General features: G+C 42.8%; 1 long non-coding RNA gene and 1 pseudogene across 2 annotated transcripts; one reads left to right on the forward strand and one right to left on the reverse strand.

Annotated features, from left to right (window-relative positions):
* Positions 1-16,028: 16,028 nt before the first annotated feature.
* On the reverse strand, positions 16,029-27,095 carry LOC115521288 (annotated as a pseudogene).
* Positions 27,096-28,838: 1,743 nt separating this feature from the next.
* LOC115522636 lies at positions 28,839-73,480 on the forward strand. 2 transcript variants are annotated; one of them, XR_003971527.1, is made up of 3 exons: positions 28,839-28,953; positions 32,196-32,261; positions 71,557-73,480. It is a non-coding gene; the product is annotated as an uncharacterized LOC115522636 (long non-coding RNA). The 2 variants fall into 2 exon arrangements; XR_003971533.1 differs by lacking the exon at positions 71,557-73,480 and adding an exon at positions 50,373-50,578.
* Positions 73,481-144,179: the final 70,699 nt, after the last annotated feature.

Genomic DNA, 144,179 nt, shown 5'->3' on the forward strand with positions numbered 1-144,179 from the left:
TGCTAATGCGTTGGGAACGGGGTCTTGACCGAAGTCATGCAATTCTAGAGTCCACAGGGCATGTAAAAAATGACGGCAATCGTGGGTACCATGAGGCTGACTTTTTGTGGTTATCATTTGTTCCAGAGCCTGAGCCATTCTAGGCTTACTTATAATAATAGTCATGATTTGCAAGACATTTCACAGTCTATAACGTGCCTTTATGGCTCTTAGCTGAATAGTTCTTCACTATGACTCCGAGGTACTTTCACTGTGGTATTCCTTTTATTGAGGATTAAAAATGAGCCTCAGAAGGCATGAGTCACCGGCCCAAGGTCACACAGCCAAAAACTGGTGCAGTTGGCTCTCAAACTCTGACAAACTCTTCTGACAAGGCGGTTGTGCTGGTTAAATTCAAGTTAATATTTGTTAGGCACTTAGAACGGTGCCTGGCACATAGTAAGCATGAAGTGTTCATTAAGTTAAGTGATTCAGTAAATATTATACCCTGCCGACCTCTTCAACAAAACTTTCTCTAGCACCTGCTACCATCTGGGAAGTTAGGGGGGAGCCATACCCGTGATCCCAGGGCTCTTGTTCCCCCCCTCCCCCCCAGCACCCCTGGGCCAGTGTCCTTAAGCTGCCTCTTGGCTGGGCTGGTCTGTTCACCTTCTCTCCTCACTTTGGTCTGCACTTCTGGCAACTCCTCATGATCTGGGCATGTCCCCGCAGTTAAAAAGAAATGGCTTCCCATTGTCCCTGCTTGCTTATATATAACCTGATGGAATCATCTTCTGGAAAGGTGCTGTTAGTAAGCAGTGGTCTAATGGGTCATAGTGACCTCTCAAATAGCTTGCTTACTTTATAACAGGGGGTCCAGTTAACCTAAAGGAATACGGAGTGGCAGAATTTCAGGCTTCTGCACAGCCAGTCGGGAAGACACTTTTGGATGAGAGGGCCTGCAATCACACCATGGACACTTGTGAAGGAAGGGACAAGACTGCTCAGGGTTTACCTGAAGGCCCTTCTGATTGGGGGGTTGAGATCCTTCCCTTTCGCTCTGCCCACTTTCTCAAAGCTCTTCCTTAAGTTGCTTTAGCAAATTCCTAACATTCCTTGTCAGATCAGGCCCCAAATGACTTCTAACTCATGTTTTCAGTGGAACAGACCCAGACATTCCCAAACAATGAGGAAATGAAGTCAAGACACATGTATACATTTATTCAACAAGTTTTACTGAACCTCTATTATATGTCAGGTTCTGTTCTAGGCACTGAGGAGGCAAGGTGAGCAAGCCAGAGGCTTTTGAGGGGGCCTGTGAAATGTGGTTCTGCCTTTCAAACCCAAAGTGGGAGCTACACGTGCAGATCCCCTAAAGTCTCTTGGGATTTAAGATCTAGGATCTTCCGGGGGCGCCTGGGTGGTGCAGTCGGTTAGGCGTCCGACTTCAGCCAGGTCACGATCTCGCGGTCCGGGAGTTCGAGCCCCGCGTCAGGCTCTGGGCTGACGGCTCAGAGCCTGGAGCCTGTTTCCGATTCTGTGTCTCCCTCTCTCTCTGTCCCTCCCCCGTTCATGCTCTGTCTCTCTCTGTCTTAAAAATAAATAAACGTTGGGAAAAAAAAAAAATCTAGGATCTTCCGACATGACAACCTCTTATTGTGGTAGTTCAAAGAACTCCTTCCTGCTGCAAGTAAAGACGTCAGCATGCCTGGGTGGCTCAGTCGGTTGAGTGTCTGACTTCAGCCCGTGAGTTTGAGCCCTGCATCAAGCTTGCTGCTGTCAGCACAGAACCCTCTTTGGATCTTCTGTCCCCCGCTCTCTCTGTCCCTTCCCTGCTTGTGCTCTCTCTCTCAAAAACAAATAAATCTTTAAAAAAAATACAAGTAAAGACATCATGAAGATCGGGTGTATCTGAGACTTCCAGCCATATCCTGATATTCTTGTTTTTTCTTCTCTAGTAGTAGAGAATGGCTGGGCATTTGGCTACAGAGAATACAGATGTTATATTCTGTCTTCTTTGCCTCTGTGAGTGTCCACGTGGCTAAATTCTGACCAATGAGATGTGAGCAGAAACATGGGTACAACTTCTGGTTATGCTCTTAAAGGGAAGATGTGTTCTCCCTCTCCATTTCTTCTCACTGCAGGGAGCAGGGATGTGGTGAGCCTTCATGCGCCATGGGAATAAAAGCACTCCTCCCGGGGGAGGGTGGAGCAACAAGTACTTTTATGTTTAAGCCAGTGATATTTGGGGGGCCTCCCTATAGCACCTGCTTAGCTCTATCTGTTAGTAAGAAAGTGGATGGGGATAGGGGCGCCTGGGTGGCTCAGTCGGTTGAGTGTCCGACTTCGGCTCAGGTCATGATCTCATAGTCTGTGAGTTCGAGCCCCGCGTCAGGCTCTGTGCTGACAGCTCAGAGCCTGGAGCCTGTTTCAGTCTGTGTCTCCCTCTCTCTCTGCCCCTCCCCCGTTCATGCTCTGTCTCTCCCTGTCTCAAAAATAAATAAAATGTTAAAAAAAAAAGAAAGAAAGAAAGAAAGAAAGTGGATGGGGCACTTGGGTGGTGCAGTCGATTAAGCCTCAGACTTTGGCAAGGGTCATGATCTTGAGGCTCAGTAGATTAAGCCTCGGTCTTTTAGCTCAGGTCATTGTCTCATGCGCAGTTGGTGGGTTCGAGCCCCATGTTGGACTGTGCTGACAGCTTGGAGCCTGGAACCTGCTTCAGATTCTGTGTCTCCCTCTCTCTCTGCCCCTCCCCTACTCTCTCTCTCTCAAAAATAAATAAACATTAAAGCAATAAAAAAAAAGTAAGAAAGTGGAGTTTTCCATCAATTTTTGCTTCGTGCATTTTGAATTTTAGAAGCAAACATTTATGTATTTAAAATTACCGTGTTGTCGTGATGACGTGACCCTTTGTCACTTTGAAATGCTCCTGCTTACCTTTAGCATTGCTTTTTTGATTCAAAATATGTTTTTCCTGGGTTTTCATTTGTTGAGTAATTTTGAATCATATCCTGGATATTACAAACACTGCATCGTGAAGACTGTGGAGTCTGTCATATCCCCCGAGTGTAGATACTCCTGTTTCAGCTGTCCATTAACTCAGTTAAACCCACAGTGCAAATTCTTGACTGTGCTCTTGGTTCAGTTTCAGTCACAAGATGCTATGCATCTGCTTAGCGCATGCCTGGGACAGGGCAGGGCTTTTACACAGAGTTTGGAGGGCACCCCTTCTCTGACCTTCTCTTTCCAAACTTTGTTTTTCAAAAAAAATACTTTTTTTGAGAGAAAGAGAGCACAGGCAGGGGAGCGGGCAGAAGGAGAGAGAGAATCCTATGCAGACTCCATGCTCAGCACTGAGCCCGACGTGTGATCACGACCTGAGCCGAAATCAAGAGTTGGACGCTCAACCCACTAAGTCGCCCAGGCCCCCCTATTTATTTTCTTCACCATCTACCAGCTGTTCTTGCCTAGTTTCTGTCCTTTCAGGCTAACAATATGGGGGGGGGGGTTCTTTGGAGTTTTAGCTGCTTCAGGGTACATACACCACTCCTGTGGTCTCACCTAAGCTGAAGTTACAAAAGTGGAAACTTTCTTGGTTCTGGTCCCTTGTTGCAAACTTTGATCTTCCTCCAGAATATTCCTGTTTTTGTTTCACCTACTGATAGTTGTTTGTACATGCAGTCTCCAGAGTTTATAGCTGTTATTTTTCAGGATGGTCAGTCTGCTAGGAGTTTAATTTGCCATACCAGAAATGGAACTCTGAATTAACTTTTTTTCTTGGCTCTTAAAAAAATTTTTTTTTTTAATTTGAGTATAGTTGACACACAATGTTACATTAGTTTCTGGTGTATAATATAGTGATTTAACCACTCTATATGTTATGTTCACCATAAGTGTATCTGTTTCCTGTCACCATATGACTCTATTACAACACCATTTGCTCTATTCTCTATGCTATACTTTTTATCCTCGTGGCTTATTTATTCCATAACTGGAAGCCTGTATTAACTCTTTATGCATGTGTCTCAAACTATATGAAAGAATCTAAAACTCCTGAACTTATGCTATGGGACGTCAAGTCAATGGCATACGATGCAGACATTAAAAACAATTAAGACCAAGTAGCAACCATATTTGTGATTAACGAAATTTGCATGATATAAAATCATATCCTCACTTTGATCACAGCTGTCTAAAAATTCATGAATACATATAAAAAAGAATTGGAAGAAAACTTGAAAGAACGTGACAATGTTTTATTTTGTAATATAGTTGCAATTCTTTATATATTAAAAAAGCATTTCTCTTTTGTGTGCAATTTCAATGCTGTTAAAAATAATTTAGGGAGAGAAAAATGAGATGGAAACACTATATTGTGTTTTGAACATAGTATTGGAGGAAAGGGAGATGAAGCAAAGTCTAATTCTAGGCAGTGGACAAAGTGTCACTGGGCTGAGGCTTATAGACACCAGCCAGGTTTGGAAACCACAAGAGCCTTGGGTTTTGGAGCACATCCCCTTTTCTCTGAAGGCCAAGTCCTTGCCCTCATGGGGAGTGTAACTAACCGCTTTATAGACAAGTAGCCCGGAGCAACTCCAAAAGACATAAACTTCAAATGGGTGCTACAAACCATGGTGATATGTTTAAGGACGTGAATCAGAAACATATGGATTAAATTTTGCCTAAAATGACATAGAGGTTTTAGTAGACAGAGAAAAGCACTCTCAAGGGAACAAGTATGTTTGGGCATTCCTTACCCAAATCCCAAACATTTGAGAGATGCTTTTGAATATTTTCTTAAAAACAGAAACAAAACAAAACAAAACAAAACAAAACAAACCATCCTGACTTTCAGACCTTGAAAAGCAAGCTGAATTATTATGTTCTTTCCATAACTTGTTGTCAACCACTCTCTCTATATAATAAGGGATTTTCCGGGTGTAATATTGGCACAGTGGAGGTCCAAGGAAAAAGCATGATCTGTATTCCAGATCTGCTCTTTGCCATTTATTACCTCCAGGAACTGGAGGGGGTTGTTTTTGTGGCATGAGCTTTAGTTTCCTCATGTGTAAAATAGGACTTTTATGCCTTCTTTTCAGAGTTGTAGGTAAGAGAAAATACCTGTAATGTCTCTGTCTAAAATTTCTGGCCATACTTAGCCCTTGATAAAGCCCTAGCAATTATTATTAGTATTGCTATGTAAATCTGTCTGTAGAGTATAGGGTTTTCCTCATTCCCCTAACATATAGTAATAACTTTACTTTCTGGCTAAATTAGTCTTTAATTTATTGTTTGCATTAGAAGAAGGGAGAAGCTGAGGACTGGGCTAGAGAATTGGTTAAATATGCTATTTTTAAGTCATCAGAACTAGGTTCACATTCTGCCTCTACTGGTTACTGATTACTGACTTAGTCAAGGTATTTTAATTCCTCTTTTATCTATACAATGGGAACAGCAGCACTTGCCTCTTACTACTGTGATGATGAAATCAAACAGTGAATATAAACTGATCAACATACTACCTGCATAGTAATTGCTCAAAAAATGTCGCCAATCATCACCATCCTCACCATCCTCATCATCCTCCTCATCATCAAGGTTCTATTAGATGACAAATAGCCTTTCCTTTCCTTACTCTTCTTTACCTTAAATATCCCAGTCGACTTAGTTACCAAAAATTACATCTAAAATAAAACACTACCTACAAATACACAGATACTTGCCTTCTTTCTTCTCTTTTTGAGTCAACTCTCCTTAACATTACTTTTCAAATTTGTCCCAGGAAGCGTTTGCAGTTACAGTTTGCTGGAAAGATGATGTCTAACTATAGATTTCTTATAATTCAATTCATTATCACCATCGAATTGAAAAGTTTTGATATCATAGTGAATGATCATTGAATGAGCCAATTTCATGCCTAACTTGAAGCCTGGGTTTCTTGGGCCTTGATTCTGCAAAAGAAGCAGATGACTCCAGGTATAGATTTACCTTCTGTATGTCCTTGAGAAGTCTGTTGGAAGTAGTCATAGCAAGTAAGGGCTAGAGGGCACCTTGGAGGGAATCTTTGACAGATATTTATTGATCACCTGCTCTGTGCTCAATGCTGTGCTAAATGCAAAAACTCAAAAGGAAAATGGATAAGATACAGTCCTTGACCTCAGGGAACTCACAAACCAAATAGGATATTAGAGGCTTGTAAAAGACCAACTTTTTGCAAAGAGTAGTATCTTTGGCAGGGGACATTAATTGACTTGGCCTGGGGAATAGTGGTGCTTAACATGAATTCTCTCTGTGGTCCTTGTGACATCCTGAAACAAATGCACCTTATTATCTCCATTTAACAGATGAAGAAACCAAGACCCAGAGAGGTTATATAATCTCTCTACTAAAACAAAAAACAAAAAACAGAAAAAAAAAAAAAACACCAGTGAACTGTTTGTGATTTGCTGAAAGTCCGACCCAGACAAAAATAACCTTTCTAGTTGAGAGAGAGAGAGAGAGAGAAAACAAAAACACAGGACAAGCCTTTCCACTTTGCCCATCTGTAAAATGGGTTAATAGCTACTAACAAGCAAGGAACAAAAGAGACAGAGTGAGATCCCTGTAGGAAATATATTTGTTTATGGTTGGAATACTATAAAAATGTTACAGCTCATACTCAATTCTCATCTCTCCACTCTTTCCTTGTTCTGTGACAGCATCCCTAAATCAAGCTGGCTTCTGAAAGAGTGCTCCAGATATGCTAAAACATTAGGCCATTTCACATAATAAGACAACATCCAGTCTGCATGTAGATCTTTTCCCAATAAGGTTACAGTGACAAAAATCAACAAGTTTCTTGTCAGAACATCTTGGTCATTAAAAATACATTAATAGCTCATTATTCAAAATACTGTACTAATTCTGCTCATTTCCTACTGAAACTTATTAAATACTAAGAGCCTAATCAACCCGAAGTAGTGTTCAGTGGCCACAAAGAGTATGCTCCATTAAAGGGAAAAAAAAAGAATTATGACCAAAATGGTAATTCTAACACATTGTATTTATCTGTCACTGAGCTCCTCTAATGGTTGAATGGCTTTATAATTCATAAAGGGTTGAAGACGCAATGTATTCAAAAGTAAAATTTAAGGTGTGTGTGTGAGTGTGTGTGTGTGTGTATGTGTGTGTGTGTGTGTGTGGTGGTGAGCAATAAGGTCTTAAGGACTTTTAGAATCCTTCAAAAAGGAGAGATTGTGAAAAGTGCTTCTGCAGTGGACTTGCCTTTTCTGTTTCCCCCACTATGTAAATGTCTATATATCTAAATGAGCAGAGTAATGGAGCCACCTTGCAACCAGAATTCCCCACTCCCACATATTAGCAGTGTGACTTTGGACATTTTTAACACTTTATTTAGCCTCCAACCTTGACTATCATGTTTCAGATGTCATTCTCTGGGTCTATGTACAATCACACTAAAATACGTTGCATGGGTTGTGCTAAGATTCAAGATTAAGGTAGGTGGAATACAGGCACATTATAGACACTCAGTGATTGATGATATTACCATTCTTGCTCCCACTGGATGACTGGCAAGGATTATATTTTATTCAACTTCGTATCCTCAGCACTAGCACCATGCTTGGCACATGGCACATATTCAGGATACATTTGCTGCACTAAACTGAAGTCTGAAATCTGAGGCAATATCTAATCTTTAAGACCTGCCCCCCCGCCAAGCATTATAACGTCTTGTTCTCTGTGGGTGCCCAATAAATGTTTGGTTTTAGCTGCTCAATAAGAATGTATTGCATGGTGATTAGATACTGAACTCTGATTTCACCCTCAAAGAACTTAAAATTGATTTGGAAAAGCAAGGTTTATACACATGAAACGAGGGAGAACATTGCCTGTGATGGATCTCCATTTCTCTTCTCTCCCCAACATCCATTTCCTCTTTTCCTGGCAACACATCCTGGATTTTCTTGCTGGAGTTGCCACTCCACACTCCAACGTGCTTTTAAGAGCTGTTTGGCATATTCTCCAATAAAAACGTGGTATTAAAGAATCCAGTACAATAGTCATTTCTGCCATGTAGCCATGTAGAGCTGTTCAGGGAGTCATGTGACCCAGGCCTGACCAAACGGAGTGTCACATTCCTGTGGCTACAGGACTGGTTCAGAGATGAGCAGAATGTCCTCAGAAGCTTGTCAAAAATGCGCTCTTTGAACCGAACTCTTACAGAAGTTACAAATTACTTTGACAAGCTCAAAGAATATATTATGAGCAGAGTATACCAGAAGACAGCAGGCTGTGGGATGTTCAGAGACTTCAGCTTCTTGAGAGGCCCCAGTTCCCCATGGAAGATTCTCTTGGGTTGGTGGTGATGGAACTGGGTTACCTTCTTGGAGCCATGGAATAGAGGATAATTATTTGAAAATTAGAGGATATTTGGGTCAGTAAGAAAGGGAGGATTCTACAGGCTGGAACAGATTTATAAAAACATGGAAGAGGGTAAGTGAAGAAAGGGAATATGGAAACAGTCTGGTGTGACAGGAAGGGCACTGGCCAAAAAGGTCAGGGTTCTAGTCCTGACTCTTTGCAAGTAACCATGTGGCCTTCGAAAGAGCACTTTTGCCTTTTAGGACTCAGTCTCCCCTATGTCAATGCACAGAATTGGATTCCTAGATCTCTAAGATCCTCTGCAACTCTACCTTCCATGGGTCTATGAAATCTTAAAAGGCTGTTCACAGTTGGTATATTTAAACATCTTTGCAGAGTTACATACATGCTCTTGGAATACAGATTCTCTCTGGTCTTGAGTCTCCCACCCCCCCGCCCCCCACTTCCTATCCACTTGCCAAAGAGCAATCTTTTTCCCTCGTGTTCTGAATGAAATGGAAATGGACAAGCTACATTCACTGAAAAGCCATGACTTAAGTGTTGAAAGCACTTGATTGTGCCCATAGAAGGCTTGTCTCTGAGTGAGAGTGATGAAAGCAGCACTAAGGGGCCGCCTGGTTAATTGTGCTTCTGTGGGGATTAAAGCATGAGCAAGGAACTTGGAGGAACTTTGCTCTTTCCAAGACATCTCCCTCGACCCCCTTCCTTTTCTGTGGAAGAGACTTTGGCACCCAGGTCTAAATTAAATTCCAAGCTGTATTGTCCGCAAATCAGATACTGAATGAGCAGTATAACTGTGTCGTCTATAGCATTTGCTGAAGTAGTGCCATGTATCCCCCCCAAAAACATTCTCATGTCCATAATGCAATGAAGACCCACACTAATTCTCACCTGGGCACACATTCTTGGTTGGAACAGGTTAAAACTGTTGCAGAAAGACGTGTGGGAATAATTAGAAATCTTCAGGCTGGATTTGAACAGAGGACTTCCTCAGGCTTGTATCCCCAAATTCTAAGTCCCCAAGTCACTCTCTAACACTATTATGTAAGTTGGTTTACTGTCTGTCATCATCTTGAAGGCAGGCACATCACCTTATTTACCACTTAATACCTGAGGCTGGCAGAGAAAAAGGGATCAATAAATATTCAGTGAATGAGTGAATGAACAAACATTAGGTGATAAAAGATCTATGCAGGATCTATGCGAGTTGTTTTAATTAATTAGAAACATAGATAGTTGTCTATCGGAGGTTTTGATCAGATGAGAAAACCACAGATCCCACATAGAGCTGGTATAATTCTAGCTCAAGACAAGGATACCTGGCATTGTATGTACCTTCACTGTAGATAAATGCACAGTATTTAGCTTTTGGAAATTTTGAGAATCGTTCACAGTCTGATGGGTTCAGAGAATCCAGCTCGAGCACCTTTAACTTCTCTTAACTCCTTTCATTTTGCATGTTATGTATAGAAAAAGATTTGTGTTCTTAGCACATTCCTGAGACTCCCATTTAGAGAAACTCTGGCATTACTGAGATGATGATGCTTGGTTGGATATGTCTGCCTTGACATGAATGTTGGCCAACATCAAGGTCTTTGAGAAAGGGCCGGAACTGCTGTAATATAGACATTTTTGAGGGCGTCTGGGAAAGAGAGAGAAAAGTCGAGAGAGTTGACCTGATGGGGTGGAGTGAGAGTGAGGCTGAACTGTGGGCTACGACTCCTTCTGTGACCTCTCAAATTGTTTTTAAAGTCGCTATACCCCTGGGACACTTGGGTGGCTCAGTTAGTTAAGTGTTTGACATCGGCTCAGGTTATAATCTCATGGTCTGTGAGTTTGAGCCCCACATCATCAACATGGAGCCCACTTTGGATCCTCTGTGCCCCTCTCTCTCTGACCCTCCTCTGCTCATGCCCTCTCTCTCTTTCTCAAAAGTAAATAAATATTTAAAGTCATTAAACTCATGGGCTCCTAGTAGAATTTTCCTTTTTTTTTTTTTCTTGCTTAGATGCATAGGACCTGAGTTTCTCACCTGGGAATGTTGGTGTGGGATGGATAGGGGCAGTACTTATCGACCTAAGTCAGAGATACCCATGATAAGGCATGCCTTTGAGGACTTGGAGACACTAGGGTCTGCAGCAGGCAGTAGTAGATAAGGAGATGTTTGAGTCAAGGTTCTTTAGATGTCTGCGGGATGCGTGTGGCTTCAGCTGACACTAGGGTTGCATGCACATGAGAAAGCTAAGGCAACAAGACATTGATAAAAGCAAACAAAAACAAACATAGCATAACACAGCAAAAAAGATTCTGACTCTAGAACCAAATGCCCTGTACGTGAGTTTGAGTCCCCACTGTCATACCAGCTCTATGGCCCTAAGCAAGTCAAAAGCCCTGTGAGCCGCCATATCCTCAGTCCCTACCTCAGGAGATTGTGAAGGTGACAAGAGAGGAAGCTTGTCAGCTCTTAGCTCAGAACTCTACAAGTAGTTTGCATTATTTGGAGCATAAGGGATTTGCCCAAAGCATCCAGACCAGAGAGTACCAAAGCAAGGAATAGAAGCTGGCCCTCTTGCCACTTCATCAGCAGCCCTTTTCCCAGGCTCTGAAACTCCATTTCTATTTTCAAGGTAACAACACAGATGGAAGCACCAGCTTTGTGCTTTTCAAAGGCCCAGCTGCTACTTGATAGAAAACATCCTGCCCCACGTGGCTTTATAAAAGCCAGGACATCATGACTATTTTAAATAATAGGAGTGAATTGTTACTTCCTTTGTATTTATTAGGAAAACACTGTAAATGGGAAATTGTTGTGGTGTTCTTGGGGGAGATAAAGAATTTAATTCCATGGGAATCCCATTGTATTTCCCCATCAGGGCTCTCTTCGCTGAGGAGATATGGCATTTATCATCTGATGTCTAACATGACATTTATAGTCTTGTGGAAGCTGTTAGTAGTGTTGATGGGCTGCTGACTAGAGTCGTCTGAAATCAGAGCTTCAGTGAGGTGGGAGGGAGTCCGGTTGGATGGGCAACCCAGCTGTCTGTGTTCAAAAAGGATCCCATTTATTGTGTTTGGTTGTAGGAGGATCATTTTCCATCTTGGGGCTTCAGGACCTTTCTCATTAAAGCAAAAAATTCAGGGGCGTCTGTGTGGCTCAGTTGGTTAAGCGTCCAAATCTTGGTTTCAACTCAGGTCATGATCTCACGGTTTGCTCTGTGCTAGGAGTGAGGAGACTGCTTGGAGTTCTCGCTCCCTCTCTCTACCTCTTCTCACTCATGCCCTCTCTCTCTCTCAAAATAAATAAATTAAAAAAATTTTTTAAATAATAAAGCAAAATTAAAGGCTTGGCTTAGACAAATTTTAAGGGCCCTTCCAGCTGTAGTATTACATTATTCTAATAACTTTCAGCCAGTTTCATCACTGGTCTAGAGGGAAGTCATTCCTTTGCTGACATTTGCTTTGCATGCTCTTTGGATAGGTTCTGCATATGTCTGTGTGCTGCTTGCCCAGCAGGCAGCTTTCTGTCTTCAGAGTGAGATTCCAGGCCACTGAGCTCTGTTGACAACCTCAAATTGCCAGCTTTCTCTCGTCACCTGCCATCCTTCTCCTCACCCTGTGCTCTGCCCCTGGGATCTGCCTGGGCCTGTCCAAGGAATTCACATCGTCTTCTTTGAAGATGACAACCTTCCCAGGCCTGCAATAAGGAAGTGCTGGACTTAGTGTGTGAGAAATTCTGGAGGTTCTCAATGATGTCATCTTTCTCCGGGGAAAACTTTGTTTTCTTTTAACCAGCAGTTATAGGAGGAAGAGATCCTGCCTATCCAACCAGGGATGGAGAAGAGAGTTAATGAGGGTTAGTCTGTTTCCAGGTTTTTCTTATTCTTGATCTTAACGGAGAGCCTGGCGCTTTCGCCAGGGCTCCCTCTGAACCCCACCCCTGTCTCTCCAACTCTGTGAGAGCTAGGTTTTTAGCTTCTGACCAGCTGCCTTCTGCCGGGTTTCCTGGCTTGTCACTCCCACCGAGCTTAGGATGCAGCAAACTGCTTAATGTGGAAAGTAGAGCAAAATGTCAGGCTCATTTCTCTAGAAGTCTCTTTCCTCTGATATCTTGTACCAGTTCTGGCTGCCTTGGCTGTTCTCTGATACCATCCAATAGACTCTTCTTTGGTCTTTGAATTTAATCCAGTTTTTATAGTTATTTTTAATTAAAAATAATAGAAGGGTATGGTAAATCAAGCTACTGTACAAATCAGAAGCACAAATAATATACTAGGTTAATTTTAACCATGTTTTAAGAGGCAATTGCCTGGGTCCTATGGTGGAGGAGCCTCAGAATCCTATAGGACCTGGCTTGAATGCCAGTGCTAACTTTCATTAATTCATTCAAGAAATATTTATTGAGTGCCAACAATATTCCAGGTACTGTGTAATAAGCACTGGGGATATAATGGGTTTCTATTCTTTTTTTTTTTTTTTTTTTAATTTTTTTTAACGTTTATTTATTTTTGGGACAGAGAGAGACAGAGAATGAACTGGGGAGGGGCAGAGAGAGAGGGAGACACAGAATCGGAAACAGGCTCCAGGCTCTGAGCCATCAGCCCAGAGCCCGACGCGGGGCTCGAACTCCCGGACCGCGAGATCGTGACCTGGCTGAAGTCGGACGCTTAACCGACTGCGCCACCCAGGCGCCCCGGGTTTCTATTCTTATAAAGCCCCCTTGGGAAGCATTAAATAATACATTAAATAATACACAGATACACATTATAGTAAGGTCTTTGAAGAAAAAGAACATGGTGCCCAGTCAGAGAATGACAAGGTAGAAACAATCTAGACGGGAATGATGGTCAGGGAACACCTCTTCGAGGAGTCTCTTAGGTTGTGAGCCAAAGGCTATGTCAGAGTTAACAGGATGGAAAATGTGGGAGGTGGGCAGGTGGGGAAGCATGCCAAGCATAAGGACCAGCATGTGCAAAGACCATGAGATAATGAAGGACTTGATGAATTCGAATAACTAAAAGTAAGGTGAATCTCTATGGAACACAGAGATCAAAGATACCATGAGTAGGATTGCGACAGACTAAGATTACTGGCCTAGGAAAAAGTTTAGGTTTTATCCCAAGAGGACTGGGAAGTCATTGCAAGGCTCCTTAAGCAGGGGAATGGTGAGATCTGATTTATTTGGTGAAGATTACACTGGCTACAGTGAAGAAAATGGATTTGGGTTGGGATAGGGCAAGATTTAGGGAAACCTGGTGTAAGGTGATTGTGGTGATCCAGCTGAGGGATGAAGGTGGCAGTGGTAATGGAGATGGGAAGAGGTAATGAGTTAGAAATCTTAAGGAGGAAAAGCATCAGTACAGCTTGATGCTGGTTCAGATGGGTGGGTGAGGGAGAGCGAGGAATCAGTAACGACCCCCAGGTTTCTGGCTTGAACAATGCCTGGCAAGGTGGGTCCACAGTCAGTCACTATATTAATTTGCTAGGGCTTTTGTAACAAAGTATCCCAAACTAGTAGTTTAAACAACAGACCTTTATTATGTCACAGTTCTAGAGGCTAGAAGTCTAAGATCAAGATGTTTGCAGGGTTGGCTCCTTCTGGGACTGTAAGGGAGAATCTGTTCCATGCCTCTCCCCTGGCTTCTGGTGGTTTGCTGGCAATCTTTAGCATTCTTGGCTTGTAGATACTTCACCCAGTCTCTGCCTTCATCTTTACATGGCGTTCTCCTTCTGGGCATGCCTCTATGTCCAAATGTCCCCTTTTTTATAAGGATACCAGTCATATTGGATTAGGGCCCATTTTAATGACCTCATCTTACTTACCTAATTACATTCCCAATGACTCTGTTTCCAAATAAGGTCACATTCTGGGGTCCTGGGAGTTAGGCTTCAACAGTTTTTGGGCAGTGGGGGACACAATTTAACCCGAACACTTAACATTTCTGTGCCTCAGTTTTTTCACCTGCAGACTGGGGACAAGAATACTTACCTCATAGAGGTGTTACAAGGAATAAACAAGGAGATATATTTAACGTGCCAAGAATGGTATTTGGCACATAATGGGATTCAGGAATTGTTAGTCTTTTTTTACCCTATTGCCTAATCCACAGAAAATGGGGAACTTCAGATCAGGAGGGAGGATAGGAGAATCCATTAGGGAGGCATCCCGGGGCACTTGGGTTTCATGGTTTCTCAAAGATCATGCCCTGTTAGTGACTGCTTCTAAAATAGTGCAGTCTTGATTCCCCATGATGAGAGCAGTCCTGGGGTTGGATGGGTGATAGAGACTATGCCGCCCAGGTCAGGGAAACAGCACTGTCCCAGGGGTTGGGGCCTCTGAGTTCTAAGGACGGAATGAGTAAGCTTGGGCAAGCACTGCCTCCTCTGGGCCCAAGATTTCCATTCAAAATATCAAGTCACTATTTATTTGTTGGCTGAACACATGTTGGATGAATAAATTATAGAGCACTTACTCTGTGCCAGGCCTGTGCTAATGGCTTATATCCACACTCTAATTTAATTCTCTCAATAGCCCCATGAGATTTCATGGGTGGGGAGCCTGGGCCTTAGAGAAGTCCAATCATTTGCTACACAATAAGTGGTGGAATTGATATCAGGTCTCTCTTCCCTCACCATCTGGTTCTAAACCACTATTTAGTCTGACTTCCCTGTTCTCTGGCTTTAATATTCCAAGTCTCCAAACATCCCCACAAACATGCTCATACTACTTCTTCAGCCTCTGGGGCTCCATGCATGAGTCTGGACTTCTGAACCTGGCTGCCACATTGGGAGCTTCTGAATTTCCCAGCTTTGCTGGAGAGGCCCACTAACCATGGAAGGAGCAATTAGGAGTTGTAACCAGAGGTGTATGAATCAGAGATCCATCCCTTTAAATATTTTGATTCACTTGCCATGTATTTGAGCTCTAATCTATATTTATATCTCTATCTTTCTGAAAAGGATTTCAAAAGGGATGGGAGAAGTAGGTATGAAGACGAAGCTTCTCCTTTCTGGACAATTAGCTAGGGTTGTTTACTGCAGGATTATTTTACCCTTAGGTAATTTCGGGGCTGCTTTTTCTCATTGCCCCTAATACCATTCATTATGTTTCAGCTGCCAATATATGGGCTGTCCCTGTAAGAAAGAGGAATTGTGGGTGGCTCTGAGGCAGCAACCACGGCGATGCCATTCGAATATTAGAACCTGAGTGTTGTTTGGATGGGTCCCTAGTACGGGACATGGTTTTAATGGGTTTATGAGGTTTATTGTGCCCCCTCTCATGGTGGAAAGAGAAAAAGGTACAAAGAACAGTGAGAAAGGGGGAAACCTCTCTCCTTCTCCTCCTTCTTGTTTGGTATTTAAAATATAGTTTAATGAAAACACTTTCTCATCTTTAAGTATACTTTAAGTACAGTAACAATGATTTGGATCTTTTATTTTTTTTTTAAGTTTTATTTATTTATTTGAGAAAGAGGGGGCGGGAGAGAGAGAGAGAGAGAGAGAGAGCATCCCAAGCAGGCTCCACTGTGTCAGTGCAGAGCCTGAAGTGGGGCTCAGTCTCACGAATCCTAAGATCGTGACCTGAGCCGGAATGAAGAGTTGTTCGCTTAACCGACTGAGCCACCCACGTGCCTCTGAGTTGAATCTTTTCATCGGAAACTGCCTTGGCATCAGGACCAAACTGCTTCCTGGAGCACAGGGTTTCCATGCCACCACACTGCTGAGTACCTGGTGCTCTTGAGGCACACATGACACGAGGCCTCCTCTGCTGGGAGTTCTGGGGGTGGCTTCAGGGGCTTGACTGTTATCAAATGTTCATCTGCTTTCAGTTTTACATTCACTGGAGGGATATTCTTGTGAACTTGAGGAGTATGTGCTTTTTCTAATGAAGGCACCTTCATCGTATCTGTCCCCCACTCTGGACGTCTCCTTGTACTTTTTATTCTGGTTGCAGCGTGCAGTTTATGAAGGCGCTGTGGATCCGTGCCATATTTTTATTGGTCTGCAGATGAAGGCTGAAACATTTTATCTGGAATTCTTGACCTGGAAAATGAGTAATGAATCCAGGATGTACAAATGAGAGACTCCACACCTTTGCTCACGGTTTGTAGTCTGCCTGCAGGCTTCGAAACTACTGAGTGCGAAATCCCTGCCGTGAGGGTGGTGGTTATTCCCTTTAGAGGCCACCGAGGGGAAGCTGAGTAGAGGAAGGACCCTGCCTTATGAATATTAACAATAATAAATCTTTTCTGAGAGTTGGCTATGTCATAATTTCCATTTTACAGATGAAAAAATGAGGCTCAGTGAAGTGACATCGTAGGTTCCAACTGATTCCTTTGGCAAACAGCAGACCTGGGAATTCACTCCCACATTGTCTTGAACTAGAGCTCATATACACATGCCCGCTCTATCTGCAAACTCAGATTTGCAAAGTAAAGTCGTCTCAGGTCACAGAACAGCTGATGGGCATCTTAGGAAAATAGCCTTGATCCTGACTTAATAAGAATCATAATCTGAACCTCAACTATTTATCTAGGGCATGTGATGAGCCATCACTGGTCTTGGTAAATGTTCAAGTGCATGACCTTGTTTCTTTCTCACAATGTTCCTAAAGAAGTGGGTACTATTATCATCCCCATTTCATAGGTGAAGAAACTGAGGCTCAGAAGTAAGAAGTGGCATGTGTGTGCCATGTTGCTAATAAATGGTACAGCTAGGGTTCAAAGCTGTGTATTTTATTTCATTTTCATTATTCCACTCTCAATATCAATGACTTGGAAATTTCTTTATCAACTGGAGATTGAAGCTGGGGGCATTTTCATGAACCTAAAGGCAACATTCTTATTAGTAAGCATTTGTAGTTTTCTCCTTGGTAGAAACATATTCTGAGGAATGACTTGCTCTTTATATCCCATATCCATATGGCCCTAATAATCAGACCTTTTTGCTCACTCTAATACTCCTTCTTTCAAGGCTCAGACAACAGCATTGTGTCCTCAGATCGTGTGAGGGCTGGCTGATTCAGCATGACTCAAATGGGGCAGGACCCTTTGCAGTGTCCTCCCGTGTTTACTGTTCCCTTCCCAGGTGAACAACCCCTTCTCCACACCAAAGCTGTCATATGATGATCCCCTTCCATTTCCCTTCTGTGACTTTCGTTTATGCTTTCCACCCCCAAAACCTTTGTCTCCATTTCCCTCCCTTGTAAATAGTCTTTAGTGATACACTAGAGAGAAGCGTATGATCCCTTAAAACCACAGATTGTTTCATCCTGCCCCCAGGGGGTCTCCCTTTCCATTCCAAAGGAGGTGAGTAATGCAGAAAGAAAAAATAGCTAAACACTCTGACTATGTAGAAAAGGAATAGTCAGCACAGTCATTTCCTGACATACATGAAGAAACCTGCATTAAATGAAAGCAGCAGAGTGTGGGGTTCTGGGTAAAAGGATTTTCTGGATACTTTAGGAATAATCTTGCTAGAGTGTACAAGTCTACTTTCCTGCTTCTGGAAAAGTGGCATACCAGGCACAGTGACTCTTTGCTGATTGAGCATTTTTCCTAGTCCTGAGGTCATTGTTCTGGGTAGACATGGGCTTCCATAGCTCCTCAAGCAGACCCAAGCCTAGGACTTCGCTCTTCTTGTGACAGGAGAGATACCTAAAGAATTGTGTCTTCCAGATGGTTAACAGACACATGAAAAGATGCTCAACATCACTCATCATCAGGGTAATACAACTCAAAACCACAACGAGATACCACCTCACACCTGTCACAATGGCTGAAATTAACAGCACAGGAAACAACAGATGTTGGGCAGGATGCATAAATGGGGGAACCCTCTTGCACTGTTGGTGGGAATGAAAACTATGCAGCCACTCTGGAAAATAGTATGGAGGTTCCTCAAAAAGTTAAAAATAGAGCTATACTCTGATCCAGCAATTGCAATACTAGGTATTTACCCAAAGGATAAAAAAAATATAGATTCAAAGGGGTACATGCACCTTGATGTTTATAGCAGCATTATCAATAATAACCAAACTATGGAGAGAGCCCTAACGTCCATCTACTGATGAATGAATAAAGAAGATATGGTATATATATATACATATATATATATATATATATATATATATAATGGATCATTACTCAGCCATCAGAAAGAATGAAATATTGCCATTTGCAATGATGTGGATGGAGCTGGAATGTATTATGCTCAGTGAAGTAAGTTAGTCAGAGAAAGACAAGTATCGTATGATTTCACTCATATGTGGCATTTAAGAAACAAAACAGATGAACATATGGGAGGAGGAGAAAAAAAGAGAGAGGAAAACAAACCATGAGACCCTCTTAAAGATAGATAACAGGGGTGCCTTGGTGGCTCAGTCAGTTGAGTGTCTGACTCTTGATTTTGGCTCAGGTCATGATCTCATGGTTTGTGAGATCGAGCCCCATGTCAGGCTCCATGTGCTGAGAGCACAGAGTCTGCTTGTGCCTTTTCTCCCTCTCTCTCTGCCCCTCACCCACTTGTACTCTCTCTGTCTCTCTCTCTCAAAAATAAATAAATAAATAAATAAACATTAAAAAAAGAGAGAGAGAACAAACAGGGTTGACGGAGGGAGGTGGGTGGGGGATGGGCTAGTTGGGGGAGGATACCTGTGATGAGCACTGGGTATTTATGTATGTAAGTGATGAATCCTTAAATTCTACTCCTGAAACCAGTATTTCACTGTATATTAACTAACTAGAATTTAAATAAAAATTTGAAAAAAAAACCAATGTGCCCTCCACGAGGGTAGGATTTTCATTGTCTTTGCACCCTGCTATATCCCTAGCACCATTTTGCATAGAATACCTACCTCTAAGACATTTTTGAATGAGTGAATAAATAATTTCTTTTCATTTGAAAAAAAATTTTGTCTTCTCTCTTTCTTCCTGACACCTAGAAATTTTCTTTCTTGGTTTTCAACCAATGTATTTTATTAAAAACTAAAAATAATATTTAGGCTTACATTTCTAATGCTGAAGGGGTAGGGCTTCTTGCCTCACTGCCATCCTGACAGGAAGTTGACCCTGTGTCTCCAGTATTTAGTACTCAGCCATTAAGGCATTAATAAAGGTGGAGGTCTCTCTTGTTTTACAGGATTTGTCCAATGGCCCATTTCACTTAGGTGTGCAGGAAGGAGAAGTAAGGCACTTAGTAAGTGCAGCACCTACAAGTTACTTCTTTTAATTCTTACAAAACCCGTCAAATGTAGGCGTTCATTATCCACACCTGAGAGCCTGGGGAAACTGAGGTTCAAAGAGAGTCAGTAAGTTGCCCAAAGTCAGAGAAGAAGTGACTAAGAGAGGATTTGGGTGTAGGATTCTCAGTCTTTAATGCAGAAACTCTTCCCACTGGCACCCACTGGCTGGGTTGGAGTCCAAATATGGAAAACTCATCCCTCCCAACTTGGAGACCTCTTGGCCTTAAGCAAGGGAGGGCCATTGGATGCTTGGCAAAGATACGTTCTGGAGGCCTCATCCTCCTGGGAAGGTCTAATATTACCAACATTGTCGTTGACCAGCCCAACCCAGTGTATCCTTCCCTTGAGCTCCTCCACCTGCCCCCCTCTCCCTTTACTATAAGCAGCCTGGGAGAAGATTTCTTATAATCTCCAATGTGAGTTCATTCCCCGAACCACTGGTGCCTGGTTATGCATCTTGGCCAAATGTGGGAACACTTCTTAACTTAATTTACCTGTTTGTATACAGGTACTCATGATTCCTCACATTAATATACAAGGTTTCAAGCACATTCTCATTCCCATGGTTTTATTTTGTCTCTAGGAATTTAAATTAATTTTTGAAAGCTCACTTATTGAGCATTTATATGCCAGGTTCAAATCTGTTTAGATTCATGTTCTAGTTTATCTTCACAATGCCCCTATGGAATCATTATTTCCATTTTAGGACTAGGAAACTGAGATTAAGTAACTCATCCAAAGCCCCATATATCCATGAAGTGAAGGAAATTGTCTGAATCAAGAGTTGAAATACACAACTTCTATCTTTTACTCTTTATTAGATTATTAGATTATAAAGTGTTCTTTCCACTTTTCAGGTGCTAAGAGATATGCCTAAATTCACACATCAGCAGAATAAGGATTAGAACAGGCCTAAGGCATAACTTTATGGACGGAGTGTTTGTGACACAATCATGCAATCTTTCTTCAAATTCATAAGGATGCCTTCAAATTCATAGAGTCTGTCCCACATCACACCAAAGGCTGATGTCAACAGTTCCTTTTGAGTATTTTACTGTCCCAGATTAGAGTCTGTCCCACATTACACCGCAGAAATGCGGTGCTGGTGACTCCATGAAATAAATCATATTTGCGTGAAGTTAGGTAAAGCCCCCTCCCACCAAGGTCTGGAGGCTGCCTAAGGCCTTTCCTCAAGTGGTCCTGCCTCCCTGTCCACCACTAAGTGAGTTTGCTGGCTCTGTGCCCATACCCAGGCCTGGGATTTATAGTCCAGGCTGCCCTCACACCCCTGGGGGCCCTCCCACAGCCTCCAGAGCCCAGACTGTGGCCTGAGGCCCCAGTGACCCTGCTCTCCCAGAAGGCATTGCTCCCTGCTGGCAAGGTGCCAGCTTTGGGTGGGGTGGGCTAAGGTAGGCTGGGGCAGGAGAGGAGCCAGTAAAGAAACAGTTTATTTCTGTGCCCTGACTTTGGCACGGAGAGACATTTGGGGGAGTTTGAGTCCTAGTGACCAGCCCCAGAAGTTTTCAGGGATTTGAGATTCCTGATTTGGCCCTGAACAAGCCCATGTAGGATCTGCTGATAGTCTCCATTGCCAGAAAGCCCAAAGATGACCTGAGGTCTCCATGGGAGACCCCTTGGATGTCCACACTGGGGCCCTCCACACAAGCATGTGCCCTCCAGGCAGCCAGCATCCCTCGAGGAAGTCAACTGGGGCTGGAAGGGCAGCTTGGGGTAAAACAACACCAAACTTCCCAGAGTTGATGGTTCTGTTTTATTCTTCAAGTTTTCTCCTCTCTCCTTCCTTTAATTCCTTATCTCTTTTCTCTTCTCTCCCATCAAAGAGCCGGCACATTCTGGGTTCAGATACCAGTTCCACTTGTAATCAGCCATGTGGCTGTCAGGAAACTACTTAACCTCTCCATGTCTCAGCTTTTTTTTTTTTTTACCTGTAAAATAGGAATGATAAAATCTTTGCAATTTCTAAGAATCGGAAGTAGAGTGTGTTAAATGCCAAATAAATGGCAATAATGATAATAATTTAGTATTGTTACTATGTGGCATGGTTGGGAAACTAGCTAAAGAATTTTACTTCATCTCTAAGTGTACGTACCAGATATATCATTAGCGATCAAGACTTTAAGGAATAAGCCTTTAATCAGGGCTCAGGGGCTTTTAAGAAGAAAAATATAGGTATTAAAGCTATGGGGGGGGGGCGCCTGGGTGGCACAGTCAGTTAAGCATCCGACTTCAGCCAGGTCACGATCTCACGGTCCGTGAGTTCGAGCCCCGCGTCGGGCTCTGGGCTGATGGCTCAGAGCCTGGAGCCTGTTTCCGATTCTGTGTCTCCCTCTCTCTCTGCCCCTCCCCCGTTCATGCTCTGTCTCTCTCTGTCCCAAAAATAAAATAAAAACGTTGAAAAAAAATTAAAAAAAAAAAAAAAGCTATGGGAAAACATTGTAGAGACCAATAAGGATCAATCACACATGTCGCCTTCTGAGTGCGAAGAGCCCTCTGTTACTCTGGGTCTCTCTAGGTCTCTGGATACATGTACCTTTATCTGTCACTGGAAAAAATACACTCACAGACCACTCCCACCTTGAACCCTTCAGTCCTGAAGAGAGACAAGAAATGAATTATAAGTTCATTGCCCAAGCTCAAGAGAGAGCAAGAAATCCAGTGTGATGCTGGACAGGCTCAGCATTCCTGTCAGCAGAAGATTCTGTTGGCTGATGAAGCGGACCATGGGGACACGTTGGAGGTACACTAACTCCACGGGTGCAGTCTTGGGGAAGGCTGATGTCAGCAGTTCCTTTTGAGTATTTTACTGTCCCAGATTAGAGTCTGTCCCACATTACACCAAGCCCTTTGTTCTCTAACCAACTGGCTTTCTATGTGTCACACACTGGGCACAGATAACCAGACCGAAACTAGGCGATCAGAAGGCTAGTTCTCCAAACCGGGCAACTTTACAAGGTCAGGGCAGTGGGCAATAAAGCGTCAAATGCAGGAGGCAACAAATAGACTGCAGTGATAAATGTTCAAGGCTAATTACTCGAGATTGAAAATGGGGGAATAGAGGTGAATGAAAGAGAGAAAGAGAAAGAAACCTCCTATCTGAAATTGAAATCCTTCCCCTGAAGAAGCACACATCTGGAATTCGTTCTTGCAGCAGGCAGCCACAGACTAGCTCTCTACCAGGACCCTGCCCAGCCACCGTGTGACGGTGACTGAATACAGGCTGTGCTTTGCGTGGGGCTGATAGAATGTTTCTCTGATAAATATTCCTGCCAAAGTTAGTTTTCGAGCCATGGTTCATAAATATACAGTATTCCAGCAAAAAAGTACAGAATGTCCTCCTGGGGCTGACAAGCAAATAGTTTCATAAATAACCCTCTTGACACGTGTAAGATGTTAGCATTCTTGAGGTTTGGGGCAAGGGCAGATGTGGATTTAATTGCTCGATTCAGTCTGGAGCCACACTGGACTTGGATGTTAAGTCTTGGGGGCTGATGGAAATGTTTTTCTTGGCTCGAGATATCGCGTTGCTTGTCAACACTGAGGACAAAGGCTTCTCCTCAGGACATTTTGGTCCAGGGTGGAGTGCTGCACAGGTGAGTCTGACCAGATTGGCATACAAGGGGATTCGCACTGGGGCATCAAATAAAAGGCATTTCTTTACCTCAAGGAAGGGCTCAGCTGAGCCACAATATCGACTGCTTTGGGGGCACTGAGTGCCCAACCCCGGGCAATGTTGACAGGGAAGGGGGAGAACGTTCCAAAGAAGCCTCCTATTTTGATAATTTTTTTGTTTGTTTTGTTTGTTTTGTTTTGTTGTTGTTTTTGGTAAAAAAAAAAAAAAAACAACAACAACAAAGTTTGGGCAGATTCTAGAGTAGGCCAGATCAAGCACTGAGTCTAGGGGGATTTTCATATGAGCAGCATGATTGGATCCTTAATTAGTGGGACAGAGTATAGTTTGTCAAAAATGGGTATTATACTGACCCCATCACATTTCTAGGATTCCCATCTCTGAGGCCCACTGAAGTCTAACCTATTCATACAGTGTTATCTAGGTTGAAAGAATGAGGACATTACACTCCTGAGCATCTTAATAATCATTTCTATGGCGCCTTAAAGCTTTCCAGGCCCTTCAACATCCACAACTACAATTGAGTAGCCCTGTGAGGGAAATTGGGCAGGTGGTACCATTCCTATGTTACGGATGGGAATGCAGAAGCCAGGTGAGAGGAAGGTAACTGCACGGGGAACCCAAAGACTAAATGACAGAACAAGGATTTGCATCCAGGCCCTTGGCCTCTTGGAGTTATGTCAGTGAATGGCTTGGTTTCTCAGGCATGCTAGATAAGAAGGGAGCAGGAGCAGGGAGAAATGAGCTCTAGAGTGGGAAGATTTTGATGGTGGGCAATGACAGGAAGATTTCTCAACATGCTGGGGACTCCGTTCCAAGGGGACACCTTAAGCAGACGTCTGGAAGATAATAAGCCACACCAGCAACCTTACGCTCCCACCCTGTGACTGGAGCCAGTGGCAGACACAACATCACCTTAATGTTCTGAGGTGTGAGAAGGGCCCTTGCAGGTCTCAATTACAGTGTATCGACAGACCGCATGGCGGCCTGTTTCCGAAGACGGTTCTGAATTCACCTGTGAAGACAGCAGCTTTAATAGTTTTTAAAAACAGGGTAAGAAATCTTTCCATCCTCTCATTTACTAAGTATATTGTATTTCTGTGCATTGACTAGAAGGGCTAAATCAGTTAGCAGTGGATAGTAAGACAAAGGTACTAGTAAGAATTGTTGTCCTCTGACAGCTGAGTCGAGTACCTGGGTTAAGCACTTGATATTTGTACCCAGTTTATCAAGTGGGCTGAACTCGTGGTGGGGGGCACGAACAGGAAGTGGATTTCTTTTGCCCTCCAGATGCTGTGCTCCTGACCACGCTACAGACCCCTTGCCAGCACCCTGGTGGCATCTTGGACAGATCTCTCCCCTGTTTTCTAATCAGTTTAGGTTATAAAAACAGGTACTGCTCTGGTTATTCACAATCAACTCAGGTATTAATGGTCCCCTCAAGGCCATACTAAAAACTTCAATATCCCCTCTCATTCAGAGTGCCTGCACCCTGAACTCAGGCTAGAGGGACATGCAGTGGGGATGGGGGGTGGTCTCTTCTTTCACTTGTTCTTAATGTTCTTTCCTGTCCCTGTGGCTGGCTGGCTTCTTCAGAGATGGGGCTGGGGATTAAGGAAAAAGGGACTCTCTTATGGGACTGAATTGGCCATCAGTGCTCTGTTTGGCAGGTGTGCATTTGGTGGCTCTTATGCATATACTTGCAAATTCTCAGAGGTCCAGACTGAACACTGAAGCAGACCTCTTGTAACATTCTTGGCTCTTGCCCTGTTTGCTCAATAGCATCTTTCTACTCGGGGCCCACCATGAGGGCTTAGGCCCCTCTGGCTTCTGCAGCATCCCCATGGTCCCTAGAAAAACTCCTGTGTTCTTTCCTTGCCAGATGTGTGGGCTGGCTTTTCCCTACCAGGTCCTATATCCTGGCTCTACTGTGGCATGTGACTCCACCTCCCTCTAGTCTTTTGTAATGACCAACCTCTGTAGTCATGGATGCCACCAAAGGCATGCCATCCTATCCCAGCAGCCCTCTCACTGCTCTTGGCCTTAGTCCCAGGATAGCACTGGTCCTGCCATTCTGCACCTTTGTGAAGACCTGGCCAGGTGTGAGATGCTTGCCTTCACTTCTTCCAGGCATTCCCAGTCTCTGTGACTGTTTCTTTTGACTACACTCACCCCTCCTTCAACACATTTGTCTTGTGAAGGGACACTTCTCTGTGCTTATCCCTGAGCTTGGGAGGGGACATGCAACAAGAAACCTTTCTAGACAATTCCCACACCTTTGAACCTCCAGTCTTCTCTTTCATTGCTTGTCAATCAGTTATTCTTGCTGTACGGGTCCTGCTACCCTATATGTTATTAAGTCTTCCCCGGAGAACTAGCACCTCTGTTTAGCATATAGAGGCACTTACCTTTTATGGTACTGAGTGTGAGAGCGTTAACTGAATTTTAGAGACAATAGGAATTTAAATTTAACGTTCTATTTATATACCTAAACTTGACAACAACCCTGTAGCTCTAATTATCCCCATTTTAAAGACGAACACACTGAGACCCAAGGAGTTCAGTGACATGTCAAACGACAGCGAAGCAGCAGGAGAGTCTGGATTGGTTCTCACTCTGATCTGAACCCAAAGCCAGTGCTCTCAACCTGGGACATGAAGACAGCAAGAAAGCCATTAGCCCAAAAGTCTGCAGACCTAGCGAAAGAAAGAAGTGGGAAGGAGAAATTCTCAAATCTGTGTCCTGTTTGTATCTGTTATCCGAAAGCCTTGATTTCAGTAGTCTGTATGTGATGGTGGGGCTGGAGCAGCTCAGTTAATTTGCATCTCGTGAAAGCTGAATCACGCTGTCCTTAATTGACAAGCACAAATGGCTCTGGCAAAGGTGACGGAGCCAAGTGCAAGGCACAACGCCGTCAGAGTTGACAACAGAAGTTTGATTAAAGAACGAGCTAACCAGGGTTCCCTGTGTGATGTCAGTCCTCTTACCGATCTCCTGCGTGTAGTCAAATGAATAATTATAGTCTACCTGAAACACAGATTTTCCCTTTCAAAGTGCATTCATATTTGTGATGTTTTTAATGTGTCCCCTACAATCAGGCAGTCAGAGCAAGGACTGCAAGACCGCCCAATTTTTACATAAGAAAGCCAAGCCCTGGGAATCCTGGAGTTCCCCCAAGGGTAAGGACTGGAGATCCCATTTCCTCCCTTCCTCTGAGTGCTTCGCTCAAGTGAGACTCTTCAACAGTATATTCAAAGAGGCCTCAAGGAAAGCAGATGTCCCTGGCTGCTCTCTGAGTTCCTGCTGGGCTGCTTTTGTAGGCACAGGGGAGAACCCTTTCCACTGGCTTGAGTCTTGCTTTTGTTCACTCTCCCTGTCTACACTCTCACTGTATATATTCAATTCCAGGCACTTTTTTTTTTTCTTTTTTAGGAGAAAGCAGAAGACAGATCAAGGGGCTGACAACATAGGGACAAACTTAGTATTGTGCTGTCTATCTCTAGGGGGTGCACAGGCACTGCCTCCCACATTCCCTTCCCCTCTGTTCACAGGAAGAACTGGGAGCAATAATTTCAGTAGTAACTCCTCTTTGTCGAGCACTGACAATGACTGTGTGTTAGGTATGGTGTTAGGTGTTTCACATGCATTGTTTTCCTTATTCCCTTCAACTACTGGAGAAAGAGGGACCTCAGGTCCATAGCTTCTCCTCTAAAACCCTTGAAGCCAGGTGTGTTTCAGAATTCAGAATATTTTAGTTGTTAGAAAGGTAACATGGTTCACCTGCTCTATGTTATCCAACATCCTCAGCAGGGTCTGTGGCAGCATCTTGTTACCAAACACATTCATATTTCTGTGATGAAATGGAGAAACAGCCATAAAAGAGGGATAACATAAAGGCTATAAATAGCCTCATGTCAATATGGATCAGTTTTTGCTGCCATATCAATGTATGCCAAACGTGGTGAAGAAACTTGTGTTTTTCAGATCTCTGTGGATTGTAGAATTGCAGATGAGGGATGGTGGGTCTGTATTATTATGCTCATTTACAGGTGTAGATATAGAAGTTCAGATAGTTTCCATGAGTTGTCCAAACTACAGAGCTGCTGAGTGGCAGAGCTTGGATACAAACCCAGGCCTCCTGATTCTAGCACCTGCTCTATCAGCCACAAGACTTCCATAGTACATCTGTCCCTCGAAGCATCAGACACAATATTTGCATTAACCAGCAGCTGTAGTTTTTATTCATTGAGGGCAAGGGTAGGAGAACCTTTGGAATCTCTCAATTCAGTTTTAAGAATACGTATAGTCTGCCACAGATGGGCACTGTGTGCTCTACTTAATATTGGCCCATGAACCAGCAACGTCGGCATCACCTGGGAGCTTATAAGAAATACAGGATTTCAGGGGTTCCTTGGTGGCTCAGTCGATTGAGCATCCCACTCTTGATTTTGGCTTAGGTCATGATCTCAGGGTCGTGAGGTTGGGCTCTGTGCTGCTCACAGAGACTACCTAAGATTATCGCTCTTCCTCTCTCTCTGCCCCTCCCCCCCTCTTTTTTTTTTTTTTTTTCAAGGAATTGCCCACTTATGCTGTTTCAGATCTTCCCGTGTGATGAGAAGCTTCGTGTGGAGGCTGGGCACAGTTAGAGTGGCACATTCCTATTTTTAAAACTTTATTTATTTATTTATTTATTTTTGAGAGACAGAGAGAGACATGGCACGAGTGGCGGAGGGGCAGAGGGAGGGAGACACAGAATCCGAATCAGGCTCCAGGCTCTGAGCTGTCCCCACAGAGCCTGACATGGGGCTCGAACTCACAAACCACAAGATCATGACCTGAGCCTAAGCCGGACGCTCAGCCGACTGAGCCACCCAGGCGCCTCTCTCTTTTTTCCTCTTTAGGAAGAAAGAAAAGAAAGAAAAGAAGGGCAGGATCTCAGGTCTCACCCCAGACCTCTGAATCAGAAATGCATGTTAACAAGCTCCTTGAGTGGTTTACTGGCACAGCCCAGTTTGAGCAGCTGTGGCCTGGAGCTCTTTTCTTGACTAATCTCATTTAAGCCCCACAACAACTCTGTGAGGTAGGCACTGTTGTCATCCATCTTAGACAGCTAAGAAAAGTGAGGGCCCGAGAGATTAAATAACTTGCCTAAGGTCACATGACTGGTAGGTTCCAATGGGGGGGGGGTTGGCATGACTCCAGGGTTCAGTTCATCACCAAACTGTCTTTTTCCTTGCAGGCAGGAAACAAAACATGAGATACCCTCAGGGGCATTGGATGGGCCTGCTCCTGTTGAATGGTAAGGAGAGAGATGAATCCCAACCGCAAACTGGTGGTTGCAAAGGAGCCTTTCCTCCACCATCTCTCACCCTCAGCTCCTCTATCGGATATAGCAGCCAGCAGAGCTGTTTACACCTGTTCTCATTCTCCACCTCCTAGACACAGAGTATAATTTCACTGCCTTTTTTCACTGGAACACAGGCAGGTCATATGCCTTGCATTGGCCAGTGGGGAGTGAGTGAAAGTGCTTGCATCATCTCCGGCCGATCCATTTACTTCTCAGTGCCAGACAGAGCAGCACCCCTGATCCCTAGCATAGTGGTCCTGGAACCATAACTGGTGATGAAGCGTCTGTCAGCCTGGAGCCCTCAGCGATTTCAAGGAGCAGAGCCCCCACTAAACACACACTGGACAGATAATGCAAGTGAGAAACAACCTTTGTGTGGTTAAGCCTCTGAGATTTGGGGGGTTGTTTGTTACCCTGGCATAACCTAGCCTATCCTGGCTGACTCTCTGACTCATCTTCCTTTGCTCCGGAGGGACTGATTTACACTGCAGGAATGCCAGCCAGCAGCTCTGTGGGTGGGAAAAATGTACCTGCTTTTATGTACCCAAGCTAATAGCCGCTTTCTCCCTACTGCCTGTGAGAGTTTGTCTCTTTCTCCTCCTTTCTTTCTTGGTGCCAAATTTATTTCTGATTTGTTTTCCTTGTTGAACCTCTACAACTCCTTATTTTCCAAGGCTATTTTTAGTGACTCTATTCTACCCTGAAGGAAATAGTTCACATCTTGGTGCCCAGGGCTTTTTTAGCTCCTTTTAATGGGAGAGGATAGCACATATCAACAATTCTTTTAGTCACCAAGTCATTTCCCCAAGAGGCTTAGAGAAGAACAAAATGTCTCCTCCATCAAATGAGTTTTGGATGCTAGACTCCAACCTCCTCATTGTGCATGATCTTCCCGGTACAAACAAGACTTTAACTTTCCATTGCTTCCTTCCTTTTGGAGGTTAAAGCCTGGGTTCCTTAAACCTGGTGATTTTCCTGGCCTACTGGACTGGTCTTTGGGGGTGGGGTTCAAAAATCTATGTCTTTTAAAAGCTCTTTAAGTGATTTTCTAGAGAGAATTTGATGACAGCTGTTTGGGAAGTCTTGGGTTGGCTATGTATTCTACATACAGAGCCACATATATTTGTTGTAACGTGATATCTCCCTGTTCATCAAGAAGTCATCCTTGATAAAAATATATATACATAATTAAAAACAACATTCCCCATGGATATTTATAGCAACTTTATTTATAACTGCCAAACTTGGCAACAACCGAGATGTCTTTCAGTAGGTGAATGAATCTATAAACTGTGTTATATCCAGATGACGGAACAATATTCAGTGCTAGAAAGAAGTGAGCTACCAATCATGGAAAGACACAGAGAGCCTTAAACACATATTACTAAGTGAGAGAAGCCAATCTGAAAAGGCTACATACTGTATGATTCCAGTTATATGAGATTTTGAAAAAGGCAAAACTATGGAGACCATGAAAAGGTCGGTGTGTTCTAGGGATTGGGGGGCAGGAGGGATAAACAGGCAGAACACAAAGAAATTTTTGGGCACTGAAACTATTCTGCACAGTAGTGCAATGGTGGAGGCATATCAGTGTATGTGTCAAACCCCATAGAATGTACAGTACCAAGAAGGTAAACTATAGACTTTGGTGATAATGATGTGTCCATGTAGGTTCATGGGCGATAACAAACGTACTGCTCTGGTGGGAGATGTTGATGGTAAGGATGATTGTGCATGTGTGGGGTCTATGGGAACTTTTTGCACCTTACTCAATTTTGCTGTGAACTTAAAACTGCTCTAAAAAGTCAAGTCTACTGAAATAACAACAGTAACATTCTCTTTCATGCTTCTGGAGGAGACGATACCTTCTTGGGAGCGAGTCTGAGGGGTGAAGCTGAGCACTCCAGTTCTCTTACGGGTTTGCTATTTGCCATTCAATGTCTTCCATCTTACCAGCAAGGCCAGTCAGAACAAAAACAAGTGTCAGAGAGTAGGAAGTGCTTAGGCATGAACTGGAATAACTAGGATGAGCAAGGCCCTATTAGGGGGAAGGTTGTGACCCATTTCTTATCCAGCAATCTACAGCCAGACTTCTCCACTCTGTCTTCTCAAGGGATGTCAGGGAAGTGATGGCTTTGTATTTTTGCTATTTGTTCTGTGGGGGCCATGATCATCATGGCTTGTGGAGACCAGGAAGGAAGCAAGGGGTAATCGGGCAAAAGGGCAGCATGTACCACAGAAGCACCTGGAGAGATGCCAACAGACCACAGGCAAGGAGGCAAGAAGTACACAAAATTCAGAAGGTAGGAAATCAGAAGCCAGGCGAGTAGACTGAGTAATGGATGGGAGGCAGGAGCATCTGACCAGTGAGAAAGCCTCTTATCAATTTTATTTTACAGGGGGAGCCTATAGTGTGAAATGAGACACTAGGGTCCAGTGGTGGCCATGATGGTGAAGAACAAGTGGGGTAACCTCCCAGTAGGGGGAGGGAGGTGCTCAGAGTCAAGGATGCTACCGGCTCATCACTGCAACATGTGACCAAGAGTTAACCAGCTTTCACAATGTCCCCTGGAAGTCAGTTGCCAAACCAAGGCTCTCCCATGCCTGGGAAGGAGAAGAAAATGGTTAAAAGACAGGAAGCAAAAGTGTCTCCATTGGGCAGCCACCAAATTTACCAGCCATCAAAACCTTTGCCTTTGGGGAGCCTGGCTAGCTCAGTCGGTTAAGTATCTGCCTTTGGCTCAGGTCATGATCTCACGGTTCGTGGGTTTGAGCCCTGCATGGGGCTCTGTGCTGTCCGCACAGAGCCCTCTTTGGATCCTCTGACCACCTCTCTCTGCTCCTCTCCTGCTCACTCTCTCTCTCTCTCTCTCTCTCAAAAATAAATAAGTAAATAAATAAATAAATAAAATTAAAAAACCCTCTATCTTTGATACAGCCTGGGAATATTTTAAGAGAATATCTGTTGATATTTAAAATAAATTAAAATAAAAGGATCAGCCTAGTTCATGAATAGCTGTGAAATAATAATCAAGAGCCTAGCTTATGTTTCAAGAAGGAATCTGAAATATGCTGGCCTAGTGTTTAGATGCTAGAAACATGCTAATGGTAATACTAGTAGTCTTTGTAATCATAGTAAGTAACAATGACAATAATAATATGTCAGTAACTGCTGAACCTCTCAGCTATGGTTAGAGATGTGTTGCTGTGCAGGTCTGGCCCGGGGGCAAAGTTTCTGGGCTTTCCTGTGGTTTTCCAGTTTTCCTCTGGACTGTAAACCCACCTTCAGCCCAGGATGTGGTATAATTGACACTATAGTGTAAACAAATGTGAAGGTCAATGTGATCCCTGTTTTAGGGAGGTGCTGTCCAAATCCTATTTTGATGGTGGAATGCAAGGTAATGCTGTTGATGCTGGGCTTTAAGGTGGGAGGAGGAGTGGGGTGAGGGGTGGTATTTGGGGGGGGGTGCAGACTGTGTGATGTTGAGGCTTATTAGTGGCTCTTCCACAGCCCTTGAAACCATACTTTAACAAGTGAAAAGCTTTGCAAGCTGTAAAGGACTATTAGACGCCAAAACAAATTACTTTTCTTATTATAGGTGACCAGGAGCAGATACTGATGCCACAGGAAGAGCAGAGGGAGCTGGAGGAGTGAAGGCTGAGAGGTGAGTTATTAACAATTTCCGAGTACATGAAACACTACAGAGCAAAAGTTGAGATGCAGCTGTTCTCGACAGCCACCAGAGTCAGAAAAATAAGCATGACTGACAGCAGGAGGAGGGAATTAAAAAAGATCTAGAACAGTATTAAGTACAGGAGAGTGTGGCAAATAGTATCCATTCACGCAGTCATTCAGCAAACCTTTACTGAGCACCTACCGGGCGGCAGGCACTCTGCTAGGTGTCGGAAGTATGAAGATAAAGCCAAAGCCTCTGCCCTCAAGTGGTTCACAGAATCACATCAGCCCAGTCGTCACCTCCGCAGATATGTGCCTTCCTCCCTGTAAATGCCTCGTAGATATTCATCTCATGAATGGCTGAAATAGGATTGAACCAGTGGGAAAGACAAAGAAGCCATCAGGTATCACAGATCCTTTCTCTAGCCTGGGGTTGATGTACGCCTTTCCCGAGGCAGGAAGGTGGCTGATGGAGATCTATGTCCAATTGAAGATGCCACTTATAATTAGGTTTGATTCCCTGAAGTGCTGTTTTTGGAGAAAGTTGTCCAGTATTTGAGGAAGGCCAAGTTTAACAAGTTAGACCTGAAACTTCACCAACCCTCCAAGTCAAGTCCCCCGGCCAAGCGTTTATATTTAATTGGATGTTGTCACCAGTCATCTGCTCCAAGAATGCAGAACACTACTTTCAAAGCAGATACCTTTTTTGGAGCTGCACAGTGCAAATCTTGATGAGTGGAGTCAAAACAGCGCCTGGCAGTGTGACTGACAACCTCACATCAGTCAACTCAGAAAGAACTGGAAGGCTTCCACCTCCTTGCCCGCCTCTGCCACAAAGTGCCTCACACACCATGTGCATCTGGCTGGCCATCCACTAGGCAGACGTCGCAGCGTGTGGTCTGAGTGAATCCCAGCCTTCTCCTTTCTGTGCCTGCAAAGCTGTCCCCAATTCCCTTGAAGCTCCCTGGACGACGCCCACACAAAGGCCTTTCCACCCGCCGGAGCTTCTTCCTGTTGCTGTGCCTTGCTTTTTTCTTCACAGCTCGATAAACCCTTCTCATCTCATATTTATCAAATGCAATCACAAAGGGACCACTTAATTAACAGGCTGCCATTGTGTGGAAGATGATTTGGAAGCGTACAGCCATTTAAGAAACCTCACACTGTTCCAGACGACAAAAACAGTAGGATGCACCATCTGGGAGGAAGCTTCCGCTGAAACAGACGCCAGTGTTTCCATGATTAAGAACCTAATATTATAACATCATAGTATGCTGTGCCATTTGGTTAGCAGAGGCAGCCTTGCGAGTGAGTGTTCTCAGGTCTCGCCTGCTTAGATGCAGCCAAATCATTCAGTATCAAAATATTTGCTCTGGCAAGGGGCCCTGGTTTATAGTGCTCTTGTATCTATTCCCCCATCAAGCCTATGCGGGGTGGACACACTGAAAGAGCTTAATTAAAACTTGCCAAGGAATTTGTTGGCTCTGACTACAGGTAGGGTGAGGGTGTGGGTACTATGGCTTGTGAAGGCAACTGCAGGTGAATTCACAGTTCCAACGGGGATGAAAAAATTAATATGATGTAAATATTGCCTACAAGAACTGAAAAAAGCTTACCTGATCCCCCTAAAATATAACTGCTACTCTGTTTATACACACACACACACACACACACACACACACACAAACACAGCTACTCCTTATGGAAAATTTAGAAAACATAGTTAAGCAAAAATTTAAAAATAAAAATTACCCATAATCCTCAGAGAGAGCAATCTTTTTGTATATTTCCTTCTGATCTCTCTCCGCCCCCCTTACATTTTCTGCATTATATTCTGTGTAGAGCAGTTCCTACGTTATTTCTTAGGCCATTTTTAGTCTCATGTGTACATTGTTCGTGACTTCTTGCCCCCTGGTAAAAGTCTCTTTACCTCCTTTCTGGCTATCCAAATCCTACTCTGGACCAACTTCCGGCCCTACCTTCTAATCTCATCCACATTAGAAAGAATATGGGATTATAGAGACTTTCATTTGGTCCACTGAACAAGCTGTGGACATGGGCAAACTACTTACCTTCTCTGAGTCTCAGGTGTCTCCTTATGATAATGGAGATGAGAACCTTGCAGAGCTATGGTCACAGTTAAATGAGGTGAGGTGAGTAAAGAGCAATGTCAGTAGATGAAGAGTCTGTTTCTTCCCTGGTTCTCTGTGTACCCAGAGCACCTGGAGTGTTCTGCTCCCAATTTTGCCCATTCTAGATACTTCAACACCTTCCGTTGTTTCTAGGATACAATCCCCGGTTGGTATGGTGGTCTAAAAAACTGCTGATCAGCTTTATTTTGAACCAAGCTTCCCCTCATTCTCCATGTCAGTCACCTGACTTTCCCCCAGAGCAGGGTTTGCATGCACTGGTCCCTCTACCTGGATCAATCTTCCCTCCCATCTCTACCTTGTTATCTACTTCTCATCTTTCATAGCTAGGCTCACTTGTCACATTGTTAATGATTCCTGCCCAGGCTGTCCAGAGTAGAGCAATCCTCTGCTGCCTTCTCATAGTGTCACATACCTATGCCTGGGTCTTTTTTTATTTATTTCTTTGGGTCTTTTTAAAAAATTAGTATTTTCCCTCCCAGAATTAGTCTTCATGAGAGTGAGCATCATGGCTGCTTTTGTTCTCCAGTGGATTTCTAGTGCCCATCACAGAACCTGACATACAGTTGCTTCGTGCATATCGTTGAAGAATTAAACAATTCTGTTTTCCAGTTGCTGACACCAATGAATGGCATCCTGTTAAGGACCAGGGCTGTGTCTTCTGTTCCTGTGGGGCTCAAAGAGGGCCACTTCATCCCACCCCAGGCCCTAGAAATGATGCTGCATTAGCCTTAGTCTCACGGGCATCTCCCTCACCTTTCAAGAGGGTCTATAACAGAGCCTGGATGAGGTTCTGTGCCATGCATGGCACTTCCCAGACTGTTCCTCTTTCTCTCTCTTTCCTTTTCCTTTGAACAGAAAATCTATCAACCATGTCCAGCTTAACCACCTCCTGCACCATGAAGCCTTCCTTGGTGTTCCTTTCTCACCCGCATGGCGTCCGTCCTGTCCTCTGGTACAAACAGAACTGATTTCACTCTGTTCCTCGTGGTGTGCTGAGTTGTTAACTGGTCTGCCCTCTGGCTAAGCCCCGAGTCCTTAACTTGTTCCCCTTCCAGACCTGGCTCTCACGTCCTATTCCTCACCTGTTCCCCACCGTTCTTCATTCTTCCTTTGCCCTCACTGTTGCAGGTGTACATAATGTTCTTCGGTCCTTCAAACCAACCATAATCTCACACTTCTGGGCTTAGGCATGAGCTGTTCTCATATTGCAATGCTCTTCCCTCCCCCTCTCCATATGCCCAATTTCTAATTATCCTCCCACCTTGGTACCAAGGCTGCTTCCATCAGGAAGCCTTCCTTGATTGCCTGGGTTAGGTGGCTGCTCCCTCTCCATACTGTGTCCCTTGAGCACTTCTCACTCCTCCTTTCCCCATTTTCCCTACAAAGCACATGCTCCATGAAGGCACACAGACCAGTCAGGTTTACTTTGCTTACCCAGTACTTAGTAGGTGCTTAATAACTACCTGGTGGATGAATGCATTAAATCTGCCTCAAGTCACCTTTGTAACCTTCATTCTGCCCCCCTTGCCACTATTCTCTGCCCAGAGTAGGACTGAGAGATGTTTGGGGGCGAGGGGAGGGGATGGAACTGAGGTCTCCCCAGAAAATACTTCTGGAGCCCTTTCCATGCCAGCAGGGATCATTCTCATCCCTCTCTGTGTCACCAGCACAGGCCTGGGCACGGAGCAGGGGTTCTACATTGTCAAATTACAATTGTATTTCATATATTGAGACACTTGGCCATACCAGCTGTATCACCTCTAGCAAGTCCCTTTCCCTCTCCAGCCTTAGATCTGCAAAGCGGGATTTTGAGAGCTAAGTGAGTTAAGATCCATAGCGAGTTAGGACATAGAGCAGAGCACCCAGTGTGAGCCACCCGCCACTTTGCTACCTGCCACCAGAGCTCTTCATCCTGACTAGGGCTGGCTCTGACTCTGAGCGGTGGCACCCGAGCCTGGCGGTCGGGCGGAGCCTTGGGAGCTGGCGCGGCCCTGGGGAACTCCTGGGCTCCCCTCCCCTCCAACCCCGTGCTCACGGTCTGGCCGTTTTGCTTTCGAGATACACCTGGCCGCTGCCCGGCGCCCCGGGCGCCGCCGCCACTGGCCGCCACCCCCGCCCTGCGCAGCCCCCGCTCCTGGAAGTTTCCGCGGCCGGCAGTGAGTCACCGCCCTTTTTTTAGCAGCCGCGTTGGATGTGCAGCGTCACACCGCGGCTCCCGAGAGCCTGGGGCCCTGCCGCCGGCGACGTCAATGCAGAAGAGCCCAGCGCTCACCCAGAGCTAGGCCGGTGCAGGGGTGGCGACCCCGGCCCTGCGCCCCTTGGTCCCAGCGCCGCCGCCAGACTCCCCAGGCCTTCAGAGCTGCCTGGCTGCCCGGGAGCTTTCCGGGGTCGCTCACCCCGGGGAGGGTGACTCTGTGTGATCGGTCTGTGTGACTCTGGGGCCTTGGAACTGGGGAAAGGTGGGCTGCGGTGAAGAGGGAAAACAAAACAAAACAAACAAAACAGGAGGCAGCCATCCGTGCCTCTGTCTGTTATCAGTCCATCCAGTCACCTGCCCAACTAGCAGCCCATCCATCCAGGCATTCGTTCACACCCTAAGTCATTTAAGACCCTTCTTCCCATCCATCCATCCATCCACCCATCCATCCATCCATCCAACCATCCATCCATCCACCCATCCACCCATCCACCCATCCAACAATCCATCCATCCATCCATCCATCCACCCATCCATCCAACCATCCATCCATCCAACCATCCATCCATCCACCCATCCATCCATCCAACAATCCATCCATCCATCCATCCACCCATCCATCCAACATCCATCCAACCATCCAACCATCCATACATCCACCCATCCATCCATCCAACCATCCATCCATCCATCCACCGATCCATCCACCCATCCATCCAACCATCCAACCATCCATCCATCCACCCATCCATCCAACCATCCAACCATCCATACATCCACCCATCCATCCATCCACCCATCCATCCATCCACCCATCCACCCATCCACCCATCCATCCATCCAACAATCCATCCATCCATCCATCCATCCACCCATCCATCCAACCATCCATCCAACCATCCAACCATCCATACATCCACCCATCCATCCATCCAACCATCCATCCATCCATCCACCCATCCATCCACCCATCCATCCATCCATCCACCCATCCATCCATCCACCCATCCATCCAACCATCCAACCATCCATACATCCACCCATCCATCCATCCAACCATCCATCCACCCATCCATCCATCCACCCATCCATCCATCCAACCATCCATCCATCCATCCATCCACCCATCGCACCACATCGTGCATCCAGCGGTGTGCTCCTCCTTGTAACCACCAGCCTTCCCATCCATCCAAGCATTTACTCACAGCTAAGTCACTTACGACCCTCTCTTCCTCCCATCCATCCATCCAACCATCCACTCACCCATACCATCATTCATCTACCTTTCTGCTCCTCCAATCAACGACCTGCTTTCCCATCCAGCCAGTTGACATACTGAGTCACTTCAGGTCCTCTCTCCCCACATCCACCCATCAGTAATACACTCATTTATTTACCTCCCACCTGACTATTTGTCTCTGCCCATCCACCTATTCATCTACATACTCATTTGTCCAAATTAGCATCCACTCTGCTAGGTGCTGACAATACCAAGATCATTAGGGCGGTATCTCCACTCCTGTGGAACTCAGAACCAGCATGGTTTAATATATTCTAGGAAAAAGTCTTTGCCCTTATTCCTCTCCAAATTAAAGAACTATATGTAATACAGTGCTATTACAGTGGGATAATAATAGTAATAGTAATAATAGTAATGATACTAGCAGCTGCTAACATTAACTGAGCACGATTTGCCAAGCAGTGTTCTAAGCTTTGCACATGCAATATCTCACTGGATCCTCACTCACATTAACCTGGAGGCAGGTACTATTAACACACCCAATTTTCAGATAAGAGAAACCAAGACTCACAGAAATTAATAAACTCCTGCTCCACAGCTATTAAATGGCCACACGGATGAGACACCAGACTCTGACTTTGAAACCAGGGCTTCTAGTTGCTTTACTGGTGTTTGTTACCCAAGAGAGGCAACACATTAAAAGGATTTAAGTCGGATCAACTATACCACCTCTCTGAGCCTGTTTTCTGTAAAAGTAGGGACAGAGATAATGCATACTCAGAGATAATGTATATACTCAGCCTAGCATCCATTTGCAAGGACTAATGTGACTGACTGATGGACTTATTGCTGACCAATATTAGGGTGCAGAGGAAATGAGACATAGCTATTGCTATCATCCATGTTCATTACAGAGCAATTAAGAGTAAGAAAAAAATCCTCTTGTGATTCTATTATCTAGAAATAACAGCTGCTAACATTTGGTTTATGTTCTTTAAAATGTTTACTACCCATGTTTATGGATTATACACATTTGAAAGAATATAGTATGCTATGGACATCTTTCCACAAGCTCTTCACTGCTATTCTTGCCTTCAGTTGCTGTCCACAGAGTGTTCTTTTGAAAACACAAATATTAATTTTCTTGAAAATCATAAAGTTCCCCTCAACCCCCACCACCACTATTACCAGGATAAGATCCATGTTCCTTAATGCGACTATTAGGCCCCTCGCGATCTATCTTTCTTCGCTTACCTTTCAGCCTCATCTCTGCCATCTTCCTCTTGCTCTCTTTGCCTTTAACACATGGAACAACTACCAATTCCCAGTGAACCTCTAAAGTGGTAATAATCCAGATTAGAAGTGATGGTGGCTCAAACCAAGGTACCAGTAGTAGGGGTGGAGAGAAGTGAATTTAGGTGGGAGATAGGATTGACTTATTAATCGGATGTAAGGATGAGAGAAAAGAAAAAGTCAAGGACAATGCCACATTTCTGGCTGGCCCTGTGGGGCAGATGATGGTTTATCAGCAAGACAGAGGCATCTTGGTATGCAAGAGGTTTGGACATGGTGAGTTTGAGGGGTGTGATGGCCAGAATAATGGCTACCCAAAGATGTCCACATCCTAACTTCCAGAACCTATGATTATGTTACATTATGTGGCAAAGAGACTTTGCAGATGTGAGTAATTTAAGAATTTGGAGATGGGGAGATTACTCTGGATTAACTGGGTAGACCAATGCAGCAATCACAAGGGTCCTCAAAAAAGGGAGGTAGGAGGGTCAGAATCAGAGTAGGAGATGTAACCACAGAAGCAGAAGTTGGAGTGGTGACGGGCCATGAGCCGAGAATGCAGGCAGCTTTCAAAGCTGAAATGGACAAGAAAATGGATTCTCTCATGAAGCCTCCAAAAGGGACATCTGATGCCATCCTGCCGCCATCTTGATTTTAGCCCACTGAGATTGATTTTGGATAATAAGCTTGTGGTGTTTTAAACTATTATGTTTGTGGAAATAGGAAACTAATGCAAGAGGCTGGGGGATATCCAGGTGGGGATGTGCAGGAGAGAACGTCCAGGACGCAGACATGGACTGGATGGAGAGTCACTGGTGCGGGGGCTGGATGATCCCATTGGATGTTCTAGCCAGGAAGTGTGGAATGGGAGAGAACAGCCTGGAGAGGGCCCAATACAGGAGAAACCTTTGAAGGAAAATGAGAAGGTGGACCTGGAGAAATAGGAGGAAATCTAGTGATGGAAAATCCAAGGGTAGAGTTTCAAGAAGGAAGCTATCTCTGTCAACCCCCACAGAGTGATCCATAAGGTGACAGAAAGTGCCTGTTGGATTTGATGGTCAACAGTGTATATAGTCTTGGTGAGAGCAGTTTCAGAGGCTGAGCAGGACTGAACCAGCCTGTTTGCAGGGAGAAATAAGTGAGGAGCTGGAAACACATGGAAGACTACTTTCTTAGATCATTGGCTTTGATGGGGAAAGAGATAAGACAGTAGTCGGAAAAGGATGGGGGATTAAGGGAGGACTTTTTTTTTAACACGAGAGAGAGAGAGAGAGAGAGAGAGAGAGAGACATGAATAAGGTTAGTTGTTTCTGGGAAGGACTCAGCTGGGAGGCTGGAGGATGATCAAAGTCTGGATGGAGGGGGAGTTTAGGATGAGATCAGGTCTCTTAGGAGGCATGTGTTGGTGGTGGGATTCAGAGGGCCAGTGGGGATCAGCCTTGGATTGGAGGAGGAGGATCTTTCCGCCTGGCGTAATGGGAAGAAGGCAGAGACAGGTGTGTAAGTAGGAATGAATCTACAAAGTAGGAACTTTGAATCTACTGGTTAAAGTGTTCAGACATTTTAGGACAATTCCTTTCTGACTTGCTGTAGTAAATTGCCACTGAAATTTCACTACTTGGATCAAGAAAATAGAATTTAGAGAAAACAAAGAGATCGGGCTAGTGGTCAGTGGATCAGCATAGAAACCAGAGCCAGAGCTGAACAAAATTTTTTTATCTTAAGAATCATAACAACATAAAATATAGGAATTGCCATACTGGGACAGACCCATGGTCCACACAGGCTGATACTCTGCTGCCAACAGAGGTCCCATGGGATGGGCACCCAGAGGGCACAGTCATGTTGTACCCACCCTTGATCTTGGGTAAGAGACAGAGAAACCATTTCCTCCTGACGTCAACTATAAAGGTTAGGTATATCCCAGCACCCATTTATGGCTCTGTCGTACATAAATATATCCAAATCCTCTCCAACTGCCTGCCCCATCCCCCTTGGGGTTATGTGTTTCATTAGTTTATTTCCCACTGTGTGACACAGAATTTTAAAATCTCTATTTCCATCCTACTTTGTCTGAGGTTCAAAGAGGGACCATTTATCCCACTGGGCATCAAATGCAATAATGCAAATAGAATACATTTAGTGCTGCGTAAACCCTGACACATCATAAGCGATTCATAAAGTCTAGTGATGATAATGACGAGGAGGATGATAAAGATGATGGTTCAATCCTCAATAACCCTTTCTGTTATGCATTATCTTTCCCATTTTACAGAAAGACAAAGTAAGGAAGGCTCAGGTTGCATGCATCCCTCTGATAAAGGAGATCAGAGGAGAAAAAAGTTAGAGGTCAAAGAACAGTTCACTGAAAAGTTGAAACTTGGGGTGTGGGCTAGAAGCTTAAGAAGCAACAGCTTGGAAACACCCTCTGCCCACCTCTCGTAACACACCCACCCGCCCCAGCCCCAGGGCCGCACCTGCTGGCAGCTTGCTGCCATCTATGCAGAGTCTGAACCCAACTCAGCTGAGCCCTGGGGCCAACCAGCCCAACGAGGATTCTTCAGGTTCAGAGCACGAAAGGATCCATTTTATTTATTCTACCCTCGTGATGGAAATGGCCCAAAAAATGTCCTTGTGCTTACTAAGCTATTTCCTAGCCAAAGCCAGCCAGAGAATGTTAATTATCTCATCCTTTTTTCCCCTCCGTGATGAATTATTGACTTCCACTGCACACTATCTTTAATTGCGAGGTATTCCAGAACGAGCAGGTTATCAAAAATGTGCAAGGGGGAGAGCTTTGGTTGGGCACGGGGAAGCTGAGGTGGGAAAATTTATCCTTATTTATTTACATGGTAATGGGATGAGATTTTGCCAGCTTGCTAATGGGTTCTTAAAGAGAAACAGGCTTCCCGTGGCCTAGTTAGAACGATTGGTTGCCCTGCTGCCACATAAAACACCAAATCAAGAAGGCAGTGGCTCCCTTTTTCTAGACTATTTTTCTGTTTGGGGAAAGATCTGCATTATTTGCATGGGTCGAGGGATTCACAATTTATAGGGAGAGGATGGCCGCAGCTGCTGTCTGGTTTAAAGAGACCAGCCCCTAACCCTGCCACCGACCATTTATTTGGCCTCAGATGGTGCATTTAATTGCCCCTCAGCGTCAGTTTTTCTATCAGTCACATGGGGATGGTTATGCTCTGCCCTAAATCAACTCAGCAAGTTCATTGTAAAGACAAGATTAAAAAGTCAGTTTTAAGAGCGCCTAACGATTGTGAGTATTTTGTATCTCTGAGGAGCACACGTGATTTTCCGGAAAGCAAGAGACAGGTCCTAATCACATTTAAAAATAAACCTTAGCATTTTCTAAGTGCTTGTCCAATTACTCCAAATAACGTTCATTCCAGAGGCTGCTGGTGGGGTGGGTCACGTGGTGAATGTATTAGATAGTACCGGCTGCAGCATCTCATTCCAACGTTGAGGAGGAAGCAGCCAGGTCCACAGATAACCCTGAATCTCTCTCTGCGGCCTTTGGAGTTTCTTTGCCAGAAATGCCGGGAAACCTCTCTGGGTGCTTCCTCCTTCATCTTCTTTACCCTTTTGCTGTTCTCATTTATGCAATAGATGTTTGTTGAGTGTCTCCCACGTGCCAGGCGCTGGGCTGGGCACTGGGTACAGACATCATCTGGGAGGAGGGATGAAAGTTAAACACAGAAATAAATACGCAGTTATGAAGGAAGGGAAGACTGGGGCTTTGAGAGAGAGGGTACCGGGGGAAGGAGTCATTTTACATTAGAGGATCAGGGAAGGCCTGTCTGGGGTTGTTAAATTGGAACTGAGGCCCAAAAGACGTACTGCTCAGATAGAGCACAGTAGATGTACAAGTAGAGAGCATTCTAGTCAGCGGGAACAGCACGTATGAAGGCACTGAGCAAGGAAGAGCTTGGTGTGTTTCAGAACTGAAAGGGGTGGGGTGTGTGTGAGTGTGCACACACGTGTGCATGGAAGGATCATGAAGACAGAGTGGAGGCTGAGAGCAGGTGAAGTGGAAGAGGCCAGGTAGGCCTGGGTTTGAACCTTGTCTTTGCTCCCTGTTAGCTTGATAATCCTGGGCAAGTCACAGCACCTCTCTGATCTTCAGTTCTGTCCTTTGTAAAAAAAGTACAGATGGCAGGTAGCTCATGAGTCAAATTGAGGTTCAAAGTGCACCACAGTAAAACAAAACAAAATAAAGTTCACCATAATCACCCCTGAGTCCCTCTTAATCTGGCCCATGTTACCTCTTGGAACTTCTCTGTGATTAATCTTTCCCTCCCTCCCTTAGCCCCAGCCAACTGGCCTCTTTGCTGTTTCTCATACACACAAGACATATTCTACCTCAGGGCCTTTGCGCTTGTTTTCTCTGTTGGCAATGCTTTTCACCTGTAAGTCTTACTCCTCACTTCCTTCAGTCTTTATTCAAATATTGTGTTCTCAGCGTGGCCTTTCTGACTACTTTATTGAAGATTATTACCTCCATTCTATTCCAAGCATTCCAAGGGATCCATCCCTGCTCCTGGCTTGCTGCTTGCTTTCTTTTTCTTTCTTTCTTCTTTCTTTCTTTCTTTCTTTCTTTCTTTCTTTCTTTCTTTCTTTCTTTCTTCTTTCATGTTTATTTGTTTTTGAGATAGAGAAAGACAGAGTGCGAGTGGTGGGGTCGGGGGGCAGAGAGAGAGGGAGACACAGAATGTGAAGCAGGCTCCAGGCTCTGAGCTGTCAGCACAGAGCCTGATATGGGGCTTGAACTCACAAACTGAAATCATGACCTGAGCCAAAGTTGGACGCTTAATTGACTGAGCCACCCAGGCACCCCATTTTTTTTCTCCATAGTACTTAGCACCATCCAGCCCACTAAATCTGTATTTTGCACATTATCTGCCCTCCCCACTAGAATGGGGGCTCCATGAAGGCATGCAGTTTGTCTATTTTGTTCATTGCAGTATCCCTAGCATCTAAGGAGAGTGCCTGGCATATATTAGGTGCTCAATTAATAACGTTGAATGTTTGCAAAGATATTTAATAAGGTAAGTAGAACAATGCTTCCCACTTGTAGAACAGTTACATCCATTTTAGCTTTTTTTTTCTTCTCAGTTAGAAAGCTCTGTGCCCTTGGGACCCCTAGAGCCTGGGCTCTTTGATTCCATTTGAGTAAATTCCAGCTTTCCCTACTCTGTGCCTGTACTGAACACCCCTTTCCTCAAGGTCTCGTGAAAAGTCCCATCTCCTCCACAAATTCTTCCCTAACTTACTTCCCCAGGCTGCAGAGATCTCGCCCTCCCCAGACCACTTCTAAAACTTTCTTTTTTTATTTTTATATTTTTTAATGTTTATTTATTTTTGAGAGAGAGAGAAACACAGAGTGAGTACGAGTGGGGGAGGGACAGAAAGAGAGAGCAAGACACAGAATCCAAAGCAGGCTCCAGGCTCTGAGCTGCCAGCACAGAGCCTGACACAGGACTCAGACCCATGAACTGCGAGATCATGACCTGAACCGCAGTTGGATGCTCAACTGACTGTGCCACCCAGGTGTCCCTAGCACTTTCAGTGGTGTTTCTTATATGGGCCTTATTATTGAATACTCTGGGGTATCTCCCGCTCTTTCATTTAACGTTGTGATGTCTATGTTTTCTAACCAAAGCTTAGAACTGTGGATTCATAGAATTTTAGAGTGGAGAGGGATGTTAGTGATACTCTTCTTCAGTGTTATATGGCAGGGCACTTTCTGCAAGCTTCTGGAGCTTATGTTCAATTTATTTAAATTCTCTTATCTGTTTATTTGGCAAATGTTTATTGAATGCTGTTGTGTGCCAATTCATGGGTTGAGTACTGTGTTATGACAGTGATCCTGTCATAGTTGGAACTCTCTATTGCTGACATGATGGTGCTTTGCACACAGTAGATGCTGAATAAATTTTTGTTGAAGAAATGAAAGAATTGAGCGTTCGTAGCCAATTTGAAGATGATTACGGCAAATTGTCTTAAAAATAATAAGATTGTCTTTATAAACTATGTGATGTCAGTGTTTTGGGCATAGTAAATACTAATCCATGAAGATTTGGGATGGATAGAAGGAGGTGTGGGAGGTGCTTGAGGGAAATGGAGAGGTCCTGAGTTAGGATTCCCAAGAGGCCCAGAAGAAGGGGTTGAATTAACCTCCCTATGGGACACCTATCAAAGTTTGGAGGAAGGGGGGAAATGGGATGGGTGGTGGCTTCTGTTGGTTTAGAGGTGAATTAGCTCTCAGTGTCAAGAAGCTGAAGGATGAGCCACTCTGGTATCTAAGATCTACTTAGGAAAACCCTGAGATCCACTAGGGGGTTCTACTCTTCCTACTGGAGACCCCTTCTCTAGAGGACAGAATTCTCTTACTGTCTTGCAAGTGATTGCTTATGGGAAACATTTTAATGCTTGGCAACAGCACATACTGTCAAATTCATTTATTTTGCTTCCAGTTTGCTCCCCAAGGGGGACATTGTACTGCCAAATGGCTCTGCCTATGTGCCAGGCTCCAGTGGCTTCCAGCACCTGGGGGTCTGATTTCCAGCGATGCTACACTCCATCACTCAGCCTGAGAACATCTTAATTTAGCACAAAGGGTGACTTCCAGGCTGAAAGCTGCTAAGGACAAAGAGTTGTCAGAGGTGGTCAATGCCAGTTGCAAATGTGGTCAGTCTCTGGATCTTGGTTCCTCAGACACTGCTACCCATTTGGAGATGTTCCTCATTCCAATGCCATGTCATCATCATTTTCACCACCACCACCATCATCATCAATTACTATTACAGATTAAGCTGCATCAGATAGGTTTGTAATTACCCCTTAACAGGGGCAATTTTCTGGGTGGAGAAGTCCTGATCAACAAAATATTGGTCGTGCGACAACCTCTGTAAGATTTTTCAACAGAGAAAATGTTCCTCTTCTACCAAAATCAAACCAAGAATCACAATTCTGAGAAGAATACTACAAAACTCTCAGGTGCAAAAGGAAATAAAAAGTGGGAGAAAACTCGGGAAAGGTGAAGATTTAGCAAAAGATCCTGGGTTATGAATCAGAAGACCTGGACTCTAGCCCAGGGAATTTTGTTTTAATTTGGGGATTCCACTGGGAGTGTCAGTAACTCAGCCTCTTTGGGCTAAAGTCAATGTTTCTATCAACTGGGATCAATAATGCTTGCCCTATTCTACCTCAGAAAAATGTGATGGGAATTGAGTAAGTTAGTGGATGAGCAAACTTAGGAAGAATATATAAAAGGGAGTAGTGTGAGAAGTGTTTTGCTGTTACATTCAAGATGTTATATTGAAGTGAGGCTAAGGACGTTAGCATTAAGGGTTCTTGGTTGTATTTTTTAAAAAAAATTTAATGTTTATTTTTGAGAGAGAGAATCTCAGCGAGGGAAGGGCAGAGAGAGAGGGAGAGAGAGAATCCCAAGCAGTCTCTGCACTATCAGCACGGAGCCCGACGCGGGACTTGAACTCACAAACTGTGAGATCATGACCTGAGCTGAAACCAAGACTCAGACACTTAACTGGCTGAGCCACCCAGATGCCCCAGGATTCTTGGTTATAAATGAGAGAAACTCAACTTGCAATGGATTAAGCAAGAAAAGGGACTTGATTGGTATACATAATTGACAATTCCAAGGTTGAATCTTGCTTCAGGCACAGCTGGATTCAATACAAAAGATGGATGGTATGAGAATCCTGACTCTTGACCTGGCAGCCTCTTCTAAGAGTGGTGCCTCCATTCTTAGGCTTTGAGTGATGGCAAGGGAGCTGGAGCAAGTACAGCCTCTCAAGTTCAAGCCTGATGGGAAAGTGTGAACACCTCCTTCTCCTTGGCCTTGCAAGCGAAGTCTCTCAATGAACTTTCACTGAACCCAATTAATTTGATGTGAGTCACATGTCTATCCTGAACAAATTACTGTGACCAAGGAATGGAGCTGGCTTAGACCTAGGTGTCAGGACCGAAGTTCTACCCCTGGAGTAGAAAGTAGGGGGCCCCATATTTATATCACTATATGAAAAACCAAGGGACATGTAGTGATGTGGTGACGAAGTGTCAGAACACAGCAAATATCCACCAAAAAGACTAACCAGTGAGAAACTCTTGAGTGGAAAAAGAATCTAAATTAGCCATTACCAGCAGCAAACAGCAGTCTTTTTAAACTAGAATCTCTTTATTAGCCTACTGTTCCTCACAGGTGTGTGCTTACATCTCACAGATACAGGTTGTGCATGGCACATCTTACGTTTTCTAGAAAGGACTCAAATTCACCAATCATTTTCTTCAAATTATAGGAGTGATTAAGGCTGGAACAAATATCTTCAAGCTCTCTCCCTCGCTCTAATTCAAAGTGCTTGTTTGGTGATTAACCAAGCAGTGATTATGCTATGGTTTACATTTTCATTTGTACTGTTATTTTAACTCATATAATTTTTTAAGAAACCTTTTAGTGGGTTCATAGCTTGTCTTCCCATCCAGATAGTGATTTCCTTGAAGGCAGAGATTATATTTCATGCTTCTTTACCTAACGCTGTATGCTCAAAAAGTATTTGTTGGTTTTCTTTAAATTAAATATTCTAATCATATATTCTTCATCAGAGCTATAAATTCTAATAAACAAAAATGCCACGTAAAGGAAATGTAAACACCACTAAGATTTTAGGCAAACAAATTCATTTTCACATTAAAAGCATAACTATTGAAGCTTACTTGTTGACTGCAGAATGGGATTGCAACTATTCAAATACCTTTGATAAGATGGCAAAATTATGATGTAAGTGCTACTTATTTTTCCAGGTCCATGGAAGCCAAAACTAATCAGTCACGCCACTCTTTTTCCATAAATCTGGATGTAGTTTTAGAATTTGTCTCAATATAGCACTTTAGGAGGGCATTACTAACTGATTAAGGTGTTGGCCCAAGAATGGACCCCATTTATCATCCTGCAATTTAATGCCTTGGGTGGTTGCCCTCTTTGACCAAATTGATAGCTTTAGGCAGTGCACCTGTGGAGCTAGACAGAATGAAAGGGACATTTTCTCAGCCAGTGCAGTCAATTCAACTCAGCAACTTGGGGTGACAGAAGATAGAGGCAAATCACCCCCCTCAGTTTACATTAAACTATATATTCTTTATTGCCATCAAATCATGAGTGCTAAGACCAAGTATCTAGTAGTTGTTAATGGAACAAATTCTCTTTGCTATTTAAGAGTCAGATAAGATGGATTCATTTATATGAACTTATTTTAGAAAACTCACCCACTCATTGACAAATCTGAACTAGAAACTACCATGTGCCACATTATCCAGGGAAAACTCCTTTTGGAGGGAATCAGGGGAGCTTTTACAGAAGAGATGACATTTCAACTGGTCTTTGCAAGGTGTGTAAAACTTTTTTAGGGAAACCGAGTATGTGTGTAGGGAAGGAGGCATAAAACTGTTGGGTTAGAAGGGATGGCAAATTTTTTTTTGTAATATTTGTCAAGGAAATACATGACAAATAAAGGACAGGTTGTGACTAAGGAATAATGAGTCATCCACTGTGGCTATAATGCCCACATTATGTATGTACATAAGTAGCATGTGTCAGGAGGTCAAGGTGAAAGAATAGAGTGAAATAATATTCTGAAGAGCTTTGAATATCATATTAAGGAGTTTGGATTTATCCTATGAACAACGGGAGCCAACTGTATTATTAGGTAAGAGAAAGGATACCTGGAAATGAGTAGATTGCTTTGGCTGCAGAGCAGAGTATGGCCAGGAGAGGTTGCAAGACCAGAAGATAGGGAGATGGGCAGGAGGAAGCCACTACACCTGTCTAGATAAGCAATGATGAGAATATGAACTAGAACAGTGATAATGGGATGGGGAGGAGGGAACAGAATAAAAAAAATATACATCGAGTTTATGTGACACCAAAGGACAGAGTGGGAATCGATGAAATCTTTGAGACTTCTGGCCATCAGGATAAAATTGAAAGAGAGGCAGGTGACTAGAGTTGTCAGACTTAGTAAGGAAAAATATAGGGCACCCATTTAACTTTGCATTTCAGATAAACAACAAGTTTTTTAGGATATATAAATGTCCCAAATATTAGATTTAACTGGGATTTTGTATTTTATCTGTCAACCCTAAAAGTTGATCCAAAGACTGGCCAGATATCATTGACTTTGACAGTCAGGAAGCCATTGATGTGCTCTTCACAGGCAGTTTCACCACAGCAGTGTGAGCAGAATCTGGAAGTCGGTGGGCAGCTGAGTGATCTGGTGACAAGGAAACAAAGATGGTGAGGAAGGGAAATTACTGAGGGAGTCAATTCTGTGCAGGATTTTGGTGTCAAAGGAAGGTGAGAAATAGAAAAGTAGCCTAAGAGGAAAAGATCAGGGAAGAGTCTTCATCTTGTTTTAGAAAAAAGAGGGAGACTTGTATGTTTGTAGGCTGACAGGGAAAAAAAATGCAGAGAGGGAAAAGAAGGAAAGAAACAAGAAAGAGGAGATTATCCCTGCAGTGAGATTCTGGAGGAGGATTAAGAGAATAGTGGAGAGGTCAGCCTTGGACAAGAAATAGAATAGCTTTTCCATAGAGCTGAGAGGCAAGGAGAAAGGATTAACCATGCTATAACTAATCTGGAAATGTAGGAGAGAAGGTGAAGGAGTGCATGCATGATAGCCTTTTTTTATTTGTGATCTAGGAAGGTCCATCATTTGATGAAAGCTGATGGCAGGGTTTCTGCAAGAGCAGGATTTGAATCTAAGGAAAATGATAAAAGAAAATGTCTTGAGTGCTAGAAAGCAGAGGGCTTAAAAACATGGGTCGGAAAAATCAGCACCTACTGCCTGAGGCCAAAAAAGACTGGTGTGGATAGACAAGAACATGTGGTGGAAAAAAAGGTATAGAGTTTGGAGGTTGAGGGGCCTGGGTATGGGCTCTGGTTCTATCTATCTGGATTCAGTAGCTTTTCCTAGGTCATGCTGTGTAACATACAGCCCCCAGGTCTCAGTGGCTTCCAAAAGCATTTCTTTTCCTTCCTTCCTTCTTTCCTTCCTTCCTTCCTTCCTTCCTTCCTTCCTTCCTTCCTTCCTCTTTCTTTTCTTTAATGTTACATGGTAGTGGCTGCAGGTCAGTTGTTATAGCTCTTCTGCAGAAAGTGGTAGGGTTCAAGTCCATTTCTTATTCTAGGACTCAGGCTAGCAGATAAGGAACCATTGGGGCATGACTCCTCAGAGCAGAGGACACAGGAGCAAGAAACCAAACTGAACCAAGCAATCACATTTAAATTTTTTTCTTGGATGACTTATGCCATATTTGCTCATGTTCCACTGGCCAAAGCAAGTCAAATGGCCAAACTCAACATCTATGGTGTATGGAAAGACACTTCACTATGGGGAGAGGTAAGTGAATATTTACAAATAATAATATAATCTACTATATAATCTGAAGATTTCATAATTCTGGGCAAGTTACTTCGGCTTCCTGGGCTTCAATTTCCCCATGTGTAATATGGTGACACTAGCATCATTGTTTTCTAAGTCACATTAGTTTTCAAAGATATGGGGAGGATTAAATAAGATGAACATGTGTATAAAACCTACTACGGTTCCTAGTACATAACAGATACTATATATTCATGAGATTGCCTTGCCTTGGCATTGCAATTACATAGCTCCACAATCATAGGAAATAAATTAAATGTTCTACTCTACATTTTCCATCTTTCAAATGACTGGATGGCCTGTAGGATCCTTGTTGGCTCTAAAATCTTCTATTTTAAAAAATCTTGTACTAAATAATCAAACAAGGGGCACCTGGGTAGCTCAGTTGGTTGAGTGTCCAACTTCCGGTCAAGTCATGATCTGACCAGTTTGTGAGTTCAAGCCCTGCATCTGGCTCTGTGCTGACTGCTCAGAGCCTGGAGCCTGCTTCTGATTCTGTGTCTCCCTTTCTCTCTCTCTGCCCCTCCCCCGCTCATGCTCTGTCTCTAAGAAGTAATAAATAAAGGTTTAAAAAAAAAAAAAAGACTTTCTTTAAAAAAAAAAAAAAAGAAAGAAACCAAATAATCAAACAATCCCTTACCCCCAAAGAACCCCCTGGCTTACGAAGAAACTACGAGTTCATTGGTGTTTTCATTTGGTTTATATCTCCTTGGCCCAGCCAACTACCAAGGTCAGAGAGAAGACTTCTTCACATAAACCTAAGAAATCTATGGGAACCAAGTGCGTGGTAGATCATCTCATCATCCATTAGCAACACTGTTTAAGCTTCCAGAAAGGCTTCACAGAGAAAGGTCAAGATATTCTCACTTCACCTGGAGGAGTTTATCCACCTTGAATAATAAGCTCTGTTGGTGAGGTGTGAAATCTGACAACAAGTGAGGAAATAGTTGAAGAGGAGGAATTGAAAATGCCCAGAGTCTTCCCAGGTGTCACCTGCTGCCTTGTAAATGTGTGAAAGCCTTGAAATAGTGTCTGGCAGAGCTCTGGAAAGTCCCCACCATATGTCACTGACTGTTCTTCAGAGCGGGAACAGGTAGAGGCATGTCTGAACAATGTTCAAGACCGATTATATCAATTAGGATTGTGAGTGGCGACAAGGTTCAGAGACCAGACCACAGTGGCTTACATAGAACAGAGGTTTATTTTCCCAGGTAGCCATACTTTTGAAAGTAGATGGACAACCGTTTAATGGGGGTACCAATGTCATGGGAATTTTTGGTGTGCATCAGTCTAGAAGGAGGTTGTAATGGAAAGTTTTACTAGGTGGCAAATTGGAATTTAAGCATAAACAGAAGGATCTCACAAGTGCGTTCCAAATTAAAATAGCTTAAGGGTGTTTACCAATGCCCAATTTAAATACCTAGCTTTAAAACCAAGCAGAGTTAATTGGTCAAATATCTAATTCCGTACCGTAGTTTCTATTCTAATTTGGGTTTGTAAATAATGAAACAAAATAAAAGATTCAGTTCAAGTTAAAAGTAAATAGATTGAATGTATAGGGGAAAGAGATTATCACATGCAGGTAAGGGTAAAAAAAAAAAAAAATGACAACCTGAAGGGAAGGTGGGGATGGGAAAAGAGGGGGAAGGAGAGTGGGAGGCACAAGGTCCAGTTTATGGAGTGAATGTCACAGGGATAAAAGGCACAGCCTAGGGAACATAATCAGTGGTATTGCAACAGTGCTGTATGGTGACAGATGGTAGTGAACATAGCATAACACACAGGGAAGTTCAATCACTGAAACTAATGTCACATCATGTGTCAACTATACTTCAATAGAAAAAAATCATGACAACCTTTCTCCCATCTTTGCCTAAATCTTTATTATTTCTAGTGGGATAGCCATCAATCCCATCTCTCCAGTGAATCTAGTTTTGACACAGTGGTCAAAGGGATCTTAACAAACATTAATCAGATATCATTGCTATGCTTAAAACCCTCCCAAACTTCAATTGCCTTTATTGCAAAATCCAAACTCCATACTGTGGCCTAGTTGGTAGGCTGGTCCTCTCCTGCCCCACTGACCTTTCATTCTCCCTGTTCCAGCCACAATGCTCACAAGGCTAGTTTCTGCCTCAGGACCTTTGTGTTTGTCGTAGTCTTCACCCAGATCACTCTTCCCTCAGAAGAGAGGGTTGGATCCTTTCAATGTAAATGTCACCTTCTTAAGGATCTTCTCCCCCATTGCACTATCTGAAGTAGCCCTCTCTACTTTCATATTTATTTTATCCCATTATCCTATTTTAAACATTATCATTACTACCTGACTACATCTTACTTGCTTGTTTGTGCTTTGCTCTCTTCCACTAGACTGTAAGCTCTTTGGGGATAGAGCATAGCACATGTCTACGCTCAGTAACTATGTGCTAAGTAATTTCAAAATCAAGTATTTCAGACTCTCTAATTATTCCAAAAAAGAAAGATATTATCATAAACCTGAGTCAGGGAACTCTTCCTGGAGGAGAGGGGAATGGGTTGGACTCAGAAGAAAGAGAAGGATCAGAGAATTGAAGGACCTTAATTGGAGGTGCCCAGGTAAAGCCATGACTAAGGTTTGGGGGCCTTAGCCTGTGTTAATTCCTCTTCTAAAATGACAACAGTGCCCATATCTCCACCCCTGGCAGATCACAGACAGAACAACCTTCCTTAAAAATGTATTATCAAGGGCATGGAAGCAAAATACTCTGATGACTTCATTAAAAGAAAAACATGTGACTCTTGCATAGACCAAAATAAATTCCCAGACCAAGGGGGTGTGGCTGAGGGACAGTTCCCCAGCTGAAGAGAAAGTGCAGGACCTTCCAAGGCATTCTGTGAAAAAATGCTCTTTGGATAAAACTGCAACTTAAAAATAACGTCTGCTGGGTGTGGAGAGGAGAGCAACTGAAGTATTGGGGCCAGAAACCCAGAGGGAGGGCCAAATTTGGGCTAAGAAAATGCTAGATTCTTAAGATCTTTGGAAAGCAACTCCTCTGCCCCCATTTATTTACAATGAACAAAGTTTCTTAGAAACAAATATGAGGAAACTGGCAATTTGTGATGCTTAAGGTGTCAAACCAGTATGCTAATAAACAGATAATCTTCCAGTGTGATGAGGGAGGAAAAAAAATCTGAGAAAGACAGATTTATGTTTCTAGATAAACTAATATGACACCATTGGAGAACAAGATGCTATCTAGATAAGGGCCAAATAAGGTGCTTCTAACCTTTGGAGCAATAGGCATAAGGCAGCCAAACATAATGAAAATTGAGGACTGTCATGAGGGGTAGGCTCACGTGGGGAGAATCCAACTCTGCCACTCTTCCTGTGTGACCTCAGGTGAGTCATTTCACTTTTCCAACCCTTAGTTTCTTCATCTGTAAGATGGGAAAATGCCCATTTACCTCTGAAGGATGTTGTAGAGATTAAATAAAGTACTGCATAAGAACTGCCTCACAGAGTACCTGAATGTTGGAAAGCTTTAAAAAAACTTGGAATTTTATTTCTCTTCCTTCTCCTTGAAGAGCTGGGGAAATTGGAGAGCTTCAGAAGATATAAACCAAGATGTTTACTTTCCTATTTAGGCAGTATAACACTTATCTACTGCCATAATAATGATGTGTTATAAGCCATTAGAAAAATCAGTGGTTTAAAACAGTGAACATGCATTTAGCACACAAATCTGCTAGTTGGAAGTTTAGTCTGGACTTAGCTGGGCGGTTCTGGTTTGGGCTCCTATGTCTGGGGGTTGACTGACTATTGGCTGGTCTAGAGTGGCCTCAGCTGTGGTGACTGACTGGTCAAGTTGGATCTCCTCTAGCAGGCTAGCCTGGGCTTGTTCCAATGGGAAAGGTAAAGGAGCAAGAGTGAGCATGCCCAATTGTGCAAGTCTTTTCAAGCCTCTGTTTGGATCACATCTGCTGACATACTATTGGCCAAAGCAAGTCACATGGGCAAATCCAGAGCCAGAGTGGGAGGCCACTACAAAGTTGCACGGTAAAGGACGTGGATACAGGAGGGATAACATAATGAAGCCATGAGTGCAATAATCTGTTGCAGGGAGACTAGACAGATACATATATAAATAATTAAATTTTATATAAATGCATAATAAACATACATATATAATTAACAAGAGATGAAAGATAATAATTTTAATTCCATAGCATTTCACTGATGCTGAAGAACCTTCCCTCAAAAATCTTTTGACTTAATCACCCCCTGTGAATAAGGAGCAGGCATCATCATTTTACAGGTAAGGAAAATCATAGACAGTAAGGTGTGAAGCTTGCACTTGAACTTCTGATGATGAGCTTCCCCTTCATCCCATGGCTTCTAGACAAGGAGCCAAATGAGTGGAGCATGCACTTAAGGAGCAAGAACTGTCACGAGCTCAGGCAGCCAAGGAGCCTTCGTAGAGACCAAACTCACTTGGGCCATGGATGAGTGTATAATGATGAGTTCTCAATCTTTGAACCAATCCCACCATTTTTGGACAATTTTTATGTAAAGGTTGCCAATTGTATAAATTGATAAAAAAAAAAAGCTATTTTATTAGCATACATTTATTGTCAGGTTCAAATGTACAACATTCACTTATCAAATTAATCTATAAGAACAATGAAGCCATTTTGGGAAATTCTGGGGCTTGATTCAGGGACAGATATCAAAGGGGGCCAGTGCAGTCTTGGGTCTAGTGTGTTCCTGTAGTTTGTTTAGCCTGCCTAGTACAATGAACTTCTGTCGTTCTGCTGCCCACTCTATTCCCCATTTCCCATCTCCCATTTCTGGTCACGTGGCTCTGGAGTTGGTCCCCCTCCCAGCGACAGAGGTGGGTCTGGGAGCCAGGGCCAGGAAACCCTGGGAAACAGGAGCTCTTCCTGTGCCAAAGAAGCCAACTCAGGGAAAGCTTTGCCAAGGGAAGGAGGGCAATGCGATGCCACCATAAAAGTGTCTAGATCTAGCTGGAACTCAATCCAGCCCAACCCCTGAAATTTTCTGCTATGCAAACCAGTAATATTTGTCTTTCAGGCCAATTTGACTTGAATTTCTGTCTCTTGCAACCAAAATATTTCTGACTAACATACCCAGGAGTAAGGAAATCTGATTCAAACAGATAAGTAGTTGCAAGTAATGATAGTTTTAAAAGCAGTTCATCTTGCAATGTCAGGAAATTCTTTATTAAAAAAAAATAGGAGCAGCTTTACTCCAAATCTATACACATTCACACATGAAAGTTTAACCTGCCATACAACATAATATGTACAATAGAAACTGATGAATGGATAAAGAAGATGTGATATATACATATATATATGTATATATATATATGTATATATATATGTATATATATATGTATATATATGTATATATATGTGTATATATGTATATGTATATATGTATATATATGTATATATATGTATATATATGTATATATATGTATATATATATATATATATATAGTGAAATATTACTCAGAAGTGAGAAAGAATGGAATCTTGCCATTTGCAACAACATGGATAGAACTGGAGGGTATTTTGCTAAGTGAAATAAGTCCGAAAAAGACAGATATCATATGTTTTCACTCATATGTGGAATTTGAGAAACTTAACAGAAGACCATGGGGAAAGGGAAGGGGAAAAAGTTAGTTTCAAACAGAGAGGGAGTCAAATAAGAAACTCTTAAATACATAGAACAAACTGAGGGCTGACAGGGCGTGGGGGAGAAGGGAAAGTGGGTGATGGGCATTGAGGAGGGCACTTGTTGGGATGAGCACTGGGTGTTTTATGTAAGTGATGAATCATGGGAATCTATCCCCGAAGCCAAGGGCATGCTGTATACACTGTATGTTGACGAACTTGACAATAAATTATATTGAAAAAATATGTATGATAGATTCAAATTTAGGATACAGCACATTTGAGGGGATGTTTGTTTATTATAGATTTTAAAGTTGTTTATATGTATTTAAAAATGAAATTTGAAGAATATTTTGTAGGACTCCTGAGGTGTCCTTTAGAGCTCTTCCATTTCTAGAGTATGGTTGAAAAACTATTGATACAGCATAAGAGAAAGGGATCTACGAGAATATACCAGGCATGTGACATCTGTCTTTTAGCACCAGAATAAAATTAATAGTGTCACTAAGAAACATGAATTCATTGCCAACCTCCACCTAGTTGTTCTGATTGAAGCCAGAGAATTCTTTAATCATCCAGTGTTCTGGCTGCATGATGGTGGTGGTGAGGTTGGGGGGTTGGAAAGGGGAGGAGGGGTTGGGAAGCACACCATTGACTGCTGCCTCCATCTTTCACTTTACTAACTCTCATGTCCCATCCTAGGATTATACACTCCTTCCTCTGCTAGGGACTTTCTAGCAGCAACAGCAAATGACTAGCCAGTATGGCTCTGACCCTAAACCCTATGAATCATGGTGTTCTTTGCACTCCAATCAACTATGGAGTGAAAAGGACTGAATCTCTAAGGATGCAAACAATTTCATGATCTGTGAGATTGTTCCAAAATGTCCAATAGTTATTAGGGTCAGGAAACCAGAAGAAAAAAGCCTGGAGCTGTGGTGTGTCCATTTTGCTCTCCCCAAGGAAAGTTAGCACTTGTCCTCCTCTTTCTTTCCCTGAACTGATCTCTCCACACACCTCTCCTTTGGATACACTCTGGCTCCTCTGTTCTTCCCGCACAGCCCTTGTCTCCTCATATGGCTTTCCTGCTGCCCAGTGTTCTCTCAGTCCTGATCTGCCTGTCCTCCTGACCCCTGGATCCTTGCTTACTGCTTTTTCTTCACCAGACCTTACCTCCTCTGTGTCCCACACCCTCCAGGTCTTACTAGGTAAGGGAAGCTAATTCAGAGTGCTTTCATATACATTGTGCCATTTGACCGGCACACCAACCCTGAGGGCAGGTAAGGCAGCTGTGATGGTTTTTCTCCCCATCTCACAGATGAGGAAATTGAGGTTTAGACTGAAAAGGCACAAAGCAAGGAAGCGACAGAGCTGACTCAAATTCCAAGTGTGATCTTTCTCCTCAAAATAGATAATAAGACACTAATTACAATCAGTTAATATTCTTTCAGAATAGCTTTTCATAGTGAAGGAATGGTAGTTTGTATATAGTTCGTAGTGAATATTTTTTTATTGATTCCAGAGGTTGGTCCCACCCTTAACTGATTGATTTGATCACTTAGCAAACTCTCATGGAGCATTTATCATATCCTAGGCATTATGATAAGCATGGGAGAACCTCAAACATGGCCCATCATCACCAGCCTTAATCTGGTGGGGAGATAGGTAGGAGTGAATCCCTATAAGAAAGAGGAAGTATCATCAGGGAAATACAAATCAAAACCACACTCAGATATCACCTCACGCCAGTCAGAGTGGCCAAAATGAACAAATCAGGAGACTATAGATGCTGGAGAGGATGTGGAGAAACGGGAACCCTCTTGCACTGTTGGTGGGAATGCAAATTGGTGCAGCCACTCTGGAAAACAGTGTGGAGGTTCCTCAAAAAATTAAAAATAGACCTACCCTATGACCCAACAGTAGCACTGCTAGGAATTTACCCAAGGGATACAGGAGTACTGATGCATAGGGGCACTTGTACCCCAATGTTTATAGCAGCACTCTCAACAATAGCCAAATTATGGAAAGAGCCTAAATGTCCATCAACTGATGAATGGATAAAGAAATCGTGGCTTATATACACAATGGGGTACTACGTGGCAATGAGAAAGAATGAAATATGGCCCTTTGTAGCAACATGGATGGAACTGGAGAGTGTGATGCTAAGTGAAATAAGCCATACAGAGAAAGACAGATACCATATGGTTTCACTCTTATGTGGATCCTGAGAAACTTAACAGAAACCCATGGGGGAGGGGAAGGAAAAAAAAAAAAAAGAGGTTAAGTGGAAGAGAGCCAAAGCATAAGAGACTCTTAAAAACTGAGAACAAACTGAGGGTTGATGGTAGGTGGGAGGGAGGGGAGGGTGGGTGATGGGTATTGAGGAGGGCACCTTTTGGGATGAGCACTGGGTGTTGTATGGAAACCAATTTGACAATAAACTTCATATATTGAAAAAAAAAAGAGGAAGTAGCAGTGGAACTTCAAGAGAGAAGAAATGCACCCCATTCCCGCACATCCAGGGAGGGCACTGGAGACAAGGATGTAGGGGAAGATTTCATGTAAAGGTAACTCATAAGTTATGTTTGGAAGAATTTTCTGAAAGCAGAAAGAATTTCTGGCAGAGGGTACAGCTTGAGTAAAGGCCTGTGGGTGTGAACACACATGCAAACTCTAGGGATGAAAGCATCTCAGGACGGTGGCAACACAGTGTATGGAGGTGGGGGTATGGGGGGGCAGGAAAAAGGGACTGAAAAAGTAGGTAGGGGTCTTGAGTAAGAGGGTAACTGAAGGTCAGGCTAATAGGAAGGGAGGGAGGGAAGGAGAGAGAGAGAGAAGAAAAGAGAAGAAAAGAAAAGCAAAGAGAAAAGAAAAGAAAAAAGAAAAGAAGGAGGGAGGGAGAAAAGAAAGACGGAAGGAAGAAAGGGAGGGAGGGAGGAAGGCAGGGAGAAAAAATTTGTTCAGGCAGCAATTTGATGGTTATATGAAACACATAGTGAGTGGAAAGGAAGCATGTGCAGGGAGACAGATTCAATACACCCAGGTCATGTATGCAGTTACTTTCTTTGCCCACTGACCAGACAGCAAAGTGAGTGGTTGAAAGTTAAGTGTGTGGTTAGATGTGCTATTAGCATCAGACCAGGGGCTCAGAAATGCCATCCCTCCTACACTCAAGGGTCTAGATTAAATGGGAAACTCATGTACTATTGGATTATTAACTGGTCTTGTGCCTGACATGCCTGCATAGACTGATAAATTATGCTAGAACACCGAGCTTAGGCTCAAGACCAGAGCTTTCCCAGTACACACTCAGTGACCTTACCCACTGTTATTGGGACCCAGTTAGCATCCACAAGTGGTGTCTATCAGATAATTCTCTCTTGGAAAAAGGTGGACATGGAGGGGTTGGGAGAGAAGGGCTAAGACTTTCTCCTTCTCTCCTCCCCCAACAGCAATAACACCAGTGTTCTTTTTTTCTTTTTTAATGTTTTTATTTTATTTTTGAGACAGAGTGCAAGTGGAGGTGAGGCAGAGAGAGAGACATATACATAGAACCGGAAGCAGGCTGCAGGCTCTGAGCTGTCAGCACAGAGCCCGACATGGGGCTCAAACTCACAAACTGTGAGGTCATGACCTGAGCCGAAGTAGATCACTTAACGGACTGAGCCACCCAGGTGCCCCAGTAACACAAGTGTTCTAAAAAGGTTTGACTATTTTGCCAAATATAGCCGGAAGAGGTGTTCACAAGAACAGCAACAAAACCTCCCTGTTGTACAAGCGTTTCTTTTTCTAAAAAAAACAATAATAATAAATATACAATCGTTTCTATTCATGCAAGTGCCAAAAAAACCACAAGAAATTTCCTCCTTGAGCCAAATATTATTTTGGGGATTCCTTAAGACTATGAGATGAAATATAAAATCACGGCAATCCATGCTGTTGACTCCAACCATGAGTTCGTGGAAGGTGAGCTCAATGCTTGCCCCTTTGGATAGTGTCTAATTCGGTCAAGCAAAAATGGAACTTTTATAAAAGCATTTGCATGCCTCAGATGATGATGATGGGAATAGAGGATTCCGATCTTGTTCTGGTGACCTCTAGAAACCTCAAACTCAAAAGCATGAAGGTCTAACCCTCCGGGACACTTTGTGCTATCTCAAGATAAGGTTAATTAAAAAAGGCTTGGGATGTTTGGGGAGTTCTTCCTGAACTGAGGGTCGCAAGACACAAGAAGGAATGGATTTTAAATCTGCAGTCCAACTCCCTCTCACTACAGGATTCTTTGATCTCTTCTCAGGTCTGTTCATTGCTAAATATTTTTAAATTATCTCTTATGTTGAAGTAAACTCTGTTGTAAAGGAATATAGACCTGTCTTGCCAGGCTATCCTGACAGTTGCCATTGCCAGACATAGACAGTAGAACGGGGGGGTCATGAGGCAGGCCCCTGTGGAGTATATCTGTGTCTTCCATGCCCAAAGGAGAAACCAGGTCTGGACAGGGGTCCGTAATGAGAGAAGGACTCAAGAGTTCTAGGGGATTTAGGAAGATGAGAATGGTGATAGAATCAGTTTTTAAATTTACCCTAATCTCCACATGATAACAAACAGAGCAAATACATAGCAAAATCAAAAACAATGTTAGATGGTATTCCTATGAATCCCCAAATATAAGCTGTGGGGACAAAGCAACAATTGCCCCAAGATTCACATGGTATTAATGCCTGTGTGTGAGAAAGGAAGGAAGCAATGGGGTATCTGATAGACCTGGGAACAGGAGAATCTCAACAGAGGCAGCAGGTACTTACTAGAAAACACATGAGCCAGTCTGAGAGAGGCAGCTGAAGTGGGAGGCATTCTGCCCAAACCAGGAGTGGGGCGTGCAAGGTGTCTGGAGAGAGGATTGAGGAGCTGCTGCTGTCTAGCTCCTACGGTATGGACTCCCCAAACTGACCACGTGGGCTCTCCCTCCTGTATTGGGGAGAAAATGTTGGGAGTAGAATAAAAATTGGATGGACAATAGAGATGGAGGAAAAGAAGCTCAGTTAAAAGTTGGGGGGGTGAGGGGACAGTCAGGAAATCTCAGGAAGTAAATCAGAAAAATTGTTAAGAAAAAGAATAAACTGGGAGTGGGGTAACACCTCGCCCATAATTCATATGTTGAAATCCTTAACCCTCAATGTGATAGTATAAGAAGATGGGGCCTTTGAGAGGTGGTTAGGTCTTTATTTTATTTTATTATTATTTTCTTAATGTTTATTTATTTTTGAGACAGAGAGTGAGAGAGAGACAGCACGAGCAGGGGAGGGGCAGAGAGAGGGAGACACAGAATCTGAGGCAGAATCTGAGCTGTCAGCATAGAACCTGACACGGGGTTCAAGCTCACAGACCATGAAATCATGACCTGAGTCCAAGTTGGACACTCAACCGACTGAACCACCCAGGTGCCCTGAGAGGCGTGTAGATCTTGAAGGTGGAGCCCTCAAGAATGAGGTCAGTGCCCTTATGAAAGGGACCCCAGAGAGCTCTCTTGCCCTCTTTCCACCATGGAAGGATACTAGAAGTCAGCAGTTTACAACCTGGAAGAGGGCCCTCTCCAGAACGCAACAATTCTTGCACCCTGATCTCAGACTTGCAACCTCCAGAACCACGAGAAATAAATTTCTGTTGTTTACAAGGCATCTGGTCAGTAGCGCTTTGTGCTAGGAGCCTGGACTGACTAAGACAGTTATTCCAGCAAAAGTCAAGATCATGGCTATTTTGGGCAGGTGGCTGTGATTGAATGCAGCCCACGAGTGGGCTTCTGGGATTTGTGTGGTTTCCTATATCTGTGTGTTATTTTACCATGAATGGGTAGTTGCAGGAGAGGGGGATCAAGGGGACCTCAAGTCCCAACTAATATTGCATACTAATACTAAAACCAATAGAATTCTTGCTCCTGTCTTTGGAGCATGTACCCTATACAAGGTGCCACACTAAGCATTTCACCACAGTGGTCTTTTGCCCTGAGTCTAGAATCAAGTGTCTTGATTGGGTTCATTTATTAGCTGTGGTACTTTGGTAAGTAATTCTCTTTGACCCTCTATATACTCATCTATAAAATAGGGTAATAGTAGTATACTATTCATAAGGTCGTTGGAACAAGTGAGGTTTGCATATAAAGCCCTTAACACAATGCCTAACTCAGAGGACATGCTCACTCAGTCCTAAGCACTGCTTCATCCCTGTGAGTGTCTATTATTACTCTCACTGTATAGGTGAAAACAAGGTTCTGAGAGGTTAAGTCGTGGAATTATTCAGTGGTGCGACTAGGCTCTCACACTTTCCCTCTGTCTTCCCAACCCATTAACTTCCTTCAAATGAAAGACAGTAAAATGGCAAGTGATAGTGACCTGGCCTGGTTCCACAGCTCCATCTTGAAGGATATCTGAGGTCTGGCTCCCTCCCTTGCCTCCACACATGATGTTGCAATTTCGCTACCAGAGAGTGAATTCAGCAGTGCTGTCCACAGCTCAGTTCCCTGAAGCATTCTTGGAAGAGACAGTAAGGGCAGGAAGGATGCATGGCTGTGCGGGCTCCTTCAGTGGAGGTATAAACAAGTCCCCACTCTCGGATGGGGCCAGGGAGCCCAGCTAGGCGGCTGGTTGGATGCGTCACACACACACACCATGCTGAGAGAGAAAATAAGTGGCATTCCTCTGTGCTGAAGTTTAAGCATAAACAAGGAGCAAGTACTTTTCATGATAATTACCAAATATTAGAAATGTATTGTTCCTTCCCCACTCCCAAGTCACTTCTAAGGAGCTCCAGCTGTGCTAATAATGTTCCGCGTACCACTTCCAGGGCCAGAAGTATTGTTCCAAGACAAAGGTTCTTCATCTGTGTTTGTTCTTGTTTCCCATCAACACTTGAAACGTAGTTCACCTACGTTTTCTTGGGACTCCGTGCGTTGTTTGGAGCTGAGAGGAATAAAGAACAAAAAACGAAAAGCAAAACAAAACAAAACCAGCATTTGAGTTAAGATCTTAAGCGAGTCTTAATTTCTTTGATCCCCGACTATCAGAAAGGGAAGTAATATTTACCTCATAATAGAACCGAGCTGAAGACGACTGAGGGCACATGTGTGAAGAGTCCAGCATAGAGCTTGGCATACAGTAGGCACCATAAATGAAGGTGGCCCCTTCCCCAGCTCCCGTGCCAGCCCACCTTGAAAATGAGAACCAAAGTGGCAGATATGTAGCCTGTAAGCTTCTTTCCCCTATGGTATCGCCGGTAGGCATTATTAATTGATTCCAATATTCTGTCCTGTTTGAATTTGGTTGCTTGCGATCGCTACAGTAGAAAATTACCACAAATTTAATATATTAAAACAACACAATTCTGTTGTCTTATAGTTTTGTGGGTTTGAGGTCTAACATAGGCCTCTGTGGGCTGAAATCAAGATTCGGGCAGGGCTGCTTTTCTTTTTGAAAATTCTAGGAGTAAAATCCATTTCCCTGTGTGCTCCAGCTTGTCCATGAACATAGCCCACCTGCATTTCAGAACCAGCAACAGGGCATCAAATCTTTCCCATACTGCTATTACTCTCTGACCATAACCGGGAAATGTCCTCCACTTTTAAGAATTTATGTGATTAGATTGGGCCCACCGGATAATCCGGGATTATGTCCCCGTCTCGAGATCCTTAACCTTAATCAGTCTGCAAAGTTGCTTTCGTGCTTTCGTTGGGTCAGGTGAAACGGTCTCCTGTTCTGGGGATTAGGACATAAACATCTTTGGGGGCCACTATTCCTCCTACCACACTTCTCAGTGCAGTGCTGCAGGTAGTCACTACCAGTGGATCACAGTTTGACCTGTGAGATCAAATCCATTTGGTCTGGGGGACGTCAGAGCTATCCCTACTTTGGAGATTCATCAGGAAAGGAAGAAGAAAAAAAAAAAGAAAAGAAAAGCTGGTCAGGGGATAATGGAAATCAAAAGAAGACACTTAGCCTCCTGCTAAACACTTTTTGCTTTTGTTTTTCAATCTACTTGCCAGGATTCTCCTTGCCACGGCCAGCAGTGGAAGCAGTAATGTCTGCTCCAGTAGCCGCGGAAAGGGAACATCCTCTGAAGTTTGCATTTCTACCAATGGGATCCTGGGGTCCCACCTCCGGGCCTCTCAGCTGGGGTCCCCTCACTTGGGATCAGGTACAATCACACACCAGCCTAAACGCCCTTTTAAAAAACGACTTTAGGGGCGCCTGGGTGGCGCAGTCGGTTAAGCGTCCGACTTCAGCCAGGTCACGATCTCGCAGTCTGTGAGTTCGAGCCCCGCGTCGGGCTCTGGGCTGATGGCTCAGAGCCTGGAGCCTGTTTCCGATTCTGTGTCTCCTCTCTCTGCCCCTCCCCCGTTCATGCTCTGTCTCTCTCTGTCCCAAAAATAAAAAAAACAAAAAACAAAAAAAAAACGACTTTATTGGGGATATAACTGATATATGATACGTTGTACATGTGCAAAGTGTACAATGTGCCAAGTTTTGGCATGTGTATATACCCGCGACACTATTGCCACAGTTACGATTTTGAACACATTTGTCCCCGCCAAAAGTCTACTCGTGCCTATGGTAACCCTTCCCTATTCTCCACCCCTTCCTCCCAGATAACCGCCGATCTGCTATTGTCACTCTAGATTAGTTTTCATTTTCTAGACTTTTATATAAATGAAATCATACACTAAGTACCCTTTTATTGTCTGGTGTCTTTCAGTCAGTAGGAATGATTTTGAGACTCTCAGCCATGTTGTATGTATCAGTAGTTCATAGCTTTTATTGCTGAGTAATATTTCAATGTAAACTGCAGTTTTATCTTTACCTGCTGAGGGAAATTTCCAGTTTTTGGCTATTACAAATAAAAATCCTATAAATATTCATGTACAAGTCTTTGTGTGGGTTTATGCTTTCATTTCTCTTGCATAAACACCTACAAGGGCAATGGCTAGGGCATATGGTAGGTGTATGTTTAACTTTCTAAAAACATGCCAAACTGTCTTCCAAAGTGGCTGTACCATTTTACATCATCAGCAGTGTATGAGAGCTTTAGTAGCTCCATGTCCTTGGCAATACTTACCACGGTTAGTCTTTTTAATTTTAGCAATTCTAACAGGTGGGTAGTGGTATTTCATTGTTTTATTTGCATTTTCCTTAATGATGATAATGTTGACCATCTTCGTAATTTGCTTATTGCCATCCCTTTATCTTCCTGGGTAAAGTATAAGTGTAAATCTGTTATCAATTTTTTAAAAATTAGGTTTTTTGGCTTATTATTGGGTTTTAGAGTTCTTTATATATTCTGAATACAATTGTCTTGTCAGATACATGATTTACAAATATTTTCTCTTATTTTGTAAGCTGTCTTTTCATTCTCTTAACAGGGTAATTCAAAGAGCAGAAGTTCTTGGGGCGCCTGGGTGGCTCAGTCGGTTAAGCATCCGACTCTTGATTTCTGCTCAGGTCATGATCTCACGGTTCATGAGTTCAAGCCCTGCATTGGTCTCTGCACTGATGGCATGGAGCCTGCTTGGAAGTCTTTCTACCCTCTCCCGCTTGCACAGGCATGTGCTCTCTCTCTCTCTCTCTCTCTCTCTCAGATAAATAAACAAACTTCAAAAATCTATAGGGGTACCTGGATGGTTCAGTTGGTTAAGCGTCCAACTTCGGTTCAGGTCGTGATTTCATGGTTCATGGGTTCGAGCCCCACTTTGGGCTCTGTGCTGACAGCTAGGAGCCTGGAGCCTGCTTGGAATTATGTGTCTCCCTCTCCCTCTACCCCTATCCTACCCACACCCTGTTTCTCTTTGTCTCTCAAAAATGAATAAACGTTAAAAAAATTTTAATTAAAAAAAATCTAGAGTCAAAGAGCAGAAATTCTTAATTGTGATATAGTACACTATCACTTTTTTCTTTCATGAACTGTGATTTTGATGTTCTATCTAAGAAATCTTTGCCTAATCATAAATCATAAAAATTTCCTCCTATGTTTTTTTCTAGGAATTTTATAGTTTTAGATTTCATATTTAGGTCTGTGATGTATTTTGAGTTGATTTTTGTATATAGTGCAAGGTATGGATTAAAGTTCTATTCCCCCTCCTTTGCCCCCATATAGATGTCCAACTATTCTAGCACTATTTGTTGAAAAGACTAACTTTTCTCCACTGAACTACCTTTGCCCCTTTACTGACCACCAGTTGTCCATATATCTGTGGGTCTATTTCAGGACTCTATTCTGATTCATGTATCTATTTATCTATCTTGACCCTAATGGTTGACACTGACAATTACTGTATCTTTATAGTAAGTCTTGAAATCAAACAGTGTTAACCTTCTTTTTAAATTATTTTTAAAGTTATTTTGGCTATCCAAGGTCTTTGCATTTCCATATCAATTTTAAAATTATCTTGTCAATTTCTATAGTAAACTCTGCTAAGATTTTGATTGGGATTGTTTTGAAACTATACACTGATTTGAGTTATAATTGATATTTTAACAAAATTGAGTCTTCTGATCCATGAACATTATTTATATCTCCATTTATTAGATCTTCCTTAATTTCCTTTAGCAGTGTTTTGTAGTTTTCAATCTACAGATCTTACACACATCTTGTTGGAGATAATCTGTAACTATATTTTTTGATACTGTTATAAATGACATTATTTTTAAAATTTTAGTTTCTGAGGGGTGCCTGGGTGGCTCAGTTGGTTAAGCGTCCGACTTCAGCTCGGGTCATGATCTCACGGTCTGTGAGTTCAAGCCCCGCGTCGGGCTCTGTGCTGTCACTTCAGAGCCTGGAGCCTGCTTCGGATTCTGTGTCTCCCTCTCTCTGTCTGCCCCTCCCCCACTCAACTCTGTCTCTCTATCAAAAAATGAATAAACGTTAAAAAAATTTTTAATTTTAGTTTCTGATTATTCATTGCTTTTATATAAATGTAATCTTTTATATTGATTTTGTATCTCGAAAACTTGGTAAACTTTTTTACAAGTTCTTGTAGTGTTTTGTTGTTGATTCCATAGGGTTTTCTACATAGATGATCATATCATGTGTGAGTAAAGACAGGTTTAGTTCTTCCTTTCTAATCTCCATACAGTTTGTTTTTTTCTCTTGCCTTACTGCATTAGCTAGATCATCAGTACAAATTTGAACAGAAGTAGCGAGAATGAACATCTTTTTCTTCTTTCTGATCTTAGCACAAAAGCATTCAGTCTTTCATTTTATTTTACCTTTAAGTATGATGTAGGGTTTTTATAGATGCTTTTTATCAAGTTAAGGAATTTCCCTCTATTCTTAGTTTGCTGAAATATGTTTTTTCTTTTTTTAAATTTTTTTTAACGTTTATTTATTTTTGAGACAAAGAGAGACAGAGCATGAATGGGGGAGGATCAGAGAGAGAGGGAGACACAGAATCCGAAACAGGCTCCAGGCTCTGAGCGGTCAGCACAGAGCCCGATGCGGGGCTCGAACCCACGGACCGCGAGATCATGACCTGAGCCGAAGTCGGCCGCTTAACCGACTGAGCCACCCAGGCGCCCCTGAGATATGTTTTTTCTATAAAAAATAATGTACTTTGTCAAATGCTTTTCTACCTCTGTTTTGATGATTTTGTGTGTTTTTCCTTTTTACACTATTAATATGCTGAATTACATGATTTGTTAAATGTTCTATCAACTTTGAATTTCTGGGGTAAAGTCCAGAACAATGCCATTTGCTTGATCATGATATATTATCCTTCTTACATGTTTTTAGATTTGACTTACCTTTTAGTTGACACTTTACTGCATATTCATGAGGGCTATTGGTCTGAAATTTTCTTATCTACTAATGTTGTCATTTGCAACGGTGGGCTCACAGAATAAGTTGAGAAGTATTCCTTCCTCTTTAACTTTCTCAAGGAGTTTGTGTATTGTTTCTTTCTTAAAAATTTGATAGATTTCACCAAGGAAGCTATCTGGTCTTTGAGTTTTGTTTTTTCCTAAGAAAGTTGTTAACTACAAATTCAAGTTATTTCTTCTTGAGTGAACTTTGTTTGATTATGTTTTTCAAGGAATTTATCCATTTAAATTGTCAAATTTAGAGGCATTTATTATTTATTTTATAGACAGAGTTGTTCGTAATGTCTTCTTATTGCTTTGATATCCGTAGAATCCATAGTGCTGTCATTTTTCTGATTCTGGTTATTGGGTTAATTTATGTCTTTTCTCTTTTTTTTCTATTCACTTTGGTTAGAGGCTTATAAATTTGATTGATTTCAAAGAATCAACTTTTGATTTTAATGAATTTCTCTATTGTTTTTCTATTTTCTGTTTCATTGATTGTTCATTGATTTTTATTTATTATTTTCTTTCTTATGCTTACTTGGCTTTAACTTACTTTTCTTTTTCTAGTTTCTTAACGTGGGAGCTTGGAATTTGAGACTTTTCTTTTATTTTTTAGCATAGGCATTTCAGTGCTATAAATTTCCCCATAAGCACTGCTTTAGCAGCATGGTATAAATTCTAAAATGCTGTGTTTTAATTTTCATTAACTTAAAAGTGTTTTCTTCTTTCCCTTTTAATTTCTTCAACTCAGCTGTTATTTAGAAGTGTTTTAGATAGTTTCCAAATATTTGGGAATTTTATAGATAGCTGTCTGTTATTGATTTCTAATTTAATTTCATATTCTCCAGGAAATATATTTTGTATGACTTGAGTTCTTTTATTTATTTATTTTTTTTAATTTTTTTTTTCAACATTTATTTATTTTTGGGACAGAGAGAGACAGAGCATGAACGGGGGAGGGGCAGAGAGAGAGGGAGACACAGAATCAGAAACAGGCTCCAGGCTCTGAGCCATCAGCCCAGAGCCCGACGCGGGGCTCGAACTCACGGACCGCAAGATCTTGACCTGGCTGAAGTCGGACGCTTAACCGACTGCGCCACCCAGGCGCCCCTACTTGAGTTCTTTTAAATGTATTAAGATTTGTTTAGGTCTCAGAACTTGGTCTATCTTGGTAAATGATCCAAATAGTGTTAAGTGCTTTATACTTTTTTATATTTAATCTTTACAACAATGCTTACTATTATTCCCATTTTAATGGAGAGGAAATAGGTGATACTGTATCCCCATTTTAAAGAGAAAAGGCTGAGGATCAATCAATTTAAATAGCTATTTAATGCCAGACAGCTATTAAGTACTAGAACTAGAATGTGCTTCCAGGTCTGACAACAACACCAAGCTATTAACCACTCTTCCACAATTCCTCAATAGCCATTTCTCATTGCAATAAGCAGGGGAAAACCACTTCTGCTCAAGAGAGTATGAGTTCAGAGGTTAATTCCCTCTCTCTGAAAGTTCTGGGATCTATCTCCTAAATTGCTCCTTCCTAGCATAAACACAATTGCTTCAGTTGTTGCAGACATAAAGGTGGATTTTGTGTGATGGTAAGAGATGTTCTAATCCCCAACTACTAATTTGAGTCAGAACCTTGCTTCTGAGCCCTGCTGTTGGCTGATGCTCAATTACTAGGTCACTCTAAGAGCACCCAAGAACAAAGATTGACATAAGGTACTTTTGCCTCTTTGCAGGTAGCTGGGCAGGGCTGATTGCCCCTCAGAGTCCAATAATACCGAGGGAGGCTTTGGGCTAGCAGACTCTGTTTGTATGTTCCTTGAATTTACGTAATACCTTCAAGTCAATCTGGATTGAAATGACTATTTCCTTAGTCTTTTCTTGTATTTAACTGTCAGGCATTAAAAGCATCATCTTATTGCTAGTAAACATGGTTACAGTGCTTGTTCACTGGGACTGATGCCAACCTGGGAGCCTATTAGTCCAGTTCAACAAAAGAATTTTTGGTCATCTGCAGCTCCGATTATCCAAGTGATCTAGCCTCTTTCATACTCTTATTACCACAGTAATTTGACTCGGCTGTTAATGATCTTTCTGCCTGCATCCAAGGCCCTGCACAATGGGTTCATGTGAATAAATGTCTTCCAGGGGCATGTTCCACTTATATACAAAGTCAATTTAACTTCTACAGTTATTTGCAGGCACCCAAATTGTTCATAATTGACTACTTCCTAATGCCACTTAGCCTAAAATCTGAAAGGAAAGGATTGTGCTGCCTAAGTGAGCTGCTCATTCCATGGTGCCATTTCTGCACCACTTGAAATGCTAAATGGTCAGCACCAAAGAAAGGGAAAGAACTCCTGGGGATCTTCTTTGAGCACCTAAATCTCTAACCTTCCACTGAAGTAGACTGGCTTTTACATGCTAATTATTAGCCTGCAGATTGCTAAGGAGTTAAAACTCTTTGGTAAGAATATATAGTCCCCAGAAGTTACTCTGTGGTGTGTAGCATCTGATTTAAATTTCTTCTGAGGAACGTCGCAAAGGATGTAGGATGGAGTTCTACAGCAACTCCAAAGTCTAAAGAAACCACTATTCTAGTTGACAGGTAATTGCTTAGGTCTTTGCTTTTTCCTAAATGGAAACTACATGGTTGAAAGAAATCTTTCCTTAAGATTTTGCAAATTTTTGACAAGTCACTAGTTAGCAATGGCAAATCAGTTTTGGCTTATGTCAGTTGATTGGCTGGCATTAGATTTTTGGGGTTCAGTTTTGAGAATGATTCTGAGATCATTTTCTTTTTTCTTTCTTTGTTTCCCTTCCTTTTCTTTTCTTTTCTTTTCTTTTTAGAGAGAGAGAATGTGCATGCTAGGAGCAGAGGGTGAGGGAGAGACAGAATCTTAAGCAGGCTCCATGCCAGGCTTGATATCATGACTGTGAGATCATGACCTGAGCCAAAATCAAAAGTCGGACACTCGACCAACTGAGCCAACCAGACACCCCTGAGGCCATATTCTTGATCAATGGGAAAGAGTAAGGTGGTGATTGATTAGTGATGTCTGTCATGAACACAGTTATAAGGAATAATGGCATACCCAGAATGCTAGACTCTACACTAGGCACTGGGAATATAGGAGTGAACAAGACAGATACAGCTGATGAACTCACAAAACTCACAGGGTGGGAATGATGACTAAGGTCACTTCTTATTTTGTCATTTTAAAATTGTATGGTCCTTTTTCTGTCTACCACTGTCACTATTAATGAATTATTGTAAAATAGCCACAATGCCAATTAAGACACAGTTATCTAGTAGGAGAACCTGATAAGAGGAAAGGTGTTCATTACATCAAGTAAGACTTATCTTGTAGTTATTCTGTTCTCTTTCTCTTCAAGAGCGCACAGGTCAAGAAGACCTTCATCTGATGCAGATGCTCCTTGCCAAACCAGTACATTTCTCCATGGGGCTAGGTGGCTGCAATCCTAGCCAGGGTCAACTCTTGTTTATGGAGAATGGAAAACAGTGGACAGAAGAAGATTATCTGCGGAGGTGGAATGGTGGATTGCTTCTTCTCTGGGGCCACATGAGAAGGCAATTCCTGAGAGAGCAATCAGACCAGAACAAAGTGCATTCACCTTCTTGTTAACTGATCAACATCTGTTTCCAGATGTTTCCCTGTGCTGGTTATATAGTTTGTGCTCATTCAGATGCAAAGCCTCTCTCCGTGTAGCTCAGCAGATGCCATCAACAGCTCTTCAGTCTGGTAGGGATAGGCTCTGTCTGCAAGAGTCTCGTAACTGCAACCTAGCAATGCTGGCACCAAAGTCAGAGTTCGGAACTCACTGCAAAAGGCACCCCCTCGGTGCACAGATGATGCAGCGGATCAGTGTCTTTCTCACCATGGTGACAGCAGTTGACATGGAAACAGTTGTTCTCGCTTATATACATAATCATTGCCCCTCACTCAGGCTTGCCAAATGTTGAAAATATCTGTCTGCCCAGCATTCATTTCTTCCATCTCTAGGAAATGCACCAAGATTATCTTTTGGGAAATCATCTGGACTGAACATCCAAACCACTTGTTTTGGATATTATTTGTCCAAACTCAGCATGTGACCAATACCTGGTAAAACTGAGCCATAGGAATGTGTAACCAAGCCATTCTGAGCCCATGAGTGTCAGGTCCAGATTTTGCTAGAACGATTGGGAAAGTGACAGGGTTTTGCCTGACATTATATGCTGATGGAAAAGAAGCCTGTGGCGGCTGGAAGCTGTCTGTACCACCAGCTGTGTAGAACATGCTTGAAAATAAAGAAAATTTAGAGGAAAAAAAGAGCTGAGGAGCTAAGAGAGACACAATATGCTGATAAAATATGAACACCTGCATGCAGCCTTACTTGAACTTAAATACACCTTTTGACTTTTCAGGTATATGAACCAATTTTCGCCCCTTTTGCTTAAGGAAGTTTGAGTTAGGCTTCTGTCACTTGCACCCACAAAAGTCCTGATCAATATACATGTTTTCTCCCTCTGTGGAGATTTTCATAGGAATTGAGCAGAACTAGAGATACACCTTTGAAAGTTTCAGCATTTGAACAATCTACACCTTTCTAGAAGCCCTGCTTCTGGAAAGATATCAGTTCATCAGCACATGACTAGTTGATAATTGCTACCTGCCAAGCATTGTGTTGGACACCATGGTGAGGAAGGAAGAAGCCAGCCAGGGGCCCTGTCCTCACAGAGTTTACAGCCTGGGCAGGAAGGCAGCAGTAATACAAGTTAAAACTTAGAGCAGAAGTTCTCACCTTCAGGACCACAGCACACTGGTGAGTCACCATATATTATGAGGTATGCCACAAAGAATTTGTGACTCATGAAGCTAAAGTACCAATGTTAGCAGATGATTTAAAAAATAAACATGAATTAGAGTAGATTCAAGGTTATCGCAATAATAATGTCATATTCATTCATCTGGTTCTTCAGAATGCTTTCCTGAGTGGAGAGAAAGGGTTGACATAATAGCTAACACCCACATACCTGTGTCTCCGGGAGTGTACTGTTCTCAAGGATGCTATCCAACCTGTGTCCCCAAGCAATGACAATAATATCCAAGTGCAGGGGCAGAAGGAGTGGCAACAACAGGAGAATTGCCCGCACTTATTGTGCACTGTTTAGGCACCAGGTACTGTGCTGGGAGCATTAGAAGGGCTGTCTCATTTACTGTACATGAGAAAGCTCTGAGTAATTATCCTCCCCGTCTGGCAGATCAAAGAACAACCCAATGCTAAACAGTGTGACTCAAGCACAACCGGTCTTCCGAGGATGGGAGAGATCAGCATAGGCTGGATTCGTTGGAAAAGGGTCAAGGGAGGGTGTGAGCCTCCAACAGGACCACAAGTGACAAGCAGAATCTGCACAGGCAGGGAGGAAGGGGGTGGGCATGTGGGCTCTGATGTAAGTGAGACACCCGCAGCACACAGGTGCCCTTCTCACCGTCCAGGCACCTTTACGGCCGGTATCAGGACATTGTGAGACAAGTGCAACTGCCCAGCACCTGCCTGGCTCTTGTGTGCATTCCTTCCCTTCTCTGGGCCTTTGTCCGTGCTGCTCACTCCACCCATGCCCCCTTTGGTTAAGTGGCTCCCAAGAGACACTCTGGACACTCAGATCCTTTCTACCCTCTCTTGAGAAGTAGAGCTGTCCTTCCCTGGGCTGCTGGACAAACTTCAGGGTCCCTTCTGGCTGCCGGTTTCCTGGACTCCACACTGCGGTGCTCCCCCTTGGCCCAGCCCCAGCTGGAGACTTGTCCCCACTCTTCCTGTTGGCATGCCCCAAACTCCAGAGCAGCACACATACCTGTCCTGCACCCCCTCCCTCTGTTCCTTTCACTCAGCCAGCCAGCTTGCCTGTTAGCCAGCAGCCGGCATCCTGAAAAAAACCAACCAACTAACCAACCCCAAGTCTGCTCGCTTCCCTTGCCAAGACCTTTACAGTTAATAAAGAGCTTTTAGTAACTGCTCACTAAGTGCCCGGCACCATCCCAAACAGCTGTGTGTGTGTTGCTTCATCAGATCTTCCTCAAGAGACCTTGAAACAGGGCGAGTGCCACCTACACTTTACCCACCAGGAAGCCGTGGCTCCAAGAAGCGATGAAACCTATGTCATTTTCCAAGTGAAGTGGGTAGCATGAAGCCAGACACACTGGCTCTCCTGTGTCTGCCAAGGCCTCCGAGATCCAACCCCGTAGCCTCAGGCTCCCCGTAAGGCCCTCCACCATCAACCTTTGGGTTAGTTCTCTAGTCTTGACTTCCCACGTGGCCTCACAGCACACTCTGACCACTGGAGCAGACAAGGGGCAGTGGCCGGATGTCCTCTGCCTTGCCCCCGCCACCGTGCTGTTGCTTATCTGGGTTCTCTACCTGAAATGCCAGCCCTTGCCATCTCCGTTTGTCAATCCACCCTTTAAACACTGCCTATTCCTCAAGGTTTTGCAATACGCTCTGTCACCTCATTGTCATCCAAATTAATTTCTGCCATTTCCACATATATCTGTCATATCTCTTTCACGGTGCATCTCTCTTATTTTGCCATTATTTGGGGATAGTTATTTTATCATGAATCCATGACAGGCAGAAAGCAGGTTTTGTTCTTAGTGAGTTCCACCGAGGCATTTAGATCAGTGCCCTGCATGTAGGAGCCGCTCACGAAATGTTAGCAGAGTTAGCTGAATGGCCACCAAATCTACTTTCTCGAAACACCTTTCCACAACAGCCCACCTAAAGGGCTTGGAATGTCCACCAGTAGAGTCATTCCTCTGATCTAAAATCTTGCCTCCAGAATGTCTCTGCTGAAATGGGAGGATTAATTCATCAGAACCTTGGGTTATTAGTAACTCAACCACTAAAGTTAAACCATGAGGTGGTCTGGAATGAATGGACTTGTTTTCCAAGGTAAGCGATGCCTCATTTTTCACTGTGGACACACTTGAGGAACTGCTCCAATCTACTTCTTTCAGCAGTGAAATGATTCCCAAGTAGTTGTGGGCTTCCAGTCCATTCCCTGTGATAATTCAATAGCTATTTACAGAGGACAACATGATCTTTCTGGTTCTGGAGGTGACATGAGTGGAATGGGGGGACACAACACTCCTGGGGTTCTGGCCACGAAGCTTGCTGTATTCCACTCAAAAGCCCTTGTGCAGAAACCCTGCAATGGAGGAGAGAGTGCAAAAAAACTCCAGCGAGCTGAATGTTGTCTTTCAAATTTATGTCCACCTAAAACCTCAGAACATGACCTTTTTTGGAAACAGGTTCATTGTAGACGTAATTAAGTTAAGATGGACATCAAACTGGATTAAGGTGGCCTCAAATCCAATGACTGGTGTCTTTGTAAGAAGAGAAGAGGACATGTCCACCCACGGAGTAGAATATGTGGAGATGGGGCAGAAATGGGAGGTACTCAGTTACAAGCCAAGGAATGTCGAGTCTTGCCCACAGCTACCAGGAACTAGGGGAGAAACATGGGACAGATGCTCCCTTGGAGCCTCCAGAAAGAACCAATCTTGCCAACACCTTGATTTAGGGCTTCTAGCCTCCAGAACTGTGTGAGAATAAATTCCTGCTGTTTTAAGCCACCAAATTTGTCATGACAGCCTGAGGAAACTAGTATAGGCATAAACATGTACATGGGGCACCTGGGTGGCTCAGTCGGTTAAGTGTCCAATTTCGGCTCAGGTCATGAGCTTGTGGTTTGTGAGTTCGAACCCCACATCAGGTTGTCGTGCAAAGCCTACTTCAGATCCTTTGTCCCCTTTTCTCTCTGCCCCTTCCCCTCATGCTATCTCTGTCTCTGTCTCTGTCTCTGTCTCTCTCAAAAATAAACCTTAAAAAAAAAAAAAAAGGAATCGACATGTACAGGTGGCCTAACCTATACCAAGCACTTTACTTCCGCTACTACACAACCCTTAAGAAAAGAGTTATTACCCCCTTTTTATAGATGGGAAAGACCAAGAGGCAGAGAGGCTCACTAGGAACTTGTCTGTCACAAAGCTGGAAAAATGGAAAAGCTGGGTTTTCAGTCTTTGAAGCTGTATTAGGCTGTGGGCAATCTTCTTCCATCCCTTACACCCTCTCAATTTTCTTTCCTTTGGGGTTTATCAAGTACCAGGCACTGCTGCAAAAGTCTATATGCTGGTTCCCAGGGCAGTTCCCTTTGTTCACAGGTGTGTCCCAAGTGCACAGGGCAGCTCCTGGCCTGTAATAGTTGCTTCATAAATATGGCTGAATAAATTAATCCTCCCCAAATATCATGAGCTAGGTGTAATTATTATACTCATTTTACAGAAGAGGAAAATGAGGCACAGAGGAGGTCAGTAACTTGCCCAGAGTCCTGACCACTGGTATCAGATCACAGGGTGTGATTCCTTCCCTCACCCACATGCCAAATGACACTGACATTTGTAAACCCAGGTCCTTAGAATGAACTGTTCTTCATCATCTTCGCATCTCCATAACCACTATCATTTAGTGCTAGTGCTGGACAAAGTGTTTTGTAAGCAGTCTTATCTGAACCCTTATTGTATACCTATGAGCTAGTTACTACTAGCATCTGCTCTAACATACTGGGAACTGAAGCTTAGCAAAATGAAGTAATGATTCCAGTGTCACACCGCTGGTGAACAACAGGATCAGGATTCAAGGTCAAGTCTTTCTGATTCTAAAGTCTGTGCTCCTAGCCATCAAGTAGATTGCCTCTCTTAGCAGGAGCCCCACTAATGTGAACAACCCCAAAAGAATAGAAGCTAGTGGCTACTGCCCTGCCCTCCTTGCCTTTCCTAGGATCCCTCCTCCAGATCCACAGATGGAACTTCTATCTCTGCATAGCCTTGGATTGTCTGTGCTCACTCAGCTTATCTTGGGTTGGTTCTGTTTGCCTTCTGCCAGAACGTATAAGGTTCTTGCCTGGAGTCCTCTCCACCTTTCTTCACCTAAAGCTGAGGTTGGTTCATTTACTTGTCTGTCAGGGATGGGTTTAAAGATAGAAGAGGACCATGGATGCACCAGGGACGTAGCAGTGAAAAGGTAAATGCTGTTTCTCCTCTCAGGAGACTTCATCTAATGTTTTCTCTCTGCTAGTTCCCAAAAGTCCTATCTTATTTATTTCCCCAGGCAACTGCCAGCTTCATGCCATAGTGAACATTTTTTATGCAATCCCAAGATGCATTTTTTTCCTGAACTAAGGATACTTAAAACAAAGATTCGGTAATGATATTGCATTTTAACAGATTCAATATTCCAGAATAATAATCATAATAATAATATGGGAGAATTTCTGGCATCAGAAAATGGAGTAGCTTCATGGAGAAAGGTGGGAGGGCTTCTCACCCTTGGAATTGTACCATAGAGGTGGGTGTCCACCCGGCTTGTGAGACAGACTGGTTTTGCCTAGAGAGACCTTAGATTCTCTTTGGTCTGACTGAGTTTCTAAGAAGATTTTTTGAATTTGATAGAAAGAACAATAAGGAAACCCAGAGAACATCTTGACCAGCCTCCCGCATTCACTAATGGAGAAAATGGGACTCTCCAAAGGAAGTCACTTTCCAAGCTGACAAGCACTGGTTGACTGAGTCCCAGTACCTTCCCATACACACTATTGGGTCACCACATCAGTGGTCTTTCTGGATGTCCTCAAAATGCCCCAAAGTAGGAGAAAAGGGTTTTTCTTATGAGAAGGGAAGGAAAGGGGGTCATCCACAGCCTCTCCTGGAACTTGCCATTTATAATCATGTCAAGGAGACCTACCCTGGACTTGGCTCTGAAGCCCAGGAATAAAAATGTGAAGAGGAAGGAGAGGCTGAGAAGGGCCTTGATGCAGAGCAGGCAAAGGCAGCAAAGGTGGTGCTGAGTGGAACCAGGGCTTGAGGAGTTATCTCACCAGGAAGACAATAGATTTGGCAGATGGCCTCATCAATCCTACAAAGCTGGGGCCCCTCAGAGCAGACTCTTCTCACTGAATTGTTCATTCTCTGGAAAGGACAACCCAGCTTAAGAATAAAGCCAAATGAACACCTAGTCTAGAACCACATGTTGGAGGAGAGGGCCCTTCTCATCTTCTGTCATGACCCTATTGAGGACTGAGTCATGGAAACTCTAGAACCTTCTATATGTATCCCTACATCTAGGGTGCAATAGCAGCTACTCAATCAATATTTATTGAGTGAATGAGTCTCCTGGGAGGGGTAATATATTAACATATTATCTGCTGCTAATAGCTTTGTGCAAATTAGCTTAAAATTAAAATGAGCACCTCTTCGGCACTTTGCATCTTATTAAGGCAGCATATGCAGAATTTCATTTAGTTTTCACAGTATTGTTAGAAAGGCTGTATTTGTGATCTTGGGTAAATTATTTAACTTTTCTATGCCTTGGTTTCCCCATCTATAAAATGGAACGAATAGTGCCAACCTCATAGAGGTAGAATTAATGGGATAAAAAATGTAAAGCCTGAGAGTCTTTCCATAGGGACTGTGACCTCTATGTATTGTGGCCTGTTTCCCCATTCCTGGAAGATAGGTTAATAGGTAGTGACTTGGGGTGAGGAGACAGAACTGCGGTTGATGTCATTTCTTCACAGTCGCCATCTTGGACCCCAGCTTAGCTGGCAGACAGTATCCCACCAAGACAGAATGTGGGCTAGTATCCACTTCTGGCCTCACAACTTTAGCCCAGAACTTTGCTTTGGAAGGCATTAGAGATTCTTTTTCCTCGGTTGTTTACTTGTTCTCAGATCATGTGGAAAGCCCTCTGGAACCTTCTGACAATGTTAATATGGGGCCAGAAAACTGGTGACAGAGAAGCTGGGAGGAGAGTGTGAGATGGGCACAGGAATTGCTGGGGCCGCTGTCTTCTTGTCTTGATGTTTATTCTCCACATTTTTGTAAGCTGGATCTTCACAAGTGCCCAGGGGGTATTGCCAAGTCGAGTTCCCTCCCTCCACTCTGTCCCCTTCTGCCCCATACCTCTAGTCTGAGCCTGGTAAACGGGTCCCCACTCTTCCTGGCCCCACCTTCCTTCTTCTCTCCATGAACACTCTCTTGCAGGGGAATGGCTCTATAAACAACAGAGGCAAAGAAAAGAGGAGACACAAGGCACCAAGAGAGCAAAAGGGTGAGAGTGGACAGGAATGTAAAACAAAGAAAAGAAGTAGATGCTGGGCATGGGTGGTGGGGGGTGACAATAACTCAGAAGATGGATACCCAAGAGGTAGCATGGGTTCAGCCATTGATAGGGACTTAGAACTTGGGGCATTTCACATCAGAGGTTGCAAGTGGCTAGCCTATGGGCTGAATCCAGCCAAACACTAGTTTGGGGGCTCACACAGTGTTTTAAAATTTAAGAAACTTCTCATAAAAACCCAAATATTCAGCTTGAAAAATCTGGTCATGAGAGTTCACATTTCTTCACGCCAACAATGGACCAGAGCTGGATGGGGCAAATGCCATTCCCAGTTTGCCACAGGCCCCACCACTCTGTTGCATGACACTCAGCCTGGTTCTCTTACTTAAATTACCTTCCTAGTGCCTATAGTTACCTGAGTTTGAGAGACTTATTTTATATGTATCATTTTTAGCACCTGCTGGTGAACCCACCTTTTTCTGAAACTAGCCATACCCACAGTAAATGCACAGGCAATCACCATGAGATGGTTTTGAAAGGAAGAGTAGAGAAGGATGGAGGGAGAAGTAGATATAAAAAGGAAGAGAAAAATTTTAAGTGGGAAAGGAAAAAATCCAGAGCAAAGGACAGGGAGGGTAGACAAGCAGATAGAGAGTTAGAATTCTCCTTTCCCATCAGGCTCCCTGGCTCTCTGAATTTCCTTAAACAAGGCATGTGATCTTTGTGGGTCAGTAACTTTCCTCATTAGTATCAGGTTGCATCAACATGTTCATTATCAAAAAGTCAACTTTCCATGGGGCTCCTCTATAAGTAAATCAGATGGAGATTCTCAAATAAATTAATCAATGACAGCATGCTGTTTATTGTAGCCTTTCTAGGTGATTGATTTAATATTTATTGAGTCAAGAATATGTGCTACTGTATAAATGACACCATTACTACATTCTTCCAGCTTGAATTAATTTCTCAAGATAAGGCATTTGGTTGCAAGCGTTTCTAGGTTAAAGCTTTCATAAAGGGTGGTGGGGTTGTGTGAGTGGGGTAAGGACACAGAGAAAGGTGAGGTTTATTGTCAATTGTTCAGTAAAACATCAGTCAATCTTAACCACCCTTTAAATAGTTCTCGTCTCCCCGCCTACCTGATGTTTTGCCAATACTGCAGCTGATTTACTATAAAAATGCTGAAATTGGATGCTATTTCTGAAAGAAAGAGCTCTTATGCTAAAGAAATTTAAAGATTTTCTGTTCATTTGGGTCTATGAGGATTAGCTCTCTGATCAGATTTTCCTAACCCAGTCACCAAATTAGTCTAAAAATTACACGTTTCATTCATTTAGTGAATAAATCCTGAGCACCTACTATGTACCAGGCACTGTTCCAGGCTCTGGGACAAAAAAGGAAAGGCTCATGAAACCCCAAGCCCAGAGGGTAGAGACAGGCATTAAATAAACCCACACGGATGTAGAGTAATTCCCAATGGTAGGGAATGAAGTGATTTAAATGAAGCTGAGTAAGGGAGCAGAGGGGAGGGACTTTTTTAGAAAGATGCTCACCGAAAAGCAAATCTGCCCTGGTCCCCGAGTGATGAGAAGAAACCTTGCTAAAAATCTGGGTCAGGGTGCTCCTGGCAGAGCAAACGGCATTTGCAAGGTTTTTTGTTTGTTTTACATTTGTTTATTTGTTTTGAGAGAGAGACAGAGCTGGCAGGCACACGTGGGCGGAGCAGGGGAGGAGCAGAAAGAATCCCAAGCAGGATCCACACTGGCAGTGCAGAGCATGACTCGGGGCTCGAACCCAAGAACCGTGAGATCATGACCTGAGTCAAAGTCGAGTCGGATGATTAACTGACTGAGCCACGCAGGCACCCCAGCAATTGCAAGGTTTTGGAAGTCGGGAGGAGCTTGCTCCGTACAGGACGCTGAAGGGATAGCAGGCAGCATTGGAGCTGGGACACAAGGGCTCGCTGGAACTAGTGAGAAGATCAATTACAAAATATTTTAGGGACATACCGTTTTGCTACTTTTAAGCTCCAATACTAATTGGAAGCAGGCTAATAAATAACTGTACTGTAGAAACCCTTAGGGAGCTTACTTTGATGAATAGAGAAGTATTTGTAATTATCATAACAGGATTGTCTGTAAATAAATGCTTCTAAAAACGCCTAATTTGACATTTTAAAAACAATTTGTCCTCTTAAGCAGTTTAAACACACTGTCTCCCAAATGCTGTTAAGACCTTCCATTTGCATTCTAATTCTCCAGGCTCTTCCTTCCTCTTCCCCTCTCATAAGTTCTAAACAGCTCTTCAGAGCGTGGAGTTCTTCATAGATTTTGAAAAGGTCAACACTGGCCAAGTTCTTGCGTGAATTATCACAAATTCTTAATTGATAAAGTCTAGATTTTGAAGGCATTCCTAGAATAATAACAGACAATAGTTCTTGTATTAGTTACATACTCTATCAATTCATGATGTGGGTACATTATTAATGCCATTTTGAAACTGAAGAGTGCGAGGCTCAGAGAGGTTGTGTAACTTGGTCAAGGTTGCGTGGCAAGGAAATGGAGGAGTCAAGATTTAAAACCAGGTCCCTTGAGCTACCCACTAGTAAGTGTGGTAAGTACTCTGTATTAGAAGTAAAGCAGGGGTGCCTGGGTGGCTCAGTCAGTTAAGCGGCCAACTCTTGGTTTTGGCTCAGGTCATGATCTAACAGTTCTGGTTCTGTGAGATCGAGCCCTGAGTCAGGCTCTGTGTTGACAGCACGGAGACTGCTTGGGATTCTCTGCCTCGCGCTCTCTCTCTCAAAATGAATAAATAAACATTAAAAAAAAAAAAAAGAGGTTAAGCGACCTAGTTTATAATATCTGCTCTACCATTGACGAGCTCAGGACCTTGTCAGTGTCTAACCTCCCTAGAGCTTACTTACTTCATCCTTAAAGATGCTGCTCATGATACCTGCTTATTCTTTTTTTCTTAATTTTTTTATGTTTATTTATTTTTGAGAGAGAGACAGAGCATGAGTAGGGGAGGGTCAGAGAGAGAGGGAGACACAGAATCTGATGCAGGCTCCAGGCTCTGAGCTGTCAGCACAGAGCCCGACGTGGGGCCCGAGCCCACAAACCATGAGATCATGACCTGAGCTGAAGTCAGTTGCTTAACTGACTGAGCCACCCAGGTTCCCTACCTGCTTATTCTAACCAGAATGCATCCATTCCACAAACATCACCTACGAAAGTGGCAAGAAGTATGCCGGGGGTGCTGCAGGACTGGGAGAAAATAAGACGCAGGATCTGGCTTCATGGAGATTTCCATCATGTGAAAGGAGTAGATATTATTCCCACAAATAAGAGTAAAATTACAATGGAAGCAGGTGTTCTCAGTCTTTACACAGATGGACCTGGCCTAGCTTGAAAGTCCAGGGAAGGCAATCTGAGTAAGTGACTTTTTAAAAAATGTTTATTTATTTTTGTGAGAGAGAGAGAGTGCACGAATTGGGGAGGGGTGGGGGGGGCACAGAATCCAAAGCAGGCTTGAGGCTCTGAGCTGTCAGCACAGAGCCCAATGTGGGGTTTGAACCCATGAACAGTAAGATCATGATCTGAGCTGAAGTTGGGCGCCCAACTGACTAAGCCACTGAGGTGCCCCTGAGGAAGTGACTTTTGAACTAAGAGCTGAATGTTGAGAGAAGTTAGTTCCATGAAGGGAAGGTGGTGTCAAGGAAGATGTTCCAGGAGCAAAGGACAGACTGTGAAAAGGCCCTGTGGAGAGAGGAAACTTGGCCACTGTGTTTAGGATGTGAGAGTATGTGAAGAGAGAGGAAGCTGGAAAATTAAAGGGATCAATCATACAGGGTCATGTCAGGGTCCTAAGGGTCCTGACATTTTCCATATTTTATGACTTTTTTGTGTTGATTCCTGCCTTAACCCTGCTACCTTCTTTTCTTTCAAAAGAATGGGAAAGTCTGCCTAAGAGGGTGCCATGCCCAGGGCCTTGGCACTGGTTCTGGTCAATCTCCATTGTGTGTGTGGCCATCACAATGGGGCTCCGACCTGGCATTTGGGGCCCTAGGAACCTGCTGCAGGTCAGTGAGACAGCACATTCTTGTCTGAGACAAGAAAGACCCTGACATCTGTTCCTTGGCAAAAGAGCAAGACCTTCCAGGAAGGCCCAGTGGCCGAGGACTCGAATGCTGGAGAGGAAATTAGTTTCAGCAAAAACACAGGGCTGAATGTCAGGCCCCTCCTTCCTGCCCTGGGAACTGACCTGGCTGCTGATGGTGGACTCCAGGAGACAAAGGGTCGTGTAGGCGCTCTGTGTTATGGCCCCCACCAGCCCCCAAATATTTTTCATTTCTGATGGTGTGATGAAGGATTCAGGCTGCTGGGCTCCTGCCTTAATCACATTCATTCCACTTTGTTAGGGAGGGCTGTTTTCTGGAGCCTCTGAGGAAATAAAGATGATGAATAGAGGGAAATCACATTCTTTATTAGCATGGATGGGCAGACAGATCCCAGTAGTAATTAATCCCAGGATGTTTACAAATTTTTTCTTCTTTGTCAACCGAGAGTTGGGGTTTGCCATTGTTGCCTTAAAGGAAGAATGGAAGTTGAAAAGCCATGTTAGGAAGAGGGATGGCAAAATATTGATTAATCATCCAGTAATGCTTAATGGAAAGCAGTGTCCTAAACGTCAAGATCCCAGGACCCTAAGGAGAAACAAGTTACAAGCATGCAGGACACTCTTAGGAAAGCTCAGAAAATTCCATGGCTTAATCCTGAGTTAGCAAAGACTTTTTTTTTTGGATAGTGAAAAGGGGGATAAATAGAATGTAAGGACCCCCCAAACAATACAAAACAGCTATAAATGCTTATGGAAATTGGATTGTTTCAGGACTTTTGTGAGTCATTAAGGGTCAGGCAGAAAATCCTTTTGTTCCAATCTTGGGATTGTTCAGCATTCTTCCAGAACATCCATGTTCTCTTTCTTGCCTACTAAGGACTGGAGAATGGCTAAAGGGTAGTCATTCTGACATGATTTGGGTTGTTTTGAGCTTTGGGGACACTATTATGAACATCAATTCTTTTTATGCTCTGACCCAAGAATAGGAGATCCAAGTCTCGGTCCTGGCTTGATAAAGCATGAATTGTGTGACCTTGGGTGAGTCACTGCACCTCTCAGAACCTCAGTTTACTCATTGAAAAACCAAGGGATCGTGGCCCTGTACAGCTTGAAATTTCCATGTGGCTGAATTTAAAGTCTGTGCTTACAGCAATTTTAGGGTATTGGACTGAGTATGTAAGACACCCCTCATGCTTTTAAAATGTATCTTGAATGTGAGAGGTTGACTTGTGGAGTGGTGGTGGGAAGTGTTAAAAATAAACACCTAAGAACTATTTGTAACTTGTACACTGAATATATAGATGTTCCTAAAGAGTTCTACAATGCTTAAAACGGTTTGTTCTTTCAGACACTTTAATTATACTCTTCAAAGGTTTTGTTTGTTTTTTGCATACATTCTCACTTTGTTTTCAGCTACCTTCTTCTTAAAACATGGGAAGATCCGTCAGCCTCAACCAGTAGATTGAAAATTTGTACTGTCTGAATTAGGGAAACTTATGCTTTCCAGAGCTCTGAGCATCTCATCTTGAATCTTCTAAGTTCTGGGAAGCTCCAAATCCATTTGCTGGGGCAAGAAGAAAAAAAAAAAAAATCTTGGAGGGTATCCAAAAGAGAATTAGACCACATTCCCAGTGGTCTTCTGGTCAACCCTTGCCTTTTTTTGATTTGACATGGGTCCTGCCCATCACACTCAGCTCATGAGAAAACGGCCGAGAAACACCCGAAGTTTTAAGCAAACAAACTCTACTTCACTGGAGATGCGTTATTATGCATTAGACTACCGGGCAAAGCTAATATTGGCAAACAATAAATAAATAAAGGGAAACACAAGGTTTGTTTAAAGATGGAAAGTGAGGAAGAACATCGTTTTCTCTGTCTTGGGACTCAACCTCCACTGTGAACCAAAAACTAGAGTTCACCACACTAATATTCAAAGCCTATTGAACCATATCGAAATCTCTATATCTAAATATGCTGCCAGCTGACCTTGAACAGTGCCAATATTTCACTTGGTTCAAACCCATATTCTTTTCTCTTGCTCACAGAATTGCCTAAATGATTTGGTAGCCAGCTTTTCTCACTTGAAGAGTCTTTAGAAATGGGGTGTGTGTGTGTGTGCATGTATGTATGTGTGTGTGTGTGTGTGTGTGTGTGTGTTGTGTGGCAGTGAGCAAGATTAGTGCTCTTAGTTTTTTGTAACTCGAAATATCTATTTGTTAAGTTGCCATTCAGGTCCCTCATATCTTTGGTATGCGATAAAACACAATTTTGTGGATTCGAGGGTTTTCTTTCTTTCCTTGTGCTTTCTCTCTTTCTTTTTTTGTTACAAAAACCAACACAGCTGCAAGGACTTTCACATCCAATAACCCAAGATAGTTCCTGTTTGCCCAGTTCCCAGATAAAAGAAAAACAAAACGAGTGTGGGGTGGTTTATCGTTTTTTGAAACAGGATACATTTTTCCCATGTTCAGATCTGAAAATACTTGGCTGTAATTTAATCTACCTTTATTAGATTACACAGTTATGTCCACAAAACTGTGGAAGCCATCCTAAATTAGTAAGGTCAGGGAAGAAGCAGGCTGAGATGTGAGAATTCCTGCTGCTCCTGCCTGACGTGCCTTCTGAATGGAGAGGCAAATCGTGGGCAAAGCATTCGATTCACCAGGGACATCACCCCTCGAGTGCCCCCAGTGGGAATTTACCTTCTACTTCTTCCATAATGACTTCAGAGTAACCCCTCACTTAAGGAATATGTTAGATAGCTGTAGAACAGGCGAGAAATGGCCAGGTCATCCAAAAGTTATCATTTACTGGTCCAAAAATACTTTAAGCCTGGAGACCCCTACATACAGTTGTCAGATAAAATATAGGACACCCAATAAAATTTGTATTTCAAATAAATAATTATTTTTAGAATGAATATATCCCAAATATTTCATCGGATATACTAATACTAAAAACTTATTTGTTGATTATCTGAGATACACATTTAACTAGAAATCAGTATATTTTTTAAATGTTTATTTATTTTGAGAGAGAGAGAGAGAGTGTGTGTGTGTGTGTGTGTGTGTGTGTGTGTGTGTTTGAATGAGCATGAGTTGGGGAGGGGCAGAGAGAGAGGAAGAGAGAGAATCCCAAGTAGGCTCCAAGCTGTCAGCACAGAGCTTGACAGGAGCTGGATCCCATGAACCTTGAGATCATGACCTGAGCTGAATCAAGAGTCAGGCACTCAACCAACTGCGCCACCAAAGTGCCCTGAGAAAACCTATATTTTTATTTGCTAAATCAAGCAACAAATCAAATCACCACAAAAGACCCTAATACCATTTTTAATAATAAAAACTAAATTAAATTAAATTATAACCCATGTAGCAGATCTGAAACTTAGGTCATAGATACAGGTGTGCAAGATATATATATATATATATATATATATATATATATATATATTTTTTTTTTTTTTTTTTTTTTTTCCTTTTTTTAAAGAGAAATATGTTCTGCCTCTGGGTGCCCAAGGCAGCAGGCAATTCAGTTTCTGTCATTATGGGATCCTGCCCCTTCCCATATCAATCCAGGACCTATTCTTAGGTAGTGTCCTGAGAATAGGGTTAGAGATCCAAATTCTAAGCTGTCATGGTGGCCAGTGACATCCTCCTGGCTTGGAGGTCAGTGGTCACTTTAGGTATGGGTGCTCTATTTTGAGTCGTGTGGGACTAGGGCAACTTTTTAAATTTTTTTGAGACAAAGCAGCTCTGTACTTAGGAGCCATATTTTGGTCAATGATTCTCCATTTGAACACTGACTTCTTTTTAAATTCCATGAACTCTCTTTCTTTCTCCTCTGGTTAATTTTGAAGACATTTTCTGACTTCTGGTTGCTCTCAAAAGTACAGTTTCTTGAATAATTTGGGAGCTTTTATAAAAAACAGGAAGAATTTCTGTCTTTAGGTAGTTCTACTACTCTCTGTCTCTCAGACACAAAAGAATCCCTAGGGAAGTAATTCTTCATGGGTCTGAATACCTGCTTGAAATGGAAGGAGGTAAAAACAAGAAGATTGTAGATGAGATTATTGTTCAGTATATATGCCCTTCTCCCTCCATGGGAGGAGTCTTCTTCTCTTACCCAGTGATGCTGGGATTTGTCACGTGACTTGCTTTGTCCAATGGGATGTTGATGAACATGATCAAGATAGGGCTTGAAATGTGCTGTGTGGTTGGCTGTACTCTGCCATCACCATTGCCACATATCCAGGGAGGATAAGAGACCTAGACAAACTCACAGCTTAAAGCAAACCAAGTGAAGTCCAGCCCAGATCAGTGGAATCCAGCCAAATTTCAGGCACATGAACAAAAAACAATTTTGATTATCATACACTACTGGGTTTTGGGGTAGTTTGTTATGCAAAATAACTAACAACAGATAGGGGTATAAATGAAAAGTCATATTTTAGTAGATTAGTAAATTGTCTTGACACACTTAATGCTCAGCCATGATATTAAAACATTTATTGCTTCCAAAAATTCCAGGCATATGCCTGGGATCTTATGGCACTCTCTCTTTCTCTCTCTGTCTTCATAATATTTTATATCATTCTCTAAGTTATTTCTTCTAAAAGCTTATGTTCATTTAAAGCTTGTAGTTTACAAAGTGCCCTCCCATCCATTATTCCATTGGATCTTTTTTTTTTTTTTTTCAACGTTTATTTATTTTTGGGACAGAGAGAGACAGAGCATGAACGGGGGAGGGGCAGAGAGAGAGGGAGACACAGAATCGGAAACAGGCTCCAGGCTCCGAGCCATCAGCCCAGAGCCTGACGCGGGGCTCGAACTCACGGACCGCGAGATCGTGACCTGGCTGAAGTCGGACGTTTAACCGACTGCGCCACCCAGGCGCCCCCAATGGGATCTTTTTAACAAGTCAATGGTGAGGTGAGGTGAGGTTGGTATTACTAGTGACATTTGAGAGACAGGGAATTGATTCGAAAAGAGGTCAAGGATTTGCCACGGGGAACAAAGGCAGTTCTGGGTTCCAAATCAGAACTGGGACTTCAATCAAGTCTTCTCATACCTCTTGCAAGGGCTTCTCCTACCACAGGGTGTTGCCCCTACAACACCCAGCACAGGGATGAGCATACTATATTCTTAGTAAATACCCGAGAAATGATGGGGGCATCAAATCTTTTGGCTGGAAATGTAAGTGTGAGGCCAAGAAACATCTCACTAGAGGTTCTCTCCCCATGGCCTCTGTTAATGCTTCTCAAAACATATGTTAATAAAAGTTGGGGAGTAGGTGTGTAGAGGGATAGAGGTGGAAGGGTTTGATGCTATTTAATATGTTTTAGAAATTCTGGTTTAGTAAATTAACTGTCTTTTCTGCAATGCTTTAAGTGGGTTTGAAGAGCTTATTTGCGTTACTTTCTAGATGAGAGTACAGTATAATGCCTTTCTCTAAGTTATTGGACCATGGAAACTTCCCACCAGAAATTATCTTGCTGGATTAGGGTTCCATAGAACCCACTTTGGGAAACACCAGCCTATGCCATTGAACTGCCTTGGTTCTGCCCTTGGCTCTCCCTTTTGTACCACCCAGAGTTATTTGTACATCAGGCACCCTCTGGGGCTTTCTCAAGCTTTTGTTAATGACTCGGTTCTAATTCTAAGAAGCTTTTAACTTAATGGGATGATAACTTGGTGTATTAATTAAGGCTCTTTTAGTTGCAAACATAAAAAGAAACTCTGGCTAACTTCCTTGAAGATATTAGGAAAACTCACAAAAATCATAAGAGTTGCCAAACAATTAAGATTTGAAAAGAATAGGAACCGGGCAGTTTTGCCCTGGGAATCCCTGGAGCTGCCACTCAAATAATTCTGCTTGCAGAGACATCTCTGTCCACATCTTTCTGCTCAGGTTTCAGGTTCTGGAAGGGAGAATCTGATCTTTCTCACTTGGGCCAGACATCTCTGCCCCAGGACCATTCAGGCATGAAAGAGAGCACAGAAGGCGCCACTGAGGAAACCCCCATGATCTGGGTGGTTCAGTCCCATCTTTCAGGGTCATTGGTTTGAATGGAACTCAGTAGGGTCATTGGATTCATACAGCTGTAACTACCTTTGGAAAGTCCATTACATTTTTCTCTAGGGATGGAAAGCATTGTTGATTTTTCCCAAAAATTCAGATTTCCCAAACTAAAACTCATCCTTGGCCTTGGAGAAGCCCTTTGGCAAGTAGAGTATCTCCTGAAAACAACAAACAGTTGCTCAGCAGCAAGTGGTATGGTGTTTGGTTGAACTTGCCCACATTTTCCAAATCCTGTCTTCCTCTCTCCTCTTTGGCCAAATGCAGGCAGTTGAATTCCCAGAATTCCCAGAATTCACTGTGCATGTGCTGCCACTCCACAGATAGACAGAGATGGATCCATACACTAGCCCTAAGCAAACCTTAGAAGTAAGAGGTTAATATCCTTCTTGTTCATTACTAAAAAGTGGATGAGGTCATCAAGGATGTGTCTTTGAGCAAAAGGATTGCTTGGGTGCAGGGAGGGTGGGGTGCCCTATTTGTGATGATTCAAAAGCAATTTAAACTGCTTTTTAAACAAGTCAAACTGAGGTTTTATTATGCTTTCTGAAATTTCAAATTCAGAAGCAAATGAGGCATTAAAAAAAAAATAAGCCTCCAAGGGGACCACCACCTATTACTATGCTATACTGTGGGGTTTTATTTGAATATATTTTGTTTTTATTGCTTTGTTCTCTTTCCTCACTATGATTTACAAAGCAGTGTGGGAAAATGGTTAATACAGAATAAAAGTTAAAATTAAAACCACTTTTTCCACTACGGTGCTATCTCCTTCCAACCCCCTCATCCCTGGAGGCCTGTTCAACTGAGTTTAGTAGCACAAAGGCTACTGAGTTCCAGAACTATATTCATAATCTACCTAAGTTGGATTGATTTCCTAGCGTCAGGACAAGGTAAGTGATTAGCTGGTTTTGTTGATAATATGGAGACCATTGATAAATAATGGAATAAGTTCATTTTAAGATGTCTGTACAACTCTGGGAATTTGTGGGATTTATTAAACTATTCAGGTTAGCACAAATAACTTTGTGTTTAGAGATGAGCCTGCTTTGGGGCCCAAATAGTTCCCAAGGAGAACGATTACTGCTCATTGCTCTGTCCCATCAGACTTGTTAGATTGGCAGGGACTGCATCTGCTGTTTCTCTCGGCCTGCCTGGGTCTTTCCACCTTGAGGAATAGGACCTTATCAGAGAGGTATCCCGCATGCCAACCAGGGACCAGGTCCAAGCTCTTCAAATCACCCAAGTCTTTTTTGAACACTTACTATGTGTCAGGCAGAGTTTTGGCCACTTTTACATCTACCACTCAACATTTTATAGAACATGTTAAAATCCCATTTTACCTATGAAAATTTGAGAATCAAAGTGATTAAGGCTTTTTTCTTGGTCAGACAGTTCTACTCCCAGTGATAATAATAATCCAATTAGACAGAACAGAAGGTTCCCTCAGACTATGGGATCAATGTGGAAGACTGAACCTGTACTCATGAGATAAATAAGTTAAATGCAATAACCACAATATATCTGAGGTATGGTGCAAAGTGTCTTTCGGTACCACATTTGTTTTTATTTATTTTTTTTATGGTTATTTATTTACTTTTAAGAGAGACAGAGCATGGGTGGGGTAGGGGCAGAGAGAGAGGGAGACGCAGAATCTGAAGCAGGCTCCAGACCTTGAGCTGTCAGCACAGAGCCTGATGTGGGGCTTGAAGCCACCAACTGTGAGATCGAGACCTGAGCCCAAGTCAGATGCTCAACTGACTGAGCCACCCAGGTGCCCTGGTACCATGTTTATTTTAACCATCACATCTAGGCCATGAAGTAGGTAGTAAAAAGAATTTATTTTAGAGATGGGAAAATAGTAGTCTAAGGGAACTTGAGAACATTGCCAATAACGGAACTTTTCATAGTAACTGCTGCAAGCCAGGCTTATGTAATATAGCAGATACTGTGCAGAAGACATTGAGATAAGTCAGGACAGTTTCAGGCTGCAAGTAATGACAGCAAAGTCTCCAAGTGGGATGAAAGGCCTTCCACTTAAGCAAATATGTAGGCTGTAACACAACACAGCCCAAGTGTTAGAGGACGTGAATAGAAAGTTATCTCAGAGTCACGACTCTGGTAGATATCAAGGCAGAGAGGCTGACTGGTTGGCATCATCAGGGAGCTTCTCTAAGAGAAATGAGTTACATACTCTGCCCTGTTAACACAAAGGGCACTTGCCTAGGACTTTCTAGTGCCAACCACACTGCAGTGTTTTCATGGAGAAATCAGGCTCCCAGGAGTGTTTGAGGATGAATAAATCACCATTACACCTAACCTTTTTGTCCACCACTACCCGCAGGTGAACAAATTCTATTTTTAAGTGAAACTATGCACTGGGTATCTCTGTGAAACACAAATGTGTTGAATTTTTAAAGGGATCAAAGGATTAAAATTAAGGAACGAACTTTAATGAGTCAGCAGAATGGCAGGGATCAGGGAAAGGGACAGTGAGATTTGGATAACAATGTCTCCCCAAGGTGCTAGAAAATACTGAACAGACAGAAAAATGTTAGGAGACTCAGAATTTGCTTCAAAATATTCTTGGGGTGTAGAGGATGGTGATGGATGAGAATAGATGAGAATATAGATAAAATTAGATGAACTATAGGTTGATCATTGTTGAATCTCTGTGATGAGTATGTTGGGTGTTCATTATTTTCTTCTAGTTTATCTACCTTTGAAATTTTCTGAAATAATTAAAAAAATTTTTTTTTAATGTTTATTTATTCTTGAGAAACAGAGAGAGACAGAGTGCAAGTTGGAGAGGGACAGAGAGGGAGTGAGACAGAATCTGAAGCAGGCTCCAGGCTCTGAGCTGTCAGCCCAGAGCCCAACGCAGGCCTGAACCCAAGAACTGTGAGATCATGACCTGAGTCGAAGTTGGATGCTTAACTGACTGAGCCACCCAGACGCCCCCTGAAATTTTTTTTTTTTTTTTTTAAGAAAATAGTATAGCTCCGGTCTGTCTAGTCTTCAATTCCATAGAAAATTTCATCCCACTGGAAATGTAAATGTGACCAGGGGTATGGCTTAGATTTTCTGCACAAAGCTGTGGGCACCCCTTACATCCAAACACTCTCCAAGTCCTGTCCCTTCAGCCTCCAAATGTTATCTCAAATCTGTCCATTTGTCTCCTCCACTGCCACGATCCGAGTCCTAGCCACCACCAGCATTGCTTGCTTATAATTTGCCTTCCTAATTCCAGCAGGAATATCCGTTTCCAATCTTTTCTTCCTCCGGGAGATGGAGTGATCTGTTCAAAATGCTAATCTGACATTCTCACAAGAAAAAAAGCAAGATGCAGAACAGTATACATAATTTTTGTACAAGAGAGGGGAAACAACTTATTTATATACACACCCACATATGTATATACTATATTCTTATATTTGCAAAGAGAAACCCCTGGAAAGATAAACCAAAAACTAAATAAAAATAAAAGGGGAGGAAATGCACAATGGAGGACATAGGTTGGCAGCAAAACATCTCTAAATATGTCCCCTTACAGATCTTGACTTTGGGAATCATGTAAATGTTTACACATTCAAAAAATAACATTAAGCGAAACCAAAAGAAAATAAGAGATTTCCGAAAATTGAAACCAAATTGAAATAAAGAAAAAAAAAACAATTGTTTATCACATTGGTAATATTAACCACAAAAAGAAAATAGTTATTTCAATTTTTTTTTTATGTTTATTCATTTTTGAAAGACAGAGAGAGGGGCGCCTGGGTGGCGCAGTCGGTTAAGCGTCCGACTTCAGCCAGGTCGTGATCTCGCAGTCCGTGAGTTCGAGCCCCGCGTCAGGCTCTGGGCTGATGGCTCAGAGCCTGGAGCCTGTTTCCGATTCTGTGTCTCCCTCTCTCTCTGCCCCTCCCCCGTTCATGCTCTGTCTCTCTCTGTCCCAAAAATAAATAAACGTTGAAAAAAAAAAAATTTAAAAAAAAAAAAAAAAAAGAAAGACAGAGAGAGACAGAGCACAAGCAGAGGTGGGGCAGAGGGAGAGGGGGACACAGAATCTGAAGCAGGCTCCAGGCTCTGAGCTGTCAGCACGTGAGCCTGACACGGGGCTCGAACTCACAAACTGCAAGATCACGACCTGAGCCAAAGTCAGATGTTCAACCGACTAAGCCACCCAGGTGCCCAGAAAATAGTTATTTCAAATAACTTTCATAAAAAGCATTTTGACTTTACATTCTTGTGAAACATTTTAAGAACCAGAAAAAAAGTTGCAAATGAATCTTAGACTTCATTCAGTACTCTTTTTATTTATTTATTTATTTATTTAGAGAGGGAGCACGTGTGATCAGGGAAGGGGGGGGAGAAAGAGAGAGAGAGAGAGAGAGAGAGAGAGAATCCCAAGCAGTCTCCACGCTGTCAGCACAGAGTCCAATGCAGGGCTTGAACCCATGAACCATGAGATAATGACTTGAGCCAAAATCAAGAGTTGGACGCTTAACTGATCGAGCCACCCAGGTGCTCCTGCACTCTTAATGTTAGTGTTAGGTCGAACTCTATGAAATTGCCTATATTTGACCATATTGGATGTATTAAAATGACAATTTTGTATGTTGCAAATATAGTAATATATTATTATGATACAAACATGGTAATACTATTTTATAAATATAACATAATGTGTTTATATATGTAATATGAATATAATTCATATAAGTATAGCATAAATTATAGCAACATTGGTCTTATTTTTGGAAATACTTTGTATATATTATAGAATAAAACAAATAAGCTATCATGTTAATGTTAAGACAAAAATTTTCAGCAAAATAAAATAAGTATTATTCTAGAAGTTAATAAAAAGGTTGATATTTTAAATTGAAATATAATTAACCTATAAATTATATTTGTTTGAGGTGTATAATGTGTTGGTTGGATACATTTGTATATTGCAATATGATTACTACAGTAGTGTTAGCTAGCACCTTTATCATATCACATAATTATCTGGTTTTGTGGGGTTTTTTTTTGTATTGAGAACAATAAAGACCTAGTCTCTTAACAACTTTGAAGTTTATAAATACAGTATCGTTGACTGTAATCACTAGGTTGTACATTAGATATTCACAACTTGTTTATCTACTAGTTGCAAGTTCGTATCTTTAAACACCTCCCCAACACCCCTAGCCCCTGGTTACTGCCACTCTACTCTGTTTTTACAAGTTCACCTTTTTTAGATTCCACGTATTAGTGGAATAAAGTAAAGAGGCATGAAGTATAAGTAACATAAAGTATTGTGTTTCCCTTTCTGATTTATCTCACTTAGCATAATGTCCTCAAATTGAATTGCAAATATCAGCATGAACTCATGATTCTTTTTCAAATACTCCTTTCCTAACTGTTCACTCTGAAAAGACCTACAAGCAATGGCAAGCCAGAAACAATGAGTAAGCCCACGACCCAGATTATGGTCTCTAAGTATCTTCCCACTAAAAAGGAAGCAGAGATCCTTGTAGAAATGACAGAAAATAGAAAAGTTAAGTTGGGGGTGTGTTATTGGAAGCAAAGAAACTATCAAAGGGTATTGAGGTCCAGTTAAAGAGAGAAAGACTTGATAAGAGGAAATTCCCGTTGGCTAAAGGAGGACAATTTGGCCAAAGGAGGACAATTTATATACATCAATAGAATGATGAGTATGAATGCATAAAAACCACAATTCATAATGATACTGAAAAAAAGGATCAGTGCACAAGAGCTCTTTATCCTTTACAGCCGAGCCCAGAGGTTGTTTCTGTAAAGAATTTCCTGCTGCCTTCCAAAGTTAATTTCTCCCTCCTCTGTGCCATTATTGTGCCTTACATTTACAATTTCCTTTACATTGCACTGTTTGTCTCCCCAGCCAGGCTGTGAACTCTGTAAAGCTGGAACTGTGCTTTGTTCAACTCTATTATTAAAAAGAAAGATACAAGGCCCAAGGTGGAGTCACATGCCCTCTGAACTGCAAACCCAAACTTAATTGCCGTTTCAACCTCTCCAGGAGTAGTTTTGAGCCAATCATTCTGGAATTTTGTGGTCAGTGCCAGTGAAGTAATCTGCCTCAGGGCTCTCTCCATCCTCCAGAGAAAGATAAGGTAATTCACCTAATAACCCCCTGCCCTTCCCCCTAAGGGAAGGTGACCTTGCCTGAAACAATCCTTTCTTTTCTTTTGCAAAAATGTTGTTCCACTCTCCTTCCTATAAATAACCTTTCGTTTTATACAACTCCTTGGAGCCCCCCTCTACTTGCTAGACAGGGTATTGTTGATTGATTCATAAATCACTTAATAAAGCCAGTCAGATCTTCAATTTACTCAGGTAAATTTTTTAACCCTATCTTACCAACACTCAGCAACATACCTTGCCTTGAATAGTGCTCAATACATTTTTGTTCAAATGCAAAACCATCAAAACTTTCAAAACTACCAAAACACACAATTACCAACATACATATTGTCTTTAGCAGATATTACACATAAAGGAATATATTACATTCTAGGCCTTATAAAAAGATTCCTAATATGACTTCTAGTGTGACTTAGGATATAGGACTCCTTATCACCCCTATTTCAAGTCTTCTGGCGCTTTCTGTTATTTGCCTTTGAGACATGAGCTAGTCATTATTGTGTTGTTGCAGAATTTTTTACCTCCATACCCAGGGTTTGTTGTCTCCCGGCAACACAAATTGGGCAGCAGGCAAAAGTTTATTAGAGTATAAGATCAAAAAGAAGAGTAGTATGAAAGCTCTCTTTACAGTGTGAGAGGGCATTCGAAAGTGAATGCCCGTCAACTACAGGCAAGAGTCTTTGTTTTATAAGGTTCTGGTAGCCTGCCCCCATCCCTTCCTTCTTGTTCCTTCTCAGGTTGTACCCTTATTGGCTGGAGAGTTCTAGGCTCTGGGTTGCCCATTCCTGATTGGCTCCACTCCATTGTGTGAGGGGTCAGACTGGTCATACTTTCCCTTGTATAACATAAGTTTCATGGTTTACTTTTTTTAGTTAGGTATCTTGATTGTCAAATTCCTGCTGGGAACCTGAGTGGGAGTAGCTGGGATCTCTCACATTCTTAAGAGGGGGAGTTGTTTACACCCGAGGGGGTTTGCTGGGCTCACAGCTCAGTATTGTTCCAAATTATGTGTTTTTCCCCATCCAGGGAACTCAGGTCTTAATCTTTCCCTCTCTGGCTACTTTATCCTATTTTTACTATCACAATGTTGCCTCTTCACTGTGAAGTTCGCCGTATGCCATGTGGCCATTCATTTATTTGCTGTTTTTCAAAAGATGCCCATGTGGGAAGTTTGATTACCATAACTGGGCAGATAAAATTGGAGAAATAATAAAGCAAATTAATGTGGCAGGACTTGCAGCCTGCATTTCCCCCTGCAACTTCAAACAAACCATTTCCTTCCTTTGGGTCTCAGTTTCCTCATCTACAGAATCAGATCTCACCAGCCGATCCCAGACCCCTCTCCTATGACCCAGCGTCTATGATAATTTTACCTGGCAGAACTCAAAGAAGGGCGACAATACACCTTATGCAGCAGGCTGATTGTGTGCACGCAGGAGGTGTCTGACCAGGGGATCATTTCCTGGTAAGACAAGGAAAAAACAAAAAGCTGTTATCTGGCTGGCCCAGGACCTGATGTTGCAATTTTTCGTATCTCAGGTAGGTTGGGGAGTAGCCTGGAGGGATGATTCACTGCAGTTCTACCTACGTAAAATAGAATACACAATGGGATAAATAGAAATATAGAGCCTGTCTAGGAAGAAGGACAGAGAATACTACAAGCAATGTGATGGGCCTTCCCACCCCCATCCCTACTATAACCACCTGTTGACCCAGAATTCCAGATCAACAAATTTGTAGAAGACAGTCTCCCCACACCTGACTGTTTTCCAGGGCAGACACTGCTAGCTAATCATGGCACTATTTTCTTCTTCTTCAGCTTCTCCTTCTCCTCCTCCTCCTCCTCCTCCTCCTCTTCCTTCTTCTTCTCCTTCTTCCCCTTCTCCTTCTCCTTCTCCTTCTTCCCCTTCTCCTTCTCCTTCTCCTTCTTCCCCTTCTCCTCCTTCTTCTTCTTCCCCTTCTCCTTCTTCTTCCCCTTCCCCTTCTCTTTCTTCTTCTTCCCCTTCTCCTTCTTCTTCTTCTTCTTCTTCTTCTTTTTCTTCTTCTTTTCTCCTCCTCCTCCTCCCCCTCCTCCTACTCCTTCTTCTTCTTCTTCTCTTTAATTAAAAAAAGTTTTTTTTAATGTTTATTTTATTTTTGAGAGACAGACAGAGACAGAGCATGAGTGAGGGAGGGGCAGAGAGAGAGGGAGACACAGAATCCAAAGCAGGCTCCAGGTTCTGAGCTGTCAGCACAGAGCCCAATGTGGGGCTTGAACTCATGAACCGTGAGATTGTGACCTGAACCGAAGTTGGATGCTTAACTGACTGAGCCACCCAGATGCCCCAGCACTATTTTCTTCTAAAGGCAGACTAGGGATCTTTCTCAATACAGTGTGTTCCAAATACCAGCAATTGATTGGAGTTGGTATTTAGCTGAAGTCTATTTTCCATCCTGGGCTGAAATTTCCTCCTGATTCTAGCAGAATACTAAGAAGATGTCTGTAATTTAAACTAAGTAAGGGACCTTGAGTAAGTTTCCTACTTTGGGTGCTGATTTGTAAACAGAGAATTTCCTGGACCGCTGCCCTGTGTTTTTTGGATTCTAAAATTCTTACCTCCTTTTGGAAAATAGGGGCACCTACATGACCCTGCTGTCCCAAAGCTCCGGCTTCCTCATGAAATAGGATTTAGGCAGCCCAGAGTGTACCTGGACACATCTGATGTGACAAGCATTAGTTGTCTACAGAACTACAAGGGCCATGAGTCATCTTTTGATAACTCTCCCCAATTTCCAGACAACTTCTCTGGGATCAAAACAATCAGATTAGGCTGAAGTGAAGCTTGGCAGATAGTGTCCAAGAAAGCCCAGAGGGCTGGCATCTGTTAAGCAGTCATTGCTAACACCTTCCTTGTTAAGAAGCTACTTTTTCTTGTCTTGTTTCAGGCTTCAGTTGCTTTTATTTGTCCTGGAGCCTAGATCAATAATCTCAATCTCTCCCTCTCCTCCAGTAGAAATAAATAATTTCATATGGAGGGAGGGAAGTGGGACAAATGGCACAGCGACCGAGTGTAGAAGGGGAGGTATGTAAGAATGCCAATAGAGGGAATAATAGATGGTATTTACTGAGCACTTTCTGTGGATCAAGCACTGTGTTATCACATTTACTCTTGATAATTTAGGAGATCTGCACTATTATTAATCTCCATTTTACACATGAGAAAATTTAGGCTCAGGGTGTTAATGTTTTAGGGTCCGACAGTGAGTTTGTAGTAGAGGAAAACCTGAGGCATGTCTCTCTGACTTATTCCACCACAACGCACTGCCTGTCCCAATCCAACACTGAAGGATTTTCCTTAAACCACCGCAGGTGCATTAGTCAAATTCCTTTTTGTGTGAAGAGCGGAAAACCCATATTCAGGGAACCGTCCCTCTCCATTTATTGATTTTGCTTTTGCTCTATTCTTGGGCAGTCTATCCCTTCATGATAGCAAGATGTTCACCATCAGCCCAAGACTTTGACCTATGCCGTCAGCAACCCCAGTAGGAGAAATGATTCTTTCTCCTTATAGCTCTAGTAAAAACCTGGGATTGCGTCTTTTTGTTCTGATCCATCACTACGCCCCACTGAAAAGAAATTAAAATTCATTGTCCAGACCTAGGTCAGCAGCTACCCATCCACAGAGTGAGTGGGAAGAAAAATGCTTTCAAGTTATAGAGGCTAAAAATCAGGAAGGGATATTCCCCTAAGCCAAATTCAAGTGCAGTGTCTTGTAGGAAAGTGCATTGGTATCAACAGTCAGAACAACAGATGTCCGCTCACTAAATTTTTATCTGTGCAACATCCACAATATTCTCAAAGAATCAGACATATGGTCATGCTTTATGAAACAATTAGAAGTTGTTTGTCCTGGTCAAATCCCAGAAGTTTAGAACTTTTCCTGGTACTGGAGCCTGGTCCCAGATCTAGTGTATTAATATAGTCATCGTGGGCAGCCTCTCCATTATCCTCCTTTGCCCCTCTAGCCAATGCTTCACAGAGGTCCCTCAGCCCTCACAGGCAGAAGCAAGTGTGGGCTCCTCTCCTCAGGTGGAGAAAGGCTGCACTTTTGCCGTAAGAGAGTTTTAAGTCCTGCCTTGTCCCTAGGCTAGGGGGTGGGAGGGACTCCAGCCTCCCACTTGGGGTCACTTGCCTCTCAGATCAGTTTCAGTGTTCTTCAAACCCCCTTTGTCATTCAAGGCCAGGTTCTCATGCACCTTCTCCATGAAGTTTTTTCTATTCCATTCTACTATAGCACTTATCCCACATCTGTCATGATGTAAGATTTTCTTTATTTAAAAAGATTTTTTGTTTAATGTCAAAATGTTTGATGCATATAAAAGAGTGCTTGTAATAGATGTATAACTTGCAAGGAATAAAACAAATGTCCATGAACCTACTGCCTGATATAAGAACTCTATGTGATTTGGCCGGTGTTTAGGAATGTGGTTGATTTTTACATTTTAATCTCATGTCCAGCCACTTTCTTTCTTTCTTTTCTTTTCTTTTTTTGTTTTTGAGAGAGAAAGAGAGAGAGAGAGAGAGAGAGAGAGAGAGAGAATCTTAAGCAGTTTCCATGCTCAGTGTGGAGCCTGATGGGGGACTTGATCCCACGATCCTGGGATCATGACCTGAGCTGAAATCAAGAGTCAGACACTCAACTGCCTGAGCCACCCAGGCGCCCCATCAGCCACTTTCCTAATCACTTGTTGATTGATTCTTATAATCTTTCTGTACATTAATTTAAGCTTTTCAGGTAATCATTTCATCTGTGAATAATGGCATTTTTTCTTTCTAGTCTTTTAAACTTTTTTGTGTGTGTTGTTCTTACTATATTGGTTAGACTTCCAAACAATATGAAATAGAAATTGTGTTAATAGGCCTGTGTGGGGGATCTGCCTTTTAGAATAAGACTCATTCTCCCAGCTGCAGGGTGCTGCTGAAGGGGGTCCTCAGTTGTATGTCTTTTCTGGGGATCACCTTGGCTGAAGAAAGCTGTCTCACTCAGGGTACACTTCCCCTCAGGACCCACCCTCCTCCAGTTACTGACACCAGAGTACAAAGGCCCAGCCTCTTTGTCCCAATCGGTTCTAAGGCACCACCCTGCTTCCAGAGCTCACTGTGAGTTTGGCTGAGGTCTTCATTGGCACTGAGGGCAAAATCAAAAAAAAATTTTCAGGTAAACTGAGGGAGTTCACCTCCAGCAGATCCTCATCAAAGAACTGTTGCCTTTCAGGGGGAGAAAACTGACCCCATTCATAACAATAAAAAAAAAACCAAAACCAAAAACAAAACAAAAAAAAAACAAAAAAAACTTTCAGCTTGGGAGAGATAGAAAGAATTTCCTTAACCAAATAAAGGCTATCTACCAAAACCCTACTGCAACCGTATTCTTAGTGGTGATGCAGTAACAACAGTCTCTTGAAAATGAGGACCCAAATAAGGAGGCCGTCACAGGCTGTGTTCCACAGGAAGCAGACCTGAGACGGAAGTCACCCTAGAAAATACTTATGAGGAAGCGCTCTCGGGACAAACATATGCAGAAAGGGGAGGGAGAAGCTGGCTTGGCCAAGGGAGAAATTGAGCTAAGAAACAGTTCCATTCTAAGAGGTTCAGGCTAACCTGCTGTAGAGGCCACATGGTGAGAGAAAGAGGCCATGATAGAAATTTCAGACCCGGGAGAGCCTCTAGCTAAATGGAGCGACGTGAGTGACCGCAGATGATACCGTGTGGAGCGGGACCGCCCAGCTCAGTGCAGAGCTGACCCATAGACCTCTGGCAAATGATAAATCATTGCTGTCTGAAGCTGCTAAATCTTGGAGTGGCATGCTATGAGGCAATTGAATATGGAGACAGGGGTCCTTCTGAGTACATTGTCCAAAATGTTACTGGAAGCAAAAGTCCTATTTGTAGTTTCTGCCTTGATTTATATTTTCATTCCGTTCGTCTGTCCTTTAGGACAAAATTTCACAGTGCTAAAGAGCACGGACAGAGTTCCTGTCTTGGGTTGATACTACCCAGTTGTGTGACCTAAATTATATTACTTAACCTTTCTGGCTTTCATCATCATTTTCACCTATAAAATGAGGATATTAGTAGTATCTACATCATAGGATTTTTAGGTGGATTATATAACAATATATTGAAAGCAGCTATCCAGAGCTCAGTCCATAGTTATAATGTTATGATCTGAATGTTTGTGTCCCCTTCAAAAATCATATGTTGAAACCCTAATACCCAGTGCAGCGGTATTTGGAGATGGGACCTTTAGAAGGTAATTAGGCTTAGTCATGAAGACAGATGAAGCCCCCATGATGGGATTAATAAATAGAAGAAGACATATGAGATCACTCCTAAAGAGGAGGAAAGAAGGGTGCCTCTGGCTCAGTTGGTTAAGCATCTGATTCTTGATCTCGGCTCAGGTCATGATCTCAGGGTTCATGAGATCGAGCTCCTTATCAGGCTCTGTGCTGTCAGCACAGGGAGAATAGGATCCTCTCTCCCTCTCTGTCTCCCCCTTCCCTGCTTGCATGCTCGCTCTCAAAATAAATAAAAATAAACTTAAAAAAAAAAGAGGAAGAGACATTCACCAAGGAAACACCTTGTGAGGACATAACCAGAAAGAGAGCTCTCACCAAGAACTTAACCATGACCTTAGACTGCCAGCTTCCAAAACAGTGAGAAACAAATGTTGTTTAAGCCACTTAGTCTATAGTATTTCATTATGGCAGCCCAAACTGACTAAAGGCATAAGGCATGCTCAAAGTGTTTTCTGTTGTTGTTTTCATTGATCTTGGTATTCAAAGCAATGCCAAACCTACTAGGTGCTAAATAAACAGTTTTAGAAATCAATGGCTCAATGAAAGACCTTGTAGATAAATCTCTTTGACTCCCTCTTGCCTGGTTCTGCTTCAGCAATGATCTATTGTCATTTCTTCCTGCTCTGGGTCTTGCCCCTTCCCGGTCAAAAAGCTCTGGCATCTGGAATCACGCCATCATTCGTTCCTTTTCACTGATCCCTACTAATTTCAGAGTTGAACATATTTTAGTCAGGGATCAGATCAGCTCCTTGCAAAGAGGAATTTCTATCATCTTCTTTCAAATGTACATCCAAGGGCAGAGTTCACAAAAAGATCCAGGCGGGGAGAAAAAAAATGCTCCTCTGGCTTCTTCCCAGGTCAGAAAGCTCACTCTGGGAAGACTCTCATGTAAATCTGAAATCTGATGCTACTCATCAAAAAATGTCATTTGAATCCAGTGCTACTTTAGCATGAGGCCTGCTGAATTGTTGATTACAGTGGCTGTCTGAATACTAGTCTTTACAGTTTCGTGATGGAAGCCTAAGACAAATCACTCAGCAGAGGAAGAAAAGAACAAGTAAGATAGTGCCCTCTTACGCAAAGTTAAGGGAGCTCAGCTACTTTGATGGCCTCTAGCAATTGCTGCCAGGGTTCTCCTGTAGCTCCAAATAAGAGTGCTCCAGCATTGTCCTGAAAGAAGGAAGCAGGAGCCCAGGCCCAAATTGCTGACCCATTTCCCAATGACAAACTGCTTTACTGTGGTGGATACCAGACAGATGCCTTCCCAGGAAAGCCAGGAGAGGTGGACAGACTAATGATAGTGGCATTTTGTTATTATCCTACAAGCGCCGCCCATGATATTTGCTTGGAGCCCTCAGATGGGTCCCTCTTCATCTTCAACATAGGTCCATATTCACAGAACCCTAATTGCACTAAGTAGTAAGAACCTGCTTCTCTCCTTCTTTATACTCTTGCACGGCCAGCATTTTGTTGGACTTGGCTAAGATTTCTGGTGCACTCTCTGGAGCCAAAGAGTTCATTGGCTTAAAATTGTTGAGAGCCTGTTTGTTTCAATCATCCCAGGTTCAGGGAAAAAAGAGGGACTTGTGTGCAGCGGAGCATGGAATCCCATCATCTGGGAGAGAGAGAAGGATTAAGGAAGAAGAGAAGGAAGGCAGAAAAGAAAAGTCCAATGAAAGGCCTGAGGCCACGTTGGTTGGGAAAAAGGATCCATAGGGAGTAGTGGTTAAGGTGAACAAGACAGAATTCAAATCCCATTGTTGCTACTTACTTAGTGTGGGACTTGAAGAAGTTGCTTAATCTCTCTGAGCCTCACTCTCCTCTTCTAGAAAAGGATATAATACTCACCTTGAGTTTTGTTGTAAGAAAACTGCAGTGCATAGCACATGGTGATTTCTCAGTAAATGATTATGTGCTATGGCTTTGAATACCCCTAACTCTAGACTGGATTTTTCTGTTTTTTTCTAATATTGTGTGCTATCTACACATTATAGGCACCAATATTGTTATAAGTAAATGAGAAGAATTTGAGGAAGCAGAAAGACCACCACCTCCACCAAATATCAGTGTTGACCAGCATGGTAAATGGGGCCAGAAAATCCTATCTTTGGAGTTAATCCAACAGGCAGGAAGCTACCCCATCCATTACCTATCCCTCATTTAACACAGATATTTCATCCAAGAGTATGCATCATACTAAGGCCAAGAGTCTTAAATCAGTGCATTCCACTGCCGTGTTTTGTTCTACGTTCTCTCTTTCACAGAGGGAGGAGAGCTTTTCTCGTCGCTCTTAGACAATACCAAGTGCCCTGATCACTTTAACTCTTACAGTGCAGTCTCACTCAGTCCTAACCAGGTCAAAAGGTAAGGCCCCCACCTTTGCTTCTATTCGTCACCCACTCTCAACCAGGTATGGTTGTGGGAAGGGGACCAACAGCTTTCTTTCCCCATCCTCCCTCTCTGCCCACCTATTCCTTCTCACATGTGGCCATATTTGGTTGACAGGGATAGCCTGGTTCTGGAAAATTCTGGGAGTTCCAGCCAATCCCAGCGCAGTCACCTCTCTTCAGTTTGCCTATGGCTCTAGTCAGTCCTTCTCTCACCTGTGTGCGTGAAACCCCTTGGCTACCTTTACAGGTCCTGTCACCAGGTTAGAGGGAAGTGAATGGAAGAGGAGGGCAAGACTCACAGGACAGATCTCTCCAAAGCCACACTAGACATAGATCCTCTCTTGCAATCTTTTTATGTCCTCACTGTGCGTACATGATTGAAGTGCCCCCTAACCAATTCTCAGAGGAAATTCTGCAGCCTGGTCCGCCACAACTGACTTTTGGTGTTTGATATCTATTTTGTCTTGGGGCATCAGTTAAAACTTCTAGTTTAACACATTGGTACATAAACCTATATTTCTGAGAGACCGTGGTATACATGGTGTATCTTCTTGGAGCACAAACTCCAAGATTTGTTCACAAATTTGTGGTGGGAAGTGTGTGGATTGGCAGTCGGTGTGTGTGTGTGTATGTGGGGGGTGTTTAACATATTACTTGGCAAGAAATACAGATTAAACGTTCAAACAGATTGTATTGTGGATATTTATTTGTGGTGCCTTTTTCAAGCAAAGCCTCTAGCTCACCCCCAACCGCCAACAGCCACCAGGAGTAAATATTTGCACTTCTCCCCCATTAGGAGAGGGCTTGGGGTAGGTGGAGGAGGCTTTTCTTGAAACTCTGCATGAAGACATGTTGAGCTATTTACTAATTGCAGTGGAGATTGTAGTCAAGTCACCCAGAAGCTGCAGTGACCTACTGACATTCATTATTACATTTTTTGCAGACTTGTATGTTAGATTGTCAGGGATAAGCAAACAGAACAACAGCGTATTGCTTTGTGATTTGGAGCAGGGGGCAGAATGTGGGGAATAGGTGTGGAGTAGAAAGAACCTCTCAAAGCTGCACCATCTACTACAATATCTGTGTCTATCTGTAGACGCATGTGGCTACTGAGCCCTCAAAATGTGGTAAGTCCAACTGAGAAGTGCTGATATGTAAAATACAGACTAATATATATAAAAAGGAAGGGATACTATCTCATGGATAAGTTTCTATATTGATTATATGCTAAAATTATAGTGTCTGGGATATTTTGAGTTAAAAAAAATACTATTAAGATTCATTTTACTTTTTTTTAAAAGAACTTTTGAAAAATACCGCTCTTGGAAAATTTAAAACCACATATATGACTCACGTTTGTGACTTGCATGCTATTTCTATTTCACGGCTCTGTCTTCCCAATGTCTAATCCAATATAGTCAGCAAACTATGGCCCATGGGCTAAATCCCAGCCGACTGTTTTTATAAACAAAGTTGCATTGGAACACAGCTACACCCATTTCTTTACATATCGTCTGAGTATTTTCACACCATAATGGTAGATTTGAGTTGTGGCAAATTCAAATGTATGGGCTGTAAAGCCTGAAATATTTATTATCTGGACCTTTATAGAAAAAGTGCGCTCACTTCTGGTAATCCAACTCTCTATATCTTGCAAGTAAGGAAGTGAAACCCAGAGAAAGCAAATGACTCACCCAAGGGCACATGAACAAGTGAGTCGGAGGCAGGGCCACACCCATCGCTGTCCTCTGTGCTGCATTGTGCCTGGACTTATTTGTTGGGGGTGAGATGGAGAAAGTTGTTCCATGCGTGAGGGCGGCCTCAGCCTCCACTTGATAGTGAGCCATGCAGCACCATCCCAGGGTTGGCGTAGGGCACAGCAGAGCCCTCAACAAGGAGCAAGGCGTAGGAAAAGTCTCACAGAGAGAAGGCTAGAGCCCATCTAGGGATCGGGGTTAAGGGGTGAGAGTTCCTATGGCAACCCTCCTGCCATACTACTTTGTTTCACATGATTCCAGAAATATCTTCATTGGGTCACAACCTAATGCCTTCTCCTCTGCATCTAAGAGAAGTGATACGAAAACTTCATTTAAAAAACACTGCTGAATTCTTTGCAGAATCCTTTTCTAAAATATTGGCCATTATATTACTCAGTGGTCTCCAATAAGGATAAACCACATGAGACATTTCTCCTAGGACTCAGTGACAGGAAAAATGTTGTTCTCCAGATGGACTTGTATAGGTTTTTAAATTATAAAATGAGAACTCTATAACCAAACATGCTGCTCATTTCATGTTGGCTGCCAGGATGATTAGAGCTAAAATCTGTGCTTAATTTCAGTTACCAGCTCATCCAAGGGGGCTTGTGATGGTTAATTTTATATGTCAAATTGACTGGATCACAGAGTGTCTAGATATTTGGCTAAACATGATTTCTGGGTGTGTCTGTGAGAGTGTTTCCAGATGAAATTAGCATTTAAATCAGTGGCTTCAGTAAAGCAGATTGCCCTCCCAATGTTATGTGGGCATCATCCAATCCATCCAATCCATCCAATCCATTGAGGGCCTAAATAGAGCAAAAGGTGGAGGAAAGGAGAATCCATCCATCTTCTGCCTGACTGCTAAGCTGAGACATCGTCTTTTCCTACCCTTGGACTGAGACTTACACCATCAGCTCTCATGGTTGTCAGGCCTGTGGGCTTGGACTGAATGACCTCATGGGCTTTCCTGGGTCTCCAGCCTGCAGAGAGCAGATCTTGGGACTTCTCAGCCTCCACAATTGCATAAGCCAGTTTCTCATAATAAACAAACAAATAAATAAACAAATAGGTAGATAGGTGGATAGAAGATAGATAGATACATACATACATACATACATACGTACGTACATACGTACATACATATAGATGATAGGTAGGTAGGTAGGTAGATAGATAGATCTGTCCCATTGATTGTGTTTCTCTGGAGAGCCCTGACTAATATAGGTCTGTTATATTATACGGTTCCTTCAGCCTTGCTCAGCTTTAAACTTTTATTTTGTAACTCATTTTTTTACACACTTACAATGTTACCTCCTTTATGGTTTTCCAACAAATATTTATTTAGGGCTCACCAAGAGCCACACCCTTGAGATACAAAAGGAAATAGTTTCTATTCTCAAGGAATTTATAGGATCATGTTGAAGTAAAGAAAAACACTTAGTCACTGGAAATATCAATAGTGGTGGCCAACCTTTTAAACAGGACAGGTGATACTCTGAACAGTGTGATTTCATGAACCCTGACAAGCTTTCCCTACTATCCCATCTACAACTGGGATTGTAGATACATGATTTATATATAGCAACTCTCAATTTCTGTGCCCATGGCAGACATCACCATATATCACAGCATTATTTTTCACAAATCTATTGTATATAAGCTGTGGCATGAGTCAAGTAGCCACTGCCAATTAATTAAAAAAAGGCTATATATGCCATCTTCTACAATCGACAAATAGAGGATCACTCGCTGGAATATAATTTCAGCTTCCTATTAAGGAATAAATAACTGTGGGAGGAGTAAATCTTGGTGGAAAATGATATCAGTCACTAACAATTTAGCATAAATTAAATAACTCTCTCTCTCTCGCTCTCTCGCTCTCTCTCCCTTTCAACAGCAGTTTCACATATAGAGTTTTGAATGATCTTGAAAACACTGGCCACCAGAGGCTAGTAAAGAAAAAAAAATTAGAATCTTGAGGGTGGTTCAGAACAAACTTTGTATACTCCACCATTTTGTAGATTAATGATATTCTACCTGAATAATAAAGGATCTCCAAATTTTCTCCCTGTTCCTCAAGGGCAAGATTTTTGCCTCAAATTGCTACCTTGTTCCTTTTCCCTTTGCTTTCTGTCTTCTTTCTCATTATACATTCTTCCTAACTGTAAAACTCCTGAACACATGTGTATTTAAAGGAGATTAATCATTCAAATACCATAATTAGTTCAAGAATTGTGTCTTTTCGAGATGGAATGAGCTAATTAATTTTTTTTTTCTCCCAGGGAACCTGCTCTCAGATGTGAGCTAATTAGCGAGCTGCACATCAAAAGAAGTGAAGTGTATCTTGTAAATAGGATTTCATTTAAAACAGATCAAAGAACTATTTGCCCAAATCACTCCCCCATCCTCTGATTTCTACAAGCACCAGGCAGATGGCAAAGAGAACAACAAGTCACCAGCATGATAAACGTAACTCCAGAAGGATAACTGTGGTGCCCAAGTCAAATATTAATGAGGAGAGAGAACCAAGTACGTCCAGAGGTGGAATTTCACTTCTTAGAACTTTCGTGGCTGGGTTTCTGATGCAAACCAGCAGGGCAATGATCCATGTTTGTGATCCAGCCTATGTCAAAAACTAGATGAGGATTGGAAATATGGCCTCTAGACTCGGTTCTCTCTGACTGGAAAGCTGTGTGACCTTGGGCAAGTTGTTTAACTTCTCCGGGACTCACTTCCCTCACCTGTAATGTGTGATCCCAGTCCCTTCTCTCCACACCTCTCTAGAGATTTGTAAAGATCAAGTGAGATGATTAATGGGACAAGGGTTTGGAAAAAAATCTAAAATGGCTATACAAATGCGAAACATTTTTGGCATGATTAACAAGGTCTCTATAGGCAAAATAAATTAGAAGAAGGGAAAGTTTCCCAGATGCTTTTGGCCAAAACTATAGATCCTGAGGAAAAAAACATCCCAGGTGGCTGCCCCGGCAGATCAGATTCACAGCGTAATTGCTCAAACCTCCTTTCTCTTGTGATTACAGTTAGAAATTAGCTTCCAAAGAGGAAACAACTCAACCTGAGGAAGGAAAAGCAAAGGTCTTTTTGTTTTGCTTTGAAGTTCCAGATTTCTGAACAAGACAGATTTCATAAGAACGGGCTTACTTGTCCTTCTGAACATTTAGTCATGCATCCATCAGCCTAGAAAGACAAACAGGGCCAAAGTAGCTGGTGACTGATGGTGAGAAGGGCCCTTTACCTTGAATTTAAAATGCAAACTGATGTAAAGGAAATCAATAAATACATGTATATATATGTGTGTGTATATATATATATATATATACACATATATATATATACACATATATACATATACATATATATACATATATATATATATATACGTATATATATATGTATACTGCTATAAAAATAGCACCATGTCATTTTTTTGGTGGTGGTCATGGAACACTAAGAATTTCAAGGTAGACAAAGAAGTGGGTGGGATATTTCCTAAAGAAAAGCCCTGCCCAGAGAAACCAGCCAATGAATGCATTCCTGAACACAAGACCGCGAATGCAGGTGGAGAGGTGCACTTTGGTCTGGTGATGAGCAGTGACCTGGGGAGCGCCTGGTGAGGAAGGGATGGCTCAGGGAGGCACTGGAAAGGCCTCAGGTCCCTTTATATATGTCTTATAACTGGCGACAACATAAACTCAGAACTGCTAACTAGGTCCACAGATGTCCTAAGACAAAGACGTGAGATAATCTGTTTCCTTTTCCCAACCTCATCAATCTGGGAAGGCACACTTCTTCCTGCAGGGAAGAGAACATGTGAGAGCAAAAGAGGCAGGGCTGGAAGCTACCTTCTCTCGGCTTCAGACAAGGCAGAGGTCCTGGTGAAAGGGTTCTCATGGGACGAAGGGCTGCAGGGAGGTGCAGGGAGAATGGTTAGTCCTACTCTGAACAACAGCTTTGCGGACACTATAGCACCTGGCAGGGGCAATCTATTTTCTTAAACTTTTCATTATCTTTTTACTGAGATGAGATTCAATGACAAAATGTAATATGAAACATAATATAGCATATATAAGAAAACATAATATAAATTGAGCCACGTGAAAGTGCAGGTTGTACTGGCATCTGGTGCATCCACAATGTGGTGCAACCGTCAGTTCTAACTAGCTCCAAACATTATCCCCCGAAGCTCGTACCCATCAAGCAGTCACTTACCATTGTATGCTCCTCAGAGGTAATCCTTTCAGTGGGGGGCCTTCTATGCCCCCCCACACCCTCCCAAGTCACGCTCAGAGCTCACGAGTGACTTTTTCAAGCCCAGTTGCAGACCCTCATCTGTGCATCTCTTCAGACACAATCTTTGCATATCTGGGCACAAGGGTGAAGTTGGCTCAGGCAATAAGAGACCATAAGACCCTGCACTTAGTGCTGCCACAGGCACCTTTACCCAAAGGATGGCATCTCTACTAGAAGCACGCCAGGCCTCTGGAGAGGAGTGTGTAGGTGTTTAGTGAGCAGCATTAACATCACATCTAAGGATGGCTCTGGATCGAAGTCAGGAGTGGGAGCATGTCTTCTGACCATGAACAAACTTCCAGCTGGCTATAAGCCCCTTGCTCCAAATCAGTGCTTGAAATGATGACTAACAGCCTCTTAAAGGACTTGACAGTGTCACATCTCCCATGATGTCCCCACAAGGCCAGCATGAGGCAGTAGGAGCTCAGTCAGCATTGGTGGAATTACCCACTAGGCAGGAAGGGTGCTGGAAGCTTCTATGCCAGTTAGCAGGGTGTCAAGAGTCTGCACTGGGAGTCATCAGGCCCGTCTTGATTTCTCCTCTCTGCCCCCATGCACTGGTCTCTTGTTATTTCTGAGTCTCGGTGTCCTCATCTGCAAAAAAGTTCAATAATACTTCTCTCTAGGGCCTGGGTGGGTATTATAAATGTTATAATAGAGGTAGAGTGCTTGTTACAGTTTGTCTGATGTTGGAGGTCTCCACACATTGTGGGAAAAATGACTTCCGTTGTAGAACTGAGAAAGAGGGCTGGAAAGTAGATGACATTGTTGGAAAAGTAAGGAAGGGTACCAGCAGGAGAATCAAGACTGCAGGGTTAGCTGGAAGATACAGGGATGGTTTCAGGCCAGTTAACAACAAGTGATGTCACTTCTGCTTCTCCCTTCCCAAGTCCCAGCAATGATCATCTGAAGGATCTCATCAAGCAGCTGGGGGCCAAAGGACAGGAATGAGGGGGTCTGTTCAAACAGCCAGCCAGCCCTTGGTCCCATATGCTCTTGCACAACTGAAAAATAAATAATAAATAAATAAATAAATAAATAAATAATCTTTCTCTGTTTACCTCCAATAGGAACCAGGTGTCCCATGGAGGACTTGTCCTTTGGCATCCCAGAGGAAGCTCCCAGACTTGGATGTGAGAACAGAGTCTGTGTTAAGCAAAGAGAGACAGATTCCCAAATAGCAAGAGGAGCTTGCATTACAATGTGGAGCTATATTCCCTGCTCCACACACCTGCGTTCCCCTGGGAGGCAGCACGCAGCCCTTCCACTCGATGTCTGCCCTTGAATTCCTCCTACATCAGCCAAACAAACTGTTGACGGGAACCAAACATCCTGCTTTACCCCAGCAGATTGTTTTCCAAAGCCATGGTGTTTCCTACAACTTGCCATGTTGGGAAAAGTAAAATATTTTATTTTGGACCTATGATGGACTTAGTTAAGACGGCTCAAAGTACTTTCTCTTCTTTGTTAAAGAATTGCTTTTATTCTGATGGAACGCTAACTGATAATATAGGTATGACCAATTTATCTTACCAAGTCAGTTGGAAGATAGAAAAAAAAATGGAGATGCATTAACACGTGAATGTATATTGTGTGTAAATTTATATGGCACTAAGACATTTCCCCATTCTAGAAAACCAACTGATTTTGTTGTTCATCATCTAACTGGAATCCACTGGAGAGTGATGCTCTGAGATGTACCAAGAGCCTTTCCTGACTGATGGAGAATATTTCAAGTTTTTTGCTGTGGTAAACCTTCTCTGTCATCTCTCTTGTGAGATCCTCATTTAATTCAACATGGTTCACTAATCTTTTGATGTCAGGAGATTCCTTTGGAGAAGCTCCAGGAAGGTGAAGTGACTGTTGATTTTTATGCAAGTCTGTGTGCACATCTACTTAGGCCTGTTAATTACTTGATATGTTTTCTTTACTACCTAGTGTGGCATAGGTCATTTTGTTCAGTAGGTTCCCTAAATATTTGAGGACACTGAGGATACTGTATTATTTTTGAAGGTAGAAAAAAAATATGGCCACCGAGTCTAAGATATTGTGTGGGGGAAAAAAAATAAAACCAAACAACAAAATCCAACAATTTATAGTAATCACCAAAGAGAATTACTTAAGTGAAATTTACCATAACTCTTGAAGGACTGCAAACCAATTCTGAAACTTAGAGAATTATTTCCTAACTTCCTTTAAATTTGTATTTCAACTTTTTGTCCCTTGCTTATTTCATAATACCATTTAATTTAAGTTCCTTCACATTTATCGTTTCATTTGCACCTACAGATTAACTCCTGTTTGTGGTGGTGAAGACAACTATTTTTTTAAACCTTAATGCTACTTTCATATCTATTTTCTCATTTGCTCCATCCAACAAATCTCTGAAGTAAGTCAGCAATGCATGTGTTACTATCCCCATTTGACAGATGAGGGCACTAAGCCTGAGAGAGACCAAGTGCCTGCCCAGGAAACAAAGTGGTGGGCAGAGGCCTAAAAATTAAATCTCTGGGCTCAGAGAATTAATAGAAAAAACAGGAAGACCAACATTTTTAAAATTACCTGCATTTGGGAAAACTCTAGAAAGGAATGCGCAAAAAGAAATGAGTTGTGTGAAAGGACTGTGATCAGGGCAAGTGCTTATTGTTTAAGACATTTTTAAAAATGTTTTTACAATAGTGGTTTCAATATGAATAAAAATTGGGAAAAGGCAATAGAAAACTTTTTGAGTTTGAGTGGAAAATGGTCTTGTATTATATAGGGATGCAAACCAATTTCAGCTTAAGCATTTCTGGAGTTCAAGATCCAGCCCCTGGTTAATTTTATGCATACAAATCTAAATTTAAAAAAAATCAGTAACTAATATTATTGATTATGTACTGTGTCACAGGCACTGGACCAGGCACACAGATGACTTTATTGTTTTCTCCGTAACAATCTGATGATTTAGATATGGTTATTTATTCTACAGAAGAGGACCCTGTGGCTCAGAGAGGTGAAGTAACGTGTTCACAACTACACAGCTAGGAAACCATAAAACTAGGACTGCATCCCAGCCAGCTTGACATCAGAGCTCATGTTCATAATCACTATATTATATTGCCTTGGAACTGTTCTATCTGTCATTGTTGGGAAAGTCTGAAGACATGAAGCTTACAATATTTTCTCGGAATATAGATTTGTCCCTTCCTCCTTACATTTACTTATATTACTCCTTCTCACATCTGTTTAGTTTTGTCCATGCTCAGAATGAAGAATAAGTGTCATCTCTAGTGCCACCTGCTATTGATTAGCAGTGTCTGTCTGGAGTACGGTATTGACAAGGATTCTAAGGCTATGAGAAAAATTGCTATGATTGATTTGCGATGTCTGCCATGGGCACGGGAGGGGGAAATGTTGGCCAAGAGCAAGCTATTTGCCTGCCAGCCTTTGAAGGTAGGTGGAAGGAAGCATTCGGATAGCAGGCCTGGGGCAACTTCTTAGGTTTCATAATCCATTCAGGGAAATGGAAGTGATTTTGACTCCAAACCACTTAAAAGTGATGAGGGAGAAATCCCGAGTCCCAGGTGAGAGTAGGAGCCTGGTCTGTAACGTGACTTCCACTGTTCCTGCCACTCACTAGCTGCGGGATCTTCCTCTTTTTCCCTCTTGGTTTCATTTATTTATTCAACAAATAAAGAGGGTCTACCATATGCCAGACCTTATTCTACATACTGAGGAATGAGCAGAGAATAAAATGGGCACAATCTCTGCCCTTCTGGGGTTTATGTTCTAGTGAGAAGAGAGGCAACGAACTGGAAAAGAAGCAAATAATTTCTTATAATATTTCAGTGATAAGCGTTATAAAAAAAGCAAAGCAAACAAAAAGACCCAGTGTAATGAGACTGGGGTGGAGTGAGGGGTGGAGACTCCAGGCAGGGGATTACAGGGAGGGCCCACTGCAGTGGCACCACTCCATTTGTACCTTCAGGCTTTTGGCTGCAATACGTTGGATGTAAACATGTACAGCTCAGATGCCTTGGTCCCCAAATCCTCTCACTTCTGCGGTGTGGCCTCTGAATCGCTTTCTACAGCCATACTCCTCATGTCTCCCCGGGGAATTTTATTTTCTTTATGCTGTTTTCGATTTTTTGCATTTTCTAAATTTCTACAACGTTCTAATTATTTTTTTTATTGTTGTTGTCTTTGCTTGTGCTTCCACCCTTCCCAGGGTATGTTTCCTACTTCCTTGCCTCATTCTTCAAGATCCAGGTTGAGTTACCCCCATCCACCCAAGCAGAGTTAAGTATCTCTTCCTCAGGTCACCATGATTCTCTGAACACTGCTTTTTAGGTGTTCCGGTGACAACCTCTGGAACTACCAGCCTTCTGACCCCAAAATCTCCTCCAGTCGAGTTCACTCTCAACTACCTCAGCAGCAGTGTTGTAGGGGCCATGTCTAAGGTTCCTTTGCAGCCCCGATGCCTAACCCAAAGCTTGGTACATGGTACAAACTCAACAGCTATGATATCGAGGAGAGAATGGCTGCATCGATGGGTCTGTGGGTCTGACACACGCTTTCTGCCGGACCTTCCATAGGTCGCTAAAAATCTCTGGTATACAATTTTCTCATCAATAGGTAAGAGATAAAAACACTCCGTTCAAAGGATGGTTATGAGGATTACATGAGGTGATTGAAGTAAAGCATTATTTGCAACACCAAACAGAAAGTTAGCCCTCAGTAAATAATAGTAATTAATAGTAAGTCCAAAATTGAGTAATGAATAGTTGTAAAGGCTGTAGTATAATTGATAGTGAAATATGCGTGAATGGATGGATGGGTGGATGTGTGTGCTTTTGTGCTTTAACTTGACTTGGAATGACTGCCCTGTTTTGAACCCTGGCTTCATATTCTCCTTGGCTATAGACTACCCAGGGCCCCTCTGTCTCTAGCCTTTTCCTTAGGTGACTTTTGGAGCATTTGAAGCCTACCTTCTTAATCACTCCTGCTCATAGCTTGGGGTCACATCCAGAAATTTATCAGATAGGAGACTGACATCTGCATCATACATAGTTGTGCTATTTGTACTCTTTCCATTCATTTTCTCTCATCCACACATCAATAACTAGTCATTTATGTGGCATTTAATGCTTCATAAACGATATGAGCCTTTCTACAGCACTAACTGGGAGGGATACAGCGAAAAGAGTTTATTTGATATTTTAAATCTAATTTCTCCACGTTATCCTCGTGTTTCCCCCTGGCGGTTTGCATATTTAGATCCAGCACCTGGGGCTTTGCCAAGCAAATTGTTATTGATGTGTGGAGCTAAAAAGGCAGGAACAAGAGGTTTCTTACTGCGCTAACTGGTAACTCTGCATGCCTTAGAATAAATCATGCCTGGAGCTGCCGAGCCATCCTGACTTTTTGTTTGCTGATCTGTGACAGAAGCTTGGACCTTTCCGTGTGCATATCTTATTCCCAGCCCACTGACTGCAGAGCTTTCCTGGCTTCTGCTCGTGGGCAGAGGGATGAGTAGCAGCAAATGGCCTCTGCCTCTGACATCTCTGACAGTCACCTTCCTTGGCTGGGAGGCTGAGCTGTAGCGAGGGCTGATGTGGGTTCTAGGGCTGGTCACCAGGGCCCTGAACACTAAGACACAGGCCAAGAAACACAAGCAGAGGCCAAGGCTGTCCTCACAGTCTTTGGTATCCTTCCTGTTCCAGAGCAGAAGGTTAGAGCAGGAATGAAGTCAAGCACTAAGAAGCTATATAAGTTGGTGGAAAGATACACCCATGCATACATGCAAATTAAGATACCATTAAAATTATGCTTTTGAAAATATTTCACAAGGGAGAATGCACGTGATATAGTGTTAAATGAAAAAAGAAGGAGAAGAAACATATATATGACCTTCTCTGTGCATATGAGTATGTGCAAATGTTTAGAAAAAAAGACTGGAAGAAAACAAAAGTAGTAATTCTCTTGAATTGGTTGTATCACATGCAAATTTTATGATAAGTTTCTCATCTCAAAAATTTTATGATTTAAGATAGCTTCTCCTTTAAAGATATCTTCATGATGTCTTTTTATACTCTTCAAATTTTTACAATGTTCTAATATTTAAAAAAAATTATCATTCCATAAGATAAGTAGTAAGACAAGAGATGAAATGAGAGATGATGGAAGGCAGAGGATTTTAGGCAAGTTGCAAGGGATAGGAATCCAACTCAAACTGGATTAAGTAAAAGAAAGAAAGAAAGAAAGAAAGAAAGAAAGAAAGAAAGAAAACAAGGAAATATATTAGGTTACTGCTGAGAATCCAGGAGCCCTGGGTTCAGACATGGCTGGATCCAGGGACTCCACACTGTCCTGGGGCTGGTGCATCCCTCCCCGTTCTCCTCTTTGGTCAATACTGCTAGAGGCAGCAAAGTAAAATGGTTGAGAGCATGGGCTCAGGAGCCAGGTTGCCCTGCTTAATAGCTTTTTAAACCTTGAGTGATTTAAGCCCTCAGTGTCAGTTTCCTCATCTGTAAAATAAGGATAATAATAGCAATAATAATTGCAATCATGATAATAACAATCATAAGTATAAGGCCTGTAAAGATTAAATGAAAAGTATTTAGCACAGATGGTGGCATATGGGTAGCGCTGGATAAATATTGTCACCACCTTCACTACCACCACCATTGCCACCACCGTCATCACTTGTCTTGATTGACTACATTTTGCAGATAAGATCTCACCAATGGCATAATGGTTACCAGCAGCCACACACCTACATCCTCCCAGGTTAGCATCCTCAAAGGAAAGAGGATTTCTCTTTTTCTGTGTTCAAATACCAATCCCAGAGACTCTAATTGGCCTGGCCTGGTTCCATGCCCAGACATGAGCCAGTCTCTGTGGTCCAGGAAGCCGGGAGCACATGGACTGGCCAGTCTGGGTTACAGATAATTTCTATGATGAGACTGGGACACCCTCACTGATAGTCTCACCAGGACCTCCAAAAAGGAAAGAAGAGTTCTCCTGGGGGTGGGGGGAAGACTGGGAATAGTCAATCAAGAAACTATTGCTACCAAAGAAGGCCTTTCTTAAATTGAGTCTTTAAACCTCTTGCCGTCACAGAAACAAGTGACTGAATCCTTAGAGCATAGTCTCAACTTGGTTCCAAAGGCCCATAATTTGCAGCAGAGAATTCTATCCCAAGATTCTATCCCAAGGTGGATTATGAAATGCAGGCTGGGGTTAAATGGACAGACATGTGAAATACTATCCACCCCCACCAGTAGGGAGATGGGCACATGGCATCTAGATACCTGGAATGGACACAGGCACTTGTTTTTCAGAAGGTGTTACAGGTTGGAGGGAGGGAGGCCAGTTAGCAAGCCCCTGCTACCATCCAGACAAGAGATTTCGGTGACCTGAGCCAAAGGAACTGAGGAGATGTGAAAAGAAAGTTGGTAAACTCAACAGGACTTAGGAGTGGCAATGAGAAGAGAGAGGAGTCAAGATGGTGTCCATAGTTTCGTCTTTGGTCAAGTGGGTGGATGGGCATCATGCAGTGAGATGGAAATACATGAGGAAGAACAGACTGGGGACAGTGGAAGATGGAGGAGAGATGAAACCACCAAGGTCATCCACCACCATGTGGTAGCTCATGTCCTTTTTCCAAGTGACCCTGGTGGCAGCTCTGCTCAAAGAATGTTAAATGGATCCTGGCAGTTTCTATGTGGAAGACTGAAAACAACTGTTTGGCAAGCAGAACACGCTTGCTCTGGCTTTAAGACCACTGAGCATTTTTTAAAGTGCATTTGCATGCTGGTGAGTCAGTAACAAAGACCCCGGGCCTCACAATGCATTTGCAATATTTCTCAACTCAGGAGAAAACCTGAACAGTGTTTTACTGATCAACATGATTGGCTCAAACAACCAATTTGTCATGGAGTAATCTGTGTAAATTACCGTAGCAAGAATATTTTCTACCATCTGCATGGTTTAGTGGAGAGTATTTTCCTCTATTATTTAATCCCTTGGGCTTCAGGGAATTGCTTTACAGTGATCCAATACAGCGGAAGTCAGGTTTATTTACAAGACTCATTAGAAACGATACCGCCTTGCTTTCTCCTGGCTCGGAGGATAAAATAGTAGGTGAAAGAAGCAAGTTTGGAGATGCTTGAAAAGATTGGAAGACAAGGGAGCCCACATATAGTATTGGGATAATTCACATTCCCATGGCCTTTTAAGATTCATGTGCTAATTTTAAACACAGGTGTGAGAAAAGAAAGACCCAAAAATATATTCTAAGTTTGTAGGTCTTAACTCCACAGGTCTCAGGCCCTTTTGGGAATCTTATAAAGCTTATAAAACTTACCCCTAGAAGAATCCACATGCATATGCACATATGTCATATATAGCATAGCAAGGATTCATGGGTTCTGAAGTCCATGTTTGGACTCTAAGTTAAGGACACCACCTACTGTGAATTTTCATGGCCTTTCATCCGCATTGTTCTCTATTTTAATTTTTGGGAATGAAGACAAGGAAAAATGTGTTTCTACTTGGTGTGTGCATAATGTGCACTTCCTGATTGTCTAAAGATTGGTATGCAAGAGCCTAAACTACCACAACACAACTGAGAACCCAGAAGGAAGCAAGATATGAGGTGGCAGGAAAGCTCAAGCACTTTACTAAGAGGGAGCACGAAAGCTGAGGCACTTTACTCAGAGGCAGTCACTCCGGTGCCCTCTAGGAACCCACTGACCCTTGTTTTCCCCCAAATTCTAAGAAGCTCAGCAATCTGTTTTCCTAGGCTCCAACAAATTGGAGATGGAAGATGGGCTGCCACAGATAGGCACGATGATCAACCTCGAGAACTCAGTCACTGAAAGCCTGACAGCAAGGCAACAGGGAGGAAAGTTCCTCAATACGTTTATCAAGGGCTTAATTTAAGCCTGGATTTGAGCTAAGCACTATGGATAAAGATGAATAGTTTCACAATTTGATTTAGGAAGTGGGGATTGGTGAGAAAGGAACAAATAATCACAATGCAACATGGTAAATGTTTCAGTAAAGATATGTGCAAAGTGCTAGTTTGATATGTGCGAATTGCTAGGAGGAAAATATCATGCTCTACCTCTAGAGCTGAAGGAGACTTTAGAGTGAAGGGAACATCTGAGCTGGATCTGAGTAAAAGCTAACCAGGCACTTATAGGAATGAATAAATTTCAGGCCAAGACATGGAGTTGTGTATTTATGGGAGTTAATGGGCAGGTGAATAGATAAGTGTACATGGGTGAATGTGTGTGGACAGGTGTTGATAGACAGTGTAGAGGGGCAGAGGTGACTGAGCAGATGTGAAGGGGCAGGTGTGAATAAGCAGGTGTGATTGGGCTGGAGTAGGTGGGTAAGAGTGGATGGGCGGGAGTGAATTGGTATCAGGAATGGAAGAAGCCTCGATCACAAAGAAGATCGGTGTCCCTCTATAGCAGTCATTGAATGTCATGACGAGGGGTATGGACTCTTCTCAACAGGCACTGAGGAACCAAATAGAGGGTTTTCTCACAAAGTAGGAGCTTGAAGGAATCAGATTTGTTTAAGAAAGATACCTCCAACAGCAATTTGGAGGATGGAGTACAGCTTGTATTGACTGGACTGGCAAAGTGAGCAATTAAGAAACTGTTACTTGATCAGGAAACTAATAGTTTGATTGAAAGTTGCTGAGGACCTGAACCTAGGCAGTGTTGGCAAAGATTCATAGAGGGAATGTGTGTGCACACACCTGCACACCAAGATGGATGTGCATATGCACAAGAAGGAAAGAGAAGGAAAAAGAAAGAAAGACATTGTATGTGTGAATGTTGTATATATGTGTGTGTTGGCTGAAGTATTTTTATGAACTAAGATTTTGAGGCCTCAGTGACGTGTTGAGAAAGAGGAAGCAAGCAGGGACATGATAACTCATGATTCCATTGTATGCATACACACAATGTTTACATGTTTTTATTGAGAGAGAGAGAGAGAGAGAGAGAGAGAGAGAGAATATCCCAAGCAGGCTCTGGGCTGTCAGCAACAGAACCCAACACGGGGTTTGATCTCACAACGGTGAGATCATGACCTGAACTGAAATCAAGACTCAGACACTCAACCGAATGCATCACCTAGGTGCCCCATAAGTACAATATTTATATCTTACCCCCAGCTCACAAATTCAGATCATTGTCAGTTCAGAATATATGGCTGTTTGAGTGGGGCAATCTCAAGTTTGCCTTTGAAATACCAGAGAAAAGTATAGTTACCATATGCCAAATCATGGGCTTCCCATATCAGAATCTACTAAAATCCTCATTAAAATAAAGTTTCTTAGGGGCGCCTGGGTGGCGCAGTTGGTTAAGCGTCCGACTTCAGCCAGGTCACGATCTCGCGGTCCGTGAGTTCGAGCCCCGCGTCGGGCTCTGGGCTGATGGCTCGGAGCCTGGAGCCTGCTTCCGATTCTGTGTCTCCCTCTCTCTCTGCCCCTCCCCCGTTCACGCTCTGTCTCTCTCTGTCCCAAAAATAAATAAACGTTGAAAAAAAAAATAAAAAAAAATAAAGTTTCTTAGAACTTTACCCCAGACCTACGAAATCACTCTGGGTGGGAACCCAGGGAATCCATAGTTTTAACCAGCTGGTCAGATAACTCTGCTAGGAAGCTGTGATCAAGAACCACCACTTTAAACAACTCAACTATCAGTCAACTTGGAGAAGGATGTATAAATACTCAGAAAAGGAAACCATTCAAACAATGCATATGCCACTTGCATTTTGTTTTTATGAAGAGATATAAGGCTCTTCATTTGCTTCCCCTTTGCGGGGGAGATCATCTGAGAGTAGCTGCATATGCTTAAGAATAATTCATGGCATTTCTTTAAGCATATTCCTTAATTAAGTCTCTTCAGTAATTTACCCTCAGCCTAGTGCTTTGATAAATACCAATGAGTAACAGGTCAAACTGAAGTTAAGCAGCCTGCATAAAATCATCAGCCATGGGCCCCCTTTCCTTCTCTCTTTACCTCCCACCCTAGGTGAGCTCATCCAGTCCCGTTGCTTGAATACCATCTATATGCCGATGACTCACAAATTTTTATCTTCAGCCCGGGCCTCTCGTCTGCACTTCAGGGTCATATATCCAATGGTGTCCCTGTCATCTCCACTTGGAGTCTCACAAGAATATCAATTTTAAGGAGGATAAAAAGTGCTGACCTCTTAAATCATTCCACCCAGGCTTCTCCTCTCCCAACCTCAGCAAATGGTATCATCCTTTCCCTAGTCCCTCTAGCCAAAATGCTGGGTGGGATCATTCTTGACCTTTCTCCTCTGTCTCCTCTGCCACTTAATTTATTTCTAAACTGTGTCAGTTTTACCTCCCAAATGTATTCCAAATCTGCCCATGACTCTCCACCTCCACTTATGTGACCTTGATCCAAGCTGCCCCGGTCTCTTGCTTTATCGAATCAAGACAGGGATGGTTTCCTCTTCAAGCCCCTCTGATCAGCGGGGCCAGAAGGTTCTTTAAAAAGTACATCACATCGGGGCGCCTGGGTGGCTCAGTCGGTTGAGCGTCCGACTTCGGCTCAAGTCATGATCTCGCTGTCCGTGAGTTCAAGCCCCGCGTCGGGCTCTGTGCTGACAGCTCAGAGCCTGGAGCCTGCTTCGGATTCTGTGTCTCCCTCTCTCTCTGACCCTCCCCCATTCATGCTCTGTCTCTCTCTGTCTCAAAAATAAATAAACATTAAAAAAAAAAAAAAAAGTACATCACACCCTTGCTTAAAACCCTCTGAGGGCTTTCTGGGGCACTTAGATCCACATTCAAATCCCTTTCCAGGGTCTGAATGGTAAGGTTCAGAGTGAAAGGGCCCTCTCTCCACTTGCAACTCATCCAGGCCCTGTGTTTCCATCACCACTATAGTCAAACAAACAGACCTTCCTCCAGGTCCTTGAACACACCCAAGTCCTCCCTACTGTGGGACCACCCCTGCTGATCTTCCTCCTGTATGGAACTCCTTACCCTGCTAACTTCTCCAGGTCTGAGCTAAATCTCATCTTCTCGAGAGGCCTGCCCTGGCCATCTAAACCAGAGTTGGCACACATTTTCCGTAAGATGCCAGATGATACATATTTTAGGTTGTGCAGGACATAAGGTCTGTGTCACAACTACTCAACTCTGCTTTTGAAGCAAAAGCATCGGCAGACAAAATGCAAATGAATAGGTGTGGCTGCGTTCCAATAAAACTCTATTCATGACAATAAGCATCAGTCAAATTTGGCCCCTCAGCTGGGGTTTGCTGATCCTTGGCCTCGTCCAAAGTAAGACTTCTCTGTTATTCCTTCTCAGAGTTTCTCCTAATTCCTAATTATATACCTACTGTCTCTCTCTCCCAGTAGTCTGGTAGCTGCAGAAAGGCAGGGAACACGGACCCTTACATACTTGCCATAAAATATACAGTGCCTGGGAGCATGCTTGCTGCAAGGAGCCCTCCAGAAAATTGGCTGGATAAAGGAAAGAAGGGAGAGATGAGGAAAGAAAGGGAGTATTTCTCTCTGAAGCCCAGGCACTGTTTGTAAAAAGGCAGCAGCCATGGCCAGCCCATACTTTTTAATTCCTTCTCTTTGTCAGCAGAGTTCCAGGGTGAATCACTTATTCATTAATTGCTTTGTTCATTCCTTCCTTCCTTCAGCGATGCAGTGTTTATGAAAGTCTGGGCAGGCAGGCTGAGGGCTCTTCCCAGATCTCTACCCCGGGGAGGCCTTCTTTAAGGGCTTTTCTGCCCGAGGCTGGTGGAAGATTCTAGCTTTGTGAAGTGTCATTGAGAGGTGCCAGCAATTAGCAAAGAAGGCCAGCAGAGGTTCCTCTCAGGCTCTGGGGAGCCCTGCCCTCTCCTTCCTGACTCATTACTGTGAAACTGCCCTCAACATAATTCTGCACGATTTCTCCACTGTGACAGATGAAAAGGGGATAATTGGGTACCCCCAAAGTTTAGCAGCACCATTCCTTTGAGAAGAGCTGCCACCCTGTGGATGTACACCCCACTCCTTCCTCTCCCCAGGCCCCTCTCACCTCTCTGCTTCTAGGCTGGCTGGAGCACCAGTGAGGAGGCTGAGTGCTGGGCAGTCATTAAAGACAGTCAACTAAAGAGCTCTTCACCAGGCAGGATTATGTCTAATAGACAGCAAGAGTATTCCTGCCGGCTCCGTTAAGTTTCATCAAAACTGTGCCTAATTAAAATCTTCAATTTAATTATGCTCTTCTGCATTACAAATTTTGATCAAATTGGTTTAATTTGGTGCAAGGAAAGAAAGATGTGCCTTTCACACGCACAGTAAACCCATCCTGAGCGAGGCTCTGTGTCCAGAAGGCCCTCGGGATCCTCTTGTATAATCTGCATTGCCCCCACCTTCGTCCCCAGGTTTGCTAAATCTCCAGAGGCTCAGAGAACCGGCAGTTGTCGCTCTGCCCACATCTGCAAGAACTGTCCTGAAGCCACACTGAAGCTGAAGGCTGCCTTCCCCCACTTCCAGCTTCCCTTTCCTCCTCTGCTTTTGAAACACCCCCATCTCAGGGAAGATCGCACCCAATCTGTTAGTGAAATATGCCGTGGGACGGAAGCTCCAGCAATCTGTTTCCAGTCTGGAGAGAAATCTCAGCCTGTTAGTGGCCCTGCAGAGAACCTTCTAGAGTCCTTGGTTCACATAGCCCCAAAGCAAACAGCGCCCTGAAGGCCTAGCCCCGGTCATTCTCCCTCCCCTTCCACTTATGGTCAATAACACTGCCAAGACCCAGGATCCCAACACTTCATTCTCCCTTCTGGCATCCCTCAGTCTGTCCAGTAAGGCCCCAAAATGTGATGCAACTCAGGCAATCCCCTTAGCTACATACCCTTTCAGCAACCAGACCTTTCCTGATGGCCTCACCCTCATCAAAACTTCCCTGTCTGGGGTTCCACTCACTCCATGCTTGCCCTGCTAATTGGCTAGCCAATCTCATGATCTGATCCCTGCCAAAGAGGGGGAAAAACACAAAAGCAAAAACAAACACTTGGCTTCTTGCTGAATGCCTTGCTTTTCAAGCTGAAGTGTGAACTCCCTCTTATGCCTGGGATAATTTGTCCTATGTGAAGCCACAGGCTAAATGCCACCTGTCATCCATCACAGTCAGTTTTACTCAAAAGTAATTTAAAATATTATTTGTGTATTGTGGAGTGGAATGGAAAATTCACAGGATGTTTTAAGATAGAACAGGAAAATTCAAAGGTAAGCCCCCGGGGCTTTACCCCAGACCTCTTGGGTCTCGGTCAGTTTTCTCCAATTTGGGCAAAGAAGTCCAAGGAGGCCTGGCGATGTGTTACTCACCCTGGTAAATGTGTGCCCCTTCCTTGGATGTCTGGCACCAAAAGACTTCTGCTCAAAGTGTGGCTATCTCTTCTGGGAAGGATGCCTCTATCCACTTCTGCCCTGTCCTCTCTCCGCAACTCCATTCCCAGACTGCCAGCTGCTTGATTGGACATTTTCACTTGTGTGGCTTACTATGGCCTTGAAATTAACTTGTCTGCAACTTAAACTTACTGTGTCTCACCATCACCATCATACCTGCTCTCCTGTCATCCTCCAGCCTCTCCGAATGGTGCTCCGGTTGCCCCAAGCACTGGGGCTAAAAACACAGGAGACCTCCTCACCATCATCCATGAATTAAACAAACAAACAAATAAATAAGAGTTGCTTTCAGTGTTGTTATTTTAAAACTCTCACATAAGTCTTGTTTTTTACTGGGTAATTGACTAGATGCTAGCATTTTTGGTTTTTTGGTTTTTTCTTTTAAACAAATATGCCTTTGGTTCCTGATTCTGTTTGAGCATGCACTCTATAACAGTTTAAAACTAGATGTTTCAACCCAATTTAATAGTCTTTTATCCCTTCAGCAAGACCATTGCTAAGTGCTGTCAGCACATGGTTTGGACTTAGCAAATGTTAGGCATGTGTAGAATCAATAATAAATAAAAATATAGCAGAACACGGTAAAAGATGTCAGGGATGATGTACAATTAATGGCCAAGTAAAGACAGGGCTGCAAGCGGTCAGGAGAAAGCAATCTGTGTGTGCAGAGACAAACAGGCCAGGGAGACTTGGAGAAGTGCCCAGGAGACTTTGAGGACTGCTTCTAGACAGGCGAACCAGCTTCCCCAGGGCTCATGAGTTGTGTTTCTTTGGCTATATGCTGCAGGCTTGAGGGCAGAGTCCAATGGAAGAAGAGGAGTCGGGTGCTGGGGTGATGGTTGGTGTGTCATGAACCCAGGAGTCCTGAAATAAAAAGTACAAGAGGCACCACGGAGGAGGCACCCAAGTATTTATGGGGCGAATTAATGGAAATTATAATAATATGATCATGGTTAAGACATTTATCGAGAGCTTGCTCTGTGCTGGGCAGCATGCTAGGTGCTGTACAGGCGGTCCCTATTTAATCCCTGCCATCTTCCTGAAAGGGACCTTTTATTTTTCCCACTCGATGAATAGGGAGCCGGAGTTCAGAAAGGTTGAGTAGCTCAAGCATGCTTGCATAGTGAGGGTGTGGCTGAGTGAGGGTCTAAAGCCAGGCTGAGTGTTTCAGCCTCCTATCATTCTTCCTCCTCCTTTAATGTCTGGATTACTATTAAATTTCTCTCTCTCTCCCTCTCTCTCTTTTTTTTTTCCTCTGAGAATGTTCCAGACCCACACTCAGTAAACTCTTTGAAAATAGAAGCAGAGTTTCAGAGCTCTTGGAATTCTCCTCTAGGCCTCACCCGGTGCCTTCTGTGTAGTAAATAAATCTGATTGGTTTATTGATAGAAACATTTGTCAATGGATCAATGTCGAGAAAATCAGGCCCTGTAGTAGAGAGGAGAAAACTTTCTGGAAAGGGCTGTTTAGCGCTTCATCTGGTGAAGCCAGTGTAGTGTCAATGGGCCGTATGTAACCGTCTTTCCTGGTACAGACCGCTAGTGTGGTGCTTTCGCAGCCTGGAACTCTCTTTTCTTGCCTTCTTTCTTCTCCTGTTTTGTTCCCTCCTGCCCTATAGGTCTCAGCATAGATGCCTCTTTCTCCAGGAAGCCTTCCCCATTTGCCCCTAAATTTGGGTTAGAGGTTCCTTCCCACAGAGGCCCACACTCCTGTCATCACAGCACTTTTCCAGTGTATTGTAATTGTTCACCCTTCAGCCTTCCCGAAGGAAATCATAAGCTTGTTGAGAACAAGGTTGTCCTCAGCACCCAGCAATATATATGTACATATATTTGTTTTATGTGTGTGTGTGTGTGTGTGTGTGTGTGTTATATTTATCTTATATATACATGTTGAATACAATATACATTTGTTGAATATATCATTGTTGAACAGGTGTGATATGAGCTCTCCTACCTCACCCCACAACAACGTCAACACTCCCCAAGTTTTCAATGAGCAGTGAGGAGCAGTGAACACAAATCCCCCTCCCTCTCCCTTTCACCTAAGCCAGGACTGGTATTTTCTCAAGATGTAGTAAAGGAGAAAGTGTAGTAAAAGAGAAGTTGGAAGGAGCGAAGGAGGTTACTTACCTCATCTATGGGTTAGCCCCAGCTAGCCAGGCTTTGTGACTTTGGGAAGTTCTGTATTGTCTCAAAATTTATGTGAGGAAGTAATAAGCCACTCTTCCTCCCTCCTGGGATTACTGTAAACATTCATTAAGTTTGAAAACAGTTAGGGCAGTACCTGGCACATAGTATCTGCTCAGTAAGTGTTGGATGCCGTTATTATTTTATTAGCATCATCTGGTATTGGACTGTGATATTTTCCTCTGCTCACATAGAGTAGTTTTGCCAGAACACTTTAATAACGTTGGTATATTATTATGCACTTAATATATACAATATTGCAAGTAATATATACAATTAATTTAATGTAAGGAGATGCGGAGGTCTTGGAAGCAAAGTCAGACTGATGGGCAAACCTCAGCCTGGTCTGACCGACCAGGAGTGTGGCATGAAGCAGCCAGGCTTTGCTAAGACCAAAGGATCCCTCGAAAGCCTCAGATCTCTGGCTCAGCAACAGTCTCACTGCTTAGCATCTTTCTAATTCAGTCCACACGGTTGAAAATTAAAGCAAGTTGACAAAACCCATAAAACGTAAATACTGATGAAATGTTCTCAAATTTTACTCAGCCATAAAGCTGTTTATGATAGAGGATAGTGAGTTTGACTCTAGTTTGTTAAGCTGTGAGCTGCAGCATGAAAAATGCAGGCTGTACATTCAAGATGAAAGTTTGGCGTCGTGATCAAATAAACTGACAACAAAGCAAATCTGACATATTTAATGATAAGTCTTCTTATTGTGCTGCATAGTAACTAGACAAAATGAGAAGTTCACATAATGGCTGTAATTCTTTGTTCATATTATCTTCATATTGTCAAAGCAAACTTTTATGGATTTTCTCTATTTTGTTAGTTTTCTGCATTTAGAAAAAAGCCTCTGTGTTGACTAATTTCTCTGGTACAACTTAAGAAATGGACTCCTCATTGCACAAAGGCATAGTTAGACACAAGCATGCATAGAAGTTGGAAGACAGAGACCCGGGATTGGAGTTCCTGTGGCGTGAGCTCCTGTACCTATTGGTGCTCCTTCTCTGTCCCAGGGCTTTAGCTCCTGGGACTACCTGTTTCCTGGCCTGTGACATCTGAGCCTCCCCTGCACTGCTCTTTCTCCCCTGAGGTAAGAGGTTCTGGGTGAGAAGATCCATCCACTCCCTTTCCACGGAAGGACCTTTAACTTCATTTGGTGATACTGGCTGCTGTAACAAGTAGATTCACAGCTGTATAAGGGCTCAAACATAATAGAAACTTATTTCTACCCATCTAACAACCCAAGGCATGTGTTCCTGGTTGGCATGACACTTTCCTCTGTCCAGTGATTTGAAGACCCAGGGCTCCTTCTATCTTGTGTCTCCACTGTTCCCTAGAGCCTTATCTTCATTGTCCACATTCGGCTGGTAAAAGGAGAGAATGCAGATGAGATCTCTCTACTTCTTAAAAACCTTGACCTTGAAGGTCGTACCCATCAGAACTTGGCCACACAGGCACACACCCAACTTTAAAGGGAGCCCAGAATGAGGACAAGCTCTGTGCTCAGATAGAAGAAACAGGTTTTGATGTACAGCTTGAAACTTCTGCCCTTTCTGAAATCAGAGTGGAAATGAGGAAGTAGAGGCAGCAAACCAGACCTAGAACAGGGGATGGGGGAGGAGCAAAACTGGGTGAGGGAAAACAAAACAAAATAAAACAAGGAGCTATAAATTTCATTACTCAGACAATTCGGAAAATATGAATTTAATCTGCATGATGGTATTCTGTTAATGCTAAATTTCCAAAGTGTGATAATTATGTTGTGGTTATAGAGGAGAATGACCTTATTCTTAGATGCCAGTCGCTGAAATACTCGGCAGCGAAGTGTCACGATAGCTTCAACTTACTCTCAAATCCTCCCCCAAATACACATATACTCACACATACACATATAGACAGAGAGAGAAAGCAAATGTGCGAAATGTTAACAGTCAGTGAATCTGAGTGAAGTCTGCACAAGGAACAAAGGTATGACATAGGATGATGTGTGCTAAAAACAGGAAGGAGGCCTGGGTTGCAACAGCATAAAGTTCCCAACAGTGAGGCCAAGAGATGAGCCCAGAGAATGGTCAAGATCATGACAGGGCTTGTATGGCATGAGGCTTAACTTTATCCTGCAGCCAATGGGGAATCATTTAAGGGCAAGCCCAGATAAGATCTGGTGTATCTTTCAGGTAGAATGTATTCAGGAGACATTTAAGGGGAACAATTCTACAAAGGGACACAATTTTATTCACTCAATGACTATTTGCACTTTCACGTACCACTTACAGGACATGCAGTGCTGGGGTAGCCACTGGGATAAGTGGAAGAGTAAATTCAGACTTTGTCCTGCCCACACGGAGATTAGGGTCTAGTAGGAGATATATATCAAGCAATAATTACAAAACCAGGCACAAAAGTATAAGACAAGTGCAAGAGTTAGGAAGGAGACATTCATGGTGCCCCGAAATCCCATGGTGGCTGCATTTGATTCAGTCAGGGAAAGTAGCATCCCAGAGAAAGTGGTGTTTGGGTTCAGAGTCACAGGATGAATAAGTGTTATTTAGGGATGGCCATATCAGACAAAGGCAAAGGTTGGATTAAGCCTCTTTGGTTGGAGGAAGCACGGCATGCAGCATGGCTCAGAGGCTGTGAGTGAAGAGAGGTATCTATGATGAGATCAGAGAGACCATAGGAACAAGCCCTTGTACAACCTTGTAAGTAAAGTTGATAAACTCTGGCCTTGATGCCATGAGCAGTGGGATGCCACGGAGAGCTTGTAAGTATGTGGGCACTGGGGGAGCAAGGAATGACATAATCCCTCCAGCTGCACAGAGGAGAATGGGCTACACTCTAAGGTTCAGGAGACCAACTGGGACACTCATCATCCCAAGGGAGTGATAAGAGATGAATAAAGGGGACGGAGTCAAGAAACTCTTAGATTGCTGGGATTGCAAGCTTGTGCAGCCACTCGGGAAAGCAGTATGGAGGTTCCTCAAAAAACTAGAAATAGAACTACCCTATGACCCAGCAATTGCACTACTAGGTATTTATCCAAGGGATACAGGGGTGCTGTTTTGAAGGCACACATGCACCCCTATGCTCATAGCAGCACTATCAACAATAGCCAAAGTATGGAAAGAGCCCAAATGTCCATCGATGGATGAATGGACAAAAAAGATGTGGTATTTATATACAATGGAGTATTACTTGGTAATCAAAAAGAATGAGATCTTGCCATTTGCAACTATGTGGATGGAACTGGAGGGTATGATGCTAAGTGAAATTAGTCAGAGAAAGACAAATATCATATGACTTCACTCATATGAGGACTTTAGGAGACAAAACAGATGAACATAATGGAAGGGAAACAAAAATAATATAAAAATAGGGAGGGGAGCAAAGCATAAGAGACTCATAAATATGGAGAACAACAGAGGGTTGCTAGAGGGGGTGTGGGAGGGGGTGGACTAAATGGGTAAGGGGCACTAAGGAATCTACTCCTGAAATCATTGTTGCACTATATGCTAATTTGGATGTAAATTAAAAAAATAAAATTTAAAAAATTTGAATAAATTGAAAGAGATTAATAATTCATCATACTTTGCATTTTTGTCACAAAATAATAAACCCATTTCTGTATAATTTATTAAACAAAAAATGGTTTTTCTCTTTAAAAAAAAAAAAGAAACTCTTAGATTGCAAAGTGGGCAGAATCTGGTGTTTGCTGTTCGAGTTGAAGCACCCAGGTTGAAGTTGACAAGAATAGGACAGGCAATCGTGTCATCAGAGGAAGCAGCTTATGAGAGCCACAGTGAATTCAGATTAGGAAAGTTTGAGTTGGGGGTGCCAGGCGGGGCTGTGTCATAAGGGATTCAATAAATGAGTCCAAAATTTAGGAAGGAGGATACACTTGAAGTTGTGACTTGTAGCACTCGACATTTAGATTGCAGTTGCTGCAATGTCAGTACTTATAGGACACCATCGTTTAGGGGCAGGCAAAATGGAGCCAGTTTCAGAGACAGGGAAGCAAGATCAAAAACAAGCAAAAACAGCCAGGAGGTTGTGGTGTAATGAGAAGCCCAAGGGGCGGGAAGATTCAGAAATTGTCAAATGCCCAAAGGCTCGCCTGAAGATAGGAGCTCAGTAATGTCCATGGACTGTGGTAGTTAAGAATATCATTGGGGACCTTGGTGACAACAGTTCCAGCAGAGCAATGGGACTAAAGTCAGAAACCAGTAATGAGAATATAGGAAGAGGAGACAGTGGGTACAAATCACTCTTGGGGAGACATTAGATGCCAGGGGGGCAGAAAGAGATTCAAAAGTGACCATGGAGGGTCTTAATTAGAGGCACTTCATTCCATTATTCGTCCTTCATACTTATCTTGAGTGTATTTTCTGTGTCAGTCACTAGACAGACACAAAGAAACCAAGGCAGTACCCTGCCTTCAAGAAGCATATATTGTGCAGTGATTTCTTTACTCTTTTTTTTTTGAGTATAGTTGACACACAATGTAACCTTAATTTCAAGTGTACTACATAGTGATTCACTGTGATCTCTGTACCTTCGGCTATGCTCACAAGTGTAGCTACCATCTGCCACCATGCAACGCTATTACAATACTATTCATTATATTTCCTATGCTGTATCTTTTATTCCCAGGACTTATTCATTCCATAACTGGAAACCCATACCTCCCACTCCCCTTCACCCATTTTTGCCCTTCAGTTTGTTCTCTGTATTTATAGGTCTGACTCTGCTTTTTATCTGTCTGTTTATTCATTTGTTTTGTTTTTCGGATTCCATATGTGAATGAAATCATATGGTATTTGTCTTTCTCAGTCTGACTTATTTCGCCTCTCATGATATCCTCTAGGTCCATCCCTGTTGTCACAAGTGGCAAGATTTTATCTTTTTTTGGCTTAGTAATATTCCATTTTATACATACCTCCTCTTCTTTATCCATTCATCTATCAATGGACACTTAGGTTGCTTCCATATCTTGGCTATTGTAATAATGCTGCAACAAATATAGGGGTGTATATATCTTTTCAAATTGGTGTATTCATTTTCTTTCACTAAATATCCCAGTAGTGGAAGCATTGGATCATATTAAAAATAGAACTATTTTTAATTTTTTGAGGAACCTCCATACTGTTTTGCATAGTGGCTGCACCGATTCACATTCCCACCAACTGTGCATGAGAGTTCCTTTTTTTTCTACATCCTTGCCAACATCTGTTATCTCTCATCTTTTTTATTTTAGCCATTCTGACAGGTGTAAGGTGATATCTCAGTGTGGTTTTCATTTGCATTTTCCTGATGATTACTGATGTTAAGCATCTTTTCATGTGTCAGGTGACTATTTGTATGTCTTCTTTGGGAAAATGTCTATTCAGGTCCTCTGTACATTTTAAAATCAGATTGTTTTCTAAGCCTTCAGTTGTATAAGTTCTTTGTATGTTTTGAATATTAACCCCTTATCAGACATAGCATTTGCAAATATCTTCTCCCATTCAGTATGTTGCCTTTTTGTTGTGTTGATGGTTTCCTTTGCTCTGCAAAAGCTTTTTTTTTTTTTTTTTAATGTAGTCTTAACTTTGTCATAGATTAATTGGCCACATAAGTGTGGCTCTATTTCTGGGCTCTCTATTCTGTTCCATTGATCTATCTGTCTATTTTTGTGCCAGTACCATACTGCTTTGATTACAATAGCTTTGTAGTATATCTTGAAATCTGGAATTGTAGTACTTCCAGCTTTCTTCTTCTTGTTCTTCTTTTTTTTTTTTTTAATTTTAGATAGAAAGTATGTGTGAGCAGGGGAGAGGGGCAGAGAGGGAGAGAGAGAGAGAGAGAGAGAGAGAGAGAGAGAGAATCCCAAGTCAGGCTCCACACTCAGCATGGACCCAGATGTGGGGCTCAATCCCACAACTCTGAGATCATGACCTGATCCAAAATTAACAGTCAGACTCTCAACTGACTGAGCCACCCAGGCACCCAGAATATTCTTTGCAAAAAAAAAAAAAAAAAGCATTCTGTTGCTAAGGGGAAAAGTTTATAAAGTAGTGATCTAGAGGATACAGCATCTAGACCAGATGTGGGCAAGCTCTTTTTGTAAAGGAAAAGACAGCAAATATTTCTGATGTAGTGGAGCATATGATCTGCTGTCATCACTGTGTAGCATGCATACAGTTTCAGACAGTAGGAATGGGTATGGCTCTATTGCAATAAAACTATGAAAATAGGGGGTGGATGGCAGTTTGTTGATTCCTCCTCTACATGTTGATGGGATGCAGCAGGACTTTTTCAGCCTATTATTCCTGGGAGAATATCTGTAAAAGCTAGGATATCATAAAACAGTAGTTATGTTCTGGTGCTCTCAGTTTTGCTTACTACCAAGCATTCCCTCACCCGTAGCTGCCTGACTCTGATGCTTTACCAACTGGAGGGTTCATCACCTCTCATCCCCTCTTGGAGGTTGTTAAAATTAGTCTTTTCCTCAAGTTCACCTTACATATTTATCCTTTCTTAATCTACTGTCCATTTTATGTTCTTTTCAATTTAAAAGAAAGAAGTTAAAAAAAAACCATCCCTCAAGCCAAGCAAAAACAATCCTTAGAAATGTTGCCTGAAGACTCACTGCCCTCATCAAAACACAGTATTCATGGAAGGAGTTTTCATTAATGGTACTTTGGGGCAACCTCAGCCTTGAGAATTTTGACATGATGAGCCCCATGTCACAACTAGAAATCAATAAACAGAAAACCAGGGCTCCATGAGCCAGGCCCTGCCCAGGAGGGAGGCTGCCAACCCCTTGGGGGAGGAATTGGAGGCTTTGGGAAATCCGAGGCTAGAGGCCACCGTCTCAGCTCAGAGCCCCGCTGGCTACTCTCTGGAGCTGGGTGATAAAATGACAAAACTCCAAGGAAAGGAGGCCTTCCATATGCAAAGCGGAAACACTTTGTCGCATTGTTTTAAAATAGAGATAGGGAGTGGGCCAGGGAGAGGATGAGAGCCCAGGAATCAGCGTTTTGGAATCAGGCTGACTGACAGGCATGGAGAGCTGGCTTGGCTTCCTCAGCTATGCAGGCTGAGGGGTGGGGATCCTTGTCCCCAATATTGTCCTGGCCCATTAGCACCTGACCTGGTGCTAATGACTCATATTCCTTTGCTAGAATTGCTCTAGGAATGCCTTGACAGAATGCTTTGAAAAAATGATAAAAAAAAAAAAAAAATCTGTTTAAAAACAAAAGCTGAGTCTTGGGGGTGCCAGAACCTGTACCACACACCTTCAAGGGAACTGGATTTGGAAACTATTTGCTTGAGAACCAACAGGAAGGGAACAAGTTTTGATAGAGGGAGATGATTTCAGGGCCAAATGGCAAAGGCTGCAGTCATGTATAGCTGGACCCGCCAGGGGGCAGGTAATAAGAGTAGACGGGATAGAGGAGAAGGGCAGGAGATGAAGGAAAAGACTGGGGCACCAAGATGCTTTTTTTTCCCTGGGCCACAGGAAGCAGGAAAGAGGACCTGTGTGTGCAACTCTTAGGCCCCCAGCATCCATTATTCCCATGTCCAGTGACTCTCCCACTTTTTATAGAAGAATGGTCTCTGGCAATGTTAAAATTCCCACCCACACTCACAGAGACTCTGATGCAGGATGGAGCCCCAGAATCTTCCCTTTATAGCATGCAGCTGGCTGTTCTAAAAACCACTTCCTTCCGGGTCATGATAACTGCATTTGGAATCAGCTCTTACAATAAACCAGGCTTCCCCTGGTTCATTGAGCAGAGGTGCTTGGGTCTGGGGATGCTGTGAGTAGACCATCATTAGACTCAAGAGGGAAAGTACTGCCTCTCTATGAAAATATTGTGACTTCTAACATGTAATTTTTTTACCCAGTTATTTCTAATTTGATCCTCATGACCCAATGAGGTAAGCAAGGCATGAATTATAGGCCCCATTCTATAGATGAGGCACTGAGCCCCCCAGTGACATTTGCCCAAGGTCCCATGGCTAATAAATGACAGGGCAAGGACTGGAAACCAGACCTTCTGATCCCTTATCTGTTATCTTTTCTCTCCATGCCAGTGCTTCTCACACCCCCACCCAGAACCCTCATGATTGGTAGATTGGGGCCACAGAGTTAGCAGTTAGCTGACGTGGGTCACAGTTGGCCCCATGACTTTTAAACTTATTAATATCACATTTTAGTGTAGTAGTAGCAGGTTGGAGTCACCTAGGTTTCTCATCCCAAATATAGAATCCCTGGCCCCAGTCTAAACTTTTCCAATCAGAGGGGCTGCCTGGGTGGCTCAGTCGCTTGAGCGTCCGGCTTTGGCTCAGGTCATGATTTCATAATCCGTGAGTTCGAGCCCCAAGTCGGGCTCTGTGCTGACAGCTCAGAGCCTGGAGCCCGCTTCGGATTCTGTGTCTCCCTCTCTCTCTGACCCTCCCCTGTTCATGCTCTCTCTCTCTCTCTCTGTCAATAATAAACAAACATTAAAAAAAAAAAATTAAATTTTCTCAATTAGAACCTCTGAGTGAGGTTCTGACCTGGGAATCTGCAATTTTATAAAAGCTCCCCAGGTGATTTGATGCTGAAATGTTTGTGAACCAGTGCCATAAATGAAGCAAAACAAGTTCAAACTTCAACTCTCACCTGTTCTTAGAGTCATTGAGCAGGAAGTGGATTCTGGGCATTTAGATTCTGCCCCAACTTATTTATTTATTTATTTATTTATTTTTAACGTTTTGTTTATTTTTGAGACAGAGAGAGTTAGAGCATGAACGGGGAAGGGTCAGAGAGAGAGGGAGACACAGAATCTGAAACAGGCTCCAGGCTCTGAGCTGTCAGCACAGAGCCTGACGCAGGGTTCGAACTCACGGACTGTGAGATCATGACCTGAGCCGAAGTTGGACGCTCAAGCGACCGAACCACCCAGGCGCCCCAGATTCTGCCCCAAATTCCGTTCCCATCCGCAGTTCTGCATTTTCCCACAGTATTGTTCATTTAGCAGCATCTCTTAAGGGAAGGGAGAGGCAGTACAATCTGAGTTCGTTTTTCAACTGGGAAGAGCCTCTGATGGTTTTTGTATAAGATCCAAATTCTTTCTCCTCCTCCCCACCCAGATCACGGGCAGTCAGTCAGAAATCCTAGAGGGTAAGGGTATGGTTTTGAAGGCTGATTAAAACAAACAAACAAACAAACAAACAAACAAATCTTGACTTTCACAAACTGCAATAGCGCTTCAAGCACCCACCTGGCGTGATTGCTCATTCTGTGAGGGTTCTGCATGGAGAAGATCAACCCGCTCTCAAAATAGAATCTAGAGATACAAAGGAATCTGCAATAGCCTCACGTATTTGTACACAATGCAGTGTAGCTTCTGGTATTTTTATTACCAATCAGAAGAGGCTTGTCACCAACAGCCATCTGCTTGAGTCACTGCTGGGCTGCAGTGGCCGTGGCTTTAGAAAAAGGAACGCTGAAATCAAAGTCCTGGCTCAGGGAACAGGCACAGTCCAGGGAGCCGACCATGCCCCACGAGTGACATCCTTCAATGTCCTGAAGGACCCAACCATACCCTACGTCAGGAAAACTCGCCTACTCGCTTGGATCCTTAAAGAGAACAAGCGGCTATGACATCAAGTAGAAGCTATTTGTTCTCATGGAAATGTTCAATATTTCAAAGTGGTCTCCATAGTCCCATTAAAATTACAGACTTTTTTCTCCTCCTGCTGCTTTTCCACACTCTAATACAGGCTGCTGAAGGAAAAAAAAAATGTGAGGGAGCTGGCATGGGATTTTTCTCCAGAGAGTCAAAGAAATTCTGACTCTGATTATCCAAGGAATCATTTTATTTTTTTTCCTATTCTTTTTTTTTTTTTCAAAATCAGTGTACAAAATCCTTTCATGCAGATAGAGTTTTTTGCATCTGAAATGATTGTTTGCCAATCAACTGAATAGAATGTTTCAAACTCTTTATTTCTCATCTAATCCTGACACCAGAGGTTTAGGGAGCAGAGACAAAAGGCTTGCCAAACCAAGGGCTCACCTTGTACACTCTGTACCAGTGAAGATCTACAGCCTAAAATAAAGGCTGTAAGAAAACAAGATTTTTGAAAAAATTGTAATTCAACCAGCACCAAGGAGAAAGGTGTTTGGAGTTGGGGGTCACCAAAGAAAATAGATGAGGAAAAAAGTATTTTGAGACCTGGAAACAATGATGAGTTAACCATTCCCCCACCCTCCAAGAAAGGGGGTGGAGTTTTTATAATGAAGAAAAAGAAGAGGGGCGCACCTGGGTGGCTCAGTGGTTGATTTATGACTTCAGCTCAGGTCATGATCTCAAGGTTCGTGAGTTCGAGCCCCACGTTGGGCTCTCTGCTGTCAGCGCAGACCCTGCTTCGGATCCTCTGTCCCCCTCTCTCTGCCCTTCCCCAGCTTGCACTCTGTTTCTCAAAAATAAATACACATTTAACCCCCCCCCCAAAAAAAAATAAAGAAAGAAAAAGAAGAAATGGCTGGTTGTCGACAAGAATGCAGTCAAGCTTTTGCAAATGCACAGTCTGCCATGGAGAACAGCGATGATCTCAGAGGTCCTTAATCCAATCGTGTAAATGTTACTTGGCATCTATGCCGGGTAAATCAAGGACCAAATAGGTGAGGGAATGTAAAAGCTATTTCTCTAGAAAACTATCCCAGATTTATGGGAGGAGGTCAAAGAACAAGCAGAGGGTAGGCTCACTTTGGGAATGGCTAGCATTGCATTTGAAAACACCCCATTGACAGAATGTGTTCTCAGGCCAAACTTGATGGCTGAGCCAACACCAGCAGTTGTGGCTGCTGTTTTCTCTGCTTCCCCAGCCATCACAGCTAGAGGCAATCAGGAGTGCTTCACATTTGTGTGGCCATATCCCTGAAACCTTCATACAGCCAGAGAAGTTTTCGATTTCTCTGTTTTCCTTCAAAAACAAAAAATTTCTGAGTCTATTCTGAGCCAACATCCAGGTTTAATCATTTACTATTGCTAGTATTGTTAATTTCTTTGTGGTAAGCACCAAGAAGCAAAAGATTAGAAGTGCGAAATATCAATTGTGCAATCTTAACTGTTTTCAAAGGAAGATAAAATAAATGTCAGGTCCAACAAGGTCATGTGCCCTTCAGCAAATAATTGTCTCCATGAGCCTCTTTTGATGCATTGAAACTGAAGTAAATTGTTAATGCCTTTCACTTACAGAGGGGAGCTCATGCCTCTGCAACTTTATATAGTTTAGAGTCTAAAGTAAGCCCCCCAGGCATTAGTCACTCTTTCTGGGCAATCATCTAAAAATAGGGATGGCCTTTCCAGCTACCCTTTGTAGACCATTGAAAATGGGATGATAAAGGTGCCTTCTAACTGGACTCTGTTGCTTTTTCTTTTCTCCTCCAAACTCTCATGGTTTGGGGAAAGTAAGAACCTTGTATTAAAGGTTAAGAAAATTGGGCTATGTTTCCTGGCTTGTCACTTAGTCAAGACTCTTTGGTTCTGTGTACACAGAAACCCACTCAGACCAAAATAAAATAGAGGGAGTCTATGATAGAGGTATAAAAATGAGACCCTGGAAAAGAATGTGTAAGAGAGACACACATGGGCTCAGTGGAACCAGCAGGTGGAAAGCCATTGTTGGAAACCAAAGTTACTGTCAGGGGAATGCCACATAATCTTGTGTCTGTGCCCACCTCACCATGGATTTATCTTCCTCCTCCAATCAGAGTTTTCACATGCCATGGTCAAAGATGGCTGCTCTATAGCTCCCAACTTCAAGTAACCAGTAGAGACTGAGTATTGCCTTTTAGCAGCAATTCTAAATTCCCTGGAGAAGAAATATGACGGGCTAAGGTGAGAACTGGTATCCCCACTTCTGTTCCAATAACTAGGACAAACAAACAGCATCAAATAGTGCAAATATGGCTGCCAGGACCCACCACTGTAATATGTAGGAGTGGTCAAGAATGGGGGGCCATGGGCTAGTTAGTACGCCCCAGTGCACCTACTACAAACTATCATTAACTTCTTTCCTTCAACAGTTTATGCTGAGGTCTGTCAGTGGCCTATATATTCTGAGAAACCCTGATTTCTAGTCAAGAAACTGACAGTAGAGTGAGGGACCAACACAGACAAGTAAATACAAGATTCAGGTAGTGTTGTAACTGCAGTGACTGAAATCGTAGAGCAGCGTGTCTCAACCTCGGCACTCAACCTCAGCATTTTAGGCTGGCTAATTCTTGGTGGTGGGGGAGGAAGGGTTTCCTATGCGTTATAGGATACTCAGAGTATTCTTACCCTCTACTCACTATATGCCAATAGCACCATACCCCACACCAGCTGTAACAACCAAAAATGTCTCCATACACTGCCAATGTCCCCTGGGGAAAGGGTACTTTTTGCCCACTGTTGGGAATCACTGCATAGAGTAATATGAAATTGTAGAAGGGGACACCAAAATCAGGCCTGGAGATCCAGAAAAGCTACCTGGGAAGATATACTAGAATGAGGTGTTGATGTTTTGAGAGACAGGTAAGAATTAGCTAGAAGATTTAGGGCTTCAGGGCTAGGGAAAGGCAGAGAAAACTCATGTGTGTTACTTAGGGCACTAATAGTTCAGAGTCCTCCTAGATACATGGTGAATAGAGAGTTCTATGGCCCATGATTTAGAGCCTTTTCTGTGTCATTCTAATACATTTTATTTTACACAGTACATTCTAGTAGAGTTAAGGTTCTGAGAAGGCCTCAGGCAAGGCAATCTTTTAAACTTTGTGGTGCTTTTTCATAAGAGTGTGGGTTTGGAAAGACAGTCTCTGGATCTGAATCTTGGTTCTACCACTTACCAGCTATATGCCATTGAAAAGTTTACTTAACTTGTCAAAATTTGAATTGCTTACAGGAAAAATGAGTTGATCATAACAGGACCTATATCATAAGGTTGCCAAAAGGATTAAATGAGATACCATGTCTAAGTCACCTTGCACAGTTCCTGTTTTACAAGAAGTGCTCAGCATGTGCTATATGTTTTAAACACAGTGTTTCCTCCCAAAGATTTTGACCACAGAATCCAGTTTTCATTCTGAGAAACTGTAGAAAGCTCTACAGAGCACTGTGAGCCACTTACCTACCAAAGTCCAACGTTACCTATCTTCAACGCACAGAACCTACCTAACTTCCTGGAAGGTTGTGAGGGTGAGGCAGGATAGCACAGGAATAGAAAAGGCTAGGGAAAGACTCTTGCATAGTTTTTGCTACTGATTGCTCACTGATTGCTCTATTGTTTTCAACGATGCCCTTGGCATAAATTGCCCAGCAGACTAATCCAATCCGATTTGGGCTTCTTTGAAGGAACAACTCCTAAAGTCAGTGTTGGATTGGTGTTCTCACTCTGGGAGGGCTCCTCCCAGCTATCTCCCTTCCTAACTCTCCCACAAGTTAGTCAGTCTTTTCACCACTACTCCACTGCTTCTGAGAGGACCCTGAGGCTTGAACACCACACTGCATTGCAAACAAAGTTGATTCCTTTGGGAAAAGATTATTAGGCGCTGTTTTATGGGCTGTTTCTACCCTAGGCAGAATTTTGGAACTAGCACTCTGGAGCTAGGAGTGGAGACAATGTCATGCTTCCTTTGGAATAAAGATCCCACTTTATGATCTGAACACTCAGTGGAGGAGGTGCAGTCATCTGAGGTCTTCTCTGCTTGCTTCTCTTGACATGACACCCCAATTTATGATCCAGAGCAAGGGTGACCAAGGCCCCAGGATTCTCAGCACACCAATGTCCAAACTGCAGCCTTATTCCGTGGATAGGGGATGAGTAGAAGGAGGACTCCCCCTCTAGACCACACTCAGCTGGAACTTAGCAGATCACCGGGGACAGGATGAGAAATGTAGATTTCCTCCTCCTCAGGGGAAGAAAGCCCTCCATGTGGAAGCTGGGAGTAGGAGTCCTGTGTTCTTGGCTACACACCTCAGGAGTGAAGGCCCTCTGAATTTGGAATGGGGATAGAGGGAGTGGTTTTGTTACAAATACCACAGATTCTCACTTTTCATACAAAATTTTCATAGAGTTTTTTAACAGATGTTTCTCCCTTTGCTGTATACTCTTAGGACCCCTTCCAGAGGCTTTACACAGCCATTTCTAATAATTTTCACCAGTTCCACTGGGGAGCATGTTCACAAAACTCCTCACACTATCATTCCAGAAATTGACCTCATTGCCTTTTAGATATTTGTATTTGAGGGGTTTATATGAGAGACACATGGTACATCTGATCATTAGAGAAAGCTTAGGCTGGTTTTCAAAAAAGGACTGATTGTATTCTGTTTTAAATCTAATGTTTCTCAGTAAGAACTAGGAGTCTGAATTTTTTTTTTTTTTTTTTGCATGGTTAGTGAGATATTTGGTCTACTCAGTTTATTCATTCATTTAGCAAATTCTTGTCTAATGTCCAGCAATCCCCAACACTGCTCTAAGTGCTTATGATACTGAGTTTAAAAAAAAAAAAAAGGAAATTCTTTTCCTCACTAGTGCTTGAAATCTAGTGGGTGCAGACAGGCAATAAATAAGTAAAGAGACACATAAACAAGGTAAGAGATTATGGTAAGTTCTATGAAGACAGTAGGATCACCTGATAAATGTAAGGCTCTCTAAGGTGGTGAATAGGACCTAAGACTGGAAAGATGAGAAGGAGCCAGTCATGCAAAGCCAATAAGAAGTAGTCCAGGTACAGGAACCAACGAATGCAAAGGACCTGAGTCAGGCACACGTGTGGCATGTTCAAGGAACAGAAACAAGACCAATGTGGCTGGAAGAATACAGGGGAGAATGGAATGAGAAATGAGAAGAGTCCAGGGGAGAAGACAGCAGCCAGATCAGGTAGACATGTAGGCCATGGTACTGAGTTTGAGTTTTGTTCTTGGTGAAGTGGGAGACCAAGAGGTTTTAGGCAGAGGAATGGGTACAGTGATGTGAGGGATGGTGTGGGAAGCAGGCTCCACATGTTTAAAATAAAAATTTCCAACAGCGACCTGTACCTTCAGCCAATATTTCACACAAGTTTTTACTGGTTCGTGACTCTCTTTCCTAAACATCCTTCTCTCTAACAGAAGCTGATCTAACTATTTCACCATTCCGCCATTAGGACAAGTGGCACATTTGTCTTCTCCCTGCTAAACCTCCCACATTACTTCTGCCATAGGCTCCTCTCTACTCTCAGGAAAAGAATGGCAGGTATGCCTCCATTTGTGTGGAAGCCTTCTTGAATTTGTCCTGTGTAATTCAGTTTTCTTTCCCCACTACTTTTTGCACCATAGGTACTCCTGCCTGTGAAGCAATTTCAAAATCTATGATTACACAATGCCTCCCTGCCCCTCTTCTGATAAAGAGATACTTTATCTTAATTTCCCAATGATCACTGGAGGCTAGAAGTTCCCCAACACTCTGGTTGAGTTTCCCTGACTCTGCCAAGACCCTAAGTCAAGTAGTAAATTCTGTGAAAACAAACACTTTAAGTGCTCTCGATAGAGCATTGGATTTAAACCACACTGCATTCCTTCTGCAAGGAAACACATTTTCTTTATAGCTTCGGATTTTACTTTATGTGGTTTTCTTAAAGAAAGGCATGCCCTGGGCAGCATATTCTCCCTACTCAATCCCATGATGATGGTTCACAGCAATGGAGGCTACAGAGTGTGGTTGAAAGTATAGGCTTGGATTCTTGGGTCTAAGCCCTGGCTTAATGACTTCTCAGTAGGTCTTCTGACAAGTGGCTTCTTTAAAATGCCCATGCTTCATCTGTAAAATGGGGATAAAATAGCACTGGCTCCACAGGGTTATTGAGAGCATTAAGTGATATGATGTCTGGTCCATAGTAAGCACTCAATAAATGCTGGAATTATCCTCATGAAAGAAAAAGTGACTAGATCAATTTATTGACATAAAAAAACACTGGATGCGGGGAGAGAGAAAAAGAGAGAGAGAGAGAGAGAGAGAAAGCATAATCACCACACTCCACCTTGATTGATCTCATGGCTCTTTCGGGAAATAAGGCACAGAGTTTGAAGGCAGATGCTGAGGCTGATGAGAACTAAGGATTAGAGAGGCTTCCAGAAGCTTTGAAGTGCAATCTCACCTCAACCCCCTGCAACCATCTAAGCTGAAAAATGTAGTTCATCCACTCTATCTAGAAACCGTCACCCTGGTTGGACTTAACCACCCAGAGGGGTGGGGTGCATGGGTGGGTTAGCTGTCCAGATATAGGCTGATATTTATTTATTCCTTCCAAAGAATATCCTTGATTCTCAAGTTTGATAGTGAAATTTGGAAATTATAATAAAGAAACAGCACAGGGAGGTAGAAAAAGCAGTAGATTTGTGATCAGGAGGCCTGAATCTTAGTCCTGCCTCAGATATTAGCAGGCTGGAAGATTCTGGAAAACTCATCTCTCCCTGTTTCTTGTTTTTCTCATCTAAATAATGAGTAGGTGAGATAGATGATCTTGAAAGACCCTATGGTAAAAACATAGGTGTCCTTATTTTCCCCAGTTTCCTGGCAGGGGGAGTGGAGGAGGGGATCAGGCCCCCTACAACAGGAAGTGACCAGGAAAAAGCTATGCAAAGGGTTGGAATTAGCACCTCACCACTTGTGTTCACTGCAGAAATAAGCTGACTAAAATTGTAACATAATCTAGAATGGCTAAAATGAAAAAGGAACCAATACCAAGTGCTGGGAAGGATATGGAAAGATTGACAGTCTTGTATACTGTCGGTGGGAGTGTAATTCATACAACCAGTCTGGAAAACTGGCATATCAGCTAAACCTAAACCACACACTTTCTTTATGACCCAAGAGTTCCATACCTCAGATTATCCCCAACAAAAATGCCCAGTTTTATGCACCAAAAGACACGTACAGGAATGCTCACTGCAGCACTAGAAACTGGAAACCGCCTGAATGCCTGCCTGGAGTGGAGCAGGTACGGCAATCCTGGCGTATTCATAGTCATAGAATGCAATGAACTAGAGTGACATGTG

Source organism: Lynx canadensis, chromosome A1 (assembly GCF_007474595.2).
Source record: "Lynx canadensis isolate LIC74 chromosome A1, mLynCan4.pri.v2, whole genome shotgun sequence".
Classification (NCBI taxonomy): Eukaryota; Metazoa; Chordata; class Mammalia; order Carnivora; family Felidae; genus Lynx; species Lynx canadensis.